General features: G+C 41.8%; 2 protein-coding genes and 2 long non-coding RNA genes across 8 annotated transcripts in view; 1 reads left to right on the top strand and 3 right to left on the bottom strand.

Annotated features, from left to right (window-relative positions):
* Positions 1-4,861: 4,861 nt before the first annotated feature.
* On the bottom strand, positions 4,862-82,305 carry ISM1 (isthmin 1). Of its 2 annotated transcripts, none has more exons than XM_003905081.5 (6): positions 81,688-82,305; positions 32,611-32,850; positions 24,651-24,915; positions 15,830-15,973; positions 12,143-12,232; positions 4,862-6,562 (listed from the first exon to the last, which is right to left on the bottom strand). In XM_003905081.5, exons 1-6 carry the CDS (start codon positions 81,823-81,825, stop codon positions 6,045-6,047), a joined length of 1,395 nt encoding a protein of 464 aa, XP_003905130.2. In that variant the 5' UTR covers positions 81,826-82,305; the 3' UTR covers positions 4,862-6,044. The 2 variants fall into 2 exon arrangements, with proteins under 2 accessions (XP_003905130.2, XP_031512408.1); XM_031656548.1 differs by lacking the exon at positions 81,688-82,305 and adding an exon at positions 64,389-66,211.
* Positions 57,313-65,670, top strand: LOC108580666. The gene is made up of 2 exons (XR_002515224.2): positions 57,313-58,135; positions 59,006-65,670. It is a non-coding gene; the product is annotated as an uncharacterized LOC108580666 (long non-coding RNA).
* Positions 58,950-64,390, bottom strand: LOC103888124. The gene is made up of 2 exons (XR_002515223.2): positions 64,209-64,390; positions 58,950-59,248 (listed from the first exon to the last, which is right to left on the bottom strand). It is a non-coding gene; the product is annotated as an uncharacterized LOC103888124 (long non-coding RNA).
* Positions 82,306-133,428: 51,123 nt separating the features above from the next.
* Positions 133,429-144,179, bottom strand: part of SPTLC3 (serine palmitoyltransferase long chain base subunit 3) — a 180,692-nt gene continuing 169,941 nt past the window's right edge. The window contains exon 12 of one of the 4 annotated variants that reach the window (XM_021921238.2): positions 133,429-134,105. In XM_021921238.2, the coding sequence (XP_021776930.1) occupies positions 134,100-134,105 (6 nt within the window). In that variant the 3' untranslated portion in view covers positions 133,429-134,099. Of the gene's footprint in view, positions 134,106-138,182; positions 140,190-140,470; positions 140,586-144,179 lie in introns of those variants that run through there. The other 3 variants (XM_021921235.2, XM_021921236.2, XM_021921237.2) reach the window with 3 other exon arrangements.

Here is a 144,179-nt window from a genome sequence, read left to right on the forward strand (position 1 = left end):
GTCTGAAATTGTGCAGGCATAATGGGGACGACCCACACATTTTTCCATTGGAAATTGTAAATGAATGACAAAGAGAGAACTCCGCCCTAATCCCCTCCCCACAACAATTCCTGGGAAGCTTATTCATAACTCTTTGTGCGCCAGGATGGAATTGACACTCACAGGGGTTTTGATAACTGTTGCTCAGTTGATTTGACCAGTCCCACTCCAAGTGTGGTCCTCAGAGTAGTACGGGCCCGTAGTCAGCAAGGAAATTAATTCTAAAATTAAGGAAAAGTGCTTAAAAATTTTAGAGGCATTTGGCAGATTAATTTTCTGTCTGTTGAATCTAATCATAAAATCTAAGGTTTTTTTTTTTTTTGTATCAACCCAACAGTATTAAAATCTAGTAGGGCTCCTGTCTCTGGCCAGAATGAGATTGACTCTTTTTCTTTGGTAGATTTATCACCTACAGCAAAACCATCTTCAGATGTGCACAATGAAATAAGTGCTATTCAAATAATACTATGTTATTATCAAATATTAAATATCAAATATTAATAATAATATTTGAATAGCACTTCATAAGTATTTAAGCATGAAGTGATGTCTTGGTTTGGGGTCCCCTGGAAGCACACTCTGAGAGATGGATCTGAACAAGCTGCATATTTGGTAGAAGATTCCAGTGAGTACTAGTAGGGAAGTGGGCAAGGAAGCTAATAAAGTGTGTGTTTTCAAGTAGGTTACTGCCATAGGCAACTGGAGCTCAATCCCACTGGGAGCTCATGGACTGGTATAAAACACACTTCACAATGGCCCCACTCAAGGGGTGAGGGAGTTGGGGTATTCATTGACCGATGAGTGGAGTCTTAGGGGTTTACTGATTACCCCAAGGTCACCAAACAGTTGACTGACAGGCACTCAGTCTGTTGACTCCCAGCACTTCCAGTCTTCTGTGCAAGCCCAATGGGTTCCACAGATGATGGGAAAAGGCATCAGGCAAAGACATGCGGGAGCTGCTGCTTGAAAGTTGGGATGGTTTGAACAGATATGGAAAGTGCTGAGGGGATGCTTGGGTTAGCAAAAGCACTGGACAACAGGTAGTTTGGACAGGTGGACTTACCCCAATTTATAGATAAGGAAACTGGGGTCCAGCTTAGCACTATAGTACTTGTGGAAGACAGTGGGGGAGTGAGAAGGATCTCTCCCCTTGACCACCCACTTTGGGTTCGCCCAGAGCCTCTTCTGCCGCCTTTCTTTCCTGCCTTGTGGAATGGGTAGTTGGCAGAGACTGACTGGGTGCTCATACAGCCCATCTCTGCTTCCTGGACCCCTTGTCTGGACTTCATTTCCCAGCCTCCCTTGCAGAAGGATGTGTCATGTAGAAGAGCTGAGGAGAGTGACTAGAGGTGATGGACAGTATTTCACTGCTGAACCCACAAAAAACTTTACAAGTTTTCTCCCTGCTTTCTACCTTTTGAACAGACTGGGATTGAAATGACCTCAGGGAATCCTAGAGAGTCACGCCTTGATGGTGGCAGAGCCACAAGATGGAAGGAGTCTGGGTCCCTGGGTTGTCACTTAGAGGTGGGCCACTTGGCTAGAAACATACTCTTTAGAGTTTTTTTAGGTTAAGTCACTGTGATTTTGAGGATTATTTGTTACAGTAACCAGCATCATCTTAAATAATGTAACATCATACATGTGTGATCAAAAAACTTGTCTTTATATCCCTTACCATAATCTCAGATTCTCCACTTATTTACTTATCCACCATCTCCCGTCCAAGAGGAGGGACTTTGATTTGTACACCACTGGATCCCTGGCATCTGGCATATGTATATGCTTAATAAATATTTGGCAAATGACTAAAGGCCAATGTATTAACTTGTCCAACAACTCCCAGTAAGCAAGTGAGAGAGTCAGGATTGGAGTCCAGGCCCACCGAACCCTCAAACTGTTAAGCCTTCTGCACATTGCCTGACTATGTATGCCAGGTGCAGTGCTGGAACCTGGGCATGTAAGAAGGTTAGGTGCCTGTTAGGTTGCCCCTGAGGTCTACCTAACACGCAGCAGTTAGCACAGGGCTTATGTGTGGTGGGAAAAGCAGACCCGTCTTTGTTCTCATCCATGGATCAGGCTATCTTTTAGAAATGTTGAGCTTTGTGACTTACCCAACCTGAGCAAGGACTCAGCTATAGAACCACTGGACTTAAGTTATCTTATGGACTATGAGATAACTGAGCAAAATACATAAAGCCAGATCCTCTTTGAACAATCTAAGCAAAGGCAGTGAGTCACAGAAAAGAATGGATCCAGCAGAACTTGGGATGAGTTAGGAGGAGAGGACAGCACAGGTGTTAGGTTTAAGAGCCTGGGCTTTGGTGATCAGACACTGCTGGCTTCAAGGAGCTCTGTCATTTACCAAGTGGTCTGACCTTGGGCAAGTTAGTTAACGTTGTTGGGCTTCTTGTCCTTATCTATAAACTGGATGTAATAATGCTGGTCTCCTGTGGTAAAATGATTAACACAGAGACACAAAGTGTGTGCTCAGAAGATGGTGGCTTGTATAGTACCTGTTCTTTAATCCCTGGTGTTAAGACAGAGAACTCTACCCTCTTGGCCACTAAGATATAAAGACTGAGGGGCTTGGGAGGCTACAATCATGGCGGTTACATGAACTGGGTCCCAAGAGAAAGCTATAGGCTGCCCTGGCCTCTCCTCTACCCTTCCCATGTGCAGCCACTAGAGGGCCTTGGGCATCTCTGTTTAGCACCGTTGTATTCAGATGTGGCACCCAGGATGCCCAGTGAATTACTAGGGCTCTCTTTCCAGGGGAAGGCAAAAGAGCAGTGCACTCAAAGAGAACCATTTGAGTAGCTACTGAGGGGTCATATTTACAACGGCTGCAATGAGACTGCAGACCTCTTACTCTGCTGCAGGCAAACCAGGCCCTTGAGCAGACGATCTACTGCCCACTGACTGAACTGCCTGGGGTTGCCTTAGCACCAGCTTGGGGCCTTGTGTTGAATGAGATAAGGGTCTCCTTGTCTTATTAGACAACTGAGGCAGTGAGGTCTTGATTTCTGAAGATCACTCATTGGCCCACTAAAGCATTGGGACTGAAAATTAGCTCATCCTAATAGAGGTGGATTATAGTTTAGCAAATTTCCAGAGGTTTGGAACCATCTGATGATGCATGGGAGACCAGGGCATTCTCAGTAGCCAGAGTCCTGGAGCCCTCCCCTCCAATTCACCCCACCTTCCAACTCTCATTTCATTAGGTCAGCAAGGTCTGATATTAAAGCAAATAGCTCACATGGAAAGCATTGCTCACATCAGTCATTTTCACCGCAGTACAAAAGCTCTCTGTTCTCTTTGAGATTTCATTCTAAATACTTAACAAAAACACTGTAGACATGGCTCCATAACTTGCCACTCTTGTTCCTCTGCTCATCACCTTAAACTCCCAGTTTTCAGAAAACACCAAGTACTTTCCTATTTCCTTGCCTTTCTCCATACTATTTTCTTATTACAAACACACCCACTTCCCCTTGCTCTTTTATGCTTTATAAAATCCCACTCCTTCATTAGAACCAACAGATACTTCCCTGATTTCTGCCTCTATTTCTTCATAGTACTTTGTGCTTAACCTTAACAGAACACATCAGAGGGTTTTGTCCTATACATATTTGTCTCCTCATCATCCAGTTGAGCTGTTCATGTGAATAATTTCCAGCCTTTGCTTGAATACCTGTCCTGACAGGATACTCACAACCTCAAAGGCAATGCATTCCATTGCCAGCCAATTCTCTTTGTGAAAACATTTCCTCATTATTAGAAACCAAATCTATTTGCCTGATACATGGACCCACTGATTCTCTTCTTACTAGTTCAGTTCATCTGTAGCATAAAATTGCTTCAGATGTGAATAAGGCTTCTCATTCCATGATTAGACACAGATCTTAAATATAAATATTCTGAGAGTGGGCAATACCTTTTAAGGTGTAAATAATTCATTGTAAGGTGTAAATGGCTGGGCATGGTGGCTCATGCTTGTAATCCCAGCGCTTTGGGAGGCCAAAGCAGGCAGATCACTTGAGGCCAGGAGTTCAAGACCAGTCTGGCCAACATGGTGAAACCTTGTCTCTCCTAAAAATAGAAGAGTTAGCCGGGCATGGTGGCACATGCCTGTAATCCCAGCTACTCGCGAGGCTGAGGCATGAGAATGGCTTGAACTCAGGAGGTGGAAGTTGCGATGAGTCCAGATCATGCCACTGCACTCCAGCTTGGGGGACAGAGTAAGACTGTCTCCAAAAAAAAAAAAAAAGAAAAAAAGTGTAAATGACTGGTAAAAAGTTTTCCGTAAGAATAGAATTGTACAGGATAACTTAATGGTGGGGTTAGGAATACCAAAGATATGAGGAATATAAGGACTTCAAAAATGTGCTACAGTAGAAAGAATACTAGGCTAGGAAATGAAAGATGGGTCCAATGTCTTTTATGTTTTCTGAGCTTTGGTTTTCTCATTGGGAAAAGGAATACTTAGCATGATAAGTAGTTCCACTTATAACTGTAATTGCAGAATTTTCTGTGAGAGTGGCCCTGCTCATCTGGGCTGTCTTAAGCCTTTGCTCTGGCTTGGCTTCCTTAGGTCTGGGCAGGCAAAAAGTCACACGTGTCAATGGGCCTCAGCCTCCTGGGGGTTGGGTAGACATTCTTGGTGCCAAAGATACCATGACTTACACCACCCACAATCATGTTAATCAATTAATGAGCCTTTTATTCCCACCTGGGTTGCAATTTTCTTTCCCCTACCTTGAAGTCTTGCTTCACACGGGCTATTTATCACATTTGTATTATAAATGAAGGATGCAGGTAACACATTTTATTATGATTTTATTATATACTCTCTTTTACTAGAATTTTGCAAAGTAAAATATTGAATAAGAACCAACTTCATTTTTCCTAAGTTCCACTCTATAGGACCAGGTCATATTAACAATTGCTTGATGCATAATAATCCGTGACTCAATAAATACTTTACAAAAATAATGCAGTTTTTTTTCTTTTCTTAAAACATAAAAATTAAGATTCCCCAGATTGACCCTCCCCCTCTTTTATATTTATTGGGAATATATTGGTGGAGGAAAAAAATTGTTAAAATAGTATTAAAATAGGTGAAATGAGGTCCATTATCTTTTTCCCATTTGTTTTGTTGTTTTCCTTTGGAAAAGTGCTACTTCCTGTTTTCACTTCTGAACTTGGCTGCAGTCTTCTGAACCTACTAAGACATGAGCAGAAATTCTACTGTTTTGGGGCCATTTAGCAGAATGATAGCATTATGATAATACTGACCTTTTATTTTAAAGCCTATTTAAAATCAGTCCTCAGCTTTGTCCCTAAAATACCATATTCCCTACCCAGTCTGAAGAAGAGACTTTTGGAATCTGAGACTCCAGCAAGGTGCCTCATGACTAAATAACATTTGGTTTAAGGTGGGCGTTTACATGTTTTGATATATTTCTATTGCATTATTTTTAAAGAAATAAATTCCAAAATTCCCTTTCTCTTCCACTTCCCTAAGTCTCTTTCTTTCTGATCTCTCACAGAAGAGATTAGTTTCACCACAACTCCAGAGAAAAGGTTACGCTTAAGTCACATTTGTATTAAATAAGTTATATATAAAAACTGCTTATAACGTTTACAACCTCAGTCTCTTTCCCCCTTAGCCTTTCTTTGAAACTCTGGATCCGGGTGTGAATTGAGTCGCACCCACTGTGGCTTCCAGGTTCTTTTTCTGGCTTCCAAGTGGTCCCCATCCTTCTGCCCACATCGCTCCCCAGGGGTACTTTCAAGGAACTCTGCAGATGGCGAGGGCGGCTTCACAAGGCAGTCCCCGGGCGTGGCGCACGCCCCTAGCGTAATATATGAGAAATACTCATGTGGTATATACAAACATACACGACTGCGGCTAAGAAGGTCTCGGCGCCAGTCGGCAGGTCAGTGCGGCGCGTGTGCGCTCCAGAACCAGAGGTGGCGTCCTCCACCTCATCCCAGTCTTTTTAATACTCCCTGGCCTCTTGGAACTGCTTGATGTAGTCCTCATCCGAGGGGCTCTCTGTGCACTTCTGTCCGTTGTTGGGAGGCCGAGCCTCGTTATACCTGCTCCAGTCACCCTTGCAGATAATCCAGGGCAGGACGTCCACCTTGTAGTGGAGCTCCGCGGAGAACTCGGTGCTGATGAGGTTGGGCGTGCCCGCCCCCTTGCCCCTGGTGATGAGCTGCATATTGTCCCCGTAGCAGCAGTGCTGCGCCGCCAGCGTGGTGCTCTCCAGGGACAGCATGGAGCGGATGCAGTACCGGGCCGTGGGCTTGTAGATCTCCAGCTTCTCCTTGGGCCCACTGGCGTCCTTCCAGCGGAAGTCCTTGCGCTTGATGCGGTCGAAGATGTCAGCCGTGCTGTAGGCTACCTCAGTGGGGTAGGAGCAGGGGCAGCTGGGCAGGTCATTCATCACCTTGTGCATGTACTTCTTTAAGAACTCGCTTTTGCAGCTCATCCAGCGCTCACAGCTGTCTGTGTCTGGAAAAGGCCAAAGAGAAACCCTCTCACCGCATGCACAACCGGCCCACAGGAGGTGCTTCAAGGGGCATGTGACACCAGGCTGCTCCTGAGGGCCCGCAGGAGGACACTAAAGTCAACAACTCGCTAAAGTCAACAACTCCTTTCCTAGAGCCAGAGACCCCTGCAGCCCCCTGGAACCATCAGAGGTGGATGGCTGTTCTCACTTCCCTTGAACTTGGGAACTTCATTATTCACAAGACTTCCTCCAAATGCCCCACATTATATTATAAAATTTTCAGACACACAGAAAAGTAGAGAATATTCTTATACAATGACTACCTATATTTCATCACCTGGATTTAACTATCATTATCTTTGCTTTATCTTTTAAAAACATTTTGTGGAAATACATAATGTTACCCCTAAATTTTAGTAAGCATCTACAAAAAAGAGGATATTTTCCTAGATAATCATGACCCGATTATCACTCCTAACAAACTTAAGAATTCAGAATTATTTGAATCTCCCCTCTAAATAAGTGATGAGGCCAGGCGTGGTGGCACATGCCTGTAATCCCAGCACTTTGGGAGGCTGAGGCGGGCAGATCATCTTAAAACACTGAGGTCAGGAGTTTGAGACCAGCCTGGCCAACAAGGTGAAACCCCGTCTCTACTAAAATTACAAAATATTAGACAGGCATTGTGGCACATGCCTGTAATCCTAGCTACTCAGGAGGCTGAGGCAGGAGAATCGCTTGAACCTGGGAGGCAGAGGTTGCAGTGAGCTGAGATTGCACCACTGTACTCCAGCCTGAGCAATAGAGCAAGACTCTGTCTCAATAAATAAATAAATAAATAAATAAATAAATAATAAAAATAAAAAATAAAAATATAAACAAATAAGTGATGATGTGATGGAAAAGGCCCCAAAGGAAGATTTGTAGGACTCAGTTTTGATTTTGCCACACACGGACTGGTTCCCCCAACCTCTTAACCTTAGGCATGTAACTATCACTGTCTACAAATTCACGGGGCAAGGTGCCTCAAAGAGGAAGGAGCCCGGGGCACTTGCTTTTAGGGATCTTAAGATTTGGATCACAGGCCAGTGACCTGTAGGCCTGGGTCAAAATGTACCCCCAGAGGGGTTGTGTTTGTTTCTTTCAGTATTAAAAATAATTGATTAGTTGCCAATATTTAAGAATTAGTTATTTCAATTATAAATGTGGATCTGTGGTTTTATCTGAAAAACCAAAAGACTGATCTATGCTGGTCCTGCATGCTCCCATGGGAACAACTGATCCTGTGAACAGGTAAATGGTGACCCCTCCATGGACAGGGCCGAAGGTCCCCAGCTCAGCACAGCTCCTACTTCATCCCTTCATTTATGGGTGATCTCTCGGTCCCTCAGTCATCTGATTCCAGGACCTCAGGTTTAGTGTCCTAGTTTGGGTTACCCCAGACCCTGAGACAAAAAGATTCCAGTGAAAATGATTTTTTGGGGAAGTGATTTCAGGAAACAGAGGCAGGGGAGCAGGGGAATTAGATAGAGAAGAGAGAGCAGTTAATGCAGGGTGTGGAGCAAACAAGTAACCACTGTAAGGAACTGGTTACTCCCACTGGGATCTGGGAAACCTCACCCCTCAGCATTTTCCTATCTGAAACAATGTTCAACTTTACCCAAGTCCTGTGATCCTGGAAACAGTGACGATTAGGAGTCCCCCAGCCCTTCTGCATTCTGGAAAACAGCTTACTGCAGAGAACCCCCTTTCCCCATAGGACTTAGAAAAGACTCACAGATGTTTGCTTTGTTCACCTGTGACAAGGCCAGAAGCACAAATTCCCTTTCTTTGCCTCAAAAACTGCTTGTCCTCACTGATTAATTAGGAGAAAATGCATCTTTTTTTGGTGGGGTGGGGAGGGTTGCGGATGGAGTCTCACTCTGTCACCCAGGCTAGAGTGCAGTGGCACGATCTCCGCTCACTGCAACCTCTGCTGCCCGGCTTCAAGCAATTCTCCTGCCTCAGCCTCCCGAGTAGATGGGAATACAGGCACCTGACACTGTACCTGGCTAATTTTTGTATTTTTAGTAGAGACGGGGTTTCACCATGTTGGCCAGGTTGGTCTTGAACTCCTGATCTCATGATCCATCCGCCTCAGACTCCCAAAGTGCTGGGATTACAGGTGTGAGCCACTGCGCCTGGCTGACAAAATGCATCTTAACCAAACTTTGATGAAGCTTCTCTCCTTCACCCAGCTCCCAGGACTTTGGCCCACCCTCAGCCTAAACCAGCACATCCTCTCCTGAAGGATCCCTTTTGGAAAGAGGCTGGCTTCAGGGTAGAGCATTCTCCAGTCTACTATCTGATCACGCCACCCTTTCATCTCGCTTTCCCTTACTTACTTCTCTATAAAAGGAAACGCTCCTTGCCTAACCCTTGAGATGCTTGCAGACCTTCTGGTCACATCGTTCATCCCACTGCAGTAATACGGAGATAACATCCCCTACTTCCCTGCAATAATCATTTGAATAAAGCCTCTCCTTACTGAGTCCAGATTTGTTTTATTGATGGGGATCTGAGTTTTTATCCACCGGCTCCCATTCATCACCAACAGGGGACTGGTCCTGGACTTCCAGCTAGGAATGCCCTGTGCATTCATGTGCAGCTGGGCTCAGGATCAGAGAAAGACCTCAGGCAAAGGCACACAGGGGTTGTCAGTTAGAGGTGCAAGGACATGCTGTGGGTGGAGGGAATGTGGGCTGGTCACCGACAGCCCAGTGAGTGGGCGGGTCATCTGCCCCAGTGAGCTTCGGTGAGTAAGATGAGGCATATCTAAGGCAGCCAACAGAGGTGGAATGTGAGGTGCGTTAAAGGAGGCAAAGGCAAAAAGCCCCAGGGGTGTCCAAAAATGCAAGGTCATTTCTAGCAGGGGACGTCAGGGTTGCTTCAAGGAGCATGTGACACCAGGTTGCTCCTAGGCCATGTCAGGGATATGTGACAGCCACAAGTGTCCCGCTCAGAGCTCCGACAAGGGAACCTGCTGTGGGTGCTTTGCTGACTGGCAGCCTCCAGGTTGCACCTTTGGATCTATCATGATTTTAACATCAAGGCCCTATCTGCCCTCTGGCTGCTCTCAGCCAATGACTGAGCATGGTAGGGGAACCGCCCGAGGGTCTCCTCCAACAGGCAACTTTGCTGGGATTCCCCATCAGCATGGCTGAGCCTGCCTTGCTTTTTTTTGTAGGAGTCAGGCCTGCACCTCGGTCTGAAAGCTCTCCCTGCCTAGTCCTGCTACCTTGCTCTTTATCTTTTCTGGGCGTCTCCTCAAAAAATCTCTTGCATGTCTAATCCCATCATGGTGTCTGGGTCTTGGAGATGTCTCATGGACACAGACTGCAATAGCATAGATGGAGGAAGGGCAAGGGAAGGCTCTCCAGGTAAGCGTTCATGGTGCAAACTAAGGTTATGCAGGAAAAAATCTGCTGGGGATGTCTGGGGCTGAGGCATGACATGTTCAGTTTCATGGCAGCAGAAGGTATAGGAATATAAGATTGTTGGTGTCAGATCATGGCGGTCTTGTTCAGTTTAGGCTGGTTCAGAGGGTACTAGGGACCCACGGAAAGTTTGTAAATGATAGTGAGCTATTAACTGAGCTGTGCAGTCAGAAAATGAATTCAGAGCCGATAATGATGGGGAGGGTCCAGGGGAGATACTCTGGGAGGAAACAGCAGGTGGGATCAGAAGAGGTCAGAGAGTTACAGCTGCCAGGCCTTGGTGGCTGGTGGACTTTGGAGTAAAAAGAGGAAGACATCAGCAGTGACTCCAGCTCTGACCCAGGAGCCTGGGAGGCTGGTGGTGGTGTGGGTAGAAATCACACGGTTAGGATGAGGGGCAGCTTGCAAGAGGGCTTTGGGCACTTGTCAGTGAAACGAGAAAGAGAAAAATGGGGCATGTCTTATGAACTCAGAAAGGCCTGGTGAAAGGCAAAGTGTGGGATCGCATGCTGAACAGCCCGGGATTGAGTTGTAACTCAACTTTCAGGAGCTCTGCGACTTGAGGGAGGTATTTACCTTGCTGTGCTTCAGTTTTCTCATCTCTAATTTGGGCATAAAAATAGCACTCCTTTCAGAAAGTTGCAGAGAGGATTAAGTGGGAGGGAACCTAGAGGGTGCACCCAACAGTGTCTAGGTGCTGCCAGCTGGGATAGGCTGTGGCTGTGGCCTCCTCTCTGAGCAGTCATTGACAAAATGAAAGTTCAATCCTTCCACTCTGCTTGTATCTTTGCAAGCAGTCCCTCACCAAAGGCTCCTCAGTTACCTAACTTGAGTGTGCCATGTTCTTTCCTGCCTGGACCCTGACTGAGACACCATGTCTACTCAGCTCTGGTGTCCTTAGCCACATGCCAGTGTGGCCTTGTGCATCTGTGCTGTGTTCTGCAAAACAGCTAGATGCTGCCTGCCTGTGGGGTGTGATATGAAGAGGCCTGAGAAACTTTCTGCCTCAGAAGAATGCCTTTAAGGTTCTACCACTTTCTGTCAAAGTCTTGCCTTTAAAGTCGTTTTTGTATTTTCAGTAGAAATGGGGTTTCACCACGTTGGCCAGGCTGGTCTCGAACTCCTGGCCTCAGGTGATCCACCTGCCTCGGCCTCCCAAAGTGCTGGATTACAGGTGTGAGTCACTGTGCCCAGACTCATTTTCTTTTCCTCATAGTGCTAGAACCATTATTTTCCTCCAGACTTTCTTTTTGTCTTTCCTTTTATTCTAGATTTGTTCTACTTGGATGCTTACCTGACCCCATTACCTGACCCCAATAGGCATTTGAGGAACCTTTTTTGTTCACCAAATCAGCTCCCAAATAGCTGGGCTATGAAAAAAAAAGGACTCAGGACTGCTAAATTTTGGCTGAGGAGGCAGGGCAGATGTGAAGAGGCTAAGTAAGAACTTTTGGGTGGCTAAAAGATATGGGGTAGAAGGAATTTTACCCTTCTACAATCCTTAAGTATATAGAGAAGCACATGAAGCTATTTTTAAAAAGTAAGCTTGCACCTTGTGCCTGAAGAGTCACTTTCCATTTTGTTTGCTTCACATTTATTGCATTTGCTCTAGCATTTTCTAGTGGACAAGTAGCAGAATGTACCAAAGGTTTATGAAAAATTCTTGCAGGGGATGGAGGTGCAACATTTTGAGAAAATTCCCTCTTCTCCTCCCTCCCTCCCTCTGCTGGAGAACTGAGGGCACCATTTCTTGATTTTCTTGAGGACGCCCAATGAAGGCCGAGTAAGAACAGATTCCATGTGACCTGAGCTCCTGCTATGGGCTTATTCTGTGCTAAGAGGAGAGATGGGTCCCCATCTGCCTCTGGCTGTGAAGACTGCATAGAGAGCAGAGTGAACCCAGAAGCGCTCGGTCCAGTGGAGGAGGCTCAGGACTGTTTTCTCTTGCTTGAAGTATATTCAGCAAGCAAGGCACATGCTGGGAGCACTGGACCCCAGAAAAGGAAAATGAAACATTTACGTGGATCCAAGGATGGCACTGCAAAGGCAAAAGGAATCTCGGAGGCACTAAGTCAATATTTGGATTACAAAAGAAAAACATCTTACCAACTTCAAACAGTTTGGTGGCATTAAACTCCTCGCTTCCCGCAAGCAGACTTACTTCGGTGGCAGCTGTCCTAAAAGTGTCTTCAATTCCTAAATACAGACAAGAGCTCATTTTTCCATCATTATATGGAACGTTATCTCCCCCCCCAACAATAACAAAATAAATACACCTGAACAAAGCCTTTTTTGTATTCATTACTACTCAAGGGCAGAAACTTGCCAACAGAGGAAACAGTAAAAAGCAGGTAGTAGTGCAGAAACTGTATTAAAACCCAAGATACATTGGCAGCATGAAATCAGATCCAAATGTGCCTGAATGAGTCCTTAGGAACTCACTCACTGGGCCCGCGGATGGGGATTTGGGCAGTGGGGGACACATGCGAGGATGGTGTCAGGGTGACGAACTAAACCAGAGGCAACAGAACGTAGTGGTTAATATCTTGTTCTTAATGACTGACTGTGAGAGTTGAAATCATTACTAGCCACGTGACCTTGGGGCAGCCAGTGAACTTTTGTGTGCCTCAGTTTTTACATCTGTACATGGAGAGAACAAATTGCCCTACCTCCTAGAGTTGAAATAATGAAATGAGTTGGTGTAAAGAAAGTGCTTAGAGCAGTAAGTGGGAAGTGTTAGGTGATAGTTTTCCCTTGAATATCTGTCTTGCTCATTCTTTGTCTAGCTCACTGAGGGTGCTACAATGCATAGCCAAGAAGAGTTAGGTCATATTCTAGGACATTTAGCATTGTTGATGATGCTTCAGAAAGAAAAAGCTGGGCTTCCCATAATTTGCTCTGAGGAACTGAACCCAGCTCTACTCAAACTTACTGGCTCACCCAAATGGCCACCCCAACCAAGCTTCCTTTACAAGCAGGAATCCGGTGCAAGCTAAAGCAATAAGAAGAGGAGAGAGTGAGGCGCTGCAGTAACATTTGCTGATGAGCCTTGGCCTTCCCTGCTGGTTTACCTGACTTGATTTCCGTTAAGGAGCTCTCTCTGATTTTATGTGAGGCACCTCAAACTCATTTGCAGGGTTGACCTACAGGACACACTTTTACAGTGTAATAACTGCCAGGCCGAGGAGACTTTGCCCCATGAGTCTTTCCAGGAAAGCTGGGAATCAACGAATCAAACAAGGAAAGAGATCCTGAAAAAGGAAATCCTTCATGTTCCAAGGGAGCCCAGAAAAGCTGCAATAGCCAGGAACTGAGAGGCAGAAAGGATGGAAGGAGGGTGAGGACAGACGAGAAGAAAAGGTATGAAGAGGGCTCCTGGTCACACTGCTCTCCGCGGTGACAGAAAACAGGAAGGAAACATTTGTAAATGGAGGCAGAGGGGAGCCTTCCCCTGACAAGGCACCTAAATCTACCACTTTGAGTCTGGATGGGAGCTCTGGAAGAGAAAACAACAGGCAAGCCCCCAAACCTTGACCTCAAATGCTATCTGTGTCCAATGACAGCACTGGCTGATTCCAATACCCTTCTCTTGGCAAAGACCAAAGAGTTTAATGATTAAGAATATTAACTGTGTAATCAGACTGTCCGGATTCAAATTCCAGGTTGATCACTTGCTGTCTGTGTGACTCTAGGCAAGTTAATCCTCTATGCCTCAGTTGCTACAGCTGTCAAATGGATACAATTGTAAATACCTATTTCATAAAGTTATTGTGAAAACTAAACAAAATAATACCTATAAGGGCTTTAGCCATTTGCTTGATTCTTAAGTACTCAAAATATCTTCTTCATCATCATCTATTTTATTTTTTCTTCTTTACCTTTATTGTCATTTTCTTTTGCCTCATATTTTTACCTTCATCATCATCTTCTTTTACTTCATATTCTTCTTCTCTTTTTCATTTCCTTCCTGTTTCCCTCTCCGTCCTCCTCATATTGTTATTATTTATTGCTTTTTTCTACACACCCAGATTCCACCCACCAGGCTTCCAGCTCAGCTCATCCTAATGAGCATGGGAAAGTCAGGAAAAGCACCGTAATGGTTGCTCCACTGTTTTGAAATCCTGACATGGATTTAATGTGTCGGTAATCTATTGCTACACGGAACAAAGTATCCCAAAGTTGGTGGCTTAAAACAACAACCGTTTATCATTTATCATGATCCTGTGGCTCAAGAGTTCAGGCAGGGCCACTGGGTAGGTACTGTGCTCCTAATGGCATGGCTGACATGGAGCCAGAACTGCCACTTCTTGCATTTCAGCCCCGTTTTCTACATGTCCCCTTTTGCTAACATACACATTGATTCCAATCTGATTCTTCCTCCCTCTCCTCAGAAACGCCTTTGTGGTTTCATTTGTCCTTTGTTCCAAATGTCTCTGGTTGGAGAACAGAGTGTCTAGAGGTAGAAAAAGGAAGTCTGGGGTGCGGGGATCAGATTTTCTGTCTCTGAAATTTTTTTCAGCCAAAGCCATTTGGAATGTGTGGTTTCTTGAAAGGCTCTAAGATATTATTTTAGGCTGGTATTCTACCTGGCAATGGGAAATACACAGTAAGACTATACACCAGGAGTTACTAAGCTTTTTGGTAAAGGGTCAGAGGGTAAATATTTTAGGTTTTGTGGGTCACATATGGTCTTGGTTGCAGCTTCCTCCTCCTCTTCCTCCTCCTTCCCTCCTCCTCCTCCTCCTTTTCCTCCTCCTCCTTCTCCTCCTTTTTCTCCTCCTCCTTCTCTTCCTCCATGCCCTTCTCCTTCTATTCTTCTTCCTCCTCCTTCTCTTTCTTATTCTCTTCACAACACTTTAAAAATGTATGGGACACACAAAAACAGTTCTCGAGCCAGACCTGGCCATAGTTTGACAACCACTGTTATAGTCAATCACAATTATTGTGGACTCTCAACATGACCTCTCACCAAGTGTGCAATTAGTTTAGTTTTTGAAGCACTGACAATGCAGTATAAAGTGATAGTTGACTACCAAGATGCCCCAGGTTGTGCCGCTGGGAGCCTTTGGCAACTCTGGTATTACCGATGGAGCTGTGTCTTTTTCCTGTAGATGGCTGTCAAGCCTCTCATCCTGGCTTCCTCATCAGACCATGAGTGTCTGCCTTCTGTTTCTCTTCAAGGCACAACAAATCCCACATCAAAAACCCAATCTAACCAGAGTCCCTCCTCTAAATTAAATAAGTACAATGCAGCATTGTCTTTTAGGTCAAGGCCACTGCAATTGTGCATAAGACTCAGAAAATCCATTCAGCTCATCAATTATCTCCTGACTCACTCTGGTCAGAAGTCTTATTAGAAAAGTGGTTACATCTTGGCTCACGCCTATAATCCCAGCACTTTGGGAGGCCGAGGCAGGCAGATCACAAGGTCAGGAATTTGAGACCAGCCTGGCCAACATGGTGAAACCCCTTCTCTACTTAAAAAAAATACAAAAATTAGCTGGCCATGGTGGCATGTGCCTGTAATCCCAGCTACTTAGGAGGCTGAGGCAGGAGAATTGCTTGAACCCAGGAGGTGGAGGTTGCAGTGAGCCAAGATTGTGCCACTGCACTCCAGCCTGGGCGACAGACAGAGACTCCATCTCAAAAACAAACAAACAAACAAAAACAACAACAACAACAACAAAAAGAAAAGTAGTTACATCTTTTAAAAAGACAATTTTACTAAGTTTTTAATAATAAATTAAAAAGCTTTCCCCTTGAACTTGGAGCTACACACTCAGGTAAACGCACCTGGACAGTTTGGATGGTCACAGGTCCTCGATTCCGTTGCAGTGCATGCGTAGCCGCAAGACCGGGTCCGTTTCTGGTTGCCGTTCCCACAGGTAACACTGCAGACAGACCAGAGACTCCAGTCACCCTCACCATCTGTGGAATCTGGAAGACAGCCAGGGAGATGCTCATCAACTTTGGCCAAAGAGTCTCCCAATCTCCCCATCAAGCAGCCTGTCAATTATTCACCTCTATCATTCTTGCTGTGGGAGGGGGTTGCTGGAGAAGACTTTTAAGCTGGAGCTAAAAGGTTTATAGCTCCAGCATTCATTTAGGTATCAGCTTTGTGACAGCAAGGAGGTTTTGGGCACTGTGGTGATCTGTACATCCCTAGAAGGTGCCCAGAAAATGCTTACTGAGAATGCATACATTTGCACAGCATGGGATTATATGCTAGGCAGATTCCAAGGGTAACCGCCCTCAGTTCCTTCTCTCTCTGTGCTTATAGCCTCTCATTGACATACAGAGAGAAAGAGAGAGAGAGAGGAGAACCTATTTTCTCTAGAACCTGGGCTGGCCTTGACCTTAAGGCCTGGCAGCTTCTGGCTTTTGCTGTGGGGAATCCAGTTACTGTGAAAGAGGCTCATGCCAGACCTGTGAATTACGGGGCATCTCATGGAAAGAGAGGAACCACATGAAGGACCATGGAGACACCACACATGGGAGCAAAGCCTTCTCAAGCCTTCTGGCCATTCCCAGTGGACAGCTGAGTGCAGCTGGTGCCATTAGGAGCACAGTACTTACCCAGTGGCCCTGCCTGAACTCTTGAGCCACAGGATCATGGTAAATAATAAACGGTTGTTGTTTTAAGCCACCAACTTTGGCATACTTTGTTCCGTGTAGCAATAGATTACTGATACATTAATGGTGAAGCTAGAAATCATCCCTCAAGGTCATTACTCAACATGCATCCAGTGAATACCTATTGAACCCTTTTTGTATGTCAGGCACAATTCTAGGTATATGAGATATACTATTAAGTACAACTTTCAAAGATCCCTGCCCTGGAGGAACTAATATTTTACTGAGAAAAGAGAAACACTTATCAATAAACACATAAAATAAGGGAATTAGATGGCATGTTAGAAATTGATGAGTGCTGTGCAATAGGCCAGGAAATAGGGGCCTTGGGGATGAGAGGTGTGGGAGAGGTTGGTACCCTATTGGTATGTTTGGCTCTGTCTCCCTGTCTCCCCACCCAAATCTCACCTTGAATTGTAATAATTCCTATGTGTCAAGAGCGGGGCCAGCTGAGATAACTGTATCATGGGGGCAGTTTCCCCATGCTGTTTTCGTGGCGGTGAATAAGTCTCACGAGATCTGATGGTTTTATAAATGAGAGTTCCCCTGCACAAGCTCTCTCTTGCCTGTCACCATGTAAGACATCCGTTTGCTCTTCCTTTGCCTTCCGCCATGATTGTGAGGTCTCCCCAGCCATGTGCAACTGTGAGTCCATTAAATCTCTTTCTTTTATAAATTACCCAGTCTCGGATATGTCTTTATAAGCAGTATGAGAACAGACTAATACACCTATCAAACTGAGTTCCTCTTACCAAAAGTAGAGTCCTGGAGTGGTAGGACGCCTGGTTCAAGGTCATTGGTTGACAGAAGGGAAAGCAGGGCTCTAGCACCAAGCCCTTCTCTCTAAAGCATGATTCTTTCTGCAGTACCTCTGCTCTGCGACAGTTTCTCCTGGTTCACCCCGATCTTCCTATGGCCTCGGGGCCTCTGCTGGTGCCAAGTGTGGAGCTAAAGGCATACCCCTTGCCGAGAGGGAGTGCCCTCTGTTCATAGCAGGTTGTGGCGATTGTTATTACATAGGCCTGGCAGGAATGTAGTCCACACATGCTTCTACCTGATCTGTGGGCCCGTGCCAGCCTTCCAGGCTGTTGTTTACGTGGCGTTCACTCTGAACATGCCTCAGGCAATCACAGAGCTGCGGAGCCTCCTCAGTCCACTAAGCGGAATTGGAGAAGTGGGGTGGTGGGGGGTGGATTTCATGGTTGTGTCCTCCTTCCTAACTCTGAGTGGAGAGCTTGCTCCCATCTCATCTGCCCCTGGGGCCCCATCTATTTTCCTCCCGATCCTCAAAAAAGAATTTTTCTGAACTTTGATTTTTGTCCTAAGAAATGGTTTTCCAACCACACAGCTAAGCAGATATTTGAAACTACTGCTCTGTGTCAGAAAATTGGGTTGCTTCCCTGGCATTAGCTTCTTTCACCTCCACCATCTCTTATTAGGCATCACACAGAAGGACTGGAAAGACAAGTTGCTTCTGGATGGAGAAACCACTGCGGTAGGGGCAGTCACTGCTCCCACTGAGAACTTTGCAGTCTAGTGTCTCTCTGTCACCTCCCTAAGAGCACCAGAGAGGTGCCTGGAACAAGCACACAATTGCACACTTGTCAGAGAAGCATCCAGGTGAAGCGGGTCATACGCACATGAGCACACACCCAGTCACATCCTGCACGCACCACTGAGGCCAGATTTTGTTAAAGGGAATAACAGCTAAAAAAAAGTCAAAAGTAAAGATTATAATGTTTTTTATTCATAAGAAGGGGGAAGTGAGTAAGTCAGAAGAAGTCTTATTAAACCCCCTAGGGAGAGTTTGCATCACCTGTGGGGTGGGTACCAGCATAAGACATAACCCAATGATGCCAAGTAGTGTCCTTGGCTTTGCAAAAGCAAAGGGACCTCCACTATCCAGAAATCTCATGCAGCCTTGCCTCTCCATTATCGCAATTAGCAAATTTGGAGAGACATCACCCCTGAGTTTTGAGATTTTAGCATTAAACTCTCTATAAGGCTTGTGTTGGAATCCCTGCATGAGGTGATTTCTTGTTATAGTTTCTTGGATCTAAATTATTAAACATTAATATTGCGTCAGATTATGTGAAAAATCACACCCATAATTCCTCTTTCCAAATCCATTCCCTTGGCTACTCCCCTCTCAGGCTGATTCCACGATGGGCCACATGACTTGCTTTGGCCAATGGGATAATAGCAACTAGGATGCCAGCTGAGGTATACAAAGTGCCCATGCATTCCCTCTTGCTGCAGGGAACTCTTCCACCAAGCATGAAGGGCCTAGGCTAGCCTCCTGGAGCGGGAGGGACCAGTGGAGAGAGGCCCCAGCCATCTCAACACAGCATCTACACAACTGGGCACCCCTCATTGTGAGTGAGGCCAGCCTAAACCATCCAGCCCCAGGCAAGCCAGACCAGACCAGACCAGAAGAGTCCAGACAACCCACGGACTCATGAGAGACAGAACTCTTTCGTTCCTTTAATTTTGCAGGTGGCTTTTCTTTCTTCCCCCCACTCACCCCACCTTTTTTTTTTTTTTTTTTGGCTATTTCGGAGTTTCACTCTGTCACCCAGACTGGAGTACAGTGGCATCATCATGGCTCACTGCAGCCCTGAACTCCTCAGCTCAAGCAATCCTCTTGCCTCAGCCTCCTGAGTAGCTGGGACTACAGGCATGTGCCAACATGCCTGGCCAAGGTTTTCAATGTAGAGATGAGGTTGTTGTCCAGGCTAGCCTTGAAATCCTGGCCTCAGGCAATCCTCCTGCCTTGGCCTCCCAAAGTGCTGGGATTACAGACATGCGTCACCATGCCTGGCCTGGGGGTGGTTTTCTAAGCAGCAAAAGCTAACTGTTACAAATACCCCATAAAATCCTCCCTAAAATATGCTCTCTAGACAGCTGCCAGACTCTGAAGCCATTAAGGATTTATGATTGCAGTAAGTGGCTTTCTCCACGTCTTTCTTTTAAATGCTCACAAAGCCATTTTATTTCCAAACTTTTTTTTCATATGGGTCCCCCAAAGTTAGGCATGGAACTCGCCATGTGGTTAATTATTTCTATTGAGGCTGGCAATGAAGTGAAACTGCCTCCTAGGAAGAAGTGTGTATGTGAGCTCACTCCCCTGAAGCCTTCACAGCACATGGGCCCACATCAACGTCCCAGCAAAGACCCTCCTCTTGGGGATTTCTATTTGTTTAATGTCTTCAAAGAACAGAAAGGGAATTTCTGACAGGTACAAATCATTGAGGGCAGTGCTCCTTTCTGCTGTAATAAAACAAGCCTGTTCTCAGTTGCTCACCTACCAGGGGCCACTGCTCAGAGCAGAAAATCAATGTGAGCAGCTATAATCGCAAATATAATGACAACGGCAGGAAAAAACAGTTCCTGGGAGCACTTATATGGTGCTTTGACAGCCACTGGCTGTGACATCAAATAACTCAAGGAGGAAAAAGAACTATCCCGAGTGCAGTGGGCTGAGAGCTGGGTTTCAAGGATGCCGCTGGAGTTTTAAAGTAGTCCTTTCATAGTTTCAGGGCACTAGAGTTCTGTGGGCCAGTCACAGTGGTGGGGCAACTGAAGTGACTTGGGTCTTGACTTGGCCACTAGTAAACCTGCACCATTAATCCAAGATGACAGTGTCTAAGTAATCCAAGATGACAGTGTCTAAGTAATCCAAGATTACTGAGGGCCTGCTTTAACCAGCTGCCCTGTCTATCTACTGATTTAACTCCTACAATAACGCTGTGAGGTAGGTGGAAACATCCTCTTTTTATGGACAAGAAGACTGAGGCTCAGAGAGGTTAGGGTACTTGCCTAAGGTCACACAGCTCAAACTTGGCTGAGCTGGAATTAGATCTAAGACGTGTCTGCTCCTGCCATATCCTGTTCCATAGCTTGGTATTATTCTAGCAGTTTTGATTCTGGCCCAAGTTGCTCTGTCTTTAAGATACCCACTTACGTGGCCATAATTCAACATTATAAAGAAAAACCACTGAAAAAAAAAAATCACTGTGAAATCTTCTATTAAAATAGGATCATGACCAGTTAGAGAATTTCAAAGAACTGAGTCCTAACCCAAGTAACAATAAGCAGTACCTACGTAATTTCATTATGTGGGCTATTCTAAACAGTTTCAGAAATGGAATACTACTGTTAGACAAAAAAAATATTTATTTGGAACTCTCTCTTTGCCCTGGATACCCCAAGTATCTACACAGAAAGGATTTAAAATGCAGCATCTCAAACACATACTTTCCACAGCTGAGCTGACTCACAGCATCATCACATGTGTTTTCATCATCACAAGTGAGGTCTGTCTTCTGTTGTGTATTTTGTAATTTATTCTACAGATGCCATTGTATCCTATATGTATTTCACCTAGGATTTTTAGGAATACTCCTTGCGGACAAATATTTAAATTCTTACTAAAAATTCTACCTTCAAAACTCTGAGATCTATCTCCTCCATGAAGGCCAGCTCCTGTGGCAATTTTAGCCTGTCTCCGACAAGGCTGCAAGCCACAAGATACAGTGACTTGCACTGCTTTGCTGTTGCATGAACCTCTCCTTCCTGGGTGATATGTTCTCTTTCTGTTTCCTCCACAACAGCACCCAATATAGGGATAAATACTTAGAAATTGCTCCAAGTCTCCTGTTGACTGCAATAAAAGTGGGTCTGGAGGATAAAAATCCCAGCACTTTTGGAGGCTGAGGTGGGAGGACTCCTTGAGCCCAGGAGTTGGAGGCTTTGGTGAGCTCTGATCGCACCACTGCACTCCAGCCTGGGCAACAGGGCAAGACCCATGTCTTTAAAAAAAATTAAATAAAGAAAAATAAAGAAAACAGAAAGAAAAGGGGAATTCTCAGTTTATCTGATGCTGTATGGAATTCTGGAAAAGATGAATTCCAGAATGTGGACTATCCTGGGATGCAATGATCACTCATTCATTCATTCTGCCAAACGCTACTGAGCACCTACAATGGGCATAGAGTTTTGCTACTCAAAGTGTGGTCAGAGGGCTAGCAGTCTCAGTTTCACCCTGGCTTCTGCCCTTTTCTTACACCTACTGCATCGAAGGTGCATTTTAACAAGCCCCTGGGGCTATTCATGTATGAAAGTCTGAGAAGCACTGCTTTAGAGGTACTGTACAGAACACGACTTTATTTATAAAGCAGCAATCCCGATGTCCAGTCTAATGATGGGGAAGATACTAGGATGTACTTTGAAATAATACAGGATGGGAGCTTCTCCATGGCCCAGGCATGCTGTGAGCTCCTGATGTGGGGAGCTCAATGGTACTCTAGGTCTAGGAGGCTGGGGGTGCGGGTGGCTGAGGTAGCCACAGTAACTGCCGTAGAGCAAATTCTAGCCTCAAGATGGAAATAGAGGGGGTGTTCTTAATGCTCATAAATCCAGCAAACTGTACTCTGTAAAAGCTTTAGATGAAAAAGTTGGTTCCTAGTGGTGGTCTTCAAACTTCAGTGTGCAAGAGAGTCATCTGGTGACCCTGACTGAAAAAGGAAAGAAACAAAGACACAAACAACAACGGACTCCAGGTGTCACTTCTAGACCTTCTCATTCAGGAGATGGAAAGCAGTGGCCTTCAACCTGGGCTGAACACTGAAGTCATCCTTGGAGCTTTAAAAGACAACGATGCCTGGGACCCAACCCCAGAGATCCCAATTCACCTGGTCTGGGGAGAGGTCTAGGCATCGGGATTTTAAACAATTCTCCAGGTGAGTATAATGAGCAACCAAGGTGGAGAACAATTCATCTCAAACAGAGGTGCTCAATGCAGCAGAGTGCCTGGGGGCCTTGTTCAAACATATTTCTGGGTCCTATTCCAGAGTGTCTGACTTAGTAGGTCTGATCAGGCTTGAAACAGTTGCATTTCCATGTGATGCTAGTGGTGCTGGTTCTGGGGGCCACACTTTGAGGACTATTGGTATATAGGGAGAGGGTTGCGGCTCAAGATTGGCATTTTTAAACATGCAACTGAATGATTCTGAGGCCAAGTGTCTGAGCTTTACTCTCAGAAACAATGTTCTGTGTGGGGTAGGCAAACAGGTGAAGCCACAAAAGCTGTGCAATGTCAGGCTGGCATCAAGCGGTCCTCTGTGCTTCTCTCATTCAATGGCACTGATCTTTTCCTCCCATTCCTATCTTCCAACCTAAGCACTCATTTCTAGATCCTTCTGCTGTCCTAAAGGGTGTGCGACTTTTTTCCCCAGAAAGGCAGAATTGTATAGTGGTCAAGAGGACAGATTCTGGACCCAGACTGCCTGGGGTGAGTCTCAGGTCTTAGCCCTTCAGGTTAAGTTGCTTACGTTTTCCAGGCTTTAGCTTTCCCACCTGTAAAGTGCAGTATCTGCCTCAGAGAGCTGATTAAATGAAATAATATATGTGAAATGCCATGAACAGGGACTAGTGCATGGTAAGTACTATTTAAATGTTGGCTATTATCCCAAGTCCGCCCTCTTGGAAAGCAGATAACTCGACTTCCTTTGGGAAAGGTGAAGGTTTCATGAGCCCGCTGGCTGGAGGGGATATAGAGTTCTCTTTCTGTTACCCTAGCATTTGATGTACATCTCTACCATGGTGCTATTTTGCTCTATTGTTTAATTTTCTCCCTTGATCCACAGATTGGTGAGATCTGTTTTGGGGACAAACTATGCCTTGCTCATTTTTGTACCCAGCATAGTGCTGGACACAACATTTGCTCTTCATAAATGTTGGTTGAACAACTGATGATGTGGCAAAATAATATTTTTGTTTTGCTGTTTTGGAAGTTGCTTAGAATTCTCTATTAATGAGAAGAAATGAGTCTCTAACACACAACTGGTCTGTTGAAAAATGGGGATAAAGGTTAGCATGCAAATGGTACAAGACAAGTCATCCTCTTCATACACTGCTCACTCCAAACTCCACTGATGGTGAAGCCACAAGAAAAGCATGATGATGGGTGCATTTGTAAGACATTAAATATTCTTATAACAAACTGCCTGATTCCCCACTAAAACTGGCCAGATGCTTGCTAAATTGGTTTCCTCTTTTTCTTGGACATACATAGAACACATTTCCCAGCCGCCCTTGCACCAAGGTGGGTACATGTGACCAGGTCTTCCCAACAGAATTTCAGTAGATCTGATGTGTGTCACCTCCAGGCCGAGGGCCTTACAAGTGTGTGTTCCTTCTCCAAGCTCCCTTTCTTTCCCTGGACACCAGCTGGACACAGAATATCCACGGGATAACTCTCAGGCCCTAACAGTTGGTGGAACTCCAAAATGGGAGGAGGCTGGATCCCTGAATGATTGAGTGGAGCAGAGTTCTCCTACCCTGTCTCCCGTCCCAACTCAAGTGAGAAATGAATTTTTATTATTTTAACTCACTGAATTTGGAAGGTATTACCTCACTTATCCTAATCCCAAAACACAGGAAACCAGAAGTCCCAACTTGGAGTTTTGAAATTTATTGGGGGAAGGGTTACTTTGAAGACCTGAGACATACCCGTTCGTGTGGATTCCCAAGGACCACTCCACTGCCAATATAAAACATAACACAGTTGCCTGGTCAAAGGAAGCAGCCGTATACATCTCTTTCACTATACTGATTTTCAGGATGAATTTTTACAGTAAAAAATACAAGCAAGTTTATTGGATAATTTCTTCATTTTTAGAAATAAAACTGAAATTTGAGGGGTGGGGAAGGCAGAAAGAACCCCAAAGATCCTTAAAAAATTCTCTCTTAAGATAATTGGTATAGTGATTATGATTTGATTTAAAATTATAATCTTTCCAGAAAAATGTGGCTGCTGGTGCCTCCTTCGGGCTTCTGCGGAACAGAGCCTTTGTGAGGTTTGCCTCACAGAAGACCAAAAGCCACATGCTCTAAGCAGGGCTTTGCTTGGCTCCATGTCCAAGGCATCATCCTCATTTATTCTTCCCACCAATTTTATATTACTGGGTGGTAAACTCACCATATTCTGGCTGCTCTTTGGTTTCAAAAGTCCGGTGGCCTGGGGCTGTATGGTCCCACCCCCTGGGGGGGTTGAGGAAGTTGCTGTCATCTGAGGTACTGTCGTACTTGTAGTCCTGGTCCCCGCTGTTTGCCCTGGCCAAGGACAGGGACCTCTGCCACCAGGCCCGCCAGTCGGGGGATGGGACTGACCAGCTGGGCTTATTCTCCGGATGCTGATCTTTATCTGCTTCAGAGTCAGGACCGTCGACCACCTCTATGGTGACCTGAAGAATTCAGAACAGGCCAGGGTCAATGTGGAGTCAATAGCCTCCAAGCTACGTGACCCTTGGAAGAAAGTCTGAGAGGGCAGAGGAAAATGATGGATGCATCCCTTGTGAAGGAAAGCTGAGACCGCATAGTGATACAAATGGAAAACCTCCAGGGATGGTCCACATGAATTCCACGACTAGATGGAATATGGCCTCGGGTTGAGAGGGGAAAATTCATCACTGGAGTCCCTGATTTACTGATGACTAAAAACTTAATAGCTGGAAACAATGACTGTTGGATTGCTGTGGGTTAGGAATTTGAGTAGAGCTGAGCCTGGAGAGTTTGTCTCTCCTCCATGTGGTATTGAGAAGCCCTTCATTCAGGAAGTAAACACGTACTATATTTGTTCCTGAAGTGATACCAGAATAACCATATTATAATAAAACATATCATTTATGAACACAAACTCTGTACCAGGCACTATCCTAAATACTCCACCTATATAATTTAACTCTTGTAAAGACCTCCCATCCATGTTTGCGTGTGCCACATTTCCCACTGAGAGAGGTGGAGCCCATTTCTCCTCCCTGGAGATCTGTATTGGCCATGTGATTCACTCTGTCCAGCAGAATGGATAGGAGTGGAATGGTGACGGATCTTAGCAGAAGCCTTACAGCTTCCATTTTCATTCTCTTGGAATGTTCTAACCGCTATGCAAGGAAGCCTAGCCTAGACCACTACGTGTGTAGAGACTATGTAAAGAGAGAGGTTGCATGGAGAAGAACCAAGGTCTCTCAGCCCATGTCTAGCTCTGAGGGCTCAGTCATGTGAGTAGGGCCATCGTGGATCTTCCAGCCTCAATTGGGTCACTCCAGCCAACACCACATGGAGCAGAGACAAGCTCTCCCAGCTGAGTTCTAGTCAAATTCCTGACCAACAGCAATCCCGTGGTCATTGTCTCAAAGTATTAAGTTTTGAGATGACTGCCAGATAACTTTTACAACCAGGGAAAACTGGTGCACAGAGACATCAACAACTTGCGTAAGGTCACAGGGCTAGTAAGTGGCAGACATGGGGAGTCTGGTTCTAGAGCCCATGTTCTCCCTAACTTTGCCACACTGTCTCTCAAAAAGTAAGTGACAGAGCTACTGTCCCCTCATGAGACCAAAGAAACAACAAGACCACAGGTGCAGGTGGGGGTTGGTTGCTTCAGGGTGTACAGAGACATAAGTACAAGCTCCTCAAGACCAGGCTTTCCCAGCTACGATTTTCACTCACCCCATGGTTTATCCCTAGACTGCACACTCCTCAACCAACCCTTAGGGTCAGAGCAGATAGTCCTGGAGCCAAAGCTAGAACTTGTTCTCAGATTTACGAAAGTCTCATTTTGAAGTCTGTCACGGGGCTGGAAGAATGAAGCTTCTTGGTTCCAAGAGACAATCAACGTAGAAAGACTTGTTTGAAAAACATAATAAAAGATGCATTGGGTTCCTTTAGCCATCACATAGCTCTTGCAACACCCCCTGGATGAGCTATGTGCAAATGAATCAGAAACATGCGCTCCAAGTAATCAACCCAAGATGTACTGGGCAGATGAATTTCCAGTTTTGCCCTAACCTGACATCTGAGAGAGTTGCTGAGATGCTCTGCCAAATTGCACCGGGGTGTGCCCATCCCTGAGACAAATAGCCCCTTCCTTTTGTGTTAGGAATGGGGAGGTTTGAATTCTGCTCACTTCAAAGGATGTTGCCCAGCCAATGGGCCGGGGCTGTGGTTTTGTGGAGTCTGGACACACGATCAAGAGGGTGACTTTCAACCCCAGAGTCTACTCAGGTTGCAGCAGGCCAAGTGCACCTTTCTCCTCTGTCATGGGACACCTAGAAGGGCACTGCTAGCTTTACCCCATGCCACCACCCTTACTCCAGTCTTGTAGGCACCCTTTGCATATTTGTAAATAATTGTGGAGCTTTTCAGTAATCCCAAAAGTAAAAAACAAAAAACAAAAAACAAACAAACAAACAAACAAACAAAAACAAAAGGGGGAAAGAAAAGCAAAAGAATACATCATACATCTTGTATCATTGCTATTTGCTGGAATGAATGGTCGTGGGAGAGTAATGGTAACAGGGACCCACACAGAAGCTTAGAAAGACAAGTGGAGAAGGAGCACACAGCTGGGTAGAGCCGAGCCAAGCTGGGCAGTGACAGGGCAATGCTGAGCCTTTGGAGACATAACCTTTCTTCTCTGCAGCCCCATCTCCCTCTGCCTGCAGACGGAACAACTGAGCTGCAACAATCGTCTGCAAGGCTAGTAAGGGTCTTGGAGGGGAGAGGCTGCCAAGAGCCAGGCAAGCCTGCAATTATGGTAATGAAATCAGTCTCTGGGTAGGAGATAAGAGGGAATGTGCCCAACACTTTTGGTATTCCATTTGTATTCAGACTGGAGTCAAAGGGATTGCTTAAACAAAACGTGCCCTGCAATTTCTCCAAGCTGGGAATAAAAACAATTTCATGTTTCAAGCTATTACCGTCAATATGATTTTTTTTTTCCTCCAAACTGCTGCTCAGATCCAAACAAAATAGATTTGTTGCCTGGCCAGGCAATGAGTAGCAAAATAGAAATCTACTCCAAAAGCTATATCGATGACTAAATCTCAACACTTAGAGGTTTATTTTTCCCTTTAATTGCTAGCCACTGCCTCAACTGAATTAAAACAAAAACAAAACACAAAACAAACAAATCTTAGGATCCACCCTTCCCTACAGTTAACAAAGTGAAAACCTCATGCTGATATCAAAATAAGAAATCTAATCTTGAGCCTGAGGTTTTATAGGCATCCAATTAAAAAGACTTAATGAGTGTGATCAATGACTTCTCCAATGGCAAGGGCTCGTTTTATGTTTCCTATTGCTCTCATTCTATGTACACACATTTTAGTATCAAAGAATCCGTTGATAAAGATGTCTTGAATAATGATCAGTGTGATGAACTGTAGGTGCGGAGTGAGCACAGATTTCCAAACTGACAAAGACTCTAGATCTTACCATCCTTTCTCATCCTTAACACACAAAATTGAAGTGTCTTAGTATACTTTTTTCTTTTGGACTTTTCCACACTCAAGTCATGATGATAAAAGAAAGGGAACTCTTTCAAAAGCCGCAAGTTCAATTTCTGGCACAATCTCCCCAGCTCCAAGAAAGAGAGTCCAAAAGAAGTGATAATTTGGATAATTCTGTCTTAGGAAATGAGGAAAAGTTCCAATGCACCTTGATCAGCTTTCCTTCTCTTGAAAATTAACACATTGACTAGAAGCAAACTCCTGATTCTTGCTTGGAAATGCACTTTCCACAGGGAAACCCACACCATTCTTAGTCTAGCTGATAATAAACCAACGCCACTGAGAATCCAGAGACCATGCTCTTCACACGCAGGAAAGCCTTCTTGCTTGTTGGTCCTCTAAGCCTTGTGAGCTGTGGAAAGTCGTGGGAATGGGCAGGTCTTTTCTGGAGAGGAAAAGGATTTCCTCAGGAGCACAGAGCATCCAAGGATGTGTCTCCAACAATAGTTTTAAATCCAGATCATTCTACCCCTTCTCTCTCGACAATTGCCATAGAAAGAGCACAAAACGGACGAGGAAGATATCTAATTTCCTCTTCTCAGACCTGCTGATGCTTTAAGAACACGGGTGGCAACCCCAGCTAACTGTGGTTACTGCTTTGAGACTTGCAGCATGTCAATCCAGGCATTACTGTCCCTTCTACACAACTGAGACCCAATTTTCAGGCACACAAACTGGCTTGGAGAATTCAACGTCCCGAGGTAAACAGCAAGGAAGGTATAGTGTTGGTCCCTGAACCAGTTCTTCTGATTCCCAATTATTTTTATATATGTTTCCTCTGTCATCTTCATCTCCAATATCATCACCAACCAGCAGCTATCAGTTTTGGGAAGCTTATCCTATATTGGGCCCTGTGCTAAGTACTTCATATGGATGATCTCATTGAATCCTCACAGAAAATCACACTTATATGTAGTATTATACTACATAGTTACTCGTAGGTAGTACTGTCATTCCAATTTTATAGACAAGGAAACTGAGGCACAGAGAGGCCCAGTAAACCTGCATGGGGCTACAGAGGTCAAGTCTGGCTGACTAAATGGTGGTGCCTGATTCCAAACACAAGTCAATCTGCCTCCATATATTGACAGCAGTACCTCATGAGAATCTGAGCTGAACAGGCTTGTCTCTATAGGGGCATGGGTCCATGTCCTGGGCAGAGAAATTTCTTGATTCTTATCCAGCCAGACCTGCCATTCCTCTAAAAGTATTTTAGAGAAAAAGGAGGAGGCAAAATCAAAAGTAGAAGCACGTACAACTGTAACCCTGGCCAACTCATCTGATTGTATCTTGTGGCACTAAAGAGGCCTGTGGCCATGTAATATGTCTGTGCAAGGAAAAAAAGGCCTTTACATGACTATTTTTAAGTCCCTCTTGATGGGAGAAAAGAAATAAGTATATTGATTGAAATGAATACTAATCTCAACTTGATCCAGAAAAGAGAGTATTTGGTTGTGAATAGCTAGTGTAGTTCATTACTACACTGTAAGTAAGTAATGCAGTAAGCCTAATAATGCATTTATTTCAGAGATTTTTGTCTCTGATAACTATCAGCTGCAGACTGAAAACCCAGCCAAGGATACCAAAGTCTAACTTGTTCTGGGGGATTCACTTTCTTTCCTGAATGATTTTTGTTTTCAATAAAACCCAACCTCTTATATTGTTTGAAATTTCATATGGAGATTCAGTTTAGGAGTCTGAGGCCATTTATTTCTATTTTGTGCATTTTTTCCCCTCCTCACTTCCACAGCTTGAAGCCAGTCTTAAAATAGAATTGTCTGATTTACTTGGGACCGAGGCTGCCTGACTCCTGGGAGTTAAAATGCTCTACAGAAGCAGGTGTTGGGGCTTTTAGAAGGATTTCCTATCCTGAAAGTCAAGAGGCCCAGGGGGGACGTGGCCTCTTGCATGGGCTTAGCGATGTCACTTTGGAAAGGTGCAGGCTGTTTCCTTAGCCCTGGAGCGTGGGAAACACTTCCAGAGCCTGAGGGGGTGGGGCGGTGCGGAGGGCGGGTATCAAGTTCCCATTCAGCTTCCAGGCTCCAGCTAGGGAGAACCAGGTGGGGGCAAAGGCAGGTTGCCAGGGGAAGGGGCAGATGAGGCCAGAAGCCCTGGCAGCGGAAGCCGACCCACTGAAGGGCCCCTCACCTGACTTCACTCTGATACCCGGGAGAGGGAATGCTTTGACGGGGCCCGCAGGGACCAGCAGGGCTGTCTGCTGGGCTGAATCGGCCCTGTGTCAAACCAGTGGATTTCAACAAAAGAACAGTGCTCTGAGAAAGGGGTGAGAGCTGCCAACACGGAAACCATCACCTCCTTGTAGAAAGCACCTCGTGTTTTAAAGGACCACCAGGGAACTGGTTTACACAAGTGCAGTGGTGCATGAGGCAGCAGCAGCTAGTGCTGTGTGGTGTGTGGGTGTGTGTATGTGGATGCACACACAATTACATGCTGACAGAAGACTGGGGCTCCCAGGGCTAGCAGTTGTTTTATTCTTTCTTTGAACATCTTTCTGGGTGACCAATACTAACCTTTTGTGGTCTTCCAGAAACAGAAGGCCAGAAATGCAGCACAATTTTATTCTCTTTAGGGCCAAAACGTCATCAGATCAATAAAATGCTGGCCACCCTCCCCCTCCCTCTGTATCACCAACAGAAAATTTACAGATAAGGATTGTATAGAGCAGAAATAGAATAACTCGACCGGGCAGTAGGCAGTGATTTCTGTGCATGGGTTGTCGACAGTGACCTCCACAACATTTTTTATGCTGTACCATCAACAGAGCCTGTCTGACTTCTTCCCACCTGTTGAGATCCACCCCCTTGGGACACAGTGCTTTTCCTCCTCTGTCTTCATGATCCCTCCAGCACTGTTTTATGTGGTAGCTGGGATCTTCACACCGATCTAATTTATTGGAGGGAACAGGGCTTACATTTTTCAATTTCCTATATAACCTAATGCAGCATTTTATATACAGTGGGGGTTGGTATTCTAATGAAGTGTTCTCAGTGAGATTTGCCTGCCCCCATGACACTGGTGTTAAGAGCAAAACCACTCAGGTCCACGAAACCTGATCTAAAACCGTATCCCGCAGAGGGTGTTAGTCTGTGGAGAGAGAAGCAGTTAATGAAGGATCAATTGGTCTGAGTCCAAGTTCAGGAACTTTCTGCTATGTAAGCAAACTGGCATTTGGTCCAGAGAGGAAAAAGTATGGAAAAGGTGCCCCTATACAAATAGAAAGAATTGGAAGCAAAGCTTACAAGTATGGGCTGGCTATGGTGGCTCATACTTGCAATCCCAGGACTGTGGCAGGCCGAGGCAGGAGGATTGCTAGAGCCCAGGAGTTTGAGCCCAGCCTGGGCAATATGGCAAAATCCTGTTTCTACAAAAAAATTTAAAAATGAGCTGGATGTGGGGGCACACACTTGAAGTTCCAGCTACTCGGGAGGTTGAGGTGGGAGGATCGCTTGAGCCTGGGAGGTAGGGGCTGTAGTAACCTATGATTGTGCCGTTGTATTCTAGCCTGGGTGACTGAGTGAGGCCATCTTTAAAAAAAGTATGGAAGCAGTCATATGAGAATAGGGGCTGGGTTGCTCGGGGGATGAGCCTCTCTCAACCATCATAGGGACCATCTTTGGGAGGAAACAGAGAAAGGTACAAATAACATGCAAAATTAGGAGTTTGTCTCTGAATGTGGGTTGAGAGTCTGAGAGCCTGGATTTGAACCCTACAACTACTATTTACTGCCATGTGACTTTGGGTAAACCAAACAGTAACTTCCTGAGTATCTGGTGCATTACTGATAGTATTAGAAAAATGACACCGGCTTTGTCTCCTTCATGAGGGTGTTGGGAGGGTCAAATCAGATCAACATTTGCTTTGTAAAGTATACTGAGCTATTTCAGTGTAGATGAAAGTTATTATTTTTAACCCCAGTCACCCTTTCCTTAACCTTCCATTTCCTACTGCTTCATCAGATCCCATCTCAGTGGAAGACAGCCATCTCTCCCCTAGGAACTCCTATTCTCAACTTCCTTCCTCTTATTGTTTTGTAAGTCATGTATACTTTAGAGTAACGGAAGCTTGTCTCTTTGTGAAGGAATTTCTGGTGTCCAAGGCAAGTTAGAGGGGCATTAAGAGAAAGAGCTTTCCTGAGTGCTTTGAAATGTTTGAAATCATTTGCCCAATCTGTTCGCAGGTCAGATTGGCCTTTTCCTAAAACTGTCACATTTCATCAATTTTGTTTTGCTTTTGTTTTGTTTTTATATTTTGGACTATTTTGTTTTGATTTGCTTTTATATTTCACTGTCTCTTAAATTAGTATGTATTTTGTAATCCTTGGTGTGTCGTACTTTAATTGATAGTGTTTTCTTCTTTTGAGTGGTTCACAAAATAATGGTGCATCTCACAATCATGGGTGTCGTTTAATGAAATGCAGCACTGTTCTTATGGAGATAACATGATCTTAAGCAGGAATCATTAAGGGTTTAAGAAGAAAAGTGAGGTAAGGCAGCAGTTTCCACTGGAATCATCAGAAAACAGAAGATGGACTGTTTTGTTATCTTCTATCTTCCATGTGCCAAGAATTACCTGGATATTTGGATTCTGCCCATTGATATCAGCTTTGGAAAGATCTGGAAAGTTTGGTAGATCAAGGAGAAAGGATCTGGGGCCATCTCTTTGCAATGAAGGGTGCCCCATCTCTTGTCTGAATCGCGGTCTGGGGAAGGGTTGGTGTGCAGCCTGGTGGTCCAGACGCTCCCCTGGTTCTTCTTTGGAGAGAGAAAAGCTGGTTTCTGATGTGGAGTCACTTCCCACGTTGAGGTTATTCTAAAACAAACAAACAAACAAGCAAACAAACACCTATTAAAGGGACACATGATTAAAAAATGTCACCCTTAACAGTCCATTATATTCAGGAGCAAGGACAATTCCAGCGGCTGAAATTAAGCCAGTAGGACATTCCAAACTTGTTTTGCAACCCCATGGTTTAGTTTCTTCATGTCTTAAAAGCCAGATCATCAGAAAACTTCTTCTAGCCTGCTACTTGGGAATTTTCTGAGGGTTAATGAGTTATGGGCTATTTATTAAGCTTCAAAGCCTGTAGTCCCAGCTACTCGGGAGGCTGAGGCAGGAGAATGGCGTAAACCCGGGAGGTGGAGCTTGCAGTGAGCCGAGATCGCGCCACTGCACTCCAGCCTGGGCGACAGAGCGAGACCCCGTCTCAAAAAAAAAAAAAAAAAAAAAAAAATGAAAACACTATATTGAAGGAGAATAGGTGCTCATTTAAAGCTGGAACCAAATTATGTTTCTCTTCTCACAGCTTCAACTGATTAACCACCTTGGCTTTAGTTATAGTTCTAGTGTCCAGAGTTGCTTTCTTTTGTGTAGGCTATGGAGCAAAAGATCTGACCAAGCTGGATACAGTTCTTGGGCCATATTATTGATTACATACATTCATCCAGTTGTCTGTCCATTTGTCCATCAACTCATCCATACATCCATTCACATATCCATCTATCCACCTATCCATCCATCCATCCATCCATCCATCCATCCATCCATCCAACCATCCATCCATCCTTCCACCCACACACCTATCCATCCAATCAACAAATGCCAACCATGCTAGGCATAGGAGATACAGCAATAAACAGGATAGACATGAGGCCTATTATTTTGAAATGTACAACTAGGTGAGGGAAATAAACAATAAGTACATAGATAAATAAATAAGATCAGATCACAGAATGGTGACTGCCAAGAAGAAAAGAAAGAAGATGATGGAGAGTAGCTGGGGGAAAACCTTACATAGCTGGTCAGGGAGAACCCCTCAGAGAAGGTGACACTTGAGGCAAGATCTGAACAAGAGAAGGTGGCACCCTGCAATAATCTGGGTGAAGGACATTTTAGCAAAGGGAACAGCAAAGGGAGCACTCAAGTCTAGGATGGGAATGAGTTTGGCTGGTTTGAGAAACAGAATGGCCAGCGAAGCTGTTGTAGAGGGAAGGAGGGAAGAACCATAGGTGATGAGGATGAAGAGACAGGGATAGTCAAAGAAAAAGTCATGAAAAGGCATTCTGAAATCTAATGATTTTATACTGAAAAGTGCAAGCCCCTTGTTTTTCCCAGGTGTGAAAAATGTCTCCATTTCTTTATCGCTATGGGGAAATTTCTCTAGTGATTGAAGAGTATAGAAGTTGCTGGACTCCTTTTCCAAACCAGCCTTTCTTTTTCTCCCCTCTCCTCTCACAAAAGATTTACTCCAGCCTTCAGGGATAGCATTTTCATGTTTACTGGTGGAGAGAGACAAGGAGATAGAATTTCACCAAGCTTTGGGTCAGTGGTTAATGTTCCTGTTATTCTTGGGCATGTTTTGGGGTTTGGGAGTGTATGTTTCAGCACACTGTCTCTACACGCCCTCTCTGCCCCCCACCACAGTGCCTCTGACCCAGCCAAAGGGTTGCATCTGGTATAAAAACACTCATGACTCTGAGCACCCAAGGTCAAGAGCACTGAGGCTGAAACACACTAGCAGATACATATCTTCTTGGAGAGCTAACCTTAGGGAAGGGATTATTATTTTTACTTTTATTTATGTGTCATTTTTTAGAGACAGGGTCTTGCTCTGTTGTCCAGGCTGGAGTGCAGTGGCACAATCGAGCTCACTGCACCCTCAGACTCCTGGGCTCAAGCAATCCTCCCGCCTCAGCCTCCCGAGTAGCTGGGATTACAGGCACGTTCCACCATGCCCAGCTGTGAATGGATTTTTATATATCTGTTTAAATAGGAATGGGGCTCAGGAACAAACTCACTGGTGCAGAGACCACCTCTGAATGTTCGAAGAGGCCAAGGGGAGGGTGGAGATAGAGACCTCATCTATCACCTCTTTAAAACATGCAGTGGTGGGGGAAAGCTGGCTACTCTGCAGCATGTTTTTGCTTGCCTTTCCACAGCTCGGAAGATGTGGGTGGGGGCAGTGTCTTTGTTCACCTTTCCAGTCACCTCTCTGCCGTGGTTTTCGTCTCCTGGCACATCCCGGTAGAGGGAGTTGCCCTGACATTTTGAGACATTACTCAATGCAACAGAGCCAAGTGTATTGTTGTTTGAGCCTAGCACAGAGAGAGAGAAAGAGAGAGAGAAAGAAAAAGAAGAGAAGAGAGAAAGAGAAGAGAAGAGACAAAGAGAAGGAGAGAGAAGAGGAGAGAAACGAAGGGAAGAGAAGAAAAGAGAAGAGAAGAGAGGAGAGAGAGCATGCTATCTTTTCTTAACATTAAAAAAAAAAATGGGACGTCTCTATGACATCCCAAAGGGGAGATAGCTGAATGTATTTGTTCCCTTGCTTTTTTCCCTTAATCTCCAACCCTAAAACTTCTCCAGCAACATTAGGGAGGACAGTTAGATTGTCATGGAGAATTCCTTGTGTAGGATTTAGGATTACGAATCTTGGAAGGGGCCCAGAATTTGCTTCCCAATTACTTTAGTACTTCTTGTAAATCAAGCCCTAACTTCATTGCCACAGTGGAGGTATACTGCTTAATTAGGTTAAAAATGAGGCTCTCTTTCCTTTCCCCTGCTCTTTCTACTATGACCACTTACATTTTAGAAGTAAAAAATGTGTTTTTGCTACTCTTTAACATTTTGCCTAGATGTCTGAAAAAACAGGGACTAAGTTTGATTGATTGATTGATGTGACTCTTGAATTTTTCCTGGTAGGAAATCCACCACCACAGAGTGCTTCTGGCTTAGCCCCAGACCAAGCAAACCCCTTAAACTCTCTAGGACTCAAGGACCTTGCATGTAAAGCAGATTAGATAATAAGAAGAGCCCTGTACCCTCCCTGCAGGATTAGTCAAGATACTTGGGTTAGGTTGTGTCTACACATGGAAAGAGAAGCGTCGCATTAGGGCCACTGGCTGGGCAGTTCAGGCCACAAATACCTCTGCCGGGAATAGTCAGACAACTGGGGCTGAAGTATGTTTTGGCTTCAGTTATGCACACAATTGTGGCATTTCTCTATCTCTCCGAACTTCCCTGCCCCCCAGACACAGGCTTGGTGTTTGCAAAGTATTTGGAAGATGCTAAGTAATAAAGAAATGCTAGTCACAATCTCTGAACATCTGAGTTATTCTTGCACCTCTTCCAAAACATATTTAACTAGAAACCTTGCCTCCTTGCAATGGCATGCCCCCAAGCTGTTAAGAGACTGGAAATCCTAGGATAGGGGAAGTGTGGCTAAGGATGGCCCATATAGAATGAAACCCTATTTTATTCAATCAATAACAAGATTTGAGAGTAGCCATTATTTAGTCATCTAGACTTTAAATCTAGAGTAGGAGATAACAGACAGAATATCCTAGAGTAGTGCAGAAGAAAACCTTTCTTCATCTCTTCTCAAAGGGACATACTGCACATCCTCCTTGCAGAGCCCCCATTGGAGGTCCTGGTTGAGGACATCAGTCCAGCTATCACCAAGTTCACTCACTGAGTATTCCACTTGAATTATTCCAGCAGAGTAAAGATTTTCAACAGCCGTGTATCTCAAGGTTAAAAGTAAAATATTTTGTGTTTTATTCAGGCAAGCAAACATTCTTCTCTGAAAATGATATCTTAGGAAACCCTGGGAATTTAAGGAAAGAAACATGACCATTCTTTCCAAAATGCTGTTGAATTCATTCTGCCCCAGTTAAAGTGATACAAGGGGGTCTGCTCATTTTGGGAAAATATTGCTTTACCCACAATGTGTCTTTGAGTTGAACATCAATCTATGAGTTAACACTGACAATGAGTTAACATTGAGTTAACTATCTATGAGTTAACATTGACAATGCTGCAGTACCAGCAGCAATGTTTCCTCTTGTGACTATAATTTCAGAGCTGTGACTAGCAATGAGAAGGAAAACAGAAGAAATGCAGCTACTGAATGGCTTATGCACATGAACTGTTCAATTGCTGAGGCAGGTGATCTTCATTGGCCAAATTATTTAGCTACTGCTTGGTGCTCCTCTCCTTCTATTATTTTAGAACTTATCTAAAACAGGAATAGTAATAAAAATATCCTGTTCTTGCAGCCTAGTATTTTGCCTTATATGGCAGTACTGTGGCAGACATTGCAATTGCCTGTCCAATGTCTAGTCCCCTCTTTTTCCTACTTGGTGTTTGTTTCAGGTGACTGTGGACCTGGCAAAAACTACATTTCCCAGCATGCACTGCATCTGGATGTGACCATATGACACAATTCTGCCCCAAGAGGAGTAAGTGGAAGGTTCTGGACAGAACTGCTGAAAAGGAGTTTTCAGATTCGGTTTTGCCATTTGCCTTTCTCTCTTCCACTTTGTCCTGCCTGAAATGAGGAAACAGGGCTTGATGTGAAATGAGACAGCTGGCAGGCCTGAGGATGGAGGTTGTAGTCTAAGCGTGGCTGACTGGAAAGATGGTGGGCTTAGGTCCCTGATAGCATTATGGAGCTATTGCGCTGGTCCTGGAATGGTGACCTCCATATGTCTTTTACTGTTATCATTAATCTTAATGTTAACATTGACAATGCTGCAGTACCAGTAGCAATGTGCCCTCTTAGAATTTTAATTTTTGAGTTATGATGACCAGGAAAATTATAAACGTTTTGCCACTGAAAGTAATAGCAAAAACCAGCATTACTTTTGCACCAACCAAATGTTATCATGATTGCAAGAGGTTTTTCCTCACCAAAAGGAACCAGCATTCCTTGGACAAAGGGTTGAGTGCAGAGCTTGGGCGGGGAAGGCACAGATGAATTTGGGATACTTTCCTGCAACAAGAAGCAAGGAAGCTTTCAATGACTAACAGGGTACTCTCAAAAGAACACAGGAGCCAGCTTGACAGGCCCCCATTGCTCACAGATCAGAGAATTTGGACCAAAAAAAGAGATTGTACTTGACTAATGCACACTGAATCTATCAAAATTCATAAGGAGACTCATGAAGGAGAGAAATCCAGAAAAATTACTGTCACCATTTGAGGTAGGTATTATAAAACTCCTTACTTTGCAAATTGGTATTAAAAAGAAAGAAAGGTTTTCAGAGGAAGCAATGTCTGAACTGAAATAAAAAGGGCTTGTTAAACGTGCAGTAGATGCATCAGGTTAAGAGAACAGGGATCTGGGGAGGGGTCCAGGAGCTTTGCAATCCTGGTGAAGGAGTCTCTGAGGTCTGACAGAGCTGTGGTTTATAGATCCACAGGGTTTCAGAGCTGAAATGCAGTGAGAGTAACGATCAGAGACACCTGCTGCTTTCAGATGAACTAACGGAGTCAAATATTATACACATCGGGCCCAACCCACAGTCTCAGCCCACCAGCCTTTGCTCTGACAGCTCTCTATCATACTGCGCTGCGACTTGTCCACTAGGCTGCTACTTCCCTGGTGGCATCCTCTGGGGCACTTGGAGGTTTGCTGAAGCTACATGGTGCTGGGATCTCATCCCTCCTTCCTCATTCTCATCAGCTGGCCCTGGATGCCCTTGGGAAAGCTGTGCTGAGGTGAACCGAGAAGAGAAAACCTCTCATCTTTAGGTGGGGTGCAGTTTTTCTCAGATGACAAATCCACACATTTCAATCACTTGTGTCCTTTATACTGAGTACATCCTGGTCCAACACCAAGAATGTCCAATCACTGCCTCCGGCCACTGCATAGCTGGCGCTGCCCATCGTGGCTGTGTTTGTGACCAAGGTGGATGGCCATAGCGACATCTAGGGTCAGAGTGGTCAGAATGGCCAGAGTCTCCCAGCTGGCCATTTGACACAGGCAGATGAATACAAAAGAGAGGGAGTGAGGGTTTGTGGACATCCAAGCCACAGGGCAAATTAGGATAAGCACTACAATAGGGGGAAGATAAAGCTATGGAAATGGGCGATGCATCCTCTTTTGGAAAAAATGTGCTAAGCATCATTGTCCCAGTCTGCAAATAGCCACCTGCCCTATTCTGCAAACACCGACCAAAGACTGGAATCTGAAGAACAGGGTTGATTTCACCACTTTCAGAACCTCCAGAAGAGGCACAAATCAGTGACAAATTGTGGCTGTCTAAGAAAATTTAGTACTTTTTCTCTCTAAGGCAAAAACTGGTTAACTGTTCCCCAGATTAATACAACCAGGCAGATTTCTTGGAGGCAGACTGGCTGGCAAATTTCTGAAAAGCAAAGAACAGGCCCTATCTTCAGTCTCCAAACTCCCTCCTCCCTCCCCCAATTTCACAAGCTCAGGGGGCAACCAATAGGTACTAGTTGATGATAATGATGGCTACAGTTATCATTGGGTAACAGGGCCTAGGTTAGATTTTGTTTTAATTAGGCTGAGGCTACAAGCCTCATTACCCCTAATGTAGCTTTTATGTGGGATTCTGAAGAAAAAAAACCCTGGGAATCTTCTACTGAAGATATTAAAGAAGATATTACAATGCATTTGGTCTCACAGACTTTGAACAACAAACAGCAGAGATGGTAATTAATGTCACTACAGCCTCACTCCTTAAAACAAACTAACAATCTAGCTAATTAGCAATATGTCCTCATTTGGAGCTGGACATCTGCATATTATTATCAACAATGCTTGTTTCCTTTTTCCAGATGAAAGGAAGCCATACTGCACCCAGACACATGGCTGTGCACCTTCCACATTCAAACACTCATGTTCTTCTACCCACGGTAAACATACTCAGGGCTTTATCTGTGTCGAGCATCGATTTTGTCTGGAACGCTCCCACACGTCTAAAAATAAGTTTAAGAATGCCACTAGTGGTATCTCAAAGGGAAGAGCAAAAGTTTTACTGTTTGAAGAGATAAAAGAAGAAATGGTGCACTGATTATCTTTAGCATGATTGAGGAGCAAGCACTCCTCAATGAGAAAACCAGGAGAATGAATACAGTGAGTTTTAGACCATAAAATCGGCTTTCCAGAAGGGGCACACTTTTTCTTAGTGCTCAGGAAGATGGATGGAGACCACGATCCTAGGAGTGGAAGCAGGGGCTGGTGGGGGATTGTTGGGGCTTGTTCTGAGAAGGGTTGGAAAGAGGCAGCTAGGATACACTGGAGAGAAACTGCACCATGAAGACACAGACAACAAGGGTGACCAGCTGCTGCTCTCATGAAGCCTGTGTGTGATGGCAATCATTCCCCTTCAGGCACCAGGAACAGAGCAAATGTCAATGGCCGTATTTTATAGGAAGCATGACAATGCAATGCCCCTTTAGGAACTATTCCTGGCAGAGGGGAAACGGCCATACACATGCTTCAATCTTTGCTGGAGGGAAACTCTGACGACAGCCCTGAGAGCTAGTGACACAGGCACATCATGGCTCAAGAATTCAGGAGGGTCTCAGTCCTGGTTTGGGAATGGAGCCTGCTGTCGAGGTCTGACTAATAGCTGAGGAATCCCTAGTTATGGTGGCAGAATGTGTCATAACGATGTTTACTTTAGAGCTTGGCAGTGACCTCGTTTATTATCTCAGGCTTTAGAAGAAATGAAGAATGGGCAATTCTTTGCATTTGGGCAGGGAGCTGGCTTTGCGGTGGAGAGGCCACCCATCCCTGTGCATCTCTCCTCATTGAAGCTTCTTGGGGCCAGCTGACAACATGGAGATCAACACTTCACCGATTTGTCTTGAATACTTCTGTAAACTGCTTTGATCTTGAAAATGTGCAGATTATTGGTGAATTTTTTTCAAGTTGTGCTTTCTCCATTGCTGGCAAAGAAAACAGAGTGGTAGCTTTTCCAGGACCAATTTCTTTTATGTCCTGTTAGGCTAAAGAATGAACTGAAATGAAGGAGAAATTATTCTTTCAAGTCTAAGAAAACATGTAAGAAGCAGAGTACAAGAGTGGAAAGTGAGTTTGGCCAGAAAAAAAAAAAAAAGAAAGAAAGAAAAAGAAAAACAAACCCTTCCCACATCACCCAAAACATCCCTGCAAATGTAGGGAGATGGAGAAATCATACTTTCCAGAATCACTTTAATAAAGCTCTTGCGGTGTGAGGCCAGCCATCCTCAGCATCCAGTTAAGGGCCGGGCTTTCTATTAGTCTTCCAGGCTACAGCTAACCAGCTGAGGGCTATAAAGGCCAGGCCACCAGTGGCCACCAGGGGGCTTCCGTCCCTGCTCCTCAGCCCTGTTAGAGCTCAGCCACCCCTTTAAGTCAAATTTTGAGCAAATAAAGTGAGTTTGGATTATCGGTGATTTTCCAAGTTGTGCTTTCTCCATTACTGGCAAAGAAAAGAGAGTGGTAACTGTCTAGGATTCGTTTTCCAGGACCCAATTTGAAGAGGCACCAGATCATTAGTGCACCTAAAAGGCCCAAGTATCTAAGTCCTCCTGCAACCAAACAGAAAGGGTGTTGAACAGGACACCAGAAGGCAAACATCTCCTGCAGTGATTCTGTGTCTTCCCCACATGGAATGAGGCGATCCAAGGCTGGTGTTCTGTTGGTGAGAGGGAGAAACTGGAAGTTAAGCCAAAGAACATGGATGGCAGAGTTGAGAAGCTGAGGTCTGGGGTAGGGGTGGCCTGGGGACCCTTGCCAAGTTATTATCCTAATTAAGGAGATGGATTCTTCTCACCACTAAAGTTAAGAACCCTCATTGAAACCTATTGCTAATCTGTCTGCTCCAAGTACTTCTAAAATGGGTTTCAAAGGTCATTGGACCTTAACCTTGGAATCCTGAAAAGGGCTCAGGGTACTGTGGAAAAGACCAGGGATGGGAGTTTCAAGGTCCGGGTCTGGGTCCCAGCATTGCCTCTTCCTGTTTTGTGAGCTTTGGTAAGTTATTGCACCTTTGCACATATGGTAGACTGGTTGGCAAAAATGTCCACGAATTCTTCTTTTATCTAAAGATCCATGCCTCGGGTAGTTGCTTCCACACTCTTTGAGCTGCTTCTTCTTTTTTTTTTTTTTTTGAGACAGAGTTTTGCTCTTGTTGCCCAGGCTGGAGTGCAATGGCATGATCTCAGCTCACTGCAACCTCTGCCTTCTGGGTTCAAGCAATTCTCCTGCCTCAGCCCCCAGAGTAGCTGGGATTACAGGTGCACACCACCATACCCAGCTAATTTTTTGTATTTTTAGTAGAGATGGGGTTTCACTATGTTGGCCAGGCTGGTCTTGAACTCCTGACCTCAGGTGATCCACCCACCTCAGCCTCCCAAAGTGCTGGGATTACAGGCATGAGCCACTGTGCCCGGCCTTCTTTGAGCTTCTTACTGCGGCCAAAGGGACAACAGTTAACAGAGACTTGAAAAGCACTTGTGCCTCAGGATTGCCTATTCTTTTTGCTCTTTGGAATGCGTAGAACATTCAGTGAAGAAGGCCAAGCTAGCCTGTTGAATGGTGAGAGACGTGTGCAGCAGAGATAATTTATCCCAGATTCACCAGTCTGCCAATGGCCAGTCACTCAGACGGAGACCATCCTAGACCATCCAGTCCTGGCTGAGCCTACCCAGGCTATGAGAGCTACCCTGCTGACCCGGAGACTCATGAGAAATAATAAATCCTTGTGGGTTTAAGCTAGTGAACCCAGTGTGGTTTGTTACATGGCAAAAGCTGACTGATAAAGGACCTGGATTATTTCTTCTGTAAAATGACCATGGTGAGGTAGAATGAGACTTGCAGAAAGGCTCTCACTCTATTCAGCTCTGACCTCCTTGGAATGGAATCCTAAAGAGACACTTGTTCTGGAGAAATTATTTCACCTTAATTTCAGAAAAAAACTCCACTTTATTCCAAATGCTGAAAACATCAAATTGAGGGTGGGGAGATTAAATAAAAATCCAGTGGTTCAGAAATGCATGAAACGTAGATTCTATCTACAATGATTAGAACATCTTCTCCTTTCTCTCTATCCTTCTATCTGTTAGCTCAAGGCTGGGTAAAACCTGTTGGAAAATTCCAAAGCCCTGCCAACTACTTTCTTCACTGACAGGTGCTTTTTTGGTAATAGCTTCATTGCCAGTTTTTCAGACTCAAAGCTGAGACTTAACAGCTCTCCTCTGTGCTTTCATGATGCACCTGTACAGCTCTGTGTGCTGCTAGAAACTAGTAATGCCCACTTATTAACAGGACCTGCCCGACACTGTAAAACAATTATAGAGCTGCCATAGGCCACATACGGCCAGAAGTGAAGAGAAAGCTCCTGCCACCGGCACCTGTTCCCTTTCCCACCTGCCTGTACAGATTGTTCCTGTTTGGACTGCTGTTCTGTTCGTCTCTAGAGAAATGGTGTGATTCTTGCTTGGAAAACTGGCAGCTGATGCAATTGTGGACTCTTGACTTAGCTTAGCTAACCTTTCTCTGTAGGAAGCTGGGCTGTTAGCTCTATTCATGGATTCATTCAACAAACACTTCATCGATATTTATTATGTACCAGGTACTGTGTGAGGGTGAGACAGTGCCAATAGCACATGGCTTGTTAAGACAAGTTTCCCAAAACTTGGAAGTGAAGCAAAAGGATGACTGCAAGTTTATCACTTCGTACTGGGGCACAGGCCTGCCCCAAAGCGTTTAATTCTGTAGGAGCACGTATCTTCACTTGGCTTATTATTTACTATTGATTAGGGCCCAGACTAAAAGTTACATGCTAGCTTGTGGATTTTCATTCTGTAGATGCAGAAATGTTTTTGTCTAGTAGAAACAATAACTCAGTGCTAACTGTTTTATGGCTCTACAGGACATTCATCAGTCTTAAATTTATGTTTACACATTGACTTCATCATCATTTTCCCCACTAACTTTATAAATATCTGTTTCTCAAATGCTCTGACATGGCATTAGCATCTCCCTTGTTCTTTCATTCATTTAGTTAAGTAGTTGACATGTGCTTGTTCTTTATTTGTATGAGATTCACATTTTTAATATTATGAAAATTTTATTTGGACAGGTTTTTGTCTTCTAATTTAGATTACAGAGGGGAAGTTAAGAAATGCTTATATCCATGTAAAATGCAAAGTAGAAACTGGGAAATTCCGAAGGAGTGGAAGTTTTCAATGTAAAGAAGTAAAATTATCCAGATTCCTTTTTTTTTTTTTTTTTTTTTTTTTTTTTTTTTGAGATGGAGTCTCACTCTGTCACCCAGGCTGGAGTGCAGTGGCATGATCTCGGCTCACTATAACCTCTGACTCCCAGGTTCAAGCAATTCTCCTGCCTCAGCCTCCCAAGTAGCTGAGACTACAGGCGCATACCACTATGCCTGGCTAATTTTTGTATTTTTAGTAGAGACGAGGTTTTACCATGTTGGCCAGGCTGGTCTTGAACTCCTGACCTCAGGTGATCCGCCTGCCTCGGCCTCCCAAAGTGTTGGGATTACAGGCATGAGTCACTGTGCCCAGCCCAGATTCCTAATTATGATACCACAGCTCACCATCTATAAGGTCTTTAACATTACCATGTAATGCTCTCTCACTTTCTCTAAGAGACTCCTATCTGGATGTTGATCTAATGCACTGACAAGCCGGAACCAGTATGGAGAACCATGGCTTGTGAGCAGGACTTCGCTTGCATTTCTTCTCCTATGAGGGTCCTTATGGGGAGAACAGAAGGCCATGCACCAGAAGGTACCCAAACTCCTGTCGACCATTTCATTTTCCCCCCATACAATTCCCTACTCTGATCCTAGAGAAACAAAGCTCCTCCCAGTGTTGTTCTCGCCAGTGAGAATTCTACCATGAGAACCTCAGTTAACTGAGATTTGAGAAAAGAGAGTCACAAGTTCTCGGAGGCTTTCTTTTGGGATGTTGTCATGAAGGGGGAGATATTCAACAGAGAACGTGTTTACTATTCTCCTCAGTATAAACATCATAATATTAGGATGTATCAGTTTGAGTCTGAGCAGGGGATGAATGGCACCCTCCGAGTGGGTAACTAAGGAGAGCTTAATAAAGGGACAATTTAACATATCTGGACAAAGTGACCAGAAACCATCAAGAATGCTCTAGTATCTAGGGTCAGTAAAGCCAGGGAGAGCTCACATCTCCAGGCCTGAAGATGCAAGGACAGGGAGAGGCTACTGTTAACCAAAGGGAAAGGGAGAGTTGTGGGGTTGGAGGTAAGCTGGGCGTTCATTTCCTGCCATGCCTAGCACTGGCCAAACCCAATCAGAAGCCAGACAGCAAGGGAGCCTGTTGATGTAATACACTCAGATCATAGGCCCAAGAAATAAATAGGACGGAGAAAGGTGGAAAATGGATTGAGAGAGGTAAATAGAACATCTGGGGGACACAGACATGCTTGGGAGAAATAACAGCTATAATATCACCTATTCTAGGCACTATACATTAAATCTGGTCTCATGACATCCACGTGAGGTAGACATGAGTGCCCCTATTCCACAGATGAGGAAATTAAGGCTGAGAGGCCCCTAGATAGTAAGTAAGCTACGAAATCCTTGCTCCTTTCACCATACGGTGCTGTCCTAATTTCCACCCTGGAGCTGGCTAGAACAAGAGAGTCTGCAGCCACTTTGAATTCCCTGGCCTCCCCTAAATGCTGCTCGGCTCCGGAATAACAGTTCTCCGAAGACTGGCTCAAGAACACTGGCCCGCAGCATACTGTGGATTTAATTCTCAACTCTGCTCCCTGACTTGGTTTGGTAGAGGAAGTCCTGGCCTCATTTTTTTTTTTTTTTTTTTTTTAGGAAAATACACATCTAGACAACAGTGCAGCCCAACACTGCTTTACTTGTGCAGTGTAATCGCTTTTTAGGGTTAATCAGTTCTCGTCAACAAAACTCATAGATATAGTGATGTTAAAAATAATGAATTATCACTAATTCAAGAGGGGAGAAGTTAGGAATGAAATGGCACATAGTACGCTATGTAAACATGAGAGCTATTCAGTGAGTCAGATGAGGCAGAGAACTGAGGAAGTAAGACACAGAGGGCCAGTCCCTGCAAACTTCGCCTCCCGGGTTCAGGTGATTCTCCCACCTCAGCCTCCCGAGTAGCTGAGATTACAGGCGTCCACCACCATGCTTGGCTAAATTTTTTGTATTTTTAGTAGAGACAGGGTTTCACCATGTTGGCCAGGCTGGTCTCGAACTCCTGACCTCAGGAGATCCTCCCACCTTGGCCTCCCCAAATGCTGGGATTACAGGCATGAGCCATTGGGCCCGGCTGATACTCTCTTAAAGAAGCCAAGCTTCTCTGTTACTGTTACTTTATTTTCCGACCAATAAGGCATACAGGAAAATACAGTGTTTGAAAAAAGAGGAGCTTCACGTTGAGCACGTTATTTCCCTGTGGCTCAAGCTTTCTCACCTGTAAAATGGGTAGCATCTGTGTGGTAAAGATACTTCTTTTCTCCTCTTTATTATTCCCTTCTCTCATTAGCCTTTTCTAACACTCTCACACTGTCATATTTTCTCTTCACTGTTTTCCCCTCAGGCCCAGCTCCTATCTTCCCTAGTGACAGCCACCCCTCCACCTCCTCCACCTTTTTCAAATGTCTTCTCTGTGCCAGCCTTGCCCAAACACTTTTATGTATCACTTCTACCAATTGGCTCTCAAAGCTTCCCACTGGGGGGATATAATTATCATCACCCCCATTGTACAGATGAGAAAACTGAGGTTTGGAATCCTGCCAAAGTCACCTGGCTCATACTTACTAGGGGTGTGTGAATTCTGGCTGACTCCAGAGACGCTTTAAAGCTGGACCAGCAGAGACAACAAAAGGCAGCCTGCGTGGGCTGCAGCTGCTAGGGAGAGTGAACACCTCTTCCAACAACCTCAGTGTAAAGAGAGTGCTCAGAATGCAGAGAAAGGACCAACACCACCAATTGCCCTCCTCTCCAAAAAGGTCCACGTTGAGGATGGAAGGAGCAGTCAGTGTTTCAGTCATTTGATTTTGAAGCCATTTTATCTCCATGATCCCATGATCCCCTATTAAAATACAACTAGTCTGAGAATAGTCATGTCGGACCTGCCTGGTGGGGGCAGGGCACAAGATGGGTTTTGGGACCCAACTCTCCATTTTTACAAAGCATAATCTAGAGGATTTTTTTTTTTTTTTTTTTTTTTTTTTGAGATGGAGTCTCACTCTGTCGCCCAGGCTGGAGTGCGATGGTGCAATCTTGGCTCACTGTAGCCTCCACCTCCTGGATTCAACTGATTTTCCTGTCTCAGTCTCCTGAGTAGCTGGGATTACAGGCACCCACTACCACACCTGGCTAATTTTTGTGTTTTTAGTAAAAATGGGGTTTTACCATGTTGGCCAGGCTGGTCTCAAACTCCTGACCTCAGGTGATCTGCCCACCTCGGCCTCCCAAAGTGCTGGGATTACAGGCGTGAGCCACCGCGCCCGACCTCTAGAGAATCTTTGAAGAGGAGGATGGCACATGAGCCAGGGCACAGGACACAGGGTTTCGAACTCCCAGCCTGATGCTCTCCTACTGGCTGCTTGAGTGTCATTGCCTGGTAGATCTTCACGGTTTTCCATGACTAAATTACAAACTGTCTTTCCCTCTTTATAACTGCAGTCACACCAAAAAAACCCCAGGAACTTTACTAAATATCCTTTCAATGAATGAACAGCTGGTTGGCGGGCTGGATGAACAAACAAGATTTCAAAGCCTGATAGACATGGGCACAGTGGACTCCTCGTAGTTTCACTTAGGTCTACCATGCCGTGTACATTGTACAATTTGTGCATGGTGCAAAGATGTCTGGTGAGGGGGCAAGTAATGGCTGAAGTTCGGACTGGAGGAAGGGGTACTATCTTCCCAGAGGGAATGACTTGTTGTAATTCATACAGAGGCTTATAAGTGCTAATAGATGCTCTAGTGTCACACTTCTTTCTGTCTACTCTACCTGCAAAGTCTTTCCTTCCCTTATCTGTATAGAAAACTACTATGCATCCTATGCATCCTTTAAAACCCTATTTAGATACTGCCTTCTCTGTAAACCTTCCCTGATCTTCAGCAGAGTTAATCCCTCCTTGCTCCTCATTACTTCTCTACCATATACATCCTTCTTTTCTTTTTCTACACATTATTAGACATTTACTCATTTTTGTCCAGTTTCTGGCTAAACAGTCACACACAAATAATGACTGAACTGTAAACTCAGCTGTACAATGGGGGGTTATATTAGCCATGTTAACATCTTCAAGTCCTTTATACTTGCTAACAACAAACAGAGCATTTTATCCATTTTTCCAATTCCTCTGCCACTGTCCTAGTCTAGGCTGCCATCATTCTCTCTTCTATCCTTCAGGTCTCAGCTTAAATGTCACCTGCAGAGAGCGAGGACTTCCCTGATCATCTTATATAACCAGTGTTCCTTCTAACCTTTAAAAGCTCCCCTCTATCGTTCTGCTTATTTCATTTGTAGTATTTATTACCTGCAATTATTCTATTTATGGGTTCTCTTCTTTGTTGTGGCCCCTACCATGATGTCAGAACCACAAGGCAGGGACTGTGTCTGTTCTGTCACTTCTGTGCCTCAGCACTTGGCCTGGAGCCCAGTACAGAGTACGACCTCACTAAATGCTCTCTGAACGAATGGAAGGGACAATGAATAGATGGAAAAGGAAGGAATGACAAACAGGATTTCAATGCCCAATAAGTGTGGCCACAGTTGACTCCTCCTGCATCTCTGGAACCATGTTTGTATTCTGGGATGTGGGAGGATGAGAAGCAGCTCTGGGAGAGGTGGAAGAGTTCTCGCTGGCTCCGCTCCTGTTTTAGCCCTTACTTGTGTGGTGACCCTGAGTCCTGGCACAGGATGGCACAGTCATCTGCCTCTGAGTGATATCATGGGCAGCGCCCAGCTTCTCCCTTTGCCCAGAGAGATAATATAGAGACTGTGCTGGAGGTACCAACGGCTCCTGCCACCTGCCTGTGACCAAGTCACCACTGAGCACCCAGCAAGTGCATTAGGAGCAGCCCTGGCAGAGCAACAGAGAGCAGCAGGGGTCTAGGAAGCAGGTACAGAAATGAGGCTCAGCAGGAGATGCCAGGGGCAGATATTTTGCTCGCTTGAATTCAGTTCTGATTCTGAACATTTTCTGAATCTGCTTGCTTTTCTTCAAAGTCAACTATGAGTTCAAAGATTTTCTATTTGTATGTACATCTGTTTATACTTATATATACACATATATAAAGTATACATATATGGTTGTATAAATATACATATATATTTGCAGACATAAATACATATTTAATTAATTAATTTATTTATTTATTTTTGAGACAGAGTTTTGCTCTGTTGCCCAGGCTGGGGTGCAGAGACGTGATCTTGGCTCACTGTAACCTCCGCCTCCTGGGTTCAGGTGATTCTCCTGCCTCAGTCTCCTGAGTAGCTGGGATTACAGGCATGTGCCACCATGCCCAATTTTTGCTTTTTTTTTTTTTTTAAGTAGAGACAATGGGGTTTCGCCATGTTGGCCAGGCTGGTCTTGAATTCCTGACCTCAAGTGATCTGCCTGCCTCAGCCTCCCAAGGTGCTGGGATTACAGGCACGAGCCACTGTGCCCCGCCCATAAATAGACATTTATAAGTGTGTTTTTATATGTGTGTATAAACATACACATATATTTATATATACACGGATATGGATGTGTATGTGTTATTTTAATTTTAGCTGTGTTTTTTTTAATTTTAAGATATCTGAACTAGCCCATCGTTTCCTAACTGAGCCCACAGAAAAACTGATTATAATACTGAGTTATTAATTTAGTTCATGTGTTCTCAAAATGGGGGTCCCAGGCCAGCAGTGTTGGAATCGCCTGGAAATGTGTTTAAAATGCTGATTCTCGGGTCTCATCCCCTGTGGAATCAGAGCTTCTGGGGTGGGGCCCAGCAGTGGGTGTTTGAGCAAGGCCTCCTGGTGATTCCCTCTAGGCTCACACCTGAGAATCTCTGCTCTCACCAGGAGAAGGTGAGGAACAGTGGCTGGTAAGGAGCGATCATTCTGAACGGTACTTTGGCAAAGGGAGATGCTTTCCAGTAAACACAGGACTCCCAAAAAATGCACTTTTATCTTGGAAAAGCATAATCAGATCAACAGCGAATGAGCTCCAAGGCATCCCATCCAGCCTGGGGAGACCCTCTGAGTGGTCACCCACTCCTCAGGGATGCCCCTATGATAACACCATGAGGGAAGGCCGAGCTCCTCACCCTCCGGGTCCCTGGGTGAAGGAAGCTTTCCACTGAGCAAGTGACATAAGAGATCAACACGCAGGGTGAGAAGATAAAAAACCCCGAAGATGGAGGGTGAACTGTGAGACTTGGTTCCTTCCTGCTTTTCCCTGCGTCAATAAATGCTAGCTTTGCCAGGCCTGCTTGGGTAGCAAGTACCCCAAACGGGGCAGCAACAGGCCTCCAATTGATTTTCCCCTCACTGTGTCTGTCTCTAATTAAGCCACACAGGTCCATGGGGAAGGACAGGTTGGTTTCAGATTGGCTACTGGATGAGATAAACTTTTCTAGCTCAGGGGTCTGGCAGAAGATTAAGCAAGATCTGAGAGGGGGACTGGGGATCCCAGGTGGGCCTAAGAGAGAGGAGAAATTATCTGTCAGTAAATGAGATAAGTGGGAAGACAGAAGGTGAGAGACAAGTGAAAGAGGAGAAAAACAGTTTCCTTCAGTTGCCCCAAAGGCCAAGTTACTATTATCATGGTTTTAAGATGGCTCCTCTTTTTTTTTGAGACAGAGTCTTGCTCTGTCACCCAGGCTGGAGCGCAAGTGGCGTGATCTTGGCTCACTGCAAGCTCCACCTCCCGGGTTCACGCCATTCTCCTGCCTCAGCCTCCTGAGTAGCTGGGACTACAGGCGCCTGCCACCTCACCCGGCTATTTTTTTTTGTATTTTTAGTAAAGTCAGGGTTTCACCATGTTGGTCAGGCTGGTCTCGAACTCCAGACCTCAAATGATCCACCCACCTTGGTATCCCAAAGTGCTGGGATTACAGGTGTGAGCCACTGCACCAGGCCAAGATGGTGCCCCTTTAAACTGAAGAGCTCCCGGATGCAGCAAAAGCCTCCCCACGATGAACCCATCAGCAAAGATAAATCTCAGACCATCCAACACCTAACCTGTAGTTTTCCTGATTAAAGCAATGATTCATGTATGAAGGTGAAGAAGGACAATCTATTTGTTCCCAGCATGTACACTGCAGCCATCATCAAAGCCAAATAGTCCCTACTCCAAGGAAAAAGCATAACTTCCTGAGCTGCATTCATTCACCATCTCCCCTGTGCATTTGCTCCTTGTTCTTCCAGGGACATCTTCCAGAAAAAAGGCCTGAGGGATCCATTCACACTCCTGTGTCTTAAGGCTCCATAGACAGGGCCAACTGCTGCCAAGAATCCAACTCAAGAAAATGCTCTTTTCAGATAAATCTCACACCCCCCAACTGGAAAGCTCATGTAGCAACCAGAGCTTTGCTTTCCTCCAGCAAGTTTATACCTCACCCTGTGAATATGCCATTTGCTTGCTTCAGCTTAGACTCTCCCACTTACTCCCCAAGTCTGCAGATATACAGATTGACATTTTAGGTAGAGCCAAACCCATTTTTAACCAGAGTCCTGGGTATTCAGTTACTAAGAGTTCGGCTCCAAGTTCTAAGTGCTCACCCTCCACAGTGGTGTACAGAAAAGTCACACGGTAAGCAAAAAGTTCTCCAACATGGCACGCTGTACAAACTTATGAATGGTTCCTTTCAAAATCCTGACTTTTGAAAGCAGGCTCGAGAAGGTCAGAAGATAGAGTCTGTTACAACTCTTGCTTGCTCTCCGACCAAAGGAAATATATTTCTAGCTCTAGCTTCTCCGAAGAGAAAGTCTTATGATCTCTGCCTCCCACATACCACACTGGTCCCCTTGCTCCCTGCACCTCACTTTCTCTCATGCCAGATCATGATCTCAGGCCATAAGTCCAACTCACAGAGGATCCCATCCCCAGAATCCTGCCTTCCCCCGCAAAGTGGAATTTCTCCCATTCTGGATTTTGAACAGAGATTCCACGACGCATGTTTGATCTCTTCACGCTCCATTTTCATTAGTCCTTCACACTCTCCATCACTTGGAAAAATACAAACAGCATGGTTCAGTTTGAAGGTTAAGAACTGACAGTCTCCATAAACATTTTTACAATAAAAGCTGACTTATCCACTGCCAGAATTCGATGTCTGTGGAAGGGGGGTGAGATGGAACGGAGACAGGGAGCGGGAAGTGAAAACCTTCAACATCAGAAGGAGGGGACAAGTGCTCACCATTCAATTACTAGGTGAAAGAAATCCCCAGTGCTTTGCTGGCCAAAAAATGACTCGGTTGATCTCTGAATAATTAAAGTATTATAGGGAGGGAAGCAGAAATCCAAGGAGCAGAACAGCAATTCCTGACTTATGGAAAATACAAAGCAATCAATGGTCATAAGTTATAAAATTTCCAGGTCATGAATACTAAAAGTGGCCTATGAAGAGATGATAAAATAATTCTCAGGATGTTTTCAGTAGGGAGAAGCAGAGGGTAAAATAGATGGGGGCAAAGGAGACCTAGAATGTAAACCACACTCATCCTAAACCACCCAACATACTTAAAGGCTGAAATCACCTAATTAGCTGGGATTCATTTTGATGGTGTGTGGGCAGATGAGCTGCAGGGCATGTATTCATTTACTCATTCAATATGTAATTACTGAGAGCCAATTACTCCATTCCAAAGACTGGAAATACAATAGGGAGCAAGATAGACATTAATCTTACCCTCATGGAGCTTATAGTCCAGAGCAGGGGCTCCCAAATGTACATCCTGATGCCTCAGTCACATCCTAAACCACATAAATCAGACAGGGAGTTTGGGGAAGGGTCCAGGCACCAGGACCTTAAAAAGATCCCTAGGTGATTCCAATGTGCAGCAGGTTTTGGAAGCGGCTTGACCTGCTTAACTGTGTTGCCATGGTTTGCCCAATCAATGAGGACCAAAGCTTGCCCATTACTCACTCCTTTCCCGCTCTGTTTGCTAAAACTCCATATGCCCCTAAGGACTTCATTCTCACATCTTCAGCACATGTGAAATGCTCTGCAAGCTGAATTGACTCTGAGCCTTATCAAAGGAGTTTCCTAATGAAAGCACCAGCCACATCCTTGAAAGCTAGTAGGGGCCCTCTTTATTCCAAACCTAAAATTGGACACAGTACCCAGTGTATAATCTGATAATGGTATAAAATATTTGAAACCCAGGCCATCCCAGAAATCCTAAGCCTCCTGGCTACCCTATCAACGTGGTCGTTTCATGGCATGAACCCTGGCAGCAGACTACCAGCAGTTTTCCATCTCCAGATTTCTTTGTTAAGGAAGAAAAAGAGAACATGCTTGATAGCTCTTCCCTTCTGTTCACTGTGAGCTTTTATATCCAGTTCCCTTGGAAGTGATCAATGGAAATCCATTATAGACTTTCTTGGGCCTCCTCCTGGATTTTCATCAATTTGGAAAGGAAACATTACATTAAGCCTTTTTCTGGAAGGCCCCAGGAATGTTTGCAAATGAGAAAAAAGGAAAAGAGAATGCAGAAAGGAGTCTGCTTTAAAGTTGTAATGAACATGCCAGGAAACAAAACAAAACAAAACAAAAAATGATGGAGGCTGACAAAAATGGTTCAGGAGAAGTACTCCCCTTTGCTCCCCATTGTGTGTTCCGAAAGGCAAAGTGGTCCCCACTCAAGCGACCAGAGCCTGCCAGTTGGCCAATTCAGCAGCATTCCACTACAGAGATTAAAACCAACTTTATGATTGTGGTGCAAATAATAAAGAGCCTGGCAGGGTTTCCTTCCAAAATGAAAGCTCGTTTATTTTCCGAGGTGTATAATTTGGTTGTAAATGTTTCCTTTGGGCCAAAACATCCTCAATTGGGTTTTTGCCTGGAACACATCACTACTTTGCTGGAGAAGAATGGACTCCGTGTGGTCCTGCCATGTCTGTCCACCCGGGGCACGGAAGGGTTCCAGCTGGCCTGCCTGCGTTTCACGTCTGGAGGCAGTGGTCTGCTGGCAGAACTAGGGGTGGGGGGCAGGGGAGGCTGGCCTGGAATGGCTGCACCAGCTCCCCAGCCCTGGTCCATCTGTGAAATGGGCAGGCTCGCAACTGATCTCCCTCCTGCCTGTTTTCAGTACCTTTCAGTGGTGGGGAGAACAGAAGATCATTAGGAACCCTGATTCCTGTGAGATTTGGCTTTTTCCTACCCAGGTCTTTGTGTCCTTATTTTATTTATCTTTTCAAAAATCATCCTAAAAAATCCACCCAGCAATGAGTAATATTTGGATAAAGGCAACAGTTTCTTTGCAGGGCTCCTGAGCTGACCACATGTACGTGGGGCCTGAACTTGGCCCATGATGTTTAGCCAATCTTACCTAAACATAAACAGCTTTTTCTCCTGTACAAGCAGCTTAAGAAGTCACAGTGCTTTTTACCAGTATTTTCATGTTGATCAACTCTCTTACATCATATACTTTCACCTTGCTTTCCATTTGTCCCTTCATGTTAATTCAAAGCCAGTGCTCGGTTTTGCAGATAGAAATATATTTATTCCACTGGCTTCCCTGCCTCACCCCTAAATGGCAGGTCATGCAGAACAGGGAAACATCTGGGGATCAAGGGAAGAGTCTCAAAAGTCATCATGTGCCATCCCTTCAGGTTGTTTCAAACTGTCCTTCTAACACTGGATTTCGGACGAAGGAGAGGAAAAGAAGTGAACTGAAAGGGGAAAACAAACTTGGCACTTTTCACCCCGGGTACGTGGGAAGGACACTGGTAGAAATTAGTATTATGAGGCCTGGCTCAAGAGGTAAAATTCAATGGTTTTATTTATTATGAAATCACTTGCTGGGAAATGATGCAGTATGCTTTCGCTAAACTCAAGATTCTCCTGAGACTGATCTTGAAGCAGTTATGTCAGGCAAGGTGTTGCATTAAAAAAATAGCTTCCTCTGGAGTGGAGACATCTCCCTGCTAAGGCCCATCATCTTTTCAAAATAATATCAAATTTTCCAGTGACATGGTTCTTCCAAGACAGTTCACACACCAGCAACGCAGTTCATACTCAGCTTTTTGGATAATCACCTGCTGCTGGATATCAGACCCCTTGTTGCTTCAAGTGGAGCAACAAGAAATGTTCATAAAGAAGAAACAAGTTAAGAAATGCCAGAGAGTAGGAATATCTGACAATCTGACACACAAAGAAATGTACTACTATGAATCGGGCAGCCACAACCTCAGTCTCCAATAACTCCCTGGCCTTAACTCATTTCTTCCGCACTTTTGGATGCTGCCATCACCCACATAGCCCACCTGGAACTTGGAAAATCAGGTTTGCACAGCACTTGGAAACCACAATACTGACACACGATGAACAAGTCATAGAGGAAATTCTGACTTTCCTCTGGATCAGACCCACAAAGGCAAGGGATTTAAGACCACTCCTCTTGCATGAATGTCACTTTTGCACTGTGGTTAGAGGATTTTGTTCTAGGACACACACATCATACTGAGATAAAAGAGAAACCAAGATCCTACTTCTTTTTGAAAACCGTAATTCTTTCCTACTTCACTACCTTATGTCAATATATCTGAGCCTCCGGGGCTGTAAGTCACTTCCTGTCGTGGTCAGGTTTCATCTCCTTTATGAAGCTTTCAATACTTCTCACAGTTCCCAGGTGCAAACACGACTTGGCTGAAAGTCATTTTGAATTCAAAATATTGCCTACAGAGGCCTGGATGGTGGGTTTTGAGAAATAATTATCCCTCATGCTAAAGTCTCTCTTTTAAGTTGCTCCTCCTACCTACACACACACACACACACACACACACACACACACACCCCTCACTTTGCTGCCAAAATGCTGTGGTTTCAGCCACGGCATCCGGCAAAGGTGTCCTGGGTCATTGGAACCCTCCTGACCTGTACAGGCTACAAGCTACTGATAACTTCATCAGATGGGCAGACGTGAATCAGGGGTCAGGAAGGGACACGCTGACCCTTAAAGACACAACATTTCCTGATGCTGTGTTTTTGGTAAGTTGAAAAGTTCACTTCACGGAAGAACAAGAAATTGCAGACCCAGACCCTCTTTCTGTCTCTAAATCTCTTCTTTTTTCTTTCTTTCTTTCTTTTGTTTTTAGACGGAGGTTCACTTTTTTTTTGCCCAGGCTGGAGTACAATGGCACGATCTCGGCTCACTGCAACCTCTGCCTCCCGGGTTCAAGTGATTCTCCTGCCTCAGTCTCCCAAGTAGCTGGGATTACAGGCATGTGCCACCACACCTGACTTTGTATTTTCAGTAGAGACGGGGTTTCACCATGTTGGCCAGGCTGGTCTCTAACTCCCGATCTCAGGTGATCCACCCGCCTCAGCCTCCCAAAATGCTGGGATTACAGGCATGAGTCACTTGGCCCAGCACTATTTTTTTCTTTTTAAAAAATCTCTGTCTCACTCCCTCCTTTCCCCTGGAATGGTTTAAAAAAGAGAGAGAGGGAGAAGGATATTCATTACAATGCAGGAGTTATCAGGTGACTCTAAATTGCTTTATTAAAAACCAAGTCCAGTCAGGTGGTTTTACATTGAAAATAAAAAAGAAAAGATATGAATGGAGAATCCCAAATCAGCTACTTTCTTCTTATAAGGCCGGGGTATTGGGGGATTGGACAAGGTCTTAGAACTTGGGAATGTAATCATGGCTCTGCCATTGTCCATTTCAGGCAAGTAGGTAAACTTTCTGGGTTTCCGGTTTCTCGTCTATAAAATGAAAAAACAGTATCTGCTCTGCCTCCTTAAATGTGGTGAAGGCATTTTGGAAAGCACAACACGCCCTGACCTTCCAGACTTTCTTGGGCACTTTCCTTATGCAAGTAGCTACACTGCGTGCCATGGCTGTAACAGAGAAGTAAGCTATGACTGCTGGTCTCATGGCCCTTCCTCTGTCCTGGCAGGCAAAGTGGGGAGTAGGGATGCTTCATACCCACAGATAGGCATGGAGCAGGAAGCATGCAATATTCACTCAAATGGATGACCCATGCTGTGAGGGTTCAGAAGTGGGCCCATTTCTACCTTGACAGTTCACAGAAAAGCTTTTTTCTTTTTTGTGAGACGGAGTCTCGCTGTGTTGCTCAGGCTAGAGTGCAGTGGCACGATCTTGGCTCACTGCAACCTCCACCTCCTGGGTTCAAGCGATTCTCCTGCCTCAGCTTCCTGAGTAGCTGGGATTACAGGTGCCCACCACCACACCCGGCTAATTTTTTTGTGTTCATTTTTAGTAGAGATGGGGTTTCACCATGTTGGCCAGGCTGGTCTTGAACTCCTGACCTCAAGTGATCTGCCCACCTCAGTCTCCCAAAGTGCTGGGATTACAGGCGTGAGCCACAGCGCCCAGTCCACAGAAAAGCTTTTGTGGCCCGTCCAGAATTTTTGCAATTGGAAAGAGAGCGAAGAACATCGGAGTGGGTGGGTACAAGGAATAGCGAGAGTCTAATTTGGCTGAAAATGCATCCTGTAAAGTGAGGGGCAGGAAAGGTGGATCAGTTCCAGATATGGAGTTCCTCAGTATCTGTTCTGAGGCATAGAAAGGGGAATGACTGGAAGTTTGTGAGCAGAGGAAAGCAACAGTTTAGAAGATGAAACTAAATATTATTTTGAATTGACATGAAAGGAGAGAAATGAGAAATGAAATAAAATGAAGGAATTAAGGAAATCTGGAAAAGTAAGGACCCAGGTAACTACCCTAGGGTGTGCAGGGGAACTATCACTATTGGGACACACAGGAATGGGCAGGTACATGTGGAGGGGAGGATGGCAGGCAGCTTCTGAAATGGCCCTCAATGACCCCGTCTCCTGGAATATACAGCCTTGTGCAATCCCCTCCCTTTGAGTGTGGGATGGAGCAAACGACTTGCTTCTAACAAATAGGGCATGGCAAACATGATGGAATGTCACTGAAATTAGGTGACAACGACTGTGGATTTTGTCTTGCTCATACTCTTTTTCTGGCTTTATTCACTTACCCGCTCTGATAAATTCAGCTGCCATCTTGGGACTTGCACCACGGAGAGGCCCACATGGCAAGGAACTGAGGGTACCTTTGCCGTAGCCTGTGAGAGACCATGGGCCAAGGGATCGAGGTAAGCTGTGTCTGAATTCCTGACCCACGGAAGTTCTGAGATAATAAACGTGGGTTCTTTTGAGCAGCTATGGGGTAGCATAAGTATGGGGTAATTTGTTATACAACAATAGATAACTAATACAGGAAGGAAGATATTTAACCAACATGGGATGGCAGGGAATAAGTGCTTTCTGGTATTAAAATCCCAGACTCGTGGTCTTTTTTGACTTTAGGAACATTTTGTAAAAAGAAACCTCTCCACCACTCCTTTCTTTCATTGTTTCCTAGTGTTGATTAAAGAAACATGACCTGATGTTCAATTTCAAAAGACTCAGGGGGGCCTTCCAATAGAAAACTGGCAGGAAATTAATGCCATATACACCAGGCAAGGCAGATGTTTCTGAATATGACACTTAGGTGAAACACACCTTTCCCTTTTACACATTTTACTCACTTTTGACTTTGCACAGGCAGTTTGTTTCTAGGGGGATGAAAAGGGGGACATATCTTCTCAATAGAAAATGGGGTCTTCCCACAAATCCATGTGACACCAAAATACCTAATGATGGCTAACAAAAAACCTGGCCAAGGATTTTGAAGAAACCACATTATCTCTTTATCTGTGTTGAAATTATGGAAGTATATAGTAAAGGTAATACCATGCCTGTGAACTGGAATAAGCCTTCATGCTAAATGAATATCTTTAATATGTTTTTATATGCAATATGTTTGCTTATCATTAAATTCTTTTCACTCGTCATCTTGCTGTGTGAAAACAAATCATCACAAAGCTGCCTTACCAAATAATTTGTAGGACTTTAGGACATGTAATGTCTGAATAAGTGACCACTATATATTTTCATTAGCTTATGCTGATTTTTTTGCATAGGACATCTTCTACAGTAGTGGTAATCCTCCATATTTCAGCTGACACCTCTATGTGAGCTGTGGTCATCTCAGTGTTCGGAGAGTCCCCTCTGCCTACATGAAAACCAGTCAGAGACGAGCTGTTTTGAATCAAGTCTCCTGCTCTTGTAGACTTTTAATTTGACCTTGGAATGTGCAAGCAGACCTCTGCATTTAATCCAACATTGAGGCAAGTTTTCTCTTTGCCTAGGTTTATCTTGTCTGTCTGTGAACAAAAGAGAGGATAGCAAAGTACCTTGTTTGGATTTGTCTATAAATGTGACCTTCCTAAACTGGCTAACAGAGTCTGTTTCTGACCTGCAGATGAATCAGCAATGCCTATATTGGAGATGTGGTAATAGACAAACACTCCCTTCTGCAAATACCATGAGCATTGAGGTCTATCCCCATTCCACTAAAGCAAACATATTACCTGGAAAATTGAGAAACAATTCCAGCTTCTCTTCAAATATCTAACTATTTCAGGAAAACTGTGCCTGCTATTCTAACTGCAGAAATACTCTGAACCTCTAAGTCTTGTCATTCCATATAAAATGAGTTGTAACAATTTCTACTGAAACTCTGTTTTGCTGATTAGTTAATGGATAGACATAGTGCAAACAGATGCTTAACAATGATGGATATAGCTTAAAATTCTGGGCACACTCAATTTCTTCCCTAGGTTTTGGCATTAGTGAAGGGCTAATTTTTTTTTTATTCATAGCTTATATTTGAAAAAGTGAGGGGATGCATGGCAGTCAATGGCATTCAGATGGTCATTTTACTGCTTTTATAATAAGAGAGACCTAGCGGTCAGGCAGGAAGAAGACAAACAGCTGAGAGTACAGCCCTAAGTGTGGAATACTGCAGAATCTTAAAAGCATAAGCCATATTGAGTAAAGAGGCAGAGAGGGCTAGCTTTCTACCAAAAATACACGTCTTTGTGCCACGCTGGAGGCAACCCTTTTCAGGGAATACATTTCCCAGTCATCCCGCATCAAGGGATGATCCATGTGAGCAGAAGTGATGTATGTCACTTATGAGCTGGGACTGTTAAGAAGACATCAGGGCCTCTATCATCCTGGGTCCCTGAATGACTGCATGGAACTGACCACTAAGAAAGCTGAGGGTGAAAGATGTTAAATGTTGTGCCCATGGTCACAGCCAGTTAGTGACAGAGCAGGGACTCGAAGTTATGTCTTCTGACTTCCAAGGCAAGAGTTCTTTTTGGTAATAGATAAGGAACTTCTTCCCCAAGCCACGCAGTCACGGTGATGAAAAGCATGGACTCTGGTGTCCAGACAGCCGAAGTTCAAATCTTGCCTCTACCTCTGCTATCTGTGTGACTTGGGCAAGGTACTTAATCTTATTGCGTAAAATGAGGATAATAATAATGCCTACCCCAAGGTGTTGTTTTGAAGGTTAAATAAGTCAATATTAATCAAATGCTTAAAAAAGTGTCTGGCCCATAGTAGGGACTATGACAAAGGCAAGTAGATAAAATCAGGTGAAATCTGTATAACTACCAGCTCCCATCACTTCACACATGAACACTAAGGGATGTGATGTCTTAAGCTATGGCTGCCAACCTCACTGATCGAGGCTCAAGTAATTCCTATCCCTCATCTGATGCTTTTATACCAACCTAAATCAGCATATAAACAACAGCCTGGAAGCCTCCATGCCAGTGAGCAAAGGTCTCACCTCCATTCAAGAGAAGCTCAGGACCATTCCCATCATGGCTCCCCCAGTTGCCATCAAGAGACCAGGCTCTCCACTCTACACATCTCTGAACACTTAATTGGACTCAGCCTTTCCTCCTTCACCTTCCCAAACCTGTCCTTTACTGGACCTTCTAGGGCTGTTACTCCATGATAATCAATCTCTCATTTTCCACTTCTCTGAACATCCCCTCAACCTCCTCCTCGATCTTCCTGGTCCCATGGCTACCTCCTGACCTTTTCTTCCCCTTCCTCCTGAAAAATATAAACAAAAACCAAACAAACAAATCCTGCTCCTTTCAAGATGTTGGATGTTCCAACTGCTCTGTGGAGTTTCTGGTCATTCTCTATTCATTGAAAAGCCCAGCTTCTGGCTTAGTCTTCTTTACCATTGACCTCCTGTTATCCTTTTTGGTGACTTCAACATCCACGTAGATGACCTCCCCAGTTCTTGGATCTCCTCACCTCCCACACCCTTTCCCTCTACTGCATCTCAACCACCCTCTTCCCTAGACCTGCTGTCAGTAAACTTTCTAATAAAGACACTTCCCGTTCTTTTAACTCGTTTTTCCAGTTTTAAAACTCGTTGAGATCTCTAAGCCACTACCATTTTCTCAACTCCCTTCAGCCTTCTCTTGTTTTTACTTTCCTTCTTCGACGTGTGTTCTTTTATTTTAATCATTTCCTTGCAACGGCTCTCAACTCTGCTTGCCCCCTTCTCTTCTCCTTATATAGTTGACTGGCAACACCTCCATTTTGGTTGAACTCAGTGATCCAACTTCTGTAGGTTAGTAGCCGAGCAGGTGGGTGATGGGAACAATAAAAGCATCCAACTTGACAAACTTGCTTTATTTTAGATTCATGTCCTCAAACCCTCAAATGAATACTAAGCACTGTTCCAAAATCCAATTGCCCTTCCTTCACAATCTTACTTGCTTCAGTACCCAAGATGACCATTTCATATCTTCTCTCCTCAAATGTCCTACTTATGCTCCTGCCCTCCCTTCATATTTCACTGATGGAACAGGAGTCATGGGATGGTGACTCTTTTATTACCATCACTCTTATCTATTCTCCTGTCTGCATAGCTCATTTTCTTCCTCTTCCCAATTGTTCCACAGAATAAGCTTTCCTGCTTCTACGAAAGGCCAATGCTCACACATAGCCTCTTGCCTTCTTGAAGAATTCACTCCTCATTTCTCCTCTCTCAGTTTTGCATCATCATTCTCTCCCTTTCTATTGGATCGTTCTCATCAGCATCACAGATGTCCTGGTATCTCTGATCTTACATGAACCAAAAACTCTTTTTTGACCACATGTTCATATATCTCCCCTTTATAGTAAAACTTTTGCAAGACTTATTTGTATATTCTGTCTCCATTTCCTCACCTTCCATTTGTTCCTTTACCCAACAGACACTGGAGTCTATTCCCATGATGCCTCCACAACTGCTGTCATTCAGGTCACCAGTCATAGCTGTGTTGCCCAGTTGAATGAGCACTTCTCTGGTTTCATCTTTTTTGTTCTCACAGCAGCATTTGATAGAAGTCCTCTCTCCTTAAGGCATTCTTCTCCCCTGGCTTCTGTGACACCACCCCTCTTGGTTCTCCTTTTACCACTTTGGTCATGACGCCTCACTCTCAGCTTGTCCACTTGACAACCTCCCTGCTATTATCTTCACTTACATGTCCCAGAGGCATCTCATATTCCACATATCCCATGTAAATCCACTGACATGAACTCTACCCTTGTAAAACTGGAAGTTGTCTTTGACTCTTCACTTCTTAACTCTGAAATGCAATCCATGAGCGTATCCTGCTGGCTCTGTCTCAAAATTGTGTCTTGCATCCATCCACTCCTCTCTACCCTGGTCCACATCCCATTACCTCCTCCTTGGATTATTATGAAATTTTCTAACATATCTATGTTCTTCCCTCTCATTCTCCACTGATCAGATGGAGCCATCATTTAGAAGCTCTTCAATGGCTTCTTCCTCACCAGTCCTAGAACAGTCATATTCTTTATCATGACCTGCAAAACTTTTGCTTTTTTCTACAAGTTCATGTGCCACTTTCTTCCTTACACACTGTTCTCCAGTCTCTTTTCCATCCCTTAGTCGTGCCAAAGTCCTTCCCACCTCAAGGCTTTGGTGTTTGTGATTCCATCTGCCTAACTGGCTCACCCAAATTCTTTGCAGAGTTGGTCCTTCTATCCCCCAACTCAGGACTCAAGTGTCACTTTTCCCTCAAGTCCTTCCTTGACCACTCTCTTTTAGTAGGAACTCTCAGTTATTCCCTGTCTTTTGCTCCCTGTTTATGTCCTGCTAAGCACCTATCACAATCTATAATAATTTCTTTATCATGAATCAATTATTGTCAGTTTTCTTTCTAGAACACAAGCTTGTTCTCTATTGAATCTCCAGTGCCTAGCACAATATCTGCTCATCACAACCACGCGATAGGAAAGTGCTGAATGAATGAATGGAATTGTAGAATGCTAACTATGTGGCTGGGCAGTGCTCAATGCTTATATGTACATTATTTCATTTGTCTGACTGCAGTTTGGTTGTATATTAAATAAAAGAGAAAATTCATGTCCATTTAATTACTTTTCTGCTCCTGTAACAACCTAACAGCAACCACCATGTAGCAGGACCCCAGCACTTTAGATGTACATTTACTCTAATTCTCTTCAGCTAAGCGGGGCTATAAAAACTTTTACAGATGTTCAGGAATAGGGGGTGGTGTGGTTCATGAAAGATGACTTGCTTTGGAGTCTGGTACTGGCTGGCACTAGGATGAATGAATGGTATGGTCTTAGCCAAATCTTTTAATTTCTCCAGGTTTTAGATTATTTGTCAATGAAATGAGACATTGGGGCTTGACTATCTTGCCAACAACAACATTCTAGAATTTGCGGAGTGTCTACAACCTGCCTTCTAAGCAGAGTGCCTCACCATGGAGTGCAGGCGGGTTGGAGCACAGATGAAGCCCCGGTCCAACCTGGGCATTCCTGCAGCCACGTGCAGTGACCCTTGTGTATGTGAGTGCCTGTCATGTGCCCACGTATCCTGGTGGCATAAAAGGTACTTTACGTAGATTGTCAGGACCAAGACACAGAACCTTCTTGGGGCACACCACAATAATTCCCCCACTAGCATTCACCTTAAAATGAAAGAAGTAAGTAAAAACCTTCTCAGATCTCAGGGAGGAACCTGCAGATGGACCCCTGAAAATTTAAGGCCAAGGCCATTCATGTCCATTATTGGGTTAGTCCAGACCTTAGCATTAATCCTGGCCTTGGTGAATAAGAAGTAAAAGAACCACTGTGGGGCATGAGAGAACCACACCAGACAGAGCTTCAGGGCAATGATTCCCTGGGGAGAACCTGGAACACAACTTTGAATACCTAGTCTGCCATATATTTTTTCCTAAGAACCTGCCTTTCATTATTTCTATTTAATACCTGCTGTTCAATGTTTAGATTCACTCTCTTTGTGATCCCAACGCCTCTTCAAATGTTTCCAGTTTTTTTCTAATTGATGTGGATTCCCCAGATTTATCTCATTTCATGATGTCTTCAGAATTGTGTGTTGTGCCGCTATCACACTTCACACTCTCAGTAAGGAGCTCTCAGTTGTCTCACCTGGTTCGTGTCTTCCTGAATGTACCAGTGAGGGGAGCAGAGAGGGAGGGATGCACTGAGTTGTTAGCCTTTTTCCAGCAAAGTGTGGAGAGCTGAACCTTTTCAGGAGTAATGGGTTAAACAGAAATGGATGACTTGACCACTCTTTAGAACGTCGTATCCCCTATGGGCTGATCAACTGCTATCATGAGTGAACTTGAAAGGATTATTCTGGATTGGTCAGTTTTCAGGAGGCTGGTCATTTTGATTGTAGATGTGACTTTCACAGCTGGGTCAGACTCCATGTGAAGCCAAAAACTTCCTGTATGTTATAATTTTACTTTCTTCTTTCTTGGAAAGTTAATAACATTCTTCATTTTCTGACAGGCATAAAAACAACTTTGCTGTTTTCTAGTTGAGTTCTAGTATCTGGAAATGCTAGTAAGTCTGTGACATTTTCACACAGGAATTATGTGGAGTGATGTCCATGTGGGTATTGGGGAACCACGTATAATTGATCCAGGAGTTTAATTTGGCCCCAACCCTTAAAAAATGTTTACTCCACTGAAGGGCAGCTCCAAATAAGTTATGAGTGATGGGTTATGGATTTTGCCATTTTGCCTGATTTTAGTGAGGTGGCCCTCTGGTTTGAAGTAGATTGCCTCTCATTAATGACCTTCTCAAGAACTTTCAGAGCCTAGGGAAAGGGCTGGAGCATAAAAATATACTTCAAATTAGTCCCCAAAAGTCACCATGTCCAGTAGAAGGCTCGCAGGCCCATGGCTGGACTTCTGGGAATGTTTGGGCAGTGTAACCACAGTGATGTTTATGAAATGGAATGTCCATCTCACAGTGCTCTCAAAGGTATTCTTTTTTTAAAATTTTAAGTTATTGCTCCTCTTTATTGTAAACGATGTCCTATAAAGAAGATATATGTCTACAATTGAGCTTTGAAGGAGGACCATGGAGCCAATTCCTTTTAAAGGGAATGAAGTCAAGCAGTAAATTTGCTGGTCACTCTTTTCATATGGACTGCATCTCAGCCAGCAGTTGGTCTTTGATGTTGTAACAATGGCACTGGGACCTGAGGCAGAGGAGCACCCCCGTAATACTGAAACTAGCCTGCATTCATTCCAATTTGGAGAACAATCTGCGGGATAGCACACACATCAGGGAGCCCAGAGAGTGAATTCCAGGGCTGTGGGTCATCTTTCCCAGTGAAAACCAGCCATCTCTTCTACACCATGTACCCTGCCTGCTGCGTTCTTTACTCTTTTATTAAAATTGAAGTATGATATTCCTACAGAAATATACACATATGTAACTCTACAGCTCAATAAGATTTCACAAACTGAAGACACCTATGTAACCAATGCCTAGATCAAGAGGCAAAACATCACCAGTGCCCTAGCTGCCCTCCTTGGACTCCCTTTTCATCACTTCCTTGACAAAGGTAACTCTCTTCCAACAGCACAGGTTCCTTTTTCCTGGTTTGGAACTTCACCTAAACAGAATTATCCAGCATGTACTTTACTGTGCCTGGTTTCCTTCACTCAACATTACATTTGTGAAATTGTGCATGTTGCATGTAGCTGTCATTTGTTCCTTCCCACTGTGTACACTTGACTATCTTATTATCTATTCTGTTGATGGCATTGGGGTTGTTTCCAGGTTGGGACCATTTTAAACAGTGCTGCTATGAACATTCTTTTTTAGGTCTTTGAGTGCATTAGTGAATAGATTTCTGTTGGGCACATACTCGGGTGGAATTGCTGGGTCAGGGGCATGTTGATATGTCGGCTGTGTCCCCATTCAAATCTCAATTGAATTGTATCTCCCAGAATTCTCATGTGTTGTGGGAGGGACCTCATGTGTGCTGCAGGGGCAGGGTCCTCATGGAGAACCTTTTCTAGGGCAGTGCAGAAGGGAAATGTGGGGTCGGAGCCCCCACCCGGAGTCCCTACTTGGGCACTGCCTAGTAGAGCTGTGAGAAGAGAGCCACTGTCCTCCAGAACCCAGAATGGTAGATCTACTGACAGCTTGCACCATGTGCCTGGAAAAGTCACAGACACTCAACGCACGCCAGCCCCTGAAAGCAGCTGGAGGGAGGCTGACCCTGCAAAGCCACAGGGGCAGAGCTGCCTAAGACCATGGGAACCCACCTCTTGCATAAGCATGACCTGGATGTGAGACATGGAGTCAAAGGGGACCATTTTGGAGCTTTAAAATTTAACTGCCCTGCTGGATTTCAGACTTGGCCTGGGCCCTGTAATCCCTTTGTTTTGGCCAATTTCTCCCATTTGGAATGACTGTATTTACCCAATACCTGTACCCCCATCATATCTAGGAAATAACTAGCTTGCTTTTGATTTTACAGACTCATAGGCAGAAGGGACTTGCCTTATCTCAGATGAGACTTTGGACTGTGGACTTTTGGATTAATTCTGAAATAAATTAAGACTTTGGGGGATGGTTGGGAAGGCATGATTGATTTTGAAATGTGAGGACATGAAATTTGGAGGGGTCAAGGGTGGAATGATACAGTTTGGCTTTGTCCCCACTCAAATCTCAACTGAATTGTTTCTCCCAGAATTCCCATGTATTGTGGGAGGGACCCAGGGGGAAGCAATTGAATCATGGGGACCAGTCTTTCCCGTGCTAACTCAATGAATATCCCAGCGTTAGTTGGAAAGGTGAGAAGTTTGTTAACATAATTGTCTTCTACTGTATCACTCCCAAGAATTGTAACTCTGAGCAGGTCCTTGTTAGAAGTATGGCCGAGACGGGCACAGTGGCTCACGCCTGTAATCCCAGCACTTTGGGAGGCCGAGGCAGATGGATCACAAGGTTAAGAGATCGAGACCATCCTGGCCAACATGGTAAAACCCTGTCTCTACTAAAAATACAAAAATTAGCTGTGCGTGGTGGTGGGTGCCTGTAATCCCAGCGACTCAGGAGGCTGAGGCAGTAGACTTGCTTGAACTCGGGAGGTGGAGGTTGCAGTGAGTCAAGATTGTGCCGCAGCACTCCAGCCTGGGTGACACAATGGGGCTCCATCTCAAAAAAAAAAAGAAGTACAATATACAATGCACAGAGCCTGTGGAACTGCTGTCCCCAGGCATGTTCTGTTTCTCTTGTTTCATCTGGGGAAGTAAGGTAGGAAACAGTGCCTTTTCCTCAGGGAAAGTGGTCACAGGCTCAAATTGTCCAAGCCCCATGAGTGATGAATAACATATTTAACATATTTGCAGGCACAGTTCCTACTATGTAGCACACAATTTGTAAGCAGTGAAAGGGCAACCCTTCCGAAAAAAGATGGAAAGAGATGGGCGTGTGTTTCTTGACTCAGAAACAACCCTTGGTGGGGGCTGAATCATGTGCTGCCACAGCAACCCACAGGATGACATGTGGGAGCTTCCTCTAGCTCTGACTTCTCAGTGGCAGGGCCCTCTGGGACTCACCCTCCCTCTTGGCCTGACTCTGGCCCCGGAGTCAGGCTGAGCAGCTTCCCAACACAGCCCTGGTGATGTCACTATTCTTATCCCATTTTACTGAATGGGGCACAGAGATGTAGAGAAGTGTAAGGATTTTGCTTAGGGGCAGAGACTTAACTGAGGAGCAGAACTGGAATCAAAACAACTCCAAAGCCCATGACCACTTTTTGGCTAGTCTGTTGGATCTTGTGACTTGTTTTGGCTGATGAAATGGTAACAGTCATGACTGAGATATAATCCCATCACCATGAGAGAAATGTGTGGCAGGTAACCTGCTGGTCACAAAAGAATGGGAGACCCATGGCGTAAACCTAGACCCAATCCATAGCTTAAAGCCATGCCCTGCCTAGATCTACTGAACCTCAGCTGACCCACGGACCCCTGAGTGTGAGAGTACATGCTTATAACTGCAGACCACTGAGATTTGTAGTAGTTGTCCTACTGCATTATTAGGCAATAGTTGGATAACACAGGACCTGTATTAAGTGCTTTCTGGGACCTGCAACTTGTAAGAAAAACATGCATGTAGACCAGTGTTTCTCAAACCATGACCTGCAGATGATTAACCTGGTGACCTTGTCAAAATACAGATTCTGTACAAAAAAATTTTGCAAACTATGCATCTGACAAAGGGCTAACATACAGAATCTAAAAGGAACTCAAACAACTCAGCAAGAAAAAACCAAATGACCTCGTTAAAAAGTGGACAAAGGACATGAACAGGCATTTTTCAAAAGAAGACATACAAGAGGACAACAAACATATGAAACAATGCTTTACATAACTAATTATCACATAAATAAAAAAATTAAAACCACAATGAGATACCATTTTACACAAGTCAGAATGGCTATTGTTAAAAAGTCTAAAAACAACATATGTTGGCGAGGATGTGGATAAAAGGGCACACTTATACACTGTTGATGGGAATATAAATAAGCATAACCTTTATAGAAAACAGTATGGAGATTTCTCAAAATACCAAAAATAGAACTACCATTCAATCCAGCAATCCCACTTCTGAGTATATACCCAAAGGGAAAGAAATCAATACATCAAAAAGATACTTGCACTCATCTGTTTATCACAGCACTATTCACAATAGCAAATACATGGAATTAAGTGTCCATCAGTGGAAGATTGGGTAAAGAAATATACCATGGAATACTACTCAGACATAAAAAAGAATGAAGTCATGTCTCTTGCAGCAACATGGCTGGTACCAGAGGCTATTATGCTAAGCGAAATAACTCAGAAACAGAAAGTCAAACACCACATGTTCTCCCTTATAAGTGGGGGCTAAACAATGGGCATACACGGACATACAAAGAGTAATCAGACATTGGGGACTCCAAAAGGTGGGAGGTGGAGGGGATGAAGGCTGAAAAATTACTCATTGGGTACGATGTTCACTACTCAGGTGATGAGTACACTAAAAGCCCAGACTTCACTACTACGCAATATACGCACCTAAGAAACCTGCACCTGTACTCCCCCAATATATATAAATAAACATTTTTAAAATGCAGATTCTAATTCAGTAGTTCTGGGCATGGCTTAAGACTCTTATTTTACAACAAGCTTTCAGGAGATGCTAATGCTGGTGGTCTGTAGACCACATTCTGGGCGCAAGGGCTGAGAAGCCATTCTGAGCTTCTTGTCTATCTCTGGGCCATGAACGCACCTAGTGAACATCTGGGCAATGGATGGGTTACCTTATATGTAAGAGAAGGACAATATTTTCCCTCATAATGAGAATCCTATGTGAGTCACTAACAATCTGTGCTCTCCTATGTCCCATGCCCAGAAGGTCAGAATTTCCTCAATTCATTTCTTGGGCCAAGAATTAGGAACATCTAATGGGATCTCCTCTTTTTTTTTTTTTTTTTGAGATCAAGTTTCACTCTTGTTGCCCAGGCAGGAATGCAATGGCACAATCGTGGCCAGTGCAACCTCCAACTCCCTGGTTGAAGCAATTCTCCTGCCTCAGCCTCCTGAGTAGCTGGGATTACAGGCATGCACCACCACGCCCAGCTAATTTTGTATTTTCAGTAGAGACAGGGTTTCTCCATGTTGGTCAGGCTGGTCTCAAACTCCTAACCTCAGGTGATCTGCCTGCCTTGGCTTCCCAAAGTGCTGGGATTACAAGCATGAGCTACCGCACCCAGTGGGAATCTCCATTTTTATTTTTGCTCTTTCTACTCCCTGAAATTTGAAGATTCCCAGCAATAAACCTGGCTTCCAATTCATTTTGAGCTCAAAATCCATACCAGGTTTCTATGTCACAATGTAATTGAGGCCCCAGGCAGAAGATACAAAATCCATTTCTGGTTTTTAAATTTCCACTCATGGGGACTAGGAATGGGGCAAGAGAATCAAGGAATATTGGACAGCAGGATATGGGAGAAGCAGAGTTTTCTTCTGGGACACTTTTCTAGCCTTTTTTTTTTTTTTTGGTTCAGCATCTAATTTTCTTTTCACAACCCCCACCATGATGGTCACTATAATCGATGTCACCACCATCACTTGGAGAATTGAGACCCATGAGACTACTTTGGGCATTCTGAAAAGAAAGGAGAATTCTTTCTAAGGAGATAGGGTCTTCTCTCCTTCTTTCAGTATTTCATAATATCCTGTAGTTCACACATTTATATTTTAACTATAGAAAAATAGCATCCTGGGATTCAACCTTCAAATTCCGTGAAGTTTTCCAAGGAAGTACCTTGATTGTTGTAGATCCTAAACACTTTATGTGAGTGCACCAAAAAGAGTTCCAGAATTTCTTAATAAGCTACACATACAACTGCTATATGATCCAACCATTCTGCTCCAAAGTATTCACCCAAGAGAAATGAAAGCAAATGTTCACACAAATGCTTATACCCGAATGTTCACAGCATGTTTAATAGTTGCCAAATAGGAAATAACCTAAATGAGTCAATGGGTAAGCATATTGTGGTATATCCACACAATAGAATATTAATTGGTAATAAAAACAAACAAGTTCTCTATGCACAAAACAACATGAATGAATCTCAAAATTATTATGGTGAGCAAAGAAGCCATATCATGCAATGCTATGCATTCTGTATTCCACATATATAAAAGTCTAGGAAATCCAACACTAATCTGCAGTGAGAGAAGGCAGATCAGTGGTTGCCCGGAGACTGCTGAAGCTCACAGAGGAGCACAAGGAAACTTTTCAGATGGTAGATTTATTCATCATCTTGACTATGGCAATGGTTTTACAGGTGTCAGTAGTGTCACATTTTTCATTTAAATATGTACAGTTTATTAGTTGTTAATTGCACTTTGACAAAGCTGTATTTTAAAAAAATAATAATAAAATGACTGCCACTCTTCTCCTCCTGTCCTCACTGCTATCTCCCAGGGTTACCTGTGAGGTAAGGCATGTCGGCTATTTGTTTCTTTGTCCTTGGTGAAAATATTCTATCCGGACGCTTGTGGGAGGGAGTTAACACTGGGGTGGGCTATGACCATTTCCAGCTTCTCTGCATTCTTCATATAGATTTTGGACATATTTTGTTATTTTTGAAAATAGATAAGTGGTGTCCAGAAGACATCAATGGCCCATTGCATTCAAAGTCTACTTGACCTTTTCCAGGTCACTGCTCTTGAATATCTGGTGACTGCGGTACTCAAAACTACAAATTGGGCAGCTCAGAGACCCAAACTTGAAGACAGAACTCTTCTATTCCATGAACCACACAGTACTATCTCTTCCATGGAGAATGCGGGTGTTGCTGTCTAATGGATGTGTGTCAGCCATGGATAGTGCTCTGTGCAAGATGATTGGGTTTACTGAAATGTGCATGAGTCAGGCCAACAGGAAGAAGGGGTAGTTAACCTACTGTTTTTACTTCTACTCGGTTTACAAAGATAACTTTCTAGGGACACATGCTGGTCTGTGCTTAGGGAGTTGATGCTAAGCTATTTGTGTCAAGGCACCTTGGCCTCTGCTTATTTCAGGCATTACAGGACAATCCCACATGCCTCTGAGGCCTCCCCATTGTCACTCATCCTCCCACCTAACATAGTAAAGGACCATGGGATCAACATCTCAGGAGAAAAAGGACCCACTAGATCTCTAAACACCAAGAATTTGTAGGCTTTGCCTGGGCGTGACTTTTGCAGCCCATCTCTGCAATTTTGGAATTTCCCTCTTCCTGACTGCTCCGGGAGTGCATGGGATAGCTGGTTCTTTTGCTGCCTGCAGCGCATCTCTCTGAGGCTAACAGACTTCCTTGCTGTTAATGACAACAACAAGCAGGTGCCTCATGGAAACTCTGCTCTGTTACCTTTTTGGAGACTTCCTATATTGTTACTACCTAGAGGAGTATCCATTATCATCATGACTACCATTTGGGTGTGGTTCATTTAGTGTGGGTTTTCCCAGAAGCAGATCCTGAGACAAAGAACAAGTAATTTATTTGAGAGATGACCCCAGAAATCTCTGGTAGGGGAAGAGGAAGGCAGGCAGGGAAGAGAAAGAGCCAGAAGGGTACATTATCAAGACAGGGACCACAGTGGGCAGTGAGTGTTTAGTCCCAAGAGAAACACTGGGCATAAGAAGCATATTGGTTTTGTCAGCACTGGACGTGATCTAAACTCTTGACTGATAAGCCACAGAAGGAAATAAATTAAGTTTTATGTATTTATGTTCACAGTTTCTTACAATTCTTATAAAAAGGAATTGTATAAGGTTTAAATAACATGCAAAGTGAAGTTTTTTTGTTCTTTTCTTTTTTATTTTCTACAACACATTCCCTTGCTGTTTGTTTGAACCCACTACATATAATCTGGGCACTAAACCGACACCCCCATCCCATCTCTAAATGATCTCCTGTCTTTGGGGGATGAGTAGAGACAGAGGGACACTCTTAGCTATCATTGGGGAAAGGGGCTTCATTGTCATCCTTTTCTTTACAAATCATAACATTTATAAAGGGTAAAATTTGTAAACCCTAAGCCAAGGTTTGCAAAAGAAGATGAGAGAAACATAATAGAACCACAGAAAGCACTAAAATGTTTTACAATAAGACTAGTGAAGACAAGTTAAAGAAACTGAGATAATGGAATTTGGAAATGACAAAGGAGCTATTACATAATAATCTTCAAGTTCTGCAGGAGAAGTTTCTTGAAAAGAATGCAGCCACCTGTTCATGAACACTGGGAAGAAAAAAAAGTGAACAAAGTGAACATGAAATTAATATGTAGCATAAAGGATTTAATGGGCATATCAGAAGAAAAATGTTCTGATATTAAGAGCTGTTAAAAACCCTTGTATGACATATGGAAAATGTTATTGAGATTATTTGCTTTGTAAGTTTAAAACCAAAACAGATTCTTCTTGACCAAATGCATAGACATCTGAGGATGCCTCCAAACCTCAAAGATTAATGCCTTTTAAACTATGGGTAGAAGTGAATAAATGAAGGAGCAGCACAAATGATAGAACTTTATTTTGGTTTATATAAAGGAAAATAAAATTAAGAAATAGAATTATAGTGTTTCAGCTCAAGGTGGCTGACCAAGGTGGCATTTACCTCTTTTCTATTTATTAATTCTATGGAGGAGGTAGAAGAAATATGAGTCAATCTACAACAGAACTGGAAAGCTGAAAGAAGGGCCAACTACAGAAGAGAGAGAGGGATTTCTGGTAGATATGAAACAAGTGGCAACCGATTGAAAGTGAAGCACTACAGAGCTGAGAAAAGGAAAGTGAGATCTCTAAAAAGTCAGTTTCCCTAGAAGAATTGCCACAATAATATCAAGAACAGAGACTCCGTCAGCCTTACTACTAGAAATTTACTCACAAGAAATGAAAACATAGGTCCACAGAAAGGCTTGTGTAAAAATACTAACATGGTCTTACTCATAATATGCAAAGCAATGGAAACAAACCAAACGTCCATTGATGGGAATATACAAATTGTGATAGAGTTACACAGTGGACTATCATTTAGCAATAAAAGAGAGAAATCTACTGATATACACAAAATAAATGAATCTCAAAAACTATGTTTAATGAAAGAAGCCAGGCGCACAGAAAAACGCAAACAGTACATTTCCATTTATGTGAAAGTCTGGAACAGGCGAAACTAATCTATGGTAATGGAAGCCAGAATGGTTGCCTCTGGAAGGAGTAAATTGCCTACAATTGTGCACCGGAAGACTTTCTGGGTGATGGGGAATGTTCTATATCCTAATTTTGGTGGTAACTATATAGGCATATACAACTGTAAAAATGAAACTGAACCCTTAAGATTCATCCATTTTATCGTACGTAAATTATATATAGTTTAAAAAAAAAACTTTAAAAAATGCAGAGAGAGAGAAGAGAAGAAAGATAAGGAAAAAGGAAAGGAAGATAAAAAAGGAAGAAAAAGGAAAGAAAGGGAAGGAAAAAGAAGGGGAGAAAAGAGGCTATAAAAGTTAGGAGAAAAGGCTGAGGGCAGGAAGTGGTAGAGCTATTTCATTCAGTCCTGGGTTTCAGAGTGGCTGAGTTTGACATTTGCATCTGATATTTACTATGAGCGTTCAGTTATGAAATATTCCTAAACAAGACACTGGGGTTGAAATAGCCAGAAGAATGCCTCAAGACATAAGACACAATTAAAAAGCAGAAATAAAAGTATGAGAAGAAAAATTAAGAGACATTAAAGATGGATCTTGAAATCTCAATCTCAATGTTAGTTTCAATCTCTAACAGGAGTTCCAGAAAAAGAGTTCAGGGATATTGGAAATACCAAAGATATAACTAAAGAAATTTTTTCAAGCTGGAGACAAAGTTGGGACTTCAGAATGAAAGGGTTCACCATATGCTGAACAGGACTAACAGCTAAAGCCCTGAATCTAAACACAACCTGGTAAAAATTTCTGAACATTATGAATAAAGGAAAAACTCATAAAAGCATCAAGTTTTTAAAAAATCACCTACAAAGAAATGGTATTAGGCTTCTCATCTGAAATATGAGATAGTATAAAAAATTAAATTGTATGGCTTAAAATTCTTAGGGGAGAAATAAGATAGAAGACAGCCAACTGCCAAATTAGCATTTAATTTTGAGAATCAAATAAAGATATGTCTAAAGATATAGGTTCTCACAGAGTTTATAATTAATAAATCGTCTCTGAAAAAATTTTTGAAACTGTGTTTTAGCAAAATAAAAGATGAAAGTATGAGATTGAAGAAGCAGCAGCAGGCCAGACACAGTGGCTAACACCTGTAATCCCAGCACTTTGGGAGGCCGGGGCAGGCAGATCACCTGAGGTCAGATCACCTGAGATTATAAAAGAGAGAAATCTACTTGAGACCAGCCTGGCCAACATGGTGAAACCCTGTCTCTACTAAAAATACAAAAATTAGCTGGGCATAGTGGCGGGTACCTGTAATCCCAGCTACTTGGGAGGCTGAGGCACGAGAATCACTTGAACCCAGGAGAGGGAGGTTGCAGTGAGCCGAGATCACACCACTGCACTCCTGGACTCCAGCCTGGCCAACAGAGCTGGACTCCAGCCTGGGCAACAGAGCTAGACTCCATCTCAAAAGGCAGCAGCTAGATAAATCAGTAAATCTTAGAATTAAGTCTAAATAATTATTGGGAGTATAATAAAACTGGTAAGAATTGATTCCCAAAATAGACATACTAAAAGAAAAGAAAGAAAAAAGAAAGAAAGATGAAAAGAAATATTCTAGCACTAAAATTTCAGAAGATTAAAAAATTAGAGATAGTATACAGACAAGACAGAGAATCTTGCATCTAGCATGTCAGAATCTTGTTTATGTAGTGGGTTTAGGTTATAGATAATGGTTGATTCTCAGCATTAATAGAAAAGTGTTAGTTCAATTATGTTTGTTAAAATGTTAAACATAATAGAAATAGAACAGATAACTTTCAAAACTTGATAAAAATTTTAAAAAGTAATATTTAAATACTTATCAAATGGCCAGGCGTGGTGGCTCATGCCTGTAATCCCAACTCTTTGGGAGGCTGAGGCAGGGGATCACTTGAGTCCAGGATTTGAGACCTGCCTGGGCAACATGGTGAAACCCTGTCTGTACAAAAAATACAAAACTTAGTTGGGCATGGTGGTGAGTACCTGTAGTCACAGCTACTTGGGAGGTGGAGGTGGCAGGATCACTTGAGCCTGGGAGGTGGAGGTTGCAGTGAGCTGAGATCATGCCACTGCACTCCAGCCTGGGCAACAGAGCAAGACTCCATTTAAATAAACAAATAAATAAATACTTATCAAATGATAAAATGCCAAGCTCTAATAACACATTTAGCATGCATTCAATGTTCTAATCCTTACAATAATACTGAGAAATAGTTGCTATATATCTATTTTACAGATGAGAAAATCTAGACATAGAGAGGCTAATCCTCTTGCCAAAGATGATATAAATAAATTGAAGGTGAGAGTGAGAGAGGAAAAATAAAAATAAATAAAAATGTTAGAATAGCAAATAAAATGAAAAAAATTCTAATTTATCAATAATCACAATAAATACAAATGGGTTAAATGCACTGATGCTTTGCATAAAGAAGTATAATTTAGCTATAGCTTATTAATAAGAAATATATTTAAATTAAAAAGTTGGGCCAGGTGCGGTGGCTTACGCCTGTAATCCCAACACTTTGGGAGGCCGAGGCGGGCAGATCACGAGGTCAGGAGATTGAGACCATCTTAGCTAACACGGTGAAATCCAGTATCTACTAAAAATACAGAAAATTAGCCAGGAGTGGTGGCATGTGCCTGTAGCCCCAGCTACTCGGGAGGCTGAGGCAGGAGAATGGCGTGAACCTGGGAGGCAGAGCTTGCAGTGAGCCAAGATTGTGCCACTGCACTCCAGCCTGGGTGACAGAGTGAGATTCCATCTCAAAATAAATAAATAAATTTGAAAAAAATAAAAGTCAAAAAAAGTTTGAAAATAAAGGTTGTAAAAGACACCCAAACAAATTCTAAAAGGAAGAAAGAGCAGAAGTTGTAATATTAATATGACACAAAAAAGTATTCAAGACTAAAGGCAATAAAAGAGATAAAGAATTCCACCTTGATAAAAATACAGTCACCAAAAAGGACACTTTATGTCCTTGCACTACGGGTTCTAAAAATGTAAATCAAAAATTAGGAGAACAAAGATAAAAAGATGCCTACAATTCCTCCCCGTACACATGCTCTTCTTTAATGTGACTTTGCTGCTCCTCCCATCAAGACGTGGAATCTATTTCCTGTCCACTAGAATCTAAGTAACCACGTGATTTGTTTGGCTAATAGAATACAGCTGAAATGATGTGCAAACTCATCCAGACGTCTTGCAATTTCTGCTTTTATTCTGTTGCTGCTCTGAGTCCACCATGTAAAGATATATGAGCTAGACTCCTTAAGGATGAGAGATTATATGGAGAGCAAACCTAGGTGACAGCAAGCACCAACTATCAGACAAATGAGTGAAGTATTTTTGAACCACCTAGCCCACATGAAGCCAACAGATGACTACAGCTACATGAGTAATATCAGGTGAAATCACCAGAAGAACCACTCAGCTGAGCCCAAGCAAGGTGCTGTTATACAAATTTATGAGGAAATAAAATGGTGGTTGTGTTAAGTCACTAAATTTTAGGGTGGGTTATTCTGCAGCAATAGCTAGGTGAGACAATTGTTCATCATTTAAAGAAAAAAATCCAGTAAAAGTAATCAGCCCAACTGGAAAATGAGCAGGTAAGTCACAAAATAAGAAACACAAATGGCTGTTGACTTTCTTGTATTAAGTACAGATAAATTATGCTTTTGCTTCTACTGCTGTAAGTAGCTTGGATGAACTCCTAAATCCAAAGCAGTGAATACAAGAAGCTAAGCTGTTTTATTGAAGGCAATAGAGGGATAAAAGATGGGAAGTGCTCATAAAGATGATAGTTAGGAAATAGAGAACAGAGACATTTTACTACATTCCAGAGTTTGGTTTGCTTTAATGTTACTGTAAAAATAATCAAATTGGTGTTTTATAATACTTGCTTAAATCTCACTGCCTTAACGAGTTCTGGCTTACTACTAAAAATATATAGAAATTCATGATTCTAAAACTGACTGAGATTTAGTGGAAAGGCAATCATTTGAATTTCAGACAAAGGAGATACCTTTATTAGTGCTATTATTGCCTATGGATTCTATATTTTGTCTTCCAGACTACTTTTATTATATATCTATATCTATATCCATGTCTATGTTTTCTCATTAACATTAATTAAATATATGTGAAAGAACTAATCTGAGTATCTGATTAATATGAGACATACTTATTCTAATGAAATAAGATTCAAAAGCAAAAAAAAGTTGATGTTTCCATGCATTTTAATGCAGCTATTGCACACAGTTGTCTAATTTCTTACTAGATAATGTAAAAATACTGAAAACAGTTCAAAGACTAACATTTTTATGTTCATCAGCCAGTTAACCAATATGGATAGTGTACTCAAAACATTTTACTGCCACCTCGTAACATTGTACCTATCAATGTTTTGAGCACACTCGCGCATACTAGGGGAGACAGTCATACAAAGAGTCAAAAATGTAACCCCTAGTATGCTGAAACTACAAAAAAAACTTAGATAATATTTATACATATATGTGTATGTATGTATATATAATGTGTGTATATATATATATACATATATGTCATAGTTAACACAGTAAGAATGTCAAGATACATTTGAAAATGTAAATTGTTAAAAGTGTTTCTCTCTCGAGTGTATGACTTTATCCAGAACTTGCAATAGAAGTATGCTTCAAATAGCTCCCCACTATAAAATAACAAAAATAAATTAAGAAGCTTCTAGCTGTGCAACCTTGGGCAAATTACCTAACCTCAGTTTCTCCATTTGAAACAGGAATAATGATAGTACTCAATTCATGGGATTTTTGTGAGGATTAAGAAAGCTAATATGTCTAAAGCGCTAAGAACAGTGCCTGCCACATAAAAGGCACTTAATAAATCTTAGCTATTATTGTTGCTTTTCTTACTACTTTATTGGGTGTCCTTGATATGTCCTTAAATAAGAATGTGTCTCTTTTTAAATGAATCCAAACATACTACAATTCGGGTAAATAAGCCCACCATTGCATATTTCTAAGACAACCTTATATTTTAGAAGGTTGTACACAGAGACAAAAACAATAAAAATGATGTATATGGATTAATTTTCTGATTATGAAGAAGGATTTTAATAGCTCAGGACAGCATAGAACCAACAAATTTAGATGATGTTTAAGACTTGGGTTTAAAATGTCTGGTAAAAAGAAAGAATACAGTGTCCACAGTTTTGTCTTCAAATACACCTGCTACTGGCAAATTCACTTTCTGGGGCCTGAAAATGATGGACTAATAAATGTCTTTTGCAGACCTCCTCATTTGGCAGAACATTCTTCATTTGACTTATAAAACCTTTGCAGAGTCAGAGGGCCAAAGAAATAACTTTGGTCAGGAAGAGTATAAAACTTTTATAATAACAAATTACAAAACAGCAAAATTATGAACTAAACTGCTAAACTCATCATTCTGCTTGGAAAAGTGTGTGCATTGAGTGGACAGTATCACCGAACACTATTACAAGATAAGCTGAAGCTGGTGGATTAGCAGCTACTTGGGACTCAGATATTTCTAGGAGCATAACTCTTTCTAAATCCCCCATTTGTTCTGTCCTCTTGGGGCAGTTCTTCAGCCAAAGCCCCTTTTGAGAATTCAGTCCACTTCCCTTTTAGAACTGCCACTTCCACCAGCTGCTTCTCTCATTACCTTACTGTTCAAGCGGAAAAGGCCAACCCCGGGTTATTCTAATGATAGCAAACACCTCATAAAGAAATCTGCCAAATTTACTTTTCCACAGAACATCATTTCTATGGCTTTTCATGAGTCCATGAGGAAAAAAGCATCATGTATAAAATATAACTTCCAGAAATCTTGAAGATATTAAGAATTATCCCTACAGTGTTAGATTGGTGGGTGCCCCAGTCTATAGGATAGTGGCATCTTCAACTTCCCCATAGAAATTCCCTCAGTCTGTCACTGTACCTAGCTATCCACGGGAGAAGATGAGAGATCCCACAAAGTTAGGACATTTTTAAAAATATCTCAAAGTTAAAACAACTTTAAGCTTTGGGGTGTGTACTTTTCTACTGTTGGTTTTGTTCTTGCGTGTAATAATCACCTTGCTTTAGTCTATCCTGGTAGAGACAAAATTTGGTGTAGTTAATCGAGAGTTTGGAATGTCTGAACTTTGACAAGTTTTTTAACCTCGCTATATGTCAGTTTTTGCATCTGTAAAGGGGCTATATTAACAGTACCATGTCTCATAAGATTATGGTTAAATTAAGTGAGTTAGATTCTGTAAAGCACTTAAAACGGTGGCACATAGTAAACACAATGGAAGTGTTTTATGAGTTTTCTCTTACGGTAAAATTTCGCTACAAATTGTATAAAGATGTAAACAGTGAATTATCAAAGACAATGACTATAAAGTCCTTTGGGAACAATGAATAATGCTTATTTCGTTTTATTTATTTATTTATTTGTTTTTTTTGAGACACAGTCTCGCTCTGTCACCTAGGCTAGAGTGCAGTGGCGTGATCTCAGCTCACCGCAACCTCCCAGGTTTAAGCAATTCTCTTGCCTTAGCCTCCCAAGTAACTGGGACTACAGGCATGTGCCACCACGCCCGGCTAATTTTTGTATTTTTAGTAGAGATGGGGTTTCACCATGTTGGCCAGGATAGTCTCCAACTCCTGGCCTCAGGTGATCCACCCGCCTCTGCCTGCCAAAGTGCTGGGATCACAGGCGTGAACCACTGCGCCTGGTTTGAGCTGATTTTAGGAGCCAAAGAATCCCCTCTGCCTCCTGGGAAAATCCCTGTTTACTTTTGTCTATGCTCCAAGTTTACAGTTGTCCCACCCCTAGACTCAAGGAAAGGTGCTAAGGTAGCGGCAGGAAATGCCTAGCTGGGCAATTCTATTCAGAAGTCAGAACTCACATTGTGTCTGACCGTCCACTATGCCCTCCTCTTGCCCTAAAGCTGAAATGGATAAACAGAATCCCATTGCTAAAGCGACCTTCAAAGGGGAAGATCCTTGGGAGAAAGACTTTGCTACGAGTTTAAAAGCCCCAGGTAACACTGGCCCAAATCACTACCAGTGCCTTCACTGCACCTTCCCCACGACCAAGGGGGCAACCGGGGGACCTCAGGCGAGGCCTCTGCAGGAACACTGGAAGCAAGGGAACCCTGAGGGTGAGGAGGGGGTGCCTGGCTATTCTCCTTGGGAAATTATGTCCTGACCTTTGGCATTGCTTCCTGAAGGGGTAGACTCCCGGAGTTCTTTCTCCCAAAGACTTCAGGGATATCATCCTGTGAAGTCTCCTTGCGTCTCTCCAGCCTCGAGTAACATTACTCAGCCTCCGAAGGGCAACGAAAGACTGGTAGCACCCCCAAGCAAGCATATCTCCACACTTCCTCTGCTCATCCCAAACCTCGCTCCCTCCCACCTCCTCACCAACTCTGCACCTGACCCGTGACCGACAGAACTGAAGGAGCGCAGCTGGCAGACTTGGAAGCCGGGTGCAACCTCCAGGCACGTGCCCCCGCTCCGCCTCTGCCTAAGTCAAGTGGCCCGGGCAAAACTACTACCAAAACAGTTGCTCTTAGGTGGGGCGGGGGACCCGCCTCCTTGCATCCACCAGGCACTAGCTCAGCACCCCCGCCCCACAAACCATCCCCGCAGCCGCGCACGCCCCTTTCCGGCGGCGCACTCACCTGCAGTTGGGCTCGGCTGGCGTTGCCCGCGGCCGCGTCGGGCCCGTCGGCGGCTCCCGAGCCGCGCAGCACGGTGATGTGCAGCGTGAGCAGCAGCAGCCCCAGCAGCAGCAGCAGCTCGGCCGCCAGGCGCACCATCCTCTTGAGACGCGCGGCTTTAGGACCCGGCGGGGCGGCCGGCGGCGGCGGCGGCGCCGGGGGAGGAGGAGTAGGAGCCCGGGAGCCCGGCAGCACGGCTCCCGCCTCGGCTCCCGCCAGGACTCCGCTTCCCGGGCCTGCGGGGCTGGCGCAGGGTGCGGCGGGGCGTGCGGGGCCGGGGGAGCAGGAGCCGCCGCCGCCGCCGCCGCCGCACCACGGCGGAGCCACCGCGAGGCCGGGGGTGTCCAAGCCGGCTGCGGAGCAAGCCCCGGCGCTGCCTGGCGGCGGCGGCGGCGAAAATTGGGTCCTGGGGCTGCCTGGGACCCGGACCGGGCCGGAGGCCACCCTGCTGGCAGGGGGCTGCGGGGTCGGCGGCGGGACGGGCGCAGCCGAGCCCCCGAGCGCACATGGGCGCCCCAGATGTGGCCGCGGCGCCGCAGCTGGAGCGGGAGAGGCCGCCAGAGGAGCGCGGGGAGGAGGAGGAGGAGGAGAGGAGAGGAGGAGGAGGAGGAGGAGAAGGAGGGCTTCAGCTGCGGCCGGGAGTTACCTCCACGCTTGGCTTCCCCGCCCTCGCCGCCCCGAGCCACTCACCCGGCAAGCCACCTCCACTACTCTCCGCGCTCCTCGGGGCCGCCTGCCGCGCCGCCCCGCACACAGAGTCCCGGGGAGGGCCGGTTCCAGATGGGGGCCCCGGGCACACCGAGGTTGGCACGGTTTGGGGGTAGCCGGGGCGCCCTAGGCGTCTGCGTCCGCCTGCCGGGCTGTACCAAGTGCCCACTGCCGAGGTCGCTGTGGGGGGCGCGGGTAGAGCCCCTGTGCTCACTGAGGTTCGGGGCTGTGGGTGGGTGGGATGGTGCCTGGGCTGCTTTAGAAACCTTTATTGCAAAATGGAGCTGGAGTTGCAGTGATGGAAAACGGAGGGGGCGCCGGGTAAGCCAGGTGTCTGCGTGCGATCCCTGCCTGAAGCAGTCGGGGGAGGAGAGGAGTGCCAAAGTATCCTTCCGAAGGGTCTTGACACTTGCTGGGCCGCCCGCTAGCCGGGCGCGGCTGTTTGCGGGTCCGCGGCGCCCCGTAGAGCCTGGGAAGGGAGGGGAGTCCAACTCGCTGGGCGTCCGTCTGGTGACCGGCGCAGGTGTTGGCCGGAAGCTGCAGGGACTCAGGGCCCGCGGCTCAGGCGCTCAGGAACTGCGAGTGAATCTCGGCTCTAGCGGGCTTGCGTCTAGGGGGCTTATCCCGGGGGTGCCGCGACCAGAGGGGATTTAGGGGCTGGCGTCGCGCAGCCGTCGATCCCGGGCCACCACCTCATGGCCGCGCTGCAGCCTCGGGCTCCGGCGTGCGGCTCATGCTTTGCAGGGGGCGGTTGGCGAATGGAAGGGCTCCGGGATGGGGCTGAGGGCGCAGAGTCCTAGCGTCGGATGCTAGAGCGAACTGGGTCCGTCCGTGGCACCGCGCGCTTCCCTCCTAGATCTTGCTCGGCCTCCCGCCTTACCGAAGTGGCTCAGAGTAGCCGACTCTCCGTCCGGCCGGGCCTTTTATACTACGCTTCCCCGCCTCCTACCCGTTCCCTCCCTTCCTCCTCCCCAGCGCCAGCCCAGCCCTTCCCTCCCTGCGAGCCAGTACCTAGTCCATGCCTTCGCACACATCCGCTTCGCACATTTCCAAGCCCTTCCCGCGTCCCGGACGCCAGTGCCTCCGGGATGGAGCCTCCGAATTCTCCTTTGGTGAATGAAATTAAATAAATAAGCAACACTTTCTTGACGGCACGCCTCCCTTCCCCCCTCCCCAATTTCCTACCTTCCTCCTCCGCGCCCTAGAAAGATTTAAGATTCTTAATTCAACGGCTTTCGAGTTCTCCCAAGGCATCTCAACCAAGTATTATCCATATTAAGGCAAACCCTTGCTCGGTTCCGAAGGTTCCTCCGGTCACCGCGGCACTTTGCAGAATTTAAATAGCGATGGTTAAGGTAGGGTCTGTTGCTTGGACTTATTTGTGCCCGGGAGAGGAAGGGCTTGCTGCCTCTTTAAAGATGCCTGAAGCGTCTTTAAAATTCTAACTAACTCCAGCATCTTATTAATAAATTGGCAGCTGTTCATAGAGTCTGCTATATCTTTTCCTTCTCAGTTTTTTGTTTTTTTTGGGTGGGGGGAGGTGCGAGGGAAGAGGGGAGATGTTTGGAGGGGTACTTGCTTTGAATTTGTAGGCAGCCGGGCCTGTCAGACATCTTATTTCTATCTCTAGGCTCTAAAATGCCAATAATTGTCACTGGAGTGCGGGTCGGGGTGAGGGGGGGGGGGGAACGTGAAACAATAACCGTCCAGGGTAGTTCAGATGGGAGATCAAAGAGGGGATCCCAGCAGCCTTTAAATCCTGGAAGGATCCTCCTGTGTGTTTTCTAATTAGGATCACTTAAAAGGGAAAGGGCTGGAGAATCAGCGCCGAAATAGAATATATAAATTAAGATGGCAAACTAGAATCCCATAGCCAAAGAGTTTTAAGGATGGTTCTAACCTCCAGTTGTGCCAGATTATGATATGGGCTCGCAGGAACAAATGACTTTCCTATTGCCAGAGGCAGGCTGGTCTGAATTAGGATCCGGGGCCGCTGTGTCCTGCCCTTTCATCACACACAGTCTCCACATGTAAGCCTCAGCTGCCTCTCCTCTCATCTGAAAGTAACAGTTTTGGACCCAAGGAAAAAAATGACCTTTAAAAAACTCTAGAAAGAAACCTTTGCGTGAATGTAAATTCTTGTGAAATTGTAAATGGAGATTTGGAGATCAAAGTCTTTGTAAAATGTTGTAAAAATTGTAAATTGAATTTTGGGGACAGATGTCTTTATAAAATGTTGAACAAATGCATGAATGAATCCTATTAAAATCCCTTCACGCTGAGAGATCCCCATTCCAGGTGAGTTTATGTTCCAGTAAGCACACATAACGAGTATTGATAAACACCCGGGCTCTATGATTCCACTTGCCGAACCAGGCTTGCCAGCAGGGCTCTGTTTTTGAGTTAGGGAACACGGGCTTACAATTTTTGTGGAAAAATAATTAAAAATTTAATAGACTAAACCAATTAAGTTTCAAGCACATTTATGAAATTGTATCAATAGCTGATAAAAATTTTTAAAATCCTACCTCCTTCAGCAGAGTGTCCAGAGCACCCTATCCATATGTTTATTATTGATTTTATGACACTTGGGGCACTTGTGTCTGCATGTCTGTCTGCCCACTAGACCTTGATTGGGATCACCTTTGTGGTAGAACATTTCAGAGCATCCTCCAACTCCCCACCTCCATCACCTCCATCCCAGTATCGAGTTTCTTTCTGGGTTCATGGCTATGAGACATTTTCTAGGTGTACTTGGGTCTAGGTTTGGACTGTGAAGAGCTTTTTTCCTTCCCGGTCTGACCATAAAACATCCTGAGTTATTATCTGCACACACTCTCTCTTTCCTTTTTTTTTTTTTCTTTTTCATTCGTTCTTTTTTTTTTTTTTTGACAGAGTCATTCTGTCGCCCAGGCTGGAGTATAGTGGTGCAATCTCAGCTCACTGCAGCCTCTGCTTCCCAGGTTCAAGCGATTCTCCTGCCTCAGCTCCCTGAGTAGCTGGGATTGCAGAATCCTGCCCCCATGCCTGGCTGATTTTTGTACATTTTAGTAGAGAGAGATTTTCACCCTATTGGCCAGGCTGGTCTCAAACTCCTGACCTCAAATGATCCACCCGCTTCGGCCTCCCAAAATGCTGGGATTACAGGCATGAGCCAACGTGCCCAGCCCTCTCTTTCCTTTCTACATGGTAAAGGACTCTGAGGTGAAAGGAACTCAAATTGAGTTACTGCTCAAAAGAGAACAATTGGACCAGGAATATCTGCACTGAACCTTGCACAAGTGAGAGAAAACTTTATTCACAGACATTGTGATGTGGGGATGTGTGCACAGCAGCTGGTAGAATAGTACCCATCCTGACAAGTATAATCTTTGAGACAATGCCTTGCACAGAGTAATTGCTCAATCAGTGTTTTAAAAATGCATGTAACAGATCTGGTATTTGTTTATGCCCCAGTTAATGGATTACCTTTCCTTAGAGTGCTTGTACTCTAGGTGTCTGACATTAATTTTTATAGCTATTCTGCCTCTTGATTGTACTATTCTCACATAGAATTTGTCTTTCATTATTAGTCCGATTTATCTTACAGGCAGGCTTATTTGACTGGAATATTTTAAGGAAGGAAGAGAAATGAATAAGCCAGAACACCTGTAGTTAATATCATTGCAGAGAACCTTGTGGCCTATTATGACCAGGATTTTATTGTTTTTTTATTTTATTTTGCTAAAGATTGGTGCAACATAGCAAATAGTAGTTTCAATGTCATCCTTAATTTTTTTTTAGTATGGAAAGTTTTCAATATATACGAAAGTAAAGAGAATAATATAATAAATCCTTTCATACTCATAAGCTGGCTTCAACAAAACTTATGGCCAATCTTGTCTTACCTGTATTCTCAATATTTTCATACATTTCCTCCCTTTCAGATTATTTTAAGCAAATTCATGATATGTAATTTCATATGTACATATTTCAGTATGCATCTCAAAAAGGTAAGGGCTCAATTAAGCAATGTTTTTTAAACACAGGCATATTGAATCTGAGCTTTAAAACAGATTTGAGAAGTCACAGCCAGAGACTTTTTCTGGGTGTAAGAACGATCAGAATTTAGGGATTGTGGTGGAGGCTGCTCTGTGTTCACAAAAACCTGTTTCCTCTTCTTCCCGGGCATTCTAGTACACTTCGTTTCTCGGTACCCTATGCATGTGACTGAATTCTGGCCAATGGAATATGGGTGGATTAATGTGTGTCCCTTCCAGATCTAGCCCAGAAAAACTTCCTGTGCATGATCTTTTCTTTTTTACCCTTGTCTGCTGGCTGGATGTTTTTGCCCAGGGTGACCCTAGAGCAATGATCAGTCTGGGTCTCTGGAACAGAGTCCCTACCTGACCCCTACATCTGCCCAAGAACACCCTGGCTGGGCTGTTGTGTAATTGAGAAATAAACTTTTTTAAAAAAATGTGTGAAGCCATTAAACTTTTGTGGTTTGTTCCAGGAACTTTCATTACCCTAACTAGGGGGCAATGTTCTGAGGCTGGAGGGATGGCCAACTTTTTCCTTAGAGGGCGAGATGGCAATTTTTTTTTGTCTTTGTGGGCTACAAGGTCCCTTTTGCAATTACTCAACTCTGGTGTTGCAGTGGGAAAGCAGTCACAGAGAATACGTGAAGGAATGGGTACAGCTGTGTTTTAATAAAATTTCATGTGTACAGCTAGGCAGCTGGACCACATGACTTAGTTTGTCAACCGCTGTCCTAAGGGACTGGCACAGCCTCACCACCTTGTTTGTTTTAGAGGCTGTATATGAAGGAATTAGTCAGATGGACTTCACTTACTATTTTATCTCCCTAGTCTCAGTTCCCTCATCTGCCTCGTCTGTAAATTGGGGCTGAGAATGTGTACTCTCAGGCTGTTGTGAAGTTCAACTATCACTCTCACGTGGAGGAAAAAGCAAGTCATTCTGGGTCTCTAGGTCTGATGGATACGGGACTCCACATTCTGTCCATGAGGGCAGGGCACTTGTTTGCCTCATTCACTTCTGAATTCACACAGTAAATACTCCATAAATATCTATTCAATGAGTGAAACTTGTAGAAAACTGTTGAAATTTGGAACTCCGAGGAGCCTTAGAGGTAAACTGGAAGCCCTCAAGGAAACACAAACAAACAGAAAGCCTGAAGTGTTGTTCTATTAGAGCCTCTCCTTTGAACTATGAAGGGGTCACAATGCTCAGAAGTGAGAAAATCACCACAGTCAGAGGTGCTCCTAGGGTCTCCACCCCTGAAAGCAGCTGCTAGGCTTGTGGGACACCTGGACTGCCAGCAACGTTGCACTTCCCTATCCTCCAACACACACAAAACCTAGGAAGACTGGGGGGACACCTGTGGCTCTTTTCACTTCATGCTAAAAGCCCCTCGCTATACAAAGAGTCCAAGAGACCACCAAATACGTGCGTTTCGGAGGAGGTCAAGAAACTATCCAGAGGGAGTGCTATTTTTCCCCAGGACAAGGCTGGAGCGGTGGTGAAATAGGACCCGCTTCTTGGAAGGATTCCTGATGATTCTCCCTAACATGCCAGATTCCTTTACTGCATTTCTGTTGTGATGTTAAAACATAATAACCTGCTCCTCCAGTGACCTCTTCTGCAAATAGCCAACCCTTATAGTTCCCACCTGCATTGAAAAGAGACCCCTTTATTGCATTTGCTTTGTTGTTATTATTTCCGTGCAAATTCTGGAAAGCACAATAGAATCTCAGGCACATGTTATAACTAGGGGAGAAAAGTGCATCATAATTACAAGGTTTTGTAATTTCCAGGCAAAAAAGAGGACAAACTATTTGGTCAGAATTAAATCTTGGAGTCTAGATGTTGGGAGGGTTCCACAGAGTTCATTTAGCTTCCTTTACAGATGAGGCAACAGGCCCAGAAAATTAAATAGACATTCTCAATATTGCACAGGGACTTGGTGGCAGCATCAGGACAAGAGCCCAGGTTTCCTAACTTCCAAGACCAACGTGCTTTCTGTTTCTGAAAGTAAACTTTCAAAAATTAAAGTACGCTGTACATATGGAAAAGACCACATATCCTGGCTGCATAGCCGAATGGAATTTTCACTATGCAGATCAAGAAACAGAATGTTACCCCAGAAGCCAATTACCCAAAAGTTACCAATATTCTGACTTCTCTCACCATACATTTGATTTGCCTTTGAAAATTAATTCATCAAATTTTACAATATATACTCTTTTGTGTCTGGCTCCTTGTGCCATCCTCTATTGCTCTCCCCAGCTTTTTGCTTCAAAATAAATTGAAAACTATAGAAGAGTTGCAAGTATAATTGAATGAACATCTGTAGTTCCTTGTGGTAGACTGTTTAAAATGACCACAGTTTTCTTCCCATTGTCTCCAGGCTTTTTACAAGCTGGCTTTGTACCCCTGGAAGCCTTGTGATTTAGTTTCACTAACAATGCATCAGAGGTGATTTTGTACCAGTTCTGTGGTTAAGCTTCAATAAGCTTTACATGCCCTCTTTCTCCCTCAATCTCTCTCTCTGTCTTTCTATCTGTCTGTCTCTCTCTCTGTCTCTGTGTGTGTGTGTGTGTGTGTATGTGTGTGTGTGCGTGCGCCTCTGTATCGGAACTTTCCCACTGCCATGTGGATAATCCAGGACTAGCCTCCTGGAGTGATCCTAGTCACTACTGTTGCCCCAGCTGACACCTGCCTATTCTCAGAAGCAGAGCCGCCCAGTAGACCTGCAGTTCATCACAGACACATGAGAGAGATTAAGAGAACCCAGCTGAAACCAGAGAAAGCACCTAGGTAAGCTGCGCCTAAATAGAATGAGAGGTGAAATAAATGGTTGCTGTTGCGAATAGGGTAGTTCATCACGCAGGGCAACCTGCTAAATACAACCCTTCACCTCAAATACTACAGTAGGCATTTCTTAAGAGTAAGGATATTCTCCTACATCATCACAGCATAATTCTCATACTCAGGACGTTTAACATCGACACAATAATATGATCTAACTTATAAACCACATTCAAATGGTTCCAATTGTCCCTACAATATTCTTTACAGTAACTCTTTTCTGTCCAGGATTCTGATGAGAATCCCTCTGCATTTAATTGTCATTGTCATGTCTGTTTATCACCTTCGGTCTTCCACAGTCCACATCTCCCACTCCTCCTTTTTCTTTGGGTCTTTTGTGCTGTTAACATTCTTTAAAAGCCTAGGCCAGCTGCTTTTGCGAATGCCCTTCAGTTTATATTTTTATGATTGTTTCTCTAGGATTAATTTCGGATTGTGCGTTTGGGCTAGGAATGCTGCCTGGATGTTATGTTCTTCTCAGTGCATCACATCAGGGAATCCGTGATGACATTTTTCCCAGTTGTGGGTAAATCTGTTTCAAGATACGGAGATCCTGAGTCATTTTTGTGAGGTTAAATGGGAAGAGCTCTTGACTGAGAATATTTCAGTGTGTTGGCTATCTTTTTCTTATGTGTGGAGAAAGGGGAAACATGAGTTCATCTAATTTCCTGGGAATTTACTTCACTTTGTTCCAAGTTGTTTGTCAACATCATCCAACTCCCTCAGGGCAGTGGGCTGTGACCATATTAGAGGAGGGCTGTCCTCAGGGTGAACTCTATGAATCAGTAATTTTGTTTGCTGTAATCAAAAGTCATTATCAATCCATTCTTAAAAGCTTAGCCTTAAATTCTTTTTTTGTTCACCTTTTTTGGGGAGCAAGTCAGGCTTAGTGTAAGACAAAGGAGAAATAAATTTGTTGTTCATGAAAATTGTTTTTAGTGATTTAAAAATAATAAATACCTTAGCTTTATGATGCATTTAAAAAAAAAACACAAGGAATATAAATATACCCTAGGGAAGTCAAAAGAGCTCAGTGAAAGAAAGAAAAAAGCCAAAGGGCTAGAAGTTTTAACTCTTTTTTTTAAAAAAAACTAAAGAATAGTTGAAATAATCTTTCAACAACTTCAGTTGAGATTATATCTGAAAGAAAGCTAAAGCTGATTAATTTGCATTTAGAAGTGAATTTAATCCAGCAATTCCTTAGCAGAGAAAGATCAAACTGACACCTCTAAGATGCCACATCAGAGATGTCTCCACTCAAAATAGATTTGCGACTGGCTGGTTCTAAAATCTTTACTAATAAACACAAGATCTCATCATCAATGCTTGTGGCGAGGATTTCACAATGACTCAGGGTGTAGTGCCTCATTTGTGAGCCAGATGTGTCTAAACTGAAATCTGAAGATTCTCACTTGTAAACTCTAAACAGGATGATGAAAGTTAAATGAGAAATAGCCTCGTAGAGAAATAAGCATGAAGGAGCTGTTTACACGTTTTTGGAAGCAAATTTAGTGTGGTTGTTATTTTATAAAGGTTGAGATTTTCCTTTATTTACCTGGGGTCTAACTTGATTCTGAAGTTGTAGTTTAGTCACTAACCATCAACTTTTATCCATAATAAGTGACAAACAAAAAGTAGTGTTTTGGAATAAAGATTTTATTTGTTGGGGCCATGAAAGCCAAATAATTAAAACTTTAAAGGGATGTTTTGGTTACTCACAAAGATTGAAAGATAAACTGTTCTCACACTTTTGTGTGTGTGTGTGTTTCTGTGAGTAAACAACATGTGATAGTAATATCAAGCATGGCAATATTGAAAAAACAGTTATACTTGTAGTAGTCAGGGAAAGTAAAATTGGTTGCTATAACAAACAATCCCTCCAAAGTCCAATGGCTTAGCATAATAAAAGTATGCTTTTTGTTTATGCTGCAATAGTTTTCATACTTTGGTATTCAAAGGGCAGTCTTCCTTTGATGAGGGGTCCCAGGCTCCTAATTAGTGGCTATGCATTTTGTAGAACATTCATATAGCAGACAAGTGAAGAGAGAAAAAGTATATGGAGGCTCAGGATGCTTTAAGGGGCAGACCACTTGCCATTGACCAGAACTTAGTTACACCAACCCCACCCAACTGCAAGAACAGTTGGGAAATAAAGAATTCCTATAGTGCTTAGGAGGAAAAGGAAATGGGTATGTTTCCATATAGAATTATCTCTGCCAAAACCCCACTCCATTTCATTGGTATGAATGAAGATCATAGTGTCATACGGGGACTAGAGTAAGGGTCAGCAATTTCTTTCCTATTAAGCACTGGAGAGTAAACATTTTCAACTTTGTGTCACAAGAAGAAAAAATCAAGGGCATTAACTTATATACTTATATAACCACTTAAAATGTGACCATATAAAAATGTAAAAACCATTCTTTGCTCATGGATCTTACAAAAAGAAACTGGGGGTAGGATTTGGCCTGTTTACTTGACATACTATTTTATTTAACCTGAGCAATGTATAAAATCCTGTCTCTTACCATAGTGCCAATGAGTTAGGCCTGGTATAGTCAGGCCAAGCCAACATCCTCCTATGTGGCTGTCTTATTATGATTATTATCTAATTATACAATATCTAGGAAAAGTAACCATTCTGAAACAGGGAGAGAAACAAGAGCAAGGATAACAGTAACATCTGAGTGCTTAACTGAGATAACAGAAGTACTGAGTGAATTGAATAATGGTATAATTTCAATTTTGCCTATTTTACTAATCCCTGGAGTAGAGAAATCCTAAAAGGAAATGTTTAGTGCTACAGGATTACCTTCTTCTCAGACTCCTTCCTAAAATGATTTGAATTTTGGTTGAGACTTTCAGATGACCATTTATGGCAAATTAAATTTGAAAATATAGACTTAATTGAGGTTATGATGATTATGCAGAACAAGTTATGGTCTCAGAAGATTGCATTTAAAATAAAAATGTTTACTGTAAACTGAAAATAAACAGCAAAACTTAGGTTATGTTTCAAAATGTGACAAACCTATATGTCGTTATTAACAGGGTTCACTTCTGCAACATAATACACAGTTAGACCATGCTATTTAATGTTTTCTAGGCACCTCATTTGTGATGACTCTAATTACTGAGATTCGTTCAGTACTCCTGTTATCTCAATTAAGCACTCAGGTGTTGCCTTTCTCCTTGCTCCTCTTTCTGTCCTTGTTTTAGATACTGTATAATTAGATGATAATCTTAATGAGAAACTGGAATTATTAAACGGTCCAGGAAGAGCCACATAGGAGAATGTTGCCTTGGCCTAACTATACCAATCCTGACTCATTGGCTCTATGGTAAAAGGAGTAGGATTTGATCTATTACTTAGGTTAAATAAAATAGTAAATAAAAGAAAGCATTGCAAAAATGTGGCTTGTCACAAAAGATTTTACTGATGAAGAGAAGATTTCTGTTACTTATAATTTTTAAAGTATTTTTACTATTATAAACACGATATTTTTCCTCGAAAATATGGGGAATTATTTTAAATGAAATTGAAGTTATACATATCTATATTTCCTAAAGATGATTATTGTTTACCTCTGGTATAGTTCTTTTCTGTTTACACACATACACACACACACACGTATGCACATGTAAACACACAACCCATTTATCTGCACGTGCAAATATACATAGACTGCATATGTATATAGACATTTGTACATAATTTGGGGATATAACTGAAACCATACGGCCATTAAAAAATCTTCCAAAAGAACACTTTTAATGGCTGCAGCATGTGTTCTTGTATGAATATATAGTAATTAGCCTACCCTCTATTTTTGGACATTTTCATTATACAAAATTTCCTTCATTAAAATACCATTAAGAAGTATATAGACAGCAAAATGAGTACTTATATCAACAAAAAGACATGTACAAATATTCATAGAACCTTAGTCCTAATAGTTCACAGCTGGAAACAATCCAAATGTGTATCAATTTTAGAATGGATAAACAAATTTTACTGTATCTGTACAAGGGAATACTAATCACCAATGGAAAAGAATTAATGGCTGGCGGCTACATGTAACAAGGTGAATGATTGTCACAGACATAACTTTTAATGGAAAAAAATAACCAGATGCAAAACAATACATTCTGTATCATTTCGTTTATATGAAATTCAAGAACAGGCACAACTAATTTAAGGTGATGAGAGTTCAGCATATTGCTTGTGGGAAGGGTATAGACAGGGATGGGGTACAAGGAAACCTTCAGAGTACCTCACGTGTTCTCCATCTTGATCTAGATGCTTGTGCATATATGTAAAAGTTAATTGAGCTGTACATTTCAGATTTGTGCACTCTATGTAAGCTGTACTTTAATAAACAGAAATAAGCATAAAGATAGTCTGTGATACATCTTTGAAGATAGGGTTTGACTATATTTGTTATAAGTTCCTTAGCATAATCTTATACATTCTAAAAAATGCTATTTTGAATCTTCAAAACATCTATGATCTCTTTTCTGTTATAGCACTTTCACAAGCTAGATAAATGGCAGAATTTTTAAAGATAATGTTAGTAATATTAGATTTGTCAAAGGAGAATAAATCCATGGGAGTGTCATGACTAGGACTCTTGCATTCTTCTTTGGGCTTGAGATAAATTTCAATTTAATCTAGCACTGAATATATTAAATCTGGAATAAAAAGTCAATATAATGGAAGATCCTTCTCCATTAACTGTGGTTTACAGAAATAATTCATAAAAGGATTCTTTAATTTGTAAAATTTCCCAGTACAATTCAATTATGATAGAATGAATAAACAATTGCATTATGTTTTCAAGGATGCTGCTAGTTTATGGAGCAAGGAAATACACAACCTACAGTACATTAACTTTCTATTTGAAGACTGTATGTATTAGCTTGGTTTTTGCTATGATAATGCTGCTTAACAAAAACACCAAAATCTCAGTGGATTACAGCAAAAACCATTGTAATTCACACTTACAAATCTGCAGGTCAGCTGTGGTTTATTGATCTTGGGTGGTCTAGGATGGAGTACAGGTTTCAGGTCAATTTCAAGCTTTCTCTTCATGTTTGCATTTCAGAACCCAAGCTGAAAGAACAACAACTTCATCGGGCTTCATAGTAGAGAGTGTACACTCCAAGAGGCCTAGCCCACCCACACAAGCACATATAAGGTTTAAATGGAAATTGCAGCCTTTTACGTGCCATTGGCCAAAGCACCATGACCATACCCGACATCATTGGTGAGGTAGAAGACTGGGCTGAGTATACTCCGTGTGTGTCAGCAACTACCGATGCATAACAAACAACCCCAAAACTTAGTGTCTTAAAAAAGCAAACAACAATGTATTATTTCTCACAAGTCTATGAGTTCATTGGGTAGTTTTGCCAATCTGGGCTAATCCCAGTTGTGCATCTGTGTGAGATGGCCTGTGGCCCAGGACCTGGTTCATCAAGGATAATCTCAGCTGGGACAAAACAGCTCTGTTCCATGAGGTGTCTCATTCACCAGCAGACTAGCTTGGACTTGTTCTCATAATGATGACAAGGTCCAAGAGAGAACAGAAGCTTGTGACATGTGAGCCTACACCCAGATGTTGTAGGATACCACTTATGCTGAATTCTATTGTCTAAAGCAAGTCACAAAACCGGCCTAGACTTAAAGTGTGAGCTAATTCCAACTCCTGATAGGAAGACTTATACAGGTACATTGCAGAGGGTATATATAAAGGGAAGAGTAGGGAAGTGTGGCTGGTTTTGCAATCTACCATACTGACTGCAGTATAGTTTGGTAAGGGTGGTGAGGAAAGGAACATCTAGATTCTAAAAAGCATTAAACAAATTTCAACTTAGTTAATTAAATTTCAGCTTAGTTTTCCTATAACAGGGATGCTACTAAAGCAAACAAGAAAAACTGGGTTGTTTATCTTATATTAGGATCCTATTGTGTGTTTTCTAAAATCATTAAGTCATCACCAGATGATGGTGTTTTGCCCACTTAATACCTTAGTCAGTTTCATCCTGAGACCTTAAGGAAGTTGTTTACTAGTGCCTTATTAGGGCATAGGAAGTTGATGCATAATACTTTGTCTAACTTGTCTCTCTATAATTTTAGTATACATTGTTCAGTTCATTGTAGTGAGAGACTGCATGGTCAAAGAAAAATGATACTATAATAAGTTTTGCTAATGAATAAAACTATGTAAATAGGGTGTAAGTTTTATTCTCGTTTTCCCTGATTTTTTTTTTCCCTTTAAGATTTCTCACTTCTCCCTTGGATATCTTCCAGGAATCCCGTGGTAAGTTGGATTGTTTTCCCCAGTGGAGTGTTTCTCTGCCCAATTGATATATCGATATTAGGCTTAGTGGTATGCGATGGTTGATTTTATGTGTCAACATGACTGAGATATGGGGGGCCAAGATTAAACATTCATTCTGAATGTGTCTGTGAGGATGTTTCTGTATGAGATTAGCATTTGAACTGGTGGACTGAATAAAACAGATTCTTCCCCAACATAGGTAGGCATCAGGCCATCCCTTAACGGCCAGAACAGAGCGAAAAACCGAAGGAAGAATTTGCTCTCTCTGCCTGATTGATTGACTTTGGACATGAGTCTTCTCCTGCTCTTAACTGGGACTTACACCATCAGCCCTCCAGTTCTCAGAACGACACCACCAACTTTCCTGGTCTCTGGCTTGTACATGGCAGATTGCAGGGCCTCCCAGCCTGCATCATTGCATAAGCCAATTCCTTATAATAAGTTTGACATCTATGTCTGTGTCTGTGACTGTATCTGTCTATCTATCTACACCTATGTCCTATTGGTTCTGTTTCACTGGAGGACCCTGACTAATACACCATGTGACTTACTTTGGCTAGTGGCATGTGGGTAAAAGCAATGGTATGTCAGTTTTGAGGGTAGGCCTTAAGAGACTTTGTATATTTCTTGTGCTTCTGCCCTGGGGCAGCCATTGTTCTAAGAAAGATGAGAGACATGTGGAGCAGACCTCGACCTGACTTGATGCCTAAAGCCAAGGCCAGCTGAGCCCAGCTTAGGTCACCAACCCCACTTGCTCTGCAGATATGCCACTAAGTTATAGAGTGATTGTTATGCAGCATTATTGTGTAACTAGTTAACTGATTCCTAAAGTTTCCAGAAAAATGAGCTGAATTATCTCTCCATGATGCAGGTTCCTATTTACTGACACAAAGCTTGGATAAACAAATTCTATATAAAATCTTGCAGTTGGGCGACCATTCATCTACCTTCACAATTTGCCACATCTACATAACCCCTCCATTATTATTAACCTAATGTTTTTCTAATTTCAACTTAGAAAATTCTATGTGTGCATTCACCAACTCCATTTGTTCTTGTCCTGGGCACACAGAAGAATTACATTTTCCATCCAGGTGGGGTCATATGGCCGAATTCTGGCTGAGAAGTGTTACTGATTCACTCATTTCTAGGACTGATTCCTGAAATCTGCATTATTCTTTCTCTCTTTCCCTTTCTTCCTGTCTCCCCTTGTCTACTGTCTGGATGCAAAGAATACAGTTAAGGACTCCAGAGTTCTAGAAAATGGCAGCTTCAATAGAGGGAATGAATCTTGGGTTTTGAATGACCTTGTGCATCAGAGGCCTTCCTCCCTCCTATCTCACCAACCTGCATTGGACTGTCCATGAGCAAGAAATTAATGTTATTTTAAAAATTTATCTATTATTTTATTATTTTTAAGATATCAATATTTATTATGTTAAGCCACTGAAAACTTGGGGGTATTTGTGTAGGCAGCAGTTACCCTGTGCAATAAAAAGCATAATCCTTAAAATTAAAATATATTCATCCTCTTATTACCTGAACTTACCTTTTGTACCATCTGTGATCCACATGCCACACTTTGAAAAAACACTACTGTGATCCAGATCCTTATATACAGTCAGGGAAACTGAGCATCAGAGAGGGAAGATGCCACCAAGTGTGTGTAGTGAGTTAAAGCAGGAGCTGGCAATACCTCCGGGAATGCTGTCCATGCATCCAGTCCACCAAGAACTACAGGGCCAGCTCCCCTCAGGATTCTGAAGTAGCTTGTCACAGACACTGCTAATATCCCTTATCACCTGGGCAACACAGATAGATGCCAAGGACTCCCTCCTCTGATGACCTGTAACTCTGCCTGAGGGTGTTCTCTAACCGTAGGAGTGCATCCCTGTCTGACCTGCACCCAGTGATAGAGGCCCTGAGAACAGCCCTCAAGCGATGACAGACAGGAGGAGTGAGAAAAGACTCTGATTTCCTTCCCATGTGGTGTAACTCTGGGGACTGTTCTATGCAGATCCAGAGGGTCCTCAGAGGGGATGAACTCCAGTTGCCTGCAGAGCTGACCTGCTCATTAGCACTCTCAGTCCTGGCTCCTTCCTTCTCACTCTCACTTCCCCTACCTGATGATATGGCAGACAGTGTGTTATGAACTGTCCTTCCAAATTCATGCATCGAAGCCCTAATCCCCAATGTGATGGCATTTGGAAGTGGGGCTGTTGGGAGGTAGTTAGGTCATAAGGGTGAGGCCCTCATGAGTAGGATTAGTGCCCTTATAAGAAGAGGCATGACAGCACTTGCCTTCTCTCTCTGCTCTCCACCATGTGAGGATAAACAAGGAGATGCCTGTTTGCAAGTTTGCAAAACACCAAGTGGGCCCCCACCAGACACTAAATCAGCCAGGGTCTTGATCTTGGACTCTTCGGCTTTCAGAACTGTAAGAAATAAATATCAGTAGTTGAAGCCACCCAGTTTGTGGTATTCCTTTATAGAAGCTCAAGTAGACCATGACAGAGTCTGAGGGAGGGCATCTCTCAGGAGGTGACATTCGAACAGACACTTGATTTTGAGAAGGGACATACTGGAAGAGATTTCCAGGCAAAAGATCCGCCACTTAAAAAGTCCTGGAGGTGGGAAAGGGCTTGGCATATCCAAGGCATAGAAATGGGCTTGTATGGCTACAGTTAGAGGGGAGTGGAGGAGGAAGTGCTTGAAGAGGTGGGCATGGGTCAGATCCCTATGGAGAGGCATGGATTTATTCTAAGAATTATGGAAAAACAGCAAAAGGTCCCAAGCAGAGGAGCAATTTGACCTGATTTATGGTTACAGAGCTCAGTAGCAGACCTTTCCAGAAAATGCAGAAGCCAAGGCAGCCCCTTTTGGTAGGAGGCAACACAAGGTCCTAGGTATCCTCCAAGAAGTTCCTCTTGGAGGGGAGTCTGGCCCTGAGGGGACTCAGTGCTTCCATGCACTGTGCAGAGCCACCAGCCCTCTGCAGACAATTTCCACCGTGGTCTGTTGCGTTCCTCCTTCCAGTCAGAAGGGGCTGGTGCACGTGGCCCTGGCTGGATAAAGATACTCTCACTGCTTACAAAACATATCTTGGGCCCAATTCTGTCTTAAGACCTTTAAAATTGGCAGCTACTTCATACCAAATCCAAAATGGATTCAAATGGGAAGAAAATATAAATCCACTGGTGGCATGCGCCGATAATCCCAGCTACTTGGGAGGCTGAGTCACAAGAATTGCTTGAACCCAGAAGGCAGAGGTTGCAGTGAGCCCAGATCATGCCACTGCACTCCAGCCTGGGCAACAGGGCGAGACTCTGTCTCCAAAATATATATATATGAATAAAATATATATATATATATATATGAATATATAAATCCAGGATTAAAAAGATATTTTCCCACACATCGCCCACATGAAATAAATGTCTTTTTGCACAACACCTTGTTAAAATTATTAGAGGAGGCCTCAGTAATATTTCCATGCCCAGGGGAAGAATTCTATTACAAAGGTGGACAAAATGGGCCCTTGAAAACTCCAACAAGGGATCCTGGAAATGGCAGAGGAAAATTGTGAGCTCTAGATGTAAAATAATTGAATAAAAGTGGCCCAGACAGGCAGAACAACTCAGCCCTCTGAGGAGTCTCTGTCACTGGCTTCCCATCAAAGGTAGGGAATTCTGTTGCAAAAGCAATTAGGTTGTTTCAGCCTTGGAACTAAGACGTCTGAAAATTAAAATAAAAGTATGGAAATCCAAAACCAATCAGTACTCAAAAGACTGATTAAGTCTGTCTTTAAACATACAGATGCTTGAGTAATATTATTCAAGTTATTATATTCATAGGATTCTGAGAAGTCTTATGACGTAAATATGCTTTATGCGAGGTGATTTTAAAGCTGTTTTCGGTGTGAACCGATGTGACAAGCATTTGGACAAACACTTTTGTCCCTCAGAAACACATGTTTATTGTAGTTTGAAAATGGTTTTAAAGAGTTGGGTCAGACATTATTTTAAAGGGTGAGTTTATCCTTACAGATTTTGCATTTCTTTCTCTGAATCACCCAGCCCCTAATCCCTCCTCCTAAGTTTAAAAAGATGATTTGACAATACAAATTACCTTCTTTGTTTTCCATTTAGCAGAGCTTGTGGTTTTTATAGGCATATAAACTGGTTTTATAACTTAATTCTCTACAAGTTGTGGCATGAAGAGAAATAGGCAGTGGCTATAAAAAATGTATGCTAAATCACTGCTAATTAAAAATGCAGCTATTGACCATGTTAACCAAACTAATTAATTGCTTTTCCATGTTATCATTTAATTATCCATAAAGGCACATTTCATTAAAAAAGACCATAATTTCAAGTGCACTGTGACTGTTGAAACTATAAAATCTTTCGGTAGTTTAAAATCTGAACAAGATCCTGAAATTTGGTCCATGAACTAAATTGAGTGTTTGCATGTGAAATAGATGCCTATGTACATGTGTCTTTATGAGATTGCTGATAGCAGATATTTTACTTCATTCTAATTTATTTATCCCGACATTAGAAACAGAGTTCGAGTTGCGGCATTATCAACCTTATAATCTTCTCTGTGCTGCAATTTCCCTCATAAACATGGGAATAATAATAGCAGCTCCTTGTAAAGCTGTTGCATGCTTATTAAAGGATCTAGAATTCACTTATTAAAGGATCTAGAATAGTGACTGGCACACAGTAACATTTAATACAGTTAATGCTTAGTTACTGCTTATTAAGTAATATTTTGGTAAAATATTAAAATATGCAGGCTTCTGTCTATATAGTGAACTATAGCTTAACTGGATGTAGAAGACGACTATAATCTTCCCATAACAAATAGCTGATACTCAGCCAATCACAGTAGCCATACTTCAACCACTCACAGGTGGCCAACTATTCGAACTCTGTTCAAATAAGGCAAGTGCTCAGCTGTAACCAACCCAGCTGTTTCCGTATCTCACTTCCGTTTTCTGTACGTCACTTTCCTCTTTCTGTCCATAAATCCTCTTTGACGACGTGGCAGAGCCAGCCTTGCTCTCAACATATTCTGGTTTGGGAGGCTGCTGTAATGGTGAATTGTTCTTTGTTCAATTAGACTCTGTTAAATTTAATTTATTTAGAGTTTTTCTTTTAAGAATTAGTATCTGGCATGTCTTACAGTGAATCATGAATGGTGTGCTAGAGGTGGACGTAGTGACTTGTGAGAGCTGAATGTTAAAATTTCAGAAATGTTGTGAGCTGCTTTTAATCATGGCCATTATTCAGAATTAAATTACATAAATGTACAATTAAAGACATGATATTACATGCAAAAGTAATACTCAAAACTTATTTCCTCTTTACTTTACATTTTACAATGACCTTGAATTTACTAACATTTGCTGCATCTGTGTGGTGGACGCACTGTATAACCATGTGCTTCTGCACATTGCTTTCCAACTCCATTGAATGACATCATGTTGGCAGCTTGAACTCAGCCATGGAGGGAATATTTATGCCATTGAAATCAGCAAATGTTACCAGTCGGGGCTCCCTTAACTTGATTCCTTCCTCCCTGCAAAGCTGGTTGCTAAATATTTATCATCGCCCCACTGACTGAGCTAGGCCTGGAGAGGGGTAGTGGGTATGGAGGGGTGGATACCTTCAAAAAGTTTACCATTGGCCAGGCACGGTGGCTCATGCCTGTAATCCCAGCACTGTGGAAGGCTGAGGCAAGTGGATCATGAGGTCAGGAGATCGAGACCAGCCTGGCCAGCATGGAGAAACCCCATCCCTACTAAAAATATAAAACATTAGCCGGGCATGGTAGTGCATGCCTGTAATACCAGCTACTCGGGAGGCTGAGGCAAGAGAATTGCTTGAATCCAGAAGGCGGAGGTTGCAGTGAACCGAGATCTCACCACTGCACTCCAGCCTGGACATTAGAATGAGATTCCGTCTCAAAAAAAAAAAAAAAAAAAGGTTTACCATCTCAGAGTCTACAATTTTGTACTGCTTCATCCCAAATTTTTCTTCATTTTTAAATTTTCACAGTCCATTACATCAGGGAAAACTAAACCTATATTTGTGATAGTTCTGATAAAAAATCTGGATGTATTTCCTCTTCTCATTGCCTTTTTTTTTGCACATAAATATTTAAATAGAAATTCCTATGATAATTAAGTGCTATTTTTCTTTCTTTTTTAGTTGATTGAACAATGTCTGAAGATTTGTGATAATACAGGTAGTTATGGTAGGCATAATGCAAAATGGCAGCAAATTAAGTACCACCATCCACCCAGTTATTCAAATTTCTCCCCTCCCTTCCCCTCCACAGCCTATTCAGCCGCAAGTCCTGCTGATTTTCTACCACCAAAGCACAGCTGGAATCCACCCACTTATCCTCAGGGCCAGCCCTCTCAGCCAGGCCTCTGTCATCTCTTGTCCAGGGCTCCTTCAACACTTCTTAATTTTACTCTTGCCTTTCTCCAATCCCATTCTCCCCACAGTTGTGAGAATGGTCTTTTAAACATGCAAATCAGGCTACATCACTCCCACTTTGAAACCCATTTAGGATTGTGCTTTGTAGTAAGATTCCTTACCATGGCCCATAAGGATCTGCAAGAATCTGGCCTTTGCCTCTCTGCCTTACCTCACCTTTGGCCATTTTCCCCAGGGTTCCTAAATTCCGGGCTCATTATTCTGGGAGTTCCTGGAACACATTCATTCTTTTCTGTCTCAGGACTTTTGCACAAGCAGGTCTGCTGCCTGCAACCCAACAGTCTAGGTGCATTCTGTCTTTCAGATATTAGCATCAAGGAGGTCTTCCTTGATCATCCTGTGTAAAATAGGCTCCTCCTCTTGCATTTGTCTTCACCACAGGTCTGTATCTTTTTCACTTACTATGTTTTTCATTATTTGTAAATATGTATTATTTGTTTATATAATTGTCTTTGTCTGGTTCCCCAACTAGAGCACAAGCTCCTTGAGCTCAGGGGTAATGTTCATTTTGTTTCATCAGATTATGCCCAAAGCCTTGCACAGGGCTGGAGACACAGTAGGCTCTTAGTAATGTTTTTAAAATAATATAAGTAGAGAGTTTATTTGGGCCAAGTGTGAGGACTGTAACCGAGGAGCATAGATTCATAATATTACTGGGAGCGCTGAATCTGTGCTCCCAGTGATAGTTACTGGATGAAGGATGGAAGTGTGACCATGCATGAGGATTTCTATAAGCCCAGAATTACATTTTGCTATACCTGCAGTTTCAAATGAAGATAACACTTGCTTTGCTTTTTTTCTTTTGATGTTATTACAGGAATTTATTTCCTGTTACTCACATGCATTTCTTCCCACTTTTATGCCTTTGCTTCTTGGTTTCCTTTTGCCTGGCATATCTGCTGTTCCACTACCACCGGTCATCTTAAGGTCTCATCCTCAAGGCACCCCCTTCATGAGCTTCTCCTGGTTGGCCCATTTGGATGTACCCTTTAGTGAACCTTGCTTCTCTTCTCTCTAATGCCTTCCTAATTGTCCTTACACTGCTGAATGTGATTGTAAACTTGAGTATATAAATTTTCCAGAGCCCACACAACTCTGCATCTCAAGGAATCCAGTAGCATGCTTTATAGATAACCCTGTCCGCAGTAAAAGTTGCTAAATTAATTTGTTTATGGTGAAAAACTGGAAAAATAGGTTAATTACTTAAATATTTCCAAATGTCCAGATGTTTATCTTTGTGTAGGAAAAAATAAGACTCTGAGTGACCAATTAAGGGTCTTCCTTTTTGTCCATGTGGGTTAGAATTTTTTAAACACAATCCCTTGCTTTGTTTCTTAAACATAATCCTTTCCTTGTTCAAACAGTGCAAATTTGCCTCTGTCTAGTGCTTCCTCTTAAAAAAAAATTTTTTTTAATTTAGTGCCTTCTCTTTAAGAAAAGCCGAGGAAAACTAAAAATACTAATATCGGATAATAAATCTCATAGAGAGAAATCCCCTTTGTGCATTTTGGAGGAGGAACCAAGGCAAGCCTGCTCTGAGGACTGGCAGCCTCTCCATGCTGGAATCAAAGGGCAGGTGAGCTAGATTCCAGCCAGAAGCTTGCAACTCTGTCTCCAAATTTCAAAGAAGGCTAAAACTCATTGAACCCTTAAGACTTGCTTGCTTTTCCCTATAAATATTATACATTCATTTTCAAAGGGAGGAAAAACACAATGAAAAGGTAACACATAGGTACTGAAAAAAGTTAAGTAGAATAGCATTGGTTAAAGAATCAACCGAGCAATAAAGAAAATAACACAGAAAATTATCACACAATGTGGTCCAAGGCCAGTAGCATCAGCAGCTCCAGAGAGCTTACTTAGCCATGAAGACGCTCAAGCCTCACCATAGATCTCCTGAATCAGGATCCGCAGTTCAACAAGATTCCCGAGGTGACTGGATGGACATTAAAGTTTGAGAAGCCCCACCTTGAAAAAAAAACTGGAACGGTAAGTGTAGTTATCTTCACCCTGAAGTCCATCTTATTAGCTGAGTTGCACTGTTTACCTGCCTTCTGGTTACAATGTAGCCATTTCCTTACTAATCCCACTTTGCAGTATCCCTCCTTCCCTTTGTCCTTTGCAGTCCTCTGTGCCTGTGACTGGCATTGGAGACTGTCATTCAGACTCAGTTTTGTTCACAACTATGCTGCCAGCTGCCTAAATGAGCTTAGTGAAGCCACTTAGCTTCTGAGCACTTCTGTTTACTTTTCTTTACAAAAGACATAATGGTGCTGGGCTACCCAGAGCTTAAATTAATTAATGTTTATAGAGCACTTCAAGCCTCGGGATAATAGCCGCTTTGAAAATGTATGTAATTATCATTATGGCTAATGAAGCTTGCTCTTAACTCCTCCCCCTCACTGGGAAGGCAGGAAGCTGCCTTTGGTAACATAATCCAGATTAGGTGGAAATTTACCTGCAATGTCAGTTTTCTTCTTTGGCCACTCTGTTGGTGTTTTCAGTTTTATTTCACTTTATCTTACTTTATTTTGTTTTATTTCATTTTTTAAACTACAAATGGGATTTAGATAAATTAAGTCAAGTGGATTCATGAGAAAATAAAACATATTTTAAAGGCAGTGCTTTTTCCAAACACAGATGTCACATTCCCATTGTTTCCTTTGTTGGTAAGTGGTATTTAGCCTCAGAGAGAGAGAAGCTTCACTAGCAGGTGACTTGGAGTTTATAGTGATGGTTTTAATGCTGTAGAGGTTTATTATGTAGGCTTAGGGATGACTAACTTCCAGGATCACAGTCTGAGCTAACTGCAATAGAGATGACACCCTTTGCAGGTTCTCTGCTCTAGCATAATTGCAATTCAAAGGGACAGATCCCTCTCCAAATGGTGAGCACTCAACAACCGATGGTGCTGAAAGGGAGGCCCATTCATTTGATACAGGTGATGGTACAACTGACACTTGGCACTGACAATTTCACATCACTTTTTATTCATTACTATGGGTTATGTCTCAGATTGTTGTTAACCTGATTTCTGAGATGATGAAGGAATCAGATGTGGAAAGTCAATGCAGTAGCCATAGTACCTTTGTGAATTTAAAGTGTTCTGTTTTTTTTTGTTTGTTTGTTTGTTTGTTTGGGGAAATCAACTTATATTTATGTGTATTAGGAGAAACTTGCTACTTTATCTATTTGGAATAATTTTAAACAGAGAAACGTTTGTTTGAAATGATTTTCCAAGGATAAATCCGTGTTTGTTAACTGCGAGATAAACCTATGTAAGTGGAAAAGTTATTGAGTCAGGCCTTGGCACTAGTGCAAAAGGTGTCAGGTCAACACGGCTGGTTGAAGGAGTGACTCTATGGCACAGGTCACCCTTGGAAGAGACAGAATAATTGAAATAAAGTGCAAGCCATGACTTGACATGTAAATCCCTAGATTTGAGCACCATCCTGGCCGCTTCTTGAACATAGGCTTCACCCTCTTCATTTCCTTTGTATCCCCCCAGAAGGGTTTAAGATTCAACTGTTCACTGAAAATCTTAGAGTCCTAGAAGCAAATACACAAAGTCAGTTTTGAACATAAATATAAATAAATATATTGGGGACATAAATATAAATAAATAAAGGGCGTTGGTCACCCTAAGAAGCATTCCTGGGAATCTCCCTTGTACCACAGGATGAAAAGCGGTTCCTTCCTTCAAGGGGCTTGCAAATTCAATGTAAAAACAAGATAAACAGGTTTATGTTTGTCTTTGCCACTAGAGGAGCTTTATGAGGGCAGGAGGCAGGTCTAATGGTTCACTCACTATTGGGTAGTAGAAGCACAGAGTGTAGTTTTTGAATGCATGGAGGGAGGGAAGGAGGAAGCAAAGAAGAAGAAAGGAAGGAGGGAGAAAGGAAGGGAGGAAGACAGGCAATGAAATAAATGATGCATGTTATTATTCAAATATAAGCCAGTTATAAATGATAAGGAGAACAATGAGCATGTGGCTTTGTGAAATGAGGTAAAAATTAATGGCAAAACAAAACAAAACAAAAAAAAAGGGAAAACAAGAGGGCCAAATGTGGTGGCTCATGCCTGTAATCCCAGAACTTTGGGAGACTGAGGTGGGAGAATTGTTTGAACCCAGAAGTTCTAGACCAGCCTGGGCAACAGAGCAAGACCCCATCTCTAAAAAAAAAAACTCCAAAAAACAAACAAAAAAACCCCATTTAGCCAGGTATGGTGGCACATGACTGTGGTCCTAGCTACTTGGGAGGCTGAGAGGGGAAGATTGTTTGAGCTCAGGAGTTGGAGGCTGCAGTGAGCTGTGATCTTACTACTTGCACTGCAGCCTGGGTGACAGAGCAAGACCTTGTCTCAAAAAAAAAAAAAAAAAAAAAAAAAAAAAAAAAAAAAAAAAAAAAAAAAAAAAAAAAAAAAAAAAAAAAAAAAAAAAAAAAAGAAAGAAAGGAAGGAAGGAAGGAAGGAACAAAGGAAAGAAGGAAAGAAAGAAAGAAACAAAACAAAACAAAACAAAACAAAACCCAAGCAAAACAGTGAACAGAGCAGTGGGGCCAGTCACAGGCATTTAGACATGAGGTAGAAAAACAAAGTTACCCTTTACCAGATCATGTCCACATAATTAAAAACTGAAAAACATAGTTAATAATCCAGATATTGCCTTGCCTATAGTAACAATACTGTATTGTTCACTTCAAGATTTGTTAAGAGGGTAGATCTCATGTTAAATGTTTGTAGTGGACTGAATGTTTGTGTCCCTTCAAAATGTATGCTGAAATCCTAACCCTCAAAGTGATGGTATTAGGAGGTGGGGACTTTGGAGGTAATTAGGTCATGAAGATGGAGCCCTCAAGAATGCCATTAGTGCCCTCATAAAAGGGACCCCAGAGAACTCCCTTGCTCTTTTCCCTACCATGTTGGGATCCAATGAGAAGTCAGCCGTCTGCAGCAGGGAAGTGGGCCCTCATCAGAACTCGACCACATTGGCACCTCGATCTCAGACTTCCAGTCTCCAGAACAGTGAAAAACAAATTGCCAATATTTAGAAGATGGAAAATAATTCCCATTACTTATTTATATGGTACTTTGTGATTATAGCCTGAACTAAGACACATTTCTTATTACAATAAAAAATAAATCTAGATATTCCAAAACATTTGTTACATATGAAGAGTAATATTAAAATATTATGCTAAAATTTTACAGGCTTTTGACAAAGACTGGTGGAAACTTTTAGAGAGGTTTTTCTGTTTATATTCAAGATAGACGGTAAGTTTTAAATTTATTCTTATAAGTAATTTCTGTCTTAGGAAGGGCATAATTATGATAGTATGTACATAAAAATCATACTCTTCTTTTTTCTTCATTTTAACAAAGTATTTTGCAGTGAGGATATCCAAAATCAGGAAACATAAACAGGTAAAGTTTAAACCGTTATTTAAAGCCTTTTTATAAATCACTAGCCAGGGTAGAATTTGAACTCTAGGCAATCTGGATGTGAGTTCAAAATTCTACACCTTCTCTGTTCCTTGAATATGAAAAATCTAAGAAGGGAGAAAATGACAATTTATCTCATAATTTATGGAGCACTGCAGTTGCCCAACCCCTGGCTACTGGCTTTCTGTACAGGACAGAGCCAATTCAGGGCAAAGTATAAGTAGGTTTTGATTCAGTCTGGACAAAGTCTTTGAGTCTTCAGACAGGCAAATCTAAAAATAATTGTTGTGAGTGAAGAGTGAACTTCTATTCATCTTAATGGCGTTGCTAGCTACGAACTTAATTGTATCACTTATATAACACTGCTAGCCATTTAATGGCAGTTATGGGATTCAGAGGCCAGCAATTAGAGGTGACTTCTAGCTCAGCACAGTCCCTTTAGTTTCGTGATTGCTGTAATGACTGTTGCCTAAGCAGAAGGTCAGCTAGAGTCTTTTTGGCCCCAGTCAATCACGTTAGTTACTGAATCATTAGTTTCCTAATAACCAGCAAATCTTCTGGTGAGCTAGGTCTGGGTTAGGTGGGTTGGTCACTCTTACCAGATGAAACAAATAGTCTTACCTTTCTGATGGTACTGTCATAAAGAGAACCACAAAGCGTAATTCGGTAATGGCCAGTGAACAAGTTCTGTTTCTTTTGTGGGTTGCACCCCTGCCTCCAGGGGGATGTTGTCCAGCTCATTAACCTGGTCACACTCAAATGAGGTGGAGTCGCTATAGACAGGGGAGCTCTCAGGAAAACAGAGCTCATAGTCCCTCATTCCTTTATTCCTTCATCTATTTATTTCATCAAGTATATTTTCAACTCTACTATATGCCGGAGTAAACCTGGCTGACAAGATCCCTGGAACTTACAGTATAAAAGTAAACAATTGGTAATTTACTTGTACAATTGCAGTGAGTGACAAAGTGCTTTGATGACAAACAGTGCTATGAAGTTGATATGGGGATTATTTTAGGTCTACACTGAATAATGGAGATATGATGTGGGCTATAAACATGGGCCACATATGTATTTTTAAATTTTCTGTGAGTATATTGAGAAAAGTAAAAAGAAACAGGTAAAATTACTTTTAATAATACATATTTTAACTCAAAGTATCCAAAAGATCGTTTCAACATATAATCAATATTAAAATGATTAATAAAATACTTTAGATTTTTTCATATTAAGTCTTCAAAATCCAGCCTATCTTTTACATAGGTGGCACATATGAAGTGTGGAACATCCTTATGTGGCTAGTGGCTACTATGCTGGACAGTGCAGTTTTACGTGAAGTTCTTTCTACTACCCAAATAATGAGAAAGAGCCAGCCATGGAGAGGTATGCACTCCAGATAGAGGGACCAGCTGGTACAAAGGCCCTGAGGCAGGGTTGTTATTAACCAAATTTGAATTTAATTGTGAAATAAGAAAACAAATATAGCTAACAGTTCACTTTTTAATACTTGTATACAACACTGCTAGATGGTTTAAAACTATTCTTTTAAAATACTCGCATAATAGGCCATCATTTCTTCTGGGCCTAGATGAAACGGCCAGTTCAGTTTGATGGTTAGTTTAATAGCTTGGTCAGTTTAATGGCTTGAAATGGTCAGTTTAATAGCTTGGTTGCAATAGAAATGAACTCAGCACAAAACAAAACTTAGGAAAAAATAATGGCTAAGTGAATACATCTTGAATGTGTTTTTTTTTCTTTTGCTTTCAAACACACAAATTTGTCATGGCCTAGTGTGTATTTTACTGATAAATATGCTAATTGTAGGTTCTATATTCTAGTAGCGTTATCTATTCTCAGGGCAGGACTCTGTGAAAAATACACTTGGGTATCATTGCGTGTGTTTTATCCTTTCTGGAGGCAGGTCATGCTTGACCCCTCAGTTAGCCCAGCAGCATGATAAATTAACTAGAAACAAAGGTATGCTATGCATAGAAAATGAAAACACACAGAAATAACTTCAAAAGAATCATTGTGTGTGTTTCAAAATAAAATGTCTGGAATATACTTTTCTTGTGAAATTAGCAATCTCATATTCACGTGATTCTAGTTTGCTCGATGTCTTCATTTGGGCTCCTCCAGAAGCTGATCCTGAGACAATGATATGAGTGCAAGAACTTTATCTGGGAGGTGGTCCCAGTAAGCAGGGGTGGGACTAAGACTGGGATGGAAGGAAGCCAACATAAGATGTGATAGCAAGCCAGCTACCATAGTGGGCACCCGGAGTTTAATCATGCTGTGCCACTCTGTGATCTGTGAAAAACATGCCGGAATGAACCCATCTCGGAAGCAAAGAACGATTCCTCAATTCTGTCACTCACAGGCTAGCCTGATCCAGGGCTAGGGAAAAGGATGTTAATTCCCTCGTCCTTGTGACTTGACTTCCACATGGACAGAGAGGGCCAGTGCCTAGAGAAAACACTCAGGCAAAGGGACGTAGATGCCTGCCACTGGAAGTTGCATGGTGCAAACAGGAATGGGAAGGCCGAGTCAATCTAGGCAGGTCATGCAGCAGCTGCCCAGTGTGTATAATGGAAATTCATCCAGAAGCTTAAATTGCATTGCTGAAAATTTTAATTTACAAAGTATCTGTATTTATATTGTTAGGTTGGTATAAAAGTAATTGTGGTTTTTGCCCTTAAAAGTAATAGTAACCTAATATTTAATCTTTTTAAGGGTGCCAAGGCATGGATTGAGTAGGTTTTACTATTCATATGTTATAGAAGAAGAATCCAAGGTTCATGGGGTTCTGTCCTCACAAATGGTAGAGAAGCAATGCAGGAATCTTGATCTGGTAGAAATTGTAGTTGCTGTCAAGGCACGCCAGGCCACCCCCTCTCTTGTAGCTATGCATTTTACATTTTAAATGAAATTCATCCCATCACTAGTTACAGGGATGAGCCTTAGTTGGTTGAAGCCAGTCAGATCATTGTGCTGTTATTGCCACAGTGATTGGTTCCAGGGTAAGCTTGTGATTAATTAGGATTCAGTCAGAACAAGGTGAAACATGGTAGCAAACTAAATGGCTGAGATAAGAACAAGGTATCTCTTTATCTCTTTGTAAAATTTTAAATATGTATGATAAAAAGATTAGCTTTGTAATTGTTGGCAGCCATCATGTGAGCATGAAGCACTCTCCAGCCTTAGGGTGAAATTGATATAGATGGCAGAAAAGACGAATGGAAACACACACACACACACACACACACACACACACACACACACCCCTTCCTTGGTGACATTGTTGACTCACTGGATCAACCTCTGCTCAAACTGAGAAACTCCTTTTATTGCTTACGGAAGCCATCTGGAGTTGGATATTCAACCATTTGCAATTGAGAATGTTTTACTGGACTCTTGGCTTGGTACTCTACACCAAATGCCCTAAGTCATGCTAGAATGATATAAATTAAACCTCTTGTATGCAAAACCTAGAGGGATTTTGCATGTCATTTGCACAATGTATTCACCTAAATTATGTTTTTTCCCTTGAGCCATATGTCCTAATCCATGGAAACACATAGTCCAGAACACAGCTCAGGGAAGGGAAAAAGTGTTCTGTAGGTGAAGTTGTAAGTGAATTTATGGCTTGTCTAGATAATCTTCAGTAACAACATTTTTTGTTGTTGTTGTTTTTTGAGAAATCAAAAACTTAGACAACAAAAGAAGGAAAAGCAAAACTGATGATATTTGGACAATTACATTTTCTGTTTTCATTTGGGTATGCAATGGTAGCCACTAAAAGGAAGTTGGTCTACCATTTTCTCTATCACCTACATAAATTATATAGGTTGAAAAAGCAAAATACAAATTTTCCTAGCCTACCTTGCCTACATAGGCTTTTATGTAATATAGTTCTGCCCAATGAGATGTAAACAGATGTCTTCTGAGGGAATTTCAGGGAAAGCGTTTACTTTCATCTGAAGGTGGGACATATACTATCAGCATGCCACTGTCCTATTTTCTTGTCTTGAATAAGGATATGAGGTCCAAAACGATGGTGGCCACTTTGAGATAATGAGGCAACAGATATAAGGACAAATGCTAAAGAAAGTGGAATGAAAAGAAAGAGGTAGTCTGGCTCCTTGATGACACTGTTGAGCAGCTGAACCAACATAAGAAAATGCCCGTCTCTGGCCTTTCTCTTAGGTGAGAAATCTAAACCCTAATTTGTTTAAACCAGTGTTTATACAGTATTTTCTTACTTGCAACCGAATGCATTTCTAACTAGTGTATTCAACTACCTTAACAACTCTTTGAATATCTAGAACTCTTTCATATTTTTGCTCTGTGTGTTTTTGTATGTTTTGATGGATGTAGCTTGACTCAGGTCAGTGACTTTGTCCTTTTTTTTGTCTGTAAAAGAAATGCCCATTCTTTTGTGCCTTTATTGTATATTGAGACCATCTGGGGACCATATCTGGGTGTTTCCACTTACCACATCTTTGATTTTTTTGCCCACACTGATAATCTTTGCTTTTTAATTGGTGCATTTAGACTATTCTGATTTAAGTGATTAGTGATATAATAATCACATTAACAGCTATCATGTTTGTAATCGTCTTCTTCTCAGTGTATTTTTCTTTGCTTCTTTGACTCATTGCACTTCTGCCTTCTTTGATTTTAATGAAGCATTTTCTATGATTCCATTTTATCTCCCCACTTAGTGTATTAATCATACTCAAAAAATTTTATTAGTGGTTTCCCTAGAGTGTACAATATACATTTTCTGGAAAGCTAATCTCAGTCTATGTTTAAATAACACTATAACACTTCATATGAAGTACAGGTGTTATTGAACAGAATATTTCTTATTTTTCTCTCCTGTACCTTGTGATAGTGCTGTCATTTATCTTAACCATACCCTATAATCACTCCAATACATTGTTACTTTTGTTACTTCTGTTACTTCTGAAAAGTTATTATTTAGGCCCTGTGTAGTGGCCACACTTTTAATTCTAGTAGTTTGGGAGGCTGAGGTGGGAGGATGGCTTGAATCCAGAAGTTTGTGACCAGCCTAGGCAACATAGTGAGACCCTGTCACTACAGAAAAAAAAAAAAAAAAAAAAATCGTCAAATGAGTCAAGCGTGGTGGTGCATGCCTGTAGTCATGGCTATGTGAGAGGGTGAGGTGTGTGAATCCCTTGAGCCTAGCAGGTCCAGGCTGCAGTGAGCTGTGATTGCACCACTGCACTCCCAGTGTTGTGTGTGGTTTGTGCATGTATGTGCCTGTTTGTGTATTTTGAGATAGGGTCCCGCTCTGTTGCCCAAAGTAGAGTGCATTGATCAGAGCTTACTGCAGCCTTGATCACTTGGGCTCAAGTGATCCTCCCACCTCAGCCTACTGAGTAGCTGGGACCACAGGCACCTGCCACCATACCGGGCTAATGTCTTTTAAAAACACTTTTGATATGGGGTCTTACCACATTGCCTCAGCTGGTCTTGAACTTCTGGGCTCAAGCCATCCACCCTCCCTGGCCTCCCAAACTGCTGGGATTACAGAAGTGAGCTGCCATTCCCGGCCCTGTTCTTTATGTACCTGCAAATTTCAGATCCACATTATTTTCCTTCTGCCTTGAAAACTTTTAACATTTCTTACAGGGCAGATCTGCTGCCAGTGAATTCCCTCAGCTTTTGTTTGCCCAATAAAGTATTTCTCTTTCACTTATGAAATAATTTCCTTGGATACAGAATTCTAGGTTGGTGATTGTTTTCTTTCATCACTTCAAACATTTTACTTCTGTCTTCATGCTGCTATAACAGAATACCACAGACTGGGTAATTGACAAAGAACAGAAACTTACTTCTCACAATACTGGAGGCTGAGAAATCCAAGACCAAAGTGCCAGCATTTGATCTCATTAGGCTTTTTTAAAGAAATATAATTAAAAATTTTAATTGATACATAATAATTGTATATATTTATGAGGCACAGGTGATATTTCAATACACATATACAACCTGTGGTGATCAAATCAGGGTAATTCGAATATCCATCACCCCAAACATTTATCTTTTCCTTATGTTTGGAACATTCACATTTCTTTCTTCTAGCTGTTTTGAAATATACAATAAATTGTTGTTAACTGTAGTCACCTAATTGCGCTACAGAACCCCATAACTTATTCCTCTCATCTAACTCTAATTTTGTACCCATTAACCAAGCTCTCCGTATCTCCCCTCCCCTAGTCCTTACCAGCCTCTGGAAACCAGTATTCTACTCTCTACTTCTATGTAACCAACTTTTTTAGCTTCCACATGTGCATGAGAATATGCCTGATTTATTTCACTTAACATGATATCCTCCACACTCACGTATGTTACTGCAAAATGCAGAAATTCATAATTTTTAATAGATGAATACTATTTTATTGTGTATATGTACTACATTTTCCTCATCCATTCATGTGTTAATGGACACTTTGTTTCATATTTTGGCTATTGTGAATAGTGCTGCAATAAATATGGGATTGCAGATACCTCGTCAGTGAGCTGATTTCCTTTCCTTTTGATCTATAGTCAGTAATGGTATTGCTGGATCAAAATGGTGTTTCTATTTTTAGAAATCCTTGTAAGCATTTGTTATTTTTTGTCATTTTCATAATTTAACAGGGGCAAAATAATATTTCATTGTGGTTTTAATTTTGCTTTTCCTTGATGATTAGTGATACTGAACATTTTTCATACACCTTTCGGCCATTTGTATGTATTTTTCTTTTTTTGAGATAACTCTGTTTGGATCATTTGCTCATTTTAAAATTTGATTATTTGTTGTTTTTCTTTTTTAGTTGTTGAGTTATTTGAGTTCCTTATATATTCTGAATATTAATCCCTTGCAGGATAGATATTTTGCAAGTATTTTCTCCTTTTCTGTAGGTTGTATCTTCACTCTGTTGGTTGGTTCCTTTGCCATGTAGACGTTTTCTAGTTTGATATAATTCCATTTGTCTATTTTTGCTTTTGTTCCTATGCTTTTGGTTCTTACCCCAAAAAATCTTTCCCCAGACCAGTGTCCTAAAGTGTTTACCCAATGTTTTCTTCTAGTAGTTTTATAGTTTTCATAGTTTTCAGGTCTTACATTTAAGTCTTCAATCCATTTTGAGTTGATTTTTGTATATGGTGAAGACAGTGGTCTAATTTCATGCTTGTGTATATGAAACATTCAGTTTTCCCAGCACCATTCACTGAGGAGACTGTCCCTTCCCTAATGTTTGTTTTGGTACCTTTGTTGGAAATTGGGTTGGCTGTTAATACATGGTTTTATTTATGGGTTATTGATTTGGTTCCATTGGTCTATGTGTCTATTTTTATGCCAGTACCATGATATTTTGGTTACTATAGCTTTACAGTGTATTTTGAAGTCAGGTAGTCTGACGCCTTCACTTTTGTTCTTTTCTTTTAAATGCAAGGGATACACATGAAGGTTTCTTACATGGATATATTGTGTGATGCTGATTTTGGGCTTCTATTAAACCCATCACCCAAATAGTAACCATAGGACCCAATATGTAGTTTCTCAGCCTTTGCTCCCTACCCTCTTTTGGAGTCCCCACTGTATTGTTCCTATCTTCATGTCCATGTGCACCTAATGTTTAGCTCCCACTTGTAAGTGAGAATGTGCAGTATTTGGTTTTCTATTTCTGTGTTAATTCATGTAGAATAATGGCCTCCAGCTGCATCCCTGTTGTTGCAAAGCACATAATTTTATTTCTATTTGTGGCTGCATAGTATTGCATGGTGTATATGTAACACATTTTCTTTATCCATTCCACCATTGATGGGCACCTATGCTGATTTCATGTCTTTACTATTGTGAATAGTGCTGTGATATGAGTCCAGGTATCTTTTTGGTACAATGATTTATTTTCCTTTGAGTACCTACCTAATGATGAGATTGCTGGGTTGAATGGTAACTCTATTTTCAGTTCTTTGAGAAATGTCCAAACTGTTTTCCACAGGGGCTGAACTAATTTACAATCCCATTGACAGTGTATAAGCATTTCCTTTTCTCTACAACCTTGCCAACATCTGTTACTTTTTAATTTAATAGTAGCCATTCTGAATGGTATGAAATGATATCTCATTGTGGTTTTGTTTTGCATTTCTCTGATGATTCCCGATGTTGAGAGTTTTTTCATACGTTTGTTGGCCACTTTGAGATGTCTTCTTTTGAGAAGTGTCTATTTATGTTCTTCACCCACTTTTTAGTGGTGTTGTTTTTCTCTTGTAAATTTGGTTAAGTTCCTTATAGATGCTGGATATTAGCTCTCTGTTGGATGCATAGTTTGCAAATATTTTCTCCTATTCTGTAGGTTGTCTGTTTACTCTGTTGGTAGTTTCTTCTGCTATGCAGAAGCTCTTTAGTTTACTTAGGTCCCAACTGTCAATTTTTGGTTTTCTTGCATTTGTTTTTGAGGACTTAGTCATAAATTCTTTGCCTAGATCAATGTTCAGAAGAATATTTTCTAGGTTTTCTTTTAGGATTCAGTTGATAAAAGAAAAACTTCAGCTGAATTAAATTTAAAGGAGTTTAATTGAGCAATGAGCGATTTGCAAATCCAGCAGTACCCAGAATCCCAGCATATTTACAGAGACTCCAGGGTTGCCTCGTGGTCAGAACAAATTTATAGACAAAAAAGGTAAAGTGATGTACAGGAATCGGAAGTGAGGTACAGAAACAGTGAAATTGGTTACAGCCTGGCGTTTGCCTTATTTGAATGCAGTGAACATTCAGCAGTCTATGAGTGGTTGAAGTATGGTCACCGGGATTGGCCAACGCTCAGCTATTGTTACAGGTGCATACTATTAAGTCAGGTTTTCAATTTTGTCTGACTGTTAAGCTAGGTTACAGTTCATCCACGAGGACGCAAATACAGAAGTATGGAGCCTTTCTCAGCCATATTTAGTTTGCTTTAACATAGTTAGCTTTGTTCTTTTTGTTCAGGCTTGCTTTGGGTATTCAGGGTCTTTTGTGGTTCTGTATGAATATTAGGATTGTTCTTTCCATTTCCGTGAAGAATGTTATTGGTGGTTATTTGATGGGGATTACATTGAATCTGTAGATTGCTTTGGATAGTATGGTTATTTTAACAATGTTCTTTCAACCTATGAACATGAGATATCTTTCCATTTGTTTATGTCCTCTTTGATTTCTTTTATCAGTGTGTTACAGTTTTTATTGTAGAGATATTTCACCTCTTTGGTTAAATTTATTGATAGTATACTTTTGTAGCTATTATAAATGGAATTGCTTTATTGATTTCTTTTTCAGATTGTTTGCTATTGGGATATAGAAATGCTACTGATTTTTGTATGTTGATTTTGTATCCTGCAACTTTACTCAATTTATTTATTAGTTTAGGAATTTTTTAGTTGACTGTGTTTTTGTAAGTATAAGATCATGCCAGCAGCAAGCAGGAACAGTTTGACTTCTTCCTTTCAAATTTGGGTGCTTTTAATTTTTCTTACCAATGCTCTGTCTAGGACTTCCAGTGCTGTGTTGAGTAAAGTGGTAAAAGTGGGCATCCTTGTCTTCTTATGAATCTTAGAGGAAAGGCTTTCAATTTTTCCTCCTTCGATATGATGAGCTTCTTGTTACATCCTCACATGGCAAAAGGAAATAGGGCAAGCCAGCTGAACCTGAGGGAAGACTCTTTTAAAAGGACCTTAATCCTATTAACAAGGGAGCAACCCCCAGTGGCCTAATTACTCTTAATGCCCTCAGCTTTATATATATATATATATATCTCACACTGGCAACATATAAATTTTGGAGAGGACGTACTCAAACCGTAGCAATTTCGTTCTCTTTTTGCTTTTATGGTTCTGATGAGAAGTCCACTGTAATCCTTATCCTTGTTCTTCTTTAGGTAAGGTGCTTTTTCCTTTGGTTTCTTTCAAGATTTTCTTTTTTTTTTTTTTTAGACAGAGTCTCGCTGTGTCGCCAGGCTGGAGTGCATTGGTGTGATCTTGGCTCACTGCAACCTCCGCCTCCCAGGTTCAAGCAATTCTCCTGCCTCAGCATTCGGAGTAGCTGGGACTACAGGTGCGCACCACCATGACCAGCTAATTTTTTTTTTTTTTCAGTAAAGGCAGGGTTTTACCATATTGGCCAGGATGGTCTTGATCTCTTGACCTCGTGATCCACCCACCTCGGCCTCCCAAAGTGCTGGGATTACAGGAGTGAGCCACTGTACCGGGCCTTCCTTGTCTTTTTATACAGTTGGAATGTGATTGGCCTCAGGTTTTTTGTTTTTTTAATTGTTGTTGTTTGTATTTATCTTTATAGTGTTCTCTGAGCTTCCTAGATCTGTGGTTTAGTGTCTGTAATTAGTTTTGATAAGTTCTCAGCCATTACTACTTTAAATATTTCTTCTGCTTCATTTTTTCCCTTTTCCTTCAGGTATTCCATTACTCATATGTTCTACCTTTTGACATTTTTCTCAAGTACTTCTATGTTCTTTTCTGCATTTTTCACTTATTTTTCCGTTTGCATTTCAGTTTGGGAAGTTTCTATTGACTTATCTCCAAGCTCGCTGATTCTCTTCTCAATCACATCAAATCTCCTGATGAGCTCCATCAAAGGCATTCTTTATTTCAGTTACAGTGTTTTTTATTTCTAAAGTTTCCACTTGATTCTCTTAGAGTTTTATCTCTCTGCTTACATTACCCATCTCTTCTTGCATGTTACTTTTTACATTTGAGCCTTTAACACATTTATCAGAGTTATTTTAATTTCCTGTCTGATAATTCAAATATCTCTGTCACATCTAAGTCTAGTTATGAAGATTGCTTTATTTTTCAGACTGTTTTTTCTTTTGGCATGCTTTGTTGTTACCTTTTTGTTGAAAGTTAACACATTGTATTGGGTGAAAATAGGTCTTTAGTGTGAGGATTTTTATTAGTCTGGCTAGAAATTTGACTTCATTTAAGGCTTAGCTATAAGTGCAAGAAGTTTCAAATTCTTCTAGTATCTTTGTTTTTGTCTTGATTTTGGACTTCCCTGAAGATTCCCCTTTAGAAAGACTGTCAGCTGTAATTTATTGTCATTATAATGGAGCTCTGTTGGTATAAGGTGTTGGGGAAGGGGAGTGTTTTGTAATTTTTCAATTAAATCTCAGTGTTTTTTTCAGCCTATGTCTTTGGGCTGTGACCTTCACTAGTGTTTTACCAGTAATGTAGCTATTTTTCCCTCCTCCACCTACATTCTTCCCTGGTTTCAGCATTCCCAGTCTATTTCCTTAGAGTCATGTCCCCTGTTGACTATGTTTTCTTTCCCTGCAGCCTCTTTAGGTAAAATAAGAAGACTAGAGACTAATGTGAGAGAAATATTCGTTTCCCAGATAGAATAAGGCTCTGGCAACATTTTCTTCCCCCTGGAAAGTAGGTCTTTGTTATGGAAAATGTTATGTACATATTTAACAAGGATTACTCTTCCTATACCCAGCCTGAGCCAGGAAGGAGTCTTTCTTGGATCTTCATTGTGAGACCTTGTGGCATTCCTGGAGGTAAGCTTTATGAAAATCTGACCCCCTTTTAAGACTGGGATCCCAGGAATTTCTCACTATCATGCTAGTGTACACTGAGCCTCCACAAATTCACCAAAATTACTATTTGAGAGTTCTTACTACTTTAGGCTTCAATAGCTTTTGCTCCAGGTAAGTAGATCTTGACGGTGACTTCCTGGGTGCCCCTGTATACCCAGATTTTGGAGTCGCAGTTTGCCCTGCCATGTCAGTTTTCTGATGAGCCCAAGAAAAGTCATTGATTTTCAGTATGTTCAGACATTTCTTGCTATAAAGATGGTAGTGATGACTTCCAAGCTCATTACATGTCAGAGCTGAGATTGGAAGTGTCCTTAACCTCCTCTTTGAGACTTTATTTTTCTATAAAAATGAATATATTTATAGTTACTTTGCAATGTTGTTGCCATTACTTTTATAAGACAATAATCTATGAGAAAGTAATGTAAGGCCCTTAGCAGGTCAGCAGTAAAATGGGATTCTGTACTGAAATTTTAGAGAGAATTCCATGGTCATAAAGTCAATGGAGTCACATGGAATCAAATACATGTGTGCAACAAAAATTAAGTATACAAAAAAAAAAAAAACAATTTCAATAATAAGGACAATTCTGCCATTATTCCATGTAGTGACCAGATCTCCTAGGGTAAACATGATATAGTAAAATTATATCCTGTCAACTAGGAGAAAGAGGCAGTGGGGAGCTGGGAAGTGAGGGTGAGAAGGAGGAAGAAGGAATATCTCCAGGAATAATGTTTGAGAGGCACCTGAGGAAGGAAGAACCTAAGAACATTTCAGAAAGATGGCAGTGGAGCTGGAGTTGGGGGAGAGGTGGGAGATGATGTTGGAGTGGGGCTTAGTGATCGTTGCGAAGTGCTTGGACTCTGTCTTAAGAGCAGTGGCCTAGTTTCCCCAAAACTCAACTTATATTATTCGTATCTTTAATAAGTAGAGCATTGGAAATGGTGCTTTATTATGGATTTATTCTGTATTTTTTATTGCTGTTCAAATTTAACATTTTTCTTTATGTATTTATTATATGACATTATTGTCTTCTCATGTTTTTTACCCATTTATTTATTGGTTCTTTTTGATAGTATTGATTTTTAAATAAAATCATTATATTTTTTTTATCTTCCATATTTGAGGGAAAAAAATCTTCCCAAATATTTTCTTTTAGTTTTTAACCATTCAGTTATTTAAAATGTATAGATCTTCCTATGTGTTGGTATGATAACTCAGTAGCTTATAACAGTAAGCATTTATTTCTCATTCAAGTGTCTGTGGGTCAGCTTACGTTCAGCTGATCTAGACTGGTGGGCTTAGTGGGGCTTGATTCCAGCTGTGGATTGTTTACCCCATATGTCTCTTATCCTCCTCAGACCAATAACTTCTTAAATATGTTTTTTTATGGCAAAAAGCAGAAGTGTGGGAAGACATGGCCAGTCATACAAGCAGAATTTAAAGCTCTGCTCCTATTGGCCAGAGCATGTCACATACCCAAGCCCAAAGTCAAAGGAAGAGAAAGAATACTACGCCCACCATAAGTCCATGACAACAATGTGGATTATCATATTACCACAGTGGCAGAAATAATTAAGACTAACAATTAAGTCTACTATGTGTGCTTGTGGTTGTGAAAGATTAAAGGTTTTAATCAGTTCTTGTAAAAACCTGAAGTGCAATGTCTTAATTCATTCAACCTGAAGGGTTTAGAATAGTCTTATTTATAGCTTATGGACAATTGAAGAATGAATATATTATACTACTGATAAGCAATATTAAAAAATTAAGTTTCTTAAAGTACTTAAGTACTATTACAATACAATTAAATCACTTTTCACATCTTCATTTTTTGGATAGTTCATTATCATGTTAGTTTTCATAGCTACCTGGGCTTATTTGTACTCTTTTTTGTTCTATAATCTATTGTTTGATTTATAATCTTTATGAGGTTACTGTCACTTGATCTGTCTTATTTATTGCTGTATCCTAATAGCTAGAACAGTGCTTGGCCCCTAGTGAATACTTAATAAACATTTCTTGAATAAATATTGAATACAAATTTATACAGTACCAAAATATTTTACTTTCTTAAAAAAGAAAACTGCTTGTGCTATTGCTAGATAATCTGCCACTGTTCATTGTTATTTTTCAAAATAGTTTTGTTTTTATTAAGTTTATAATTTGGAAAGAATTATTTATAAGATTTTTATTTCCTATCTAAGAATATTTTACTCTCAGCCTATTAAAATTTTTGGTAAAAATTCTTAATATTAGATGTTTTTTGTAGATAATCCATGTGTGTTTCTCTTTAATTTCCAAGAAATTTACTTTTTATGTTGCTTTGTAAATCCAAATTTTGACTAGAGACTTATTAAGACATACTTGTATCAGTTAGCTTTTGTTACCTAACAAATCACCCCAAAAATTAATAGCTTAAAGCAACGAGCATTTATTCCTTCTTATAATTCTGTCAGTTGGCTGCAGATCTTCTGGTCTTAATGTCTCAGCTGAGGATGGATGGTCTAGGATGGATTCACCCACATGTCTGGCAGACAGTTGGCAGGGTGATTTATCTAGGAACGCTTAGATGAGGCAGTCCATTTCTGTTTCGTGTGGTCTCTCATTATTCAGCCTTCTGGCTTGGATGACTTCACGTGGTGGTCTCAGGGTTGCTAATAGCAAGAGGGCAGACCCTATTGCGTAAACATTTTTCAAGCCTCAGCTTGCATCATGTTCGCTATTGACCTATGGACTGAAGCAAGGGACATGGCCAAACCCAGATTCAAAGGATGGAGAAATAAACTCCACATCTTGTTAGGAATAGTGGCAAAGTTACAATCCATATGAACTTGGATACAGGGATCGTGGAGATTTTTAGCTATTTTGCTATGTTCCTCAGATGAAATATTTTGAAAAAAGAATCAAATTCCTTAAATGAACTGTTGTAAATCTCTGTCTACTTTATTGTCATGCAAATCACTGATGTGAAACACTGAGTGCTAAATGTCTAAGAAAGATAATTAGTTACTTGTTTGAATTCTTTATTTGTTCCTTCACGCATTCATTTATTAATTTCTGCTATGGGTTAGGGACTGTTCTCAGTGCTGTGGATAAAAGGGGAAGAGAATAAGGTCTTTGCTCTTAAGGAGCTCATGAAGATGTGGAGAGAATCAGGAAGTAATTTTACATGTTTAACAATTGATTGGCATTGGATTTGACCAATCATAATATACAGCAGCCCGGGCAGGAAGAGGGTCCTAAGGCTTCTGGATCATGAGGAGGTTGAGGGTATTCCAGGAGAGGAATTGGGATGACAGAAAAGTCAGAACAGAGGATGTAGGACAGTGGCTAGTTACCCCTCATGGAAATAATCAGGTCAGCTGCAACTGTGCATCTAACACTATATCAGAGAGCAGATAATGAAATACATGACAGCGGGTAACTAAATACATTGATAATAAAATATATGACAGCAGATAATGAAATGCAGTGGATTAATTACTACATGCCAGGTAGGAGCCTGGGGAATGGTGAAATTACTCTTGTAAAGTGGAAACATATCTATATATTTGATTACATGGAAGTGGGGGATTTTTAAGATGAATACGAGTTTGACAGGCAATGAAATATTCTTCCAGAATATTTCAGGAAGAAGAAACAGCATGTGAAAAAGCAGGGCTTAGTCTGGTTGCCCAACCGAAGTCACAAAGAGGGAAGCCCACAGGTGAGATTTGGCCCATGGTGTATTTTGTTTGATTGATGTTGGCTTTAAATGTGAACTTTAATGCTTTTGGAAAGGGCTTGAATTTACCTCTGCCACAATTCCCGCTACAGCCTCATGGAGCAGTCAGTTTGCTTCTCTCTTATCTTTACTTACTTAGGTTTTAGTGTTTGCAATCTCTGAATTCTGTAATACGTCACATTATTGAGCACACACATTATGCCTGGTAATGTGCTTGGTATATTACATTTTTTAACACAGTAAGTCTTTATAAGGTAAAACTTATGATCTGATTTTACAGATGAAGGAACTGTGTTTCAGAGATATTTAGTAACTCCTCTGAGGCAACTCATCTAAAAAGAGGTGGAGCTGGAGTTTTAATGTTTGACCTCTGATCTTGCATTTTACCACCACATCAGAGCAAGTGGGTAATATGCCTCATCTTTATCACGTTTAAAAGACACTGGACACTTTCTATATAGTCAGTAGTTTCTTTGTCAAGACAGTCCTGTGCAAAGGTCATTATTTGGTTCCTTAGAGAAGGTTATAACCTTATCATAGTTACTGAGCAATTTCTCGTGACTCCAATAAGATCACAGACCTCAAGATTAGATGTTTGTGGGTGAAAGGAAAACAGATGTCTTTTCGCTTGGGCTCACCTAAAATCAGACCCAGGGACAAGGATTTGGGTGCCAGCAGTTTACTTTGGAGGTGATTCCAGAAGCATGATGAGAGAGTGGAAAAGGGGGCCAGGGAAGAAAAGACTGCCAAAAAGCATTTATTGATGAGCCTGTTGCCCCTGTGGGCAGCTGGAGCACTATCTTGCTAAGGACACTCTGAGATGCTGTGCAGAACATACTTTCAAATTATCACCCCTGGTGGCAAAGAGGCCAAGGTGCTTATCTGCCAGTTCCCATGGCTCATGGGAGAGAGTTGCTCCTGAGACATCCACTCCTGCCTGTGTGGACCAGGGACTCCTGAGTCAAGAGAGAATCTTTAACCAGAGGGAGGCAGGTGCTTGGGATAGGGAGCTGTCAGAGTGTTTGTTCACTAACCTACAGGTAAACTCCAAGGTGGGCTGAGATGACATGAGCATCTGCTCTAAGAAGACACCAGCAAGCAGAGAATAAAGTAAGCCCAAGGATGTCATGAATCTTTTTATTAAATCTTGCTGTGAACTCAGCTAACCTTCCGTAAACACTTGTTCTTTTAACCAGATCATTGGGTTCATTTGCCAGAACATGAGCATCTCACGGGTGGGGAGAGAAGTGGTTTTTATCTTCCTTCCCTATTATCTCCTGACACATTTGTTACTCATTAAGTATTTGTGTAGGGAGGCAGTTTAGGAGAGTAGGGAGAACTTAGTCCTTGGGATAGGACCAACTGCACAGTTTCTCACGGCCTGGCGATTTATGCCTTTGTATTCCAATGTTACTTGTCCCTCTTAGTCTATTTCCTCATCTTTAACATTGAAGAGCTATGCCAGGCTCAAAAATGATAGTAAGAAGCAAACAAATTAACAAATGTTCAGTGGCTGCTCTAGGCTTTCTATGTTGGTAGAACTTAGAGGAGACAGCAGTCTGAAGGGCAGGGAAAGCAGAAGCTGGGCAGTACTTTGCCCTTAATATTTACCCAGAAGATTAAGAAAATATTAATTTTGTAAGGGCTGGTGGACATTATGGGGAAGCTAAAGAAGACCTCAGAACATGCCTTTTGTGCTACAGCTGTGTTGCTTAGGTACTTAGAATAGTGCTTTGGTAGGTTATAGGCATTTAATCAAAGGTAAGTGTTATTGTCAGGCTGGGGTGTGTGAGATTACTCCAGTTTGGAACTGTGGTGTTAACAGCATATTGATAGTGTTTGTATCTTGTGATATGTAATTGCTTTTGCAATAGAGTGTCATGATTCCTGAAGCAGGAAGCTTACAGTCCAAGGCAGAATTTATTCTTGAAATCATTACTAGATTATTCTCTTATGAGTATCCAGGTCCTCATGAATGACTGTCAACCCCTAGACTCAGGATTCAGAATGAGGTGGGGAGGCCAACCTACAGTCTGGATAAGTGATGACTTCAGAGAAGGGCAGGCTCCTTATCCTGAATACAGAATGGCCAACACTGTATCCATAGACTACAAACCCTGCAGTATGGGAGGAGCTTGGTGGGTGGTGGTGTTGGGGAAATCAACAGATTCATCCTACAGAATGACATGGAGTCCAGCTCTGTCATTATCCTCACAGAAGCTGGGTGTCCTAAAAACCGTATCTGGAGACTCTCCGGAGTGGATAGCTCTCTGAGTGGAGCAGATTCTCCAGAGTAAACGGCTGTGGGGGATAAGGTCAGGTGTTTCTGTAAAATCTAGATGTTGACCCTATGTGATGGACACTCCATATCTGAGATCCAGGTCACTCTGCATGGGTCAGGAGGCCTCTCAAAAGGCCTCTCACACTTTTGTCTTGGAATGCAAAGCCACAAACCTCGAAGCAGTCTTGACTATTATCTTCAAGGTCCAGTCAGCAGTGGGGACTTCAAATAAAGGCATTAAACAGGAAGGAATTGTTAATCCAAGAGTGATGTTCTGAGTTATTCCAGTATGTTGGTGTTTTTTCTCCAAATTGTTTATTTTCTAATTCTGGAAGATTATACACGCACACACACACACATACACCCATAATTCTACTTACCCAAAGAAAATCTAGTATAGTTTTTTTTTTTTAACATATTTTCCTATGCATTTATAGAAATACATGTTTTAAATATTTAGGCTTACAAATTTGTACTTTCAATGTCAATACATACATTTTTACAGTTATCATTTACCTTAAGTTAATTAAACTTAACTGTCTTAAATAAAAATTAAAAAAATTATAAAATTAAATAAAAATTCTATTTGTAAGCAGTTACATTATTTCCAACATTTAGGTTTCAGAAACAACGTTGTGATCTCTGTTGCTAAATCCGTGTAGTATCCTCAATTCATTCTTAAACTCCTTCATAGTTTCTTTGTTTTTAATTTTATTTTTTTAGTGGACAAAAATAATTGTACATATTCATGGGGTACATAGCGATGTTTGGATACATATAATGTGTAGTAATCAAATCAGGGTAACTAGCATATTCATCATCTTAAATGCATATCATTTCTTTGTGTTGGGGACATTCAGAATCTTCCTTCTAGCTGTTTGAAATGATGTATTATTATTAACTATAGTCATCCTACAGTGGTATAGAACACTAGAACCTATCTCTCCTATCTAGCTGTAATTTTGTATCCTTCAATAAGTCTCTCCCCATTCCTCCCTTTCCCCTACCTTTCCAAGCCTCTGTTATCTTTTGTTTTAGTTTTTACTTCTGTAAGATCAACTTTTTTTTTTTTTTTTAGCTTCCATATATGAGTGAGAACATGTGGTTTTAACTTTCTGTTCCTGGCTTATTTCACTTAACATAATGTCCTTCAGTTCCTTCTATGTTGCCTCAAATGACAGGATTTCATTTTTTTTTGATAGTTGAGTAATATTCCATAGTGTATATATACCACATTTTCTTCTTTCATCGGTTGTTGGATACCTAGGTAGATTACTTATCTTGGCTATTGTGAATAGTGCTGAAATAAACATGGGAGTGCATATGTCTCTTCAATATAATGATTTACTTTCCTTTGGATATATACCTAGTAGTGGGATTCCTTTTATGTTAGTTCTATTTGCAGTTTTTTGAGGAACCTTCACACTGTTGTCCATAGTGGCTGTACCAGTTTACATTCCCACTAACAGTCTGTAAGAGTTCCCTTTTCTTTACATCCTTGCCAGCATTTGTTATTTTCTCTCTTTTTGATAATAGTCATTTTAACTGGGGTGAGATGTTAACCTCACTTTGGTTTTAATTTGCATTTCCCTGATGATAAGTGATGCTGAGCATTTTTTTCATATATTTGTTGACCCTTTGTATGTCTTTTGAGAAATGTCTGCTCAGATCATTTGCCCATTTTTACATTACATTGTTTTTGTTGTTGTTGTTGTTGAGATGTTTGAGTTCCTTGTATATTCTGGATATTAATTCTCTGTCAGGTAAGTAGTTTGCAAATATTTTCTCTCATTCTATAGGTTATCCTCTCACTCTGTTGATTGTTTTCTTTGTTGTGCAGAAGCTTTTTAGTTTGATTCAGTCCTATGTTTGCTTTTGGTGCCTGTGCTTTTGAGGACTTATTCATAAAATCTTTCCCCAGACCAATGTCCTGAAGCATTTCTCCTATGTTTTCTTCTAGTAGTTTTGTTGTTTCAGGTTTACATTTAGGTCTTTCATTAATTCTGAATTGATATTTTTATATAGTGAGAGGTGGTGGTCTAGTTTTATTCTTCTGCATATGGACATCCAGTTTTTCCAGCACCATTTATTGAAGAGACTGTCCGTTCCCTAAATAGTGTTCTTGGCACCTTCATCAAAAATCGGTTGGCTGCAGATATATGGATTAATATCTGGGTTCTCCTTTCTGTTTCATTGGTCTATGTGTCTGTTTTTATGCCAGCACCATGATGTTTTGGTTACTACAGCTTTGTAGTATATTTTGACATCTGGTAGTGTGATACTTACAGCTTTATTCTTTTTGCCCAGGATTGTTTTCACTATTTGGGATCTTCTATGGTTCCATACAGATTTTATAATTCATTTTCTATTTCTTGGAAAAATGTCTAGTGTTTTGATAGAGATTGCATTGGCTCTGTAGATTGCTTTGAGTAGTACATTCATTTTAACAATATTAATTCTTCCAATCTGTGAGCGTGGAATATCTTTCTATTTGTGTCCTCTTCAATTTCTTTCCTTTTTTTTTTGAGACAGGGTCTTACTGTGTCACCCAGGCTGGAGTACAGTGTCATGGTCTCGGCTCACTTCAGCCTCTGCCTCCTGGGTTCAAGTAATTCTCCTGCCTCAGCCTTCCCAGTAGCTGGGATTACAGGTGTGTGCCACCACGCATGGCTAATTTTTTCTATTTTTAGTAGAGATGGGGTTTCACTGTGTTGGCCAGTCTGGTCTCAATTTCCTGACCTCAAGTGATTCACCTGTCTTAGCCTCCCAAAATGCTGGGATTATAGGCGTGAGCCATCATGCCCGGCCCAATTTCTCTCATCATTGTTTTGTAGTTTTCCTTACAGAGGTCCTTTACCTCCTTGGTTAAATTTATTTCTTGGTATTCTATTGTTTTTGGTAGCAATTGTACATGGGATAATCTTATTAATTTCTTTTCAGCTAGTTTGTTGTTCATATACAGAAACACTACTGATTTTCGTATATTAATTTTGTATCCTGCAATTTTATTGAATTTGTTTATCAGTTCTAAGAGTTTTTTGGTAGAATATAGGTTTTTCTATAAAACCCTGATACCAAAATCAGACGAGGACAGAACAAAAAAGCTACAGGACAATATCTCTGAACATAGATGCAAAAATCCTTAACATAATACTAGCAAACTGAATCCAACAACAGATCAAAAACATAATACCCCATGATCAAGTGAAATTTATCCCAGGAATGCAAGGATGACACAGCATATGCAATTCAATAAACATTGTACATCACATCAACAGACTGAAGGACAAAATCATATGATCATCTCTATAGAGGCAGAAAAAGCTTTTGATAAAATTCAACAATCCTTCATGATATACACACTTAATAAATTAGGTATGGAAACCTCAACACAATAAAGGCCACCTATGACAAATCCAGCTAACATCTTACTGAGTGGAACTGGAAGAAGGCTAGGATGCCCACTCTCACCACTCTTATTCAACACGGTTCTGGAAGTCTTAACCACAGTAATGAGGACAGAGAAAGAAATAAAGGGCATCCAAATTGGAAAGGAGGAAGTCAAATTGTCCTGTTTGCAGATGACCTGATCTTATGTACAGTTAAACTCTCTTATGTATTTTCTATCTCCTTATTTCTTTATACTGCATTCTCTATAATTTTCTTTTATATGGTTCACTAATTTTTTCTTAAGGTGAGTCTAAGTTCCTGTTTAACCCATCTATTGATTTTTACTATTAATTATTATATTTTGACATTTCTAAAAGTTCTATTTTCCAAACCAGTCTCATCTTTTCCTATATTTTCAGTTCATTCTTTATATCTTTAATCATTAATACATGATGTTTTGTCATGTCTATCAGAGGGTATCTATTGTTATGGTTTCTGGGATCTACTTCTACTACTCTTTCTCATAGTGCATTTGTTCCCCATGCATTTTATAATTTTGGATGTAAGCTCATCTTCTGTAGAACCTCAGTGGGGAACCCAGTGGAAGAATATGACCTTTAAGAGATATTTTCTAATGGCTTCTGCCAGATACACAATGGATATTACCAGCACAGAACATGTTTTAGGTTAATCTCTTCACATGAAAATTCGAGTGTAAATCTAAGTGCCAAACCTGTGAGGTCAGACCTATGGTTATGATTTCTCAGAATACTTCAATTTATTTTTTTTTTCGTCTAGAGCCTAGACAGAAAAGCTTCTTTGTCATTGCTCTATGCTTTGAGTGGATTTTTGTAGTCTAACTTCCCACCTCTCACTGGCCTAAGTCTTTATCTTTGTTGCCTAAGTCTTCACCTATGTGGGAAGGAAACTGGAACAAAGAGGGAAAAACCTCTGTTACTAAGACCAGAAAATACCCATAAGACCTCCAGAGTTTCAGCTCAGCTATTACAGCTTATGATTTCAGGTTCCTCTTCATATTTTATCCCTGGGGATTTTCCTGTCTTGTGGGCTCAGCCCTACATTTAAAGAATCTTACATTTTATCCAATATTTCCACTTTGCAGTGAGAGGATTTCTGGTGAGATCATAATGTTGCCAGAAACTAAAGTTCTTAAGTATTTCTCTAGTGTAAATTCTCAGAGGTAGAATGGCAAGTTTAAGAGTGTATTAGTCTGTTCTCACACTTCTAATAAAGACATACCTGAGACTGGGTAATTTCTAAAGGAAAGAGTATAATTGACTCACAGTTCCACATGACTGGAGAGGCCTCACAGTCATGGCAGAAGGCGAATGAAGAGCAAAGTCATGTATTACATGGTGGCAGGCAAGAGAGAGCTTATGCAGGGGAATTTCCATTTATAAAACCATCAAATCTTGTGAGACTTGTTCACTACCATAAGAACCGTATGGGAGTACTGCCCCCATGATTCAATTATCTTCATCTGGCCCTGCCCATAACGTGGGGATTATTACAATTTAAGGTGATATTTGGGTGGGGACACAGCCAAACCATATCAAAGAGACGTACATTTTTAATGCATCTTGTAGATGAAAATTTGAGAAGTAATGAAAGAAGTTCATCTTCTATGGAATATCTTTTTCTTTTTTTCTTTTTCTTTTTTTTTTTTTTTTGTATGACAAGGTTTCACTCTGTCACCCAGGCTGGAGTACAGTGGCTCCATCACGGCTCACTGTAGCCTTGACTTCTCAGGCTGAAGTGATTCTATTGCCTCAGTCTTTTGAGTAACTGAAAGTAGAGGCTCATACCACTATGCCTGCCTAATTTTTAAAATTTTTTGTAGAGATGGGGTTTTGCCATGTTGCCCAGGCTGGTTTTGAACTCCTGGGCTCAAGTGATCTATCCACCTCAGCCTCCCAAAGTGCTGGAATTACAGGCATGAGTCACCACACCCTGCCTGGAATATCTTAAGGGTATAATTCAAGATTATTATAATGAATCTATGACAGTTTTCAAATTATTTTTTAATCTTTGGTTAACTAAATCTATGTTCAACTTACCTCTCTCTCATTTTGAGCATTTCTTCTTTAATATATAACATCTATTTAACATGAACTTTGGAAGTATAAATTTAAAAGACCTGAACATGCCCATGGGATATGATGAACAATAATTTTCCAAAATCAGACCTGTAAATCCATACTTCTACAAGGTGAGAATCTACCATATGTAAATTTCATTTTCACATCATTCACATATATACACATTGAAGGCTGGATGTTGAAATGAAGAACAGCACTGGGGATGGGGCGGGAATGAATTGTTGTGCACACCGTTATTTTTAGTGGCTCTCTCTTCTAGTTATTAAACTGTCCCTGAAGAGTAGCTTTGAACAAGCCGCAAAATTCTGAAAGGTCACAACCCAGGAAGGCAGAGACTCCAGGAACATGTATCAGGGAAGATGCAGATGGATAAACAAGCCATAAAGTGCACCATATTTTTTCTTTTCCAGCATTTCTCCGAAGAGTTGACTCCAGGCTATTACCCTGTGAAAGCGAAATTTTAAAAGAGGCAATTCCAAACAAACCTACACCAATCCCCAGTTGGCTCGCTTTCACCATCACTAATGAAACCCAGGAGGGTCTTGAAGTGAGGTGTGACAACGTGAGAGGCAGAGCAAAGATCACAGTGGTGAGAAACCTATCACCTCTGTTTTCATATCCTGAGGAGCATATGGGCCAGACTTAGCATGCCCATGGTTCTTGTGACCAGGACAGCAGACGGACAACCACTGCTGTAACGCCCCCTCCTCCAGCCTAGCCCAGCCATTTCAAAGGTGCCTTTGCTGAGAGCATTCATATCTGACAGCCACCTTATACACTGTGAACAGAAGTAAGCATATCATTCCTGAGGAACTAGGTGAATGCATCCATACTTGAGAAGAATGAGAGATGAGGCAAGAAGTAACTGGGCTAACCTGCTGACCAGCTGGCTGTGTGGTCATGACTCTGGGTTCTGTAACTGGAGAATGGACGAAGCTTATAAGATTTCATCTGTCTGTTAGTAAATGAAGTTGGTTTTGGAGCAGCTTTGGCAAAGGAGGAACTGAGATATTAAGGCATTCTCTGCAGCAATTCTGCTTCTTATAGATCTCTGGATACGCCCTTCAGATCATGGAAACAGGGCCTGCCAGCACTCTCAATGTGTCTAAAGAGTCAGAGCTAAGTCAATCATCATATAGGGTAAGAGGAGGCCTCTTCCATGATCACTTTTTCTTTTCCCCAGGCTGAAACCTGGAGCCACAACCACACGTGCAATGGCAAAGTCCTAGGGGTTGGTGGAGCCATAGGCTGGAAATAGCCTGAGTCCCTGAAACATGGTGTGGAGAATAGTGCTTGCCAACCAGTGACTCTCAACGGGACTTGAGCGAAAAATTACCCATCACCTTTTGATTTAATCAACCTTAATTATTCCAAAATTTCTTTCCATTATACTACTATATTAATTTCACTCTTTCCTGGATACTATGTCTTTCTTTTACTTGAAAGTGTTTATTGAAGTATTCATCAAGTAATTTGTTAAAGGAAGGGTACTGAAGTAAACTTTCTGAATCTTTCATTTTAAAGAAAACCGCTGTTTTACTCTCCCTTTATTAGATAGACTTTTCTGGACATAGGATTTTAGATTCAAAAGTATCTTCCCTGTGAATTCTGAAGGTATTGCTTTGTTGTCTTCTAGTATCTGGTATTGCTGATGAGGCATTTACAATAGAAAGAGTAGCAGGGGATTCAAACAAATGTGCAAAAGACAAATACAAGCAGCCTATATATATATATATATATCACTATAAATGGACATCATTTATGAAAGAGAACCCCTTTTTATCCTGTAAGATTGACAAATGTTATAAAAATGATAATACTCAGTATTGGTGCAGATTGGAGAAATGGGTAACTTATACACTGTTAACCGCTGTGAAAATTGGTATAAACTTTCCATGTTTATAATACTCAGTAGTAAAAGCAATTACTTTTACCTTTTTAGATGAGATTTTTTTTCTAGCTGAAAACAATTTTAAGTTCTTCCCTTTATCCTTGGGATAGTAAAAATTTTATGAAGGTGTATTTAGATAAAAGTGTTCTTATATTCATCCGCTTAGCACTTGCTAGCCCACTTTCATCTTCCATTTTGTTTCAGCCTCAGGGATTATAATGCTTTCTCAACTTTTTAGTAGATGGATATTGTTCCTCCTGTATGTATCCTCTATGTCTTTTTACATTTTCTCTCATGTTTTCTATTTTTTTTCTGGTCTTTTCTGTATATTCTGAGAGAGATTCAAAGATTTTTTTCTTCTTTACTTTCTATTGATTTATTTTCACCACTTTAATATTACATATTTTTAATTTTTATGAACTCTGGGTTCCTTTACATATCAGCCTATTCTTGTTTTGTGGATGTGATTTCTTTATACAACCAGGTTGACCTACGAAGATCATAATTAGAACTTTTAAAAAGTGATCTTTTCCAGGAATTGTCTGTTTCAGTCAGTAAGAGTGTTCTCGTTTTCTCCTCCTTGGCTACCCACTTTGGTATTGCTGGTTTTCATCAAATAGCTGGTAATCTCTGGCTTTCTATTTCTATTCACAATTGAGAGCCAAGTTGACTGATGTTAATACCAGTCATATTTCCTCTCTACTTTGCTATTATAAACAATAAATGCTGAAATAATCAGTGTAATTTTTGAAAATGTTAGTTTGCATCTTACTACAAATGGACCACTTTAATAAAATATTTTCATTTTTCTATATTATGTACCTGTAACATTGACTGTATATTGCAGTGATAGCCTCATCTATATAGGAAATCTTTAACTTTGATTGGTGCCACTTAGAATTGTCTCATTAATACAGCTCTTAAAAATCTATCCTTTGAAGTTTTTTATGATAATTTTTTTTAGAGTTAAAAACTCTTCATGGATATTTTGTTGAAAATATTTTAGGGGGAGCTGAATTGCATTTTAAAATATTAACACATTTTTATATAGGAAAGAAACCCATTTTGTTACAGGTGCTTATAATTTGTGGCTATGATTAATTGAAGCTTTACATGTATAATTTTTTTTCAAAGACTAGTGTAAATTATATAAAATTGGGATGGACACTATAACAATAGTTGTATGACAACTGCAATTATTTACAAAACAGACACATTAAGGGGAAATCATGTATTGTTGGCAGAGATTATTTTGCCCTTTGAAAAAAACTCATGGACTGATTGGCTGCATCAGCCTGTTGAAAAGTTTTTATTCAAATGATGCCAGGATCATTTTCCATGACCTCGCATTGCTACCCATTCACTTTTCACACACAGAGCCTGATTCATCCTGGGGGTCATAGTCAAGTTGTAGGGTACATTGATCTCATCACAGCGAAGCCATGACACATCCTTTGGTCTTCCTTATGCCTTTAGTCCATGCATGCTTCAAATCTGGAAAAAAAACCCCACACATTTGGGCTGGAGAAACAAAGCAGCAGCCATTTCCTTGCCTTAGTTCTTGGCCCATAATGAAGTAAGAGCATGATGTGATGATTGGAGCCAGACCTATCCTTGGCTATAGGCACTGCAGCCGACCCAAACCTAATTAAGAAAGATCCTGAATAAACTTGAATGAGGGCCAAAATCACTAGCCCCTTCAATCAATATTTCTGATATAAAAATTAGCAGCTGGGCCTAATAAAAGGGAGCACTGTTATATGCTACAGCAAAACAAAGTCTCGTTTTGCTCCTATTCTGACCTTCTGTTGTGGGATATTTTATTGGTTTGTATCTGTGATAACTTCTCAGAGTAGTTGACTTGCAAATGTCAGAATTCAGCCTCCCATTTGGACCATGGGATGCAATGAAAATTAGAGTAACCAGTCCCTACATCAAACCCAGATTGGCGTGGGAATCAACCTTTTCCAAATGGGTAAACTGGTTTCACTTGTTCTCTTATTCCTGATTGAATTACTCCTGCTAATATATAATGTTTAGCTAGAATAACTTTTTAAGACAATTGACTTGATGAGGAAGAGGATAAACATTCTAAGAAAAAACAATCTACCATCGAAGTCTTGGAAGTTCTCTTTATGCAGTGCTAATCCCCTCACAACTTGAATATACTTGCCTTCCAAGATGAAGCCATTATTAATCTCTACAAGAGTGCTTGGAAGATAATGTTGTAGTTCTTAATATCGTGTCTGGCACATGGTAAGTGTCTAAAAATGATTGCTTTATTGTCTTTCAAGACACCACATACTGACTTTAGAAATAATTTCTGGTTTAAATCCATGGAATTTACATGCAGGCTATACAACAGAGAAAGAAAAGGTTAACATTTGACTCCTTTTGATGCCTTTGTTTTCCTGAAGACTTATCTTTTAATAAGGTTGAAAAGAAGAATAAATTAAGACACCCTTTCCTTTTAGAGATACTCAGTAAAATGTTTACTGATAATACGATTTCTGGGGTTTGCTTCAAAGTAATCTGGTGAGAGAGGGAGTGAAATGGGTGGGGGAATAGAAGAAAAGATTGGCCATGAATTGGTAATGTTTGAAGGTGAGTAACAGGTGTATGTCGGCTCATTATACTATTTGATTTTACTGTATGTTTAACATTTTCTGAGATAAAGCTTTTGCAAAATGGATCAATTAGAAATCATTTTAAAAATAATAAGTCACAGCTGAGTCCCTTCCCAGGCATTGTCATCTGCTCAATAGACCTGCCCAAGCTAATGCCTAGCCCCACACCTCTACCGATAGCTTGCATCTGGCATCCTTGTCAATTTAACTTGACCCTAAAGGACCATCTCAGGTGCACAGTTTCCATGGAATTGGTGGAGGCCTGTGCTATGATAACATCATAGTTCAACTTCTTCCCCTTTCTAATCCTGTTCCCTTACTCTTATGTTGGTATTGTACCATTGTAGGTGGTCTCAGTGGTGTGCTAGTAAATGTTTAACCGCCAGCTCTCTAAAGCCCTGACTTGTAGTGTCTGCCAATTTTCATGGTGTAAATACTCCCATTGTGGCCAATTTCAAGCTACCAATCTGATGTCACTGAATGAGGAATTAGAAAGAAATGTGCACAATTTGTTCTCATGACAGTGCAAGCCAACTCCAGCCACCCCTACTAACTTTCCCAGTGAAATTCTTAAATACAAATCTCTGCCTCAGTCTTTTTTCAGGGTAGCCTAAACTAAATCAACAGAAAACCATCAATTATTTTCATATTATTTTTATTTATTTTAAAACTAACATTTTACAGGCAGAATAAAGTGAAATTGGTCATTTCAAACGTTTCAGTGAAACATACATTTCTCTCTCTCTTTCGCACACATGCACAGACACATGCACACACACACACACACATGCACATCCCACATACATCATGACACCATAAGACAATGTCCCACAATAATTGCCTAGAAATATTTAAAATACAGACTCCTTTTACTTTTCTAAACATTACACAGCTGAGTAGGGCATTCTAAAGAATAGACTTCAAATATGTTCTTACTGTTTTGAGACCAGGAAATATTGCCAAGAATTTACCTGTTGCTGTTCGTATTGTTATTATTACAATTGTTATTATTGCTACAAATCAAAATATATATTTAAGAGTTAATGTTTCATCATCATCAGAACTGAGGTTTTTAAATCAGAGTAGGCCATTTGTAATATTTGCTATCTCTGAAGAAAAATCCAAAAGAGTATTGTTTGTTTGAAGAACTGTTAAGACTTTTACCCTACTGAAGAGCTATTGTTGGAATAAATAATCAGAGGCTGAAGGTTGTTTTTTAAAGAGCAGGAAAAGAAAAGAGAAGAAAGATACCACATTCAGGCCAGGTAAGGTGGCTCAGGCCTGTAATCCCAGCACTTTGGGAGGCCAAGGTGGGAGGATCACCTGAGGTCAGGAGTTCGAGACGAGCCTGACCAACATGGAGAAACCTTGTCTCTACTAAAAATACAAAATTAGCCGTGCTTGGTGGCACATGCCTGTAAACCCAGCTACTCAGGAGGCTGAGGCAGGAGAATTGCTTGAACCCAGGAGGCGGAGGTTGCAATGAGCCGAGATCTTGCCATTGCACTATAGCCTGGGCAACAAGAACAAAACTCTGTCTCAAAAAAAAAAAAAAAAAAAAAAAAAGAAAGATACCACATTCAAAGGAAGAAGGTGGTGAAAAGGAAATGGGCATCTTATAGGGAATGATACAGACAACTGAAGAAGGAATAATTTTACCCAAATGAATGGCAGATTGTTCTTCAATATTGGATCAATTTTTGTAGAAAGAGAAGTTACTTGAAAAATGGGAACAAAATGTCCCAATGAGGAGAAAATGTTGACTGTGGAATAAATTAATTTTACCAGTATATATACACTTAATTATGAACAAGAGAATCAGAACAAGGTTCCTGCTATTAGAGCCAATTGGTTTATCAAATTAGAAGTTTGAATAATGTTCTTAAATTTTGGCATGGATTAGAATCACCCAGGAAGGCTGGTCAAAAATGTAGATTCCTGGACACTACAACTATTATGTTTCAGTAAAGGTCTGGTATAGGGCCCAGGGGTATGGATTTTAGGCAGCTTCCTAGTAAATTCCAAAGCCTGTAGTCTCTGTTAAATCAAAGCATGCTGAAAGGCAATATGGTTAAACATCCATGACACCATCATTTCATGATGAGATTAGGAATAAGTCTATGCCATTTCCTTATCATACAGAGATGGCCTCCTTACAAATATCATCCGGAACCTTTATCTTCTGCTTTCCTGAAGGTCATTTTCAAGAACATCTTCCATTTGTCTCTCAACCAACCAGATTTTCATCTATACCTTTATATACTTGCTTACTCCATAAAGGAAAAACGCATATGTGTATGTGTGTGTGCATATGTGTACACGTGAACAGAAGGGCTGAGGACTCATAACATTATAGAAAATTCTCTTTTCCAACAGATCTAACCAAAGAGACGTTTTTGGCTCTGATATAGTTATCAAGACTCAATAATCAAATAACTTTAATCATAAATTAAAATCATGAACCTATTAGCCTAGGATTTGAGAGCTTTTTCTTAAAAAAATTAAAAATCTCATTATTCACAATCACCCTCCTAACTAACCTTATTCTATATGACATATATTCTAATATTATTGGCCCTATGGAACCTGGGCACCTTCTAATGCACTCTGGAAGCATTCTTCTTGGATTATACCTGTATATCAACAGTTGTTCTCATACCTGTGTATTCAATGTGGACTCTCTGACAGAAATAGGTCCTTTTGTTTTGTACATTGCAGTGTAATAAATTGCCCCTGAACTCTTGAATCTTGATGAAAAGAGACTAACTTACTCCCTGCCCTCCATGCTGGGTGGGTAAGTAGTTTCCCATGATGAATTAAACCCAATCTCCTCCATGAAAGTAATAATAGTGGACATTCCTGCTCATGAAGACACTCATCTAGGGGCTTAAAACTTGAACGGTAGATGTGAAGGTGTGTGTGAAGATCACAGACAGATCCAGAAAGGAAGGAAGATGTTTATTGCTTTCCATACCTTGTAGAAGGACTAGATGTCGCGCTGTCTTTTTGACCTCCTGTTTCCTTTATAGAACTCAAGGCATTTATGCATTTTGGACAATTAACTAGCAAGAATTTCATTTAAATGCACATATTCAAGAGATGAGAACAGTATGTCTTCCTTTCTTTGCACATTTATGACACATTTTCTTTGCACAAATAATGCATCAGTTTCATTGAGAAGAGTTGGAATTTTGTTATCAAAATCATTGGATGGGAAACGGCATTTTCAGAACCCACCTCTTTTCCTGTTTCACTAACAATATTCCTTACAACCTGTAAACATTCATGAAGAACTCTATTATTGTGATCCATTTTTAAACCAACGCACCCACGCTGATCACTTTTTTCCTTTAATACGCTTTGAGCATCAAGTCACATTGCTCCATCCATCGCAGGCGCTGCGGGTGGAGTTTCTATCTCAGTGCACAGCATGAAAGCGTGGGTCCATCTGTGCCACACAAAGCCAAGCCTCTCTTGAAGTGATTTGTTTACAGTGTCATTTGATGGAGTGGAATGTTCTGCAACTCATTCGAACTGTTACAGAAGCTTTGCTAAAAGGTCACCACTGCTCTTTAGAGTTTCCAAATCTGGGCACCATCTGGGAGCTTGTTAAAGATAAGGTTCTCCCTGGGCTTTTTCCATACAAATGAGATCGGATTAACAAAAGGCTACTTTTCCATAGAAGTTTGTGTTCATATTGAGTAGAAGAGAGAGAGAGAAAGAGAGAACACAAGTAGATTACAGTTAGTTGCCTCAAAGTGTGCAAGCCCACTTTCTCCCAATTCAAAGGGCATGTAACAAGTGATAGTATCATTGAATAGGCCTAAACAAGGGTGTTGATCTTGAAAAAGTTAGAATTTGCTTTTAAATGTCCTTCTTGAATCAATACATTCTTCAAATATGGTCTTGGGAGTCTAAAGGACTTCGAAGATGGTCTTGGGAGTTCTAAAGGACATTGAATTTCACCATTTACTTGAAATTCAATAGGAAAATGACAACTAATTTTTTAAGGTAATAGAGGCTATGCAGGGTAAGCATTCACTGTGCACTGCACCAACAAGGTTCAAGTTGTTGTAACTACCATTTTAGTCTAGGCCTAAAAGTGGCTTGTGCTTGCTTTCTGCCCCCTTTCTTATGAAACAAACATCTTGAATTTTCCAAACCTCAAAAGCTCAGCTGTAAAACTGTAGGAGACCAGCAAGAGGAAAAGGAAAACTTCCTTCAAAGACATCTCTAGTTGCAGTTGACCAGTTCTGCTTTCCGCCTCGAAACATTAACTATGTCTTTTGACACTTGTCTGTGAAAAACGTCCAAATGTGACAAATGGTAGAAACAACATTTCTTTACCCTCCTGCCTGGAACTTCCCATGATACAGATGAGTTCTAGCTGATGCTTTTATGAGTGGAACAAGGAAGGTGGCTACTGTCCACCACACTCACCGACATCTGCAGATGGAATAAGTAAACACATAGTGAACTTACTGAATAAAAATTTTAAATCCTCTCATTTGCATTTGGTCGGAACCCCTGAAAGGGTCTGCACAGTAGCAGCTAAAACACAGGCTCATTGCCATTAAAAATATTCTCAGAAGTGTGTGTGTGTGTATTTCTAGTAGAATACTTGGAAGAAGAGAGGCTTAAATCTGGAATCATGCTTTTGTCTCTGCAGTCCAGGCTGGAGACATTAAAAACAACAATGTCTCCCTCAGTTCAATCAAGCTGGTCTGGGAACCAAAATCATCCTGAGGAAGGGGGAGAAATCCATTTATTTTCCTTGTGAGGCAAGGAGGGAAGTCTTTCTCACAAAGTATTTGTGTGTCATTCAGGACCAGGAAACTTAATCTTCGAGTTCAAAGCTCGTCTCATCATAGAGCTCAGGACGTGCTGACTTCTTGTGCCGGGAATATTTCAGTTGCAGGAGATCACCCATTTCATCAAGAGCTTCCAAAACCTGCAATGAGATTGCTTTCCAATAGCTATCATTGAACACCTAAGTAACCCTGCTTTGCAGAGCCCAGGTTAATAGCAAGCCTCACAAAGACACACAGTCTTATTTTGCTAGCTTCTTTGATTTTAAAGAAAAGAAGCAAGATCCGTACCATTAGGTTGTGGTTTAAGACCCTAGAGGAATGTTAGATGCTAATTAATTTTATTTATTGGTCTAACTCCATACTATGAATGTTATTTTATTTTGAGAGTGTGAAGAGGAGAATAAAAACATGTGACCCATGCTTACCCTTAAAATATTTTATTTTAAAATGTGATGACTTATATGTAATCTTGTGGAAGAAAAAGATAAGGTTGCAGAATGTATTTGAAGTTATATCTTCATGACACAGCAAACCACCTGGCCAAGAACAAAGTGGAATGTTGTGGGAGCTGATTAACATCATCCTCTGTCCCCTCATGCTACCCCAGGCCTCCTGCTTTTAAATACTCATCTCTGTGTCCCATGAACTACTAGGACTTAACTCACAGGGACTGAGAACTCATCTGTTTCAACTCTCTTACTTTAGGCAGGTAGACGTATCCCCAATTTTACACATGAAACAACTGAGATCCAGAAAGTAAAAAAAGGTCATTTTCGATTGTAGTATATCACTAATCCTATGGTATTGGTCATGCCTTTTTAACCTTTCTGAGCCTGTTTTTCTTAACCTGCCAAATGAGGAGGAAGATAATATTAGGGTCTAATACTTTGAAAAGGTAAGGTGAGGGCTGGGCGCGGGGGCTCATGCCTGTAATCCCAGCACTTTGGGAGGCCGGGCGGGCGGACCGCAATATCAGGAGATTGAGACCATCCTGGCTAACACGGTGAAACCCCATCTCTACTAAAAATACAAAAAAATTAGCCAGGTGTGGTGGCGGGTGCCTGTAGTCCTGGCTACTCGGGAGGCTGAGGCAGGAGAATGGCATGAACCCAAAAGGCGGAGGTTGCAGTGAGCCAAGATTGCCTCACTGCACTCCAGCCTGGGCAACACAGCGAGACTCCACCTCAAAAAAAAAAAAAAAAAAAAGAGAGAAAAGGTAAGGTGAGGGTTGTTAACGTTAGAATGAGTGACTAATGGGTCTTATGGACTTTCCTCTTTGGGAAATCTTTCAAACTGACGTTATTTAAGATTTCCTCCAACATGTTAAAAGCAATTGATTTCTTGGTGGTAGGAGTATGAGTATTTAAAATGTTCTTCCCTGTTTTTGTAAATTTCCTACATCATATCTCAGTACTAAGAAAAAGTAACCAAAGTTATCTTTAAAATGACACCTCTCTGGGATAGTTTCTATCAATCTTTGCTGAAGGTGGGGGATGGACTAGTTCAGTGGTATCCAAAGTGAAGGACCTGCACATTTGGGGCATCTGTGAGATAATTTATGGAGGATGCAGGAGGAAAACATTAGGATTTCTATTATTATTATTATTATTTTTTGAGACAGAGTCTCACTTTGTTGCCCAGGCTGGAGTGCATTGGCATGATCTTGGCTCACTGCAACCTCCGCCTCCTGGGTTCAAGTGATTCTCCTGCCTCAGCCTTTCGAGTAGCTGGATTACAGGCACGTGCTACCACACCTGGCTAATTTTTGTATTTTTAGTAGAGACAGGGTTTCACCATGTTGGCCAGGCTGGTCTCAAACTCCTGACCTCAGGTCATCCACCCACCTCAGCCTCCCAAAGTGCTGGGATTATAGGCGTGAGTCACCGCGCCCAACCTCTATTCACTTTTATCTCAACCTTTTAAACTTTTATTTATGTGTCTCTTATATAATGTACATAATATATTGGTAATGCGTATATCATTTATAAATAATTTATGTTAATGTTTGCTGATCCAAGACCACCCAGAACACACTCGTGCTCAAAGTTAGGTTTCTTTAGCTTGCTGGTATGGGAGAGGGAGGACACTATGGAAGAACCATGGGCATCTTAGTGACAGGAGGATGGGAGTGGCTTCTCACTGCATTTGAGCTTGTGCCTGAGATGACTCTAAGGAAGCAGGGACTGGTTCTGGGTTGGATGCTGTTAAGAAATGGGAGCAGTTCACTGGCTGGCTATCTAGTTATAATTTCTGTGTGAAAGGCGAGAGAATTAAAGCAAGGCTATAGTTGTTATTGGTAAATGAGCAAATGTCACACATGTCGGTCAGAAGAGGGAGACGTTAAGTATTGTGGCCTTGTCTCTGTCTTGTCCAAATGTGGTCACGGAGTGCATGTCTAATATTATTTCTAGTCTATGAGCCTTCAGGTTCAATTGCTACCTTTATGTACTGGCTGTTCATCAGGGTCATTTTCCACTTTCTCTTACATGTACATGAAGGAACTGCTCAAAATTTTCTGTTGAGATGGGTGCTTGATTTTAAAAGTTTAGAGGCATTTGTCTAGATGATTGATGTCTCAGTATCCTTTCAAAGTAGGTATTTTGCAGCAATTAAGAAGTTGTGAAGAGAATCACCTACACGAATACCTCAATGCTGCTTGGAGCACAAAATTACTAATTCATCCATGCGGTCTGTCCCTCCTGTCATCTCAGGGAACTTGCTTCCCACACGCTTTCTTCCTCTGTATGTAGGTCCCTTCTTCACTGTCTTCTTCCCTTAATGTGTAAACAGCAATTCTCAAGTTTCTCCACTTTCATGGTATTTAATCTCGATTATTTTTCTTTCTACAGTCAGACTTCTCAAACGTTTTGCCTGTCTTTTCTTTCTTTTTTTTTTTTTTTCGGCCAAATCTTTTTGCCTGCCTTTTCTTAACACCAACTCATTTCATTTAAAAGAAACAATTTGTTAAAATTCACATTCTGGAAATACATTTTAGCTCATTTTAGAGAATCTGGAAAATATAGAAGGGTGTAAAGAAAATAATGTTCACTCATCTCAAAACCTGGTTAGCTCAGTTGTTAACATGCTATTCAATAATTTGTACTGTGTACCTACTGTGTACAATACACTGGTTTACGTTTTAAGACTATGCTGGTGAAGATGAAGGACACGGCAAGTGTGTGTGTGTGCGTGCGCACATGTGTACGTGTATAATTTCAAACTCAGATTATCCTCTTTACTCTTTTATTCTTTTATTATTTCTGTTCCCTTCATTCCCTTAAAATGCCTACTCTAAGGAACACCAAGTTCCTACTAATTGCTAATCCAATAGTTTTTTCTCATCCCTCACTGCATTTAAACTTCCTGCAGTTTTGAGGGGCATTTTGACCCTCCTCCTGCTTGAAACTTTCTCCTTTGTATGGAGTTTAATACTACACTGAACATGTCTTTCCTGACTGCTCTAGTTCCATGTAAGTCTGGGTCCCCACCTGTGATTCCTGTATCTACCCTGGAATGTAGGCACTCCCCAGGAGTCCACCCTGTTCACTGTTGCTCACATCTGGACAATTACATATTCTACTGTGGCTGTAAGGATCCCTCAGTTCCCTAAACTATAGAAGCTCCAGCTTTGCGTACTCTCCTAAGCTCTAGAATCTTACTTTTCTTCTATAGGTGGCCCATGGACACATAGTCTCAACATGGCTAGGACTGAGCTCATTCTATTCCCCTACTCCCATTGAAAATTTGCTGTTCCTTACTGTATACCTTATCTCATTTAAGTGCTTCACCATCCTTCTATTCATCAGGGCTAAAGACCTCAAATTGTCTTTGATTCTCTCTTCTCACATATGCACCACATCCAATCATTTGTCAAGTCATGGCAGCTCCACTCATTTGTAATATTTGTTCATGGATTCGTTTCTTTTGTTTCCACTACCATTAGCCTTGTCATTTCTTGTTTTGTTTAAATAGCTACATCTTAGGTCCTTTCCTTTGGCCCCGTTCCTCTCCAATTCATTTGTCACGTTTATTTCATAATGACATGATTGTGTCACTCCACTGATTGGAAGTCTTGAATGATGCTCGGTAACCTTTATTAAAAAGGCCTGGCTCAAAAGCCACCTCCCCTA

This window comes from Papio anubis, chromosome 16 (assembly GCF_008728515.1).
Source record: "Papio anubis isolate 15944 chromosome 16, Panubis1.0, whole genome shotgun sequence".
NCBI classification, from domain to species: Eukaryota; Metazoa; Chordata; class Mammalia; order Primates; family Cercopithecidae; genus Papio; species Papio anubis.

What these genes read in the sequence shown, in the direction of transcription:
- ISM1 (XM_003905081.5), bottom strand. Translation starts at nt 81,825, where the DNA reads ATGGTGCGCCTGGCGGCCGAGCTGCTGCTGCTGCTGGGGCTGCTGCTG. An exon ending in CCAGCCGAGCCCAACTGCAG is followed by an intron (nt 32,851 to 81,687) that starts GTGAGTGCGCCG and finishes TGTTTGTTTTAG; the next exon opens with AATAACCTCAACGTGGGAAG. An exon ending in CAAAGAGCAGCCAGAATATG is followed by an intron (nt 15,974 to 24,650) that starts GTGAGTTTACCA and finishes GCTGTCTTCCAG; the next exon opens with ATTCCACAGATGGTGAGGGT.